Raw genomic sequence first — 144179 nt, 5'->3', positions numbered from 1 at the left:
CAGTTGTTCTTTCTGACTGTGTCTGAGCATTTAAGTGTGGATTGTTCCTTTAAACAATATGCACTAAACCCAGCACCTTCACCCGGGCAGCACCCAGTGCTCCCATCGCCTCCCTCAGCCTCTGCCCTTCCCTCTCTCTGCACTTCCTATTCCAACAGGAATTTAATCTTTCAAGCCATCATTGTTTTTCTTCTCCCCTATTTTTACTGCTGCTGCTGCTGCTGCTGCTGCTTGGAAGACCACAGACTGCCTCTGTATGCTGATGCCCCCCCACCCCCACCTCCTCCTCCTCCTCCTCTGAGCCTGTCTCTCTCTCTCTGTATCTCTATTTGTCTAACTCTCTCATGCTCACCATCTCTCTGCCTGTCTCTCTTCCTCTGCTCTCTGTCCTCAGCTCTTCCCCCTCCTCCTCCTCCTCCTCCTCACTTGTTCTCCTCTCTACTTCTTCACTCCTTCTCACCCCTCCTGTTCCCTTTTCTTCCTCCCTCCTGTCTGTCTATCTGCTGTTTCGTTGCTCTGCTGTACGTGCCACAGATTCAGATGGCAGTCAAATGGTAGACGGAGACAAACACGGAGACACATGCATGCAATTACATGCTCACACACACACACGCAAATGCACATGCAGACCGGCAACTGCACGCATGGACAGAGACTCACACACACACAGATTTGTGCACCCACACCTGCACATACAGGACGTGCACGCTGGTTTTCACAACACACACTGTGGTGTCATATACGTTCAAGTATTTCAGTCACCTCCCTGAGTCAGATTAGCAGGGAGGATATTACTCTTGGAGCACAAAGCTATCAGAAAACAGAATGCAGGAAATATTAATGAGAACGGAGACTTTTCTGAGAGATTAAAAATGAAGAACGAGGGAGTTGAGGAAGAAGTTGGGATGTGGCACGGTGAAGAGAAAACAGTGCGAGAAAGTCGACTTTTCAGGTGAAAGTATTTGTGTATCGTCTGTTTTGATGTTTGGGTGAGAGGGAGACAGCGACACCAAGAGAAAAAGAGGGGGAGAAGGGGTGGAGGTGGGGAGGTGGGGGTGGCGGAGGGGGGAGAAGCAGAGAGGAAAGAGGTCAGTCTAAGCTTATGAAACAATTTCTAACCTAACCCGGCCTATTTCTGACAGGGCAGGACTGCGGACTTACAGTCAGACACACAAGTTCTCAGGGTTGACAGCGACATGCCTTTAGGGACTGACACATAAAAACACACACACACACACACACACACACACACACACACACTGTAAGCGTCTGACAGCGTAACATGTAAGTTAATGACCTTACACCTTAGTCAGCTGCAGGGGCCTTTTTGGAAAATGACAGCTCATCTGAGTTTGGAAAAACACGGCCGTTTAACTCTGCTAGAGATAATTTTCCCTGGAATTGTACAAATGTACGGCATGTCATTAAAGGAGCAGTTCAACAATTTGGGGAATAGGCTTACTCGTGTTTCTGAAGAGAGTTACATTAGAAGATTGACAGGTTGTTATCCCTCTCTTGTCCATGTGTCAAATATGGAGCTAGAGCCTGGAGGCAATTAGCTTAGCTTAGTAAAAAGAGTGGAAGTAGAGGGGAACAGCTAGCCTTGATTGCACCTCATACGCTTACAACATAAAACGCATCTTGTTCAATCAAAATGTAAAAGTTTCATCAGAAGTTAGGTTGTATCAATGTAAAATCACTGCTTCTTACTTTCCTTTTTTGGTGCCAAAGAAACGTCACAGCACAGGGTTTTCACAACTCTTTAGCCCTTCTTACACAGAGGTCGCACTACACAGCCGCTACAAAGTCCCTTCTTTATGCTAGCTTTGCATTTTTACAATGGTGGCATCATTCTAGTGTGTGATTATAACCTGCATTGCAGCTTTTCGGATTCAAAAGAGGCATGATGGACGAGGCATATAACAAATCAGCGTCAGCCTCTAGTGTGACATGCGTATAACATACGCATCAGATTCAAAAGAGGCATGACATTGCTTTCTAATCAACGATGGTCATTTACCATCCCTGTTATGTGGTGGCTCATTTCGTCCTCTGCTCGGAGGGTAAGGAGCTCCCGATTCCCACTGTTTTCCTAATTTGCAGACATTTACAGCCACTGTTGTTCTACTTTGAGTTAGCTGCTAATTGCTAACAGCTACTTTTTAAATCTCCCACAGTGGGTCGCACACATAACATGTTGTCAAAACGTCACACCAGTGCACAAGTTTACACACTCTCACACAACTCATGCAGTGTAATCCAAGTCTCTTTTATTCAGTCGTGTCACTCTGCAGTTACCTCTCCAAAACATTGGTCTGCGTTGGGGTTTCTATAAAGTGCTGTTAAGTTAAGTTGATTCAAAACACACCCAAAACACACATTAAACATGTCTTGATAGAGACAATTTCAAACACAAGTACACAAACCAGCTTCACTTTAACTCGCAACATTCACAGACAAAGAATTTGTCTTTATCTGGACACATTTTCCCCACAAATACAACATGCTAATGTTTTTAGCACAAGCCAATGGCATTTTACATTGTATACATTAGCCTAGCAGCTAGCTTACTTTTCCTCTTCTCAAATGAAGCCAGGGACAACAGCAACATTTAACAAAGGTAACGTTACAAAATTTGGCTCCATTACATCTCACAAGGTTCACCGACAAAACAACTGTCTTACACTAAAAACGTTTTCCAAATAAATACAACATGCTAACGTTATTAGCACAAGCCTATGGCATTTTACATTTTGTAAATTAGCCTAGCGACTAGCAGAGATTTCTTCTACTCATATGAAGCCAGGATAAATCACACACAAGACTTAAAATGCTATTTTTGTGGAGGCTTTATTGTCTTCACAATGTATTGTTTCTTATCTGCGAAATTAAAGTAAATAAAAGCTTCATTTCCACTGAGGGAAATGGTTTCAGCTTACAGAAATAGACCGGAGGTCTGCATCACCGAGACACGTAGTTACATTTCTGGGGAGGTGCACATCTGGTTACGGGGTAGGTATGGCGTTGAAGTATAAATCCTGCTTGAGTTGTTAACATGCACCTTATATACTAGGCTTGATCCGAATACTTTGATAAAACAAGTATCCGGTGAATATAATGCACATATAACCTACTTTTTACGAGTACGAGTATCATAAGCGTAACATCTGTTCACAACGTCAAATCCTCATTTTGGTAGAATCCATCCAAAAATCCATATAAATTTCAGGCCTAGAAAAATAACGTACTTACTCGAATAAACAATTTGAAAGCTTAATAAAAGTAAGACTACTTTTCACATGTTTAGTTTCTCTTAATTTGCCTTTTATGTCCCTGATTCTTTTCTGCTGTGGGCTCTCCCCTGTTCACTCCAGATTTTAGCACAATCTCTCCTAAAATCATCTTGTGCTGTGAAAATAACTGTCCTATCAGTGTCCAACTGATGCAACAGCCAGAACCAAAAATGAAAGGACTGGGATGTTTACACGCCAAAATAAAGTGTTTATTGTAATTGGATAATGTGGTGATTTTAACAGATAATGCTTAGCTACTATATCCCAACAAAGGACTGGAATTTCTGACAGTGTTGAAATGGGAATTATTTTTCTAAGACTTCACCTACACATGAAGGCAACACCACAGAAGCATAAGTCGTACATTTGGTATGGATCCATAAATGTGGCACTTTTCTTTCTTCCTTTCCTTTTGTGTGAAGAATTCACAACATAAGAGCTCACAGTCTTTTATTTACATTTGACCTGAAAGCTCGCGACAGAAACATATGTTGACTTGGATGTCAAATTGGATCCAGATTGCGTGTCCTCTTGAAAACGTTTGAACAGTTACAAGACCTTTTTTTCTATTTTTTATCAGAGACACAAACATGAGTGTGCGGTGGTATAATTGGCTGCGCAGACAGTCTACAGATGTTATTTTCTTTCAACTAGTAGAGTAATTTCAGATGCTGTTTTTCTGTCACCTTCTGAGATTGAGAGCGGTGTGTTCTCAAGTGACCGTGGCAATGTTGCCATTCACAGTCCGCTAACAACTCTTGGTGTATTAAAAGAATGCTTCATCTCCCAAATGATAATTTGTATGTCAGTTACTCACCCTGTGATACGCTGAATTTGTGAGGAAAACTTTTCTCACATTTCCACGAAGAGCAAATAATCAAAAACAAAGATAATTCTTGATGGACTGAAGTAAAGGGGGGTCCCTGTTTAACACTAATAATAAAAACCCCCCACAATAATTCCAATCTCATTCATCCAGTCATATGCTCAGAACTTGGCAAACACGTTAATTCTTGCTAAAACTTTAATATTTATAGCAGCTCTGAAGGAAGAGTCTTGCGCACAGATGGGAAGTGTGCCTGCACTTTATCTAAAAATGTTCTGAAGTGGGATTTATACCTCCGTGTCGACGTAGAGCCAACGCCATACCCTACGCCTGACGTGCACCTCCCCAGAAATGTAACTACACATTGCAGACCTCCTGTCTATTGCACCGGATACTCGTTTTACCCAAGTATTCAGCTCAAGCCTAGTATATAAGGTGCATGTTAACAGCTTAAGTGGGATTTATACTTTGACGCTATACCCTATGCTGTAGCCTGACGTGCACCTCCCCAGAAATGTAACTACATGACGCAACAACGCAGACCTCCTGTCTATTTCTGTAAGCTGAAACCATTTCCCTCAGTGAAAACAAAGCTTTAATTTACTTTGATTTCACAAATAAGAAACAATAAATTGTGAAGACAATAAAGCCTCCACAAAAATAGCATTGTAAGTCTTGTGTGTGATTTATCCTTGCTTCATATGAGCAGAAGAGACCTCCGCTAGTCGCTTGTCCCCAAAAAGGCAAACCTACCTTGATCATGGTTTTCTGTTTTTGTAAACTAGTTTAAATCTATAATAAAATTATATGTTTATTCTACAAATCTATAACCTTAAAGTAGCTGTAAACGACATTCAGAGTATATCTATAATTGTAACTAAGCACTCATCCTTCTACCAACTGACAAACCAAATTTCATTCTCATTCTTTGACAGCACGCAAGCATGTTGGTCACAACCGACTGTGTTTGTAACCTGTAGCCTACTGACAATGTTATCTAGATGTCACCTGATTAACCGACTAAAGAAGTTTAGATAACAGACTTTCGACTGTCCTGCTGTTATTACAGACGTGTGAACTCACCACAGACACTTGCCTCGGCTCCCATTGGCCTGGTAGCCCATCAGGCCTGTATAATCAAGGTAGTGTGACTTCATTCTCCACCCAGGACGCCATTACTCCACTATTTATGCAGCACATAGTTGTTTGCTACTATAGTAATGTTCTACATGTATATATAGCTCCGTTTAATCTAAGGCCATGTTTACACGAAAACGATTGACTAAAAACAGAAAAGTTCCGCGTTTAGACGACAATGTTTTGATAACAATCTTCATGCACACGGATCCACAAAAATGACCAAAAACACTGCAGTATACATGCCAGGCCAGTAGTTGGCGGTGTGACGCTTACGCTTCCTTCTACAGAGCGGCGATGTTATAACAAAATGACAACTGCACGAATGTTTGTCTGGACGGATGACGAGGTGGAGTTGCTACAGTAAATCTACACTATGACGGGGAAGCGTTGATAAATTCAATAGGGTGAGCAGCACAAGCAGAGCTCGGGAGTCTGCCGTTGTTGTTGTGATGGTAGACTTTCTCGCACATGCCTAGTGACTGGAAGCATAATGCGCATGTGCGAAAAGCCTCCGTTTTCAGAGGAACTGCATATTGCAAGTTTACATGACAACGGTCACAGTGCCGTTTCCAAAGAAACCTGTTTTCAAAACATTGCATTTTCAGGCACCAAAACACCAACTAAAGTTAACTGTTTTCAGTTGAAATCTTTGTCGTATAAACGGGACCTGAATCTTAAATCTAAATGGTAATATAACAAGATTATCAAATTACCGCCTGATGCTTGTAAACCTTTGCCCACGTCAAGACTCAAATGTAGCCATGACAATTGATGATGCTTCATACATGAATGTTTCTGCAAAGAAGCCAGGCAACACAGAAGATCTGTACAATCAGCACAATTTCAACATTAGTGTCACCAGATCAGTATCTGACCAAATGTTTCCCCTTCTGTTCCTGAGATATGATGTTGAATAACAGCCAGAAAAAGTGTTTTGCAGAATATTATGATGAAACAGTGAAACTGACCTTTGACCTTTTAGATACAAAAAGGTTTCACTGCATCATTATATCCTATTAGACATTTGTGTGAAGTTTTGTCATAATTAATGTATGAATTCTCAGGTTATGGACAAAAGTGTTTTTGAGGTCACACTGACCTTCACCTTTGACCATCAAATTCTAACCAGTTCATCCTTGAGTCTACGTGGATGTTTGTGCCAAATTTGAGGACTAACCTTACGGCCGTCTTGAGATATGGTGTTTACGAGAATGAGATGGATGTGAGGCAGGGGCGTAAATATAGATACTGCATGCAGTATGAGGTGGGGGACCCATAGAGAAAACAGGCCCAATATCTCGGTAGAAAGGGAAAAAAATCAATTCTTTGAGATGGCTGTCAGAGATGGCAGAAGTATGATCACGTAATACCGTTTGAGCTAAAACAGGTGGTGTGTTCCACGTTTTATTTCCCAATTGCTCTTGGAAAGAAGAATAGAGACCTGTAAACAAACTGTTACCATTGGAAATCGCCGGTTTCGGTTCAAAGCTGGAAGTTGCACACATAATTCACGCAAGGTATCATGGGGACTTGGAATAAGGTGGATAGTCCAAGTGGACGTTTGTGCCAAATTCTATGAAATTTCCTCAAGGCCGTCTTGAGATATCAGGTTCAGGAGAATGAGACAGACAGGCAGACAACCCAAAAACAATATGCCTCCGAGTTATAAAAAGTTTTTCGATGGTTTTTGGATCAACTAAGTTTTTTTCTGAAGCAGGGAGCTCTCCAAACTGACAATACACAGAAACGTTAAAGTCGACCATTGAAAAAGTGCTTGAAACTTTTTGATTTCCCAAAGCTGTGTTTGCAGTTCAGTGTTCATCTCTGCTTGATCGTTACTTAGCAATCATTTTTCTGTCTATTTACACTGTTTCGAACATCGATTTTATCTGAAGCACTGTTGTTTTCCTTCTTCAGACAGCGCTCATTGAACAAACCCCCGATTCAGATGCCCGTCAGTTATCACAAGGGCAACACGAGACTCCTCCAGGGGTCAACACGGAGAAATATGCACTACTTTAAAAAGAGCAGAGACGACAAAGTTTGAAGCTGCGGCTGTTGCAGACATGCGGAGCAGGTTTGTGATTCTCGGTGCTGCAGCTCTGTGCTAGTGTCCCGGATGAAGTGGTTTGTCTGAAGGTTTGGATACATGTGTTGTTGACTGTCTCGCCCCTCGGCTAAAACTACAGGGCCTCCTCTCCCCCCTGTGCAGGGCCCCTCAACCTCTTTCTCTCTTTCTCTTATTCTCAGCCATTCACTCTATCCTCTCTGCTTTCTCTTGCTCTCTACTCGCCTTCCTTCTCTTTCCCTGCTTGTCCACACACACACACACACACACACACACACACACACACACACACACACACACACACACACAGACACAGACACACACCCCTTCCATCCTTTTGCCTGTGCTCACTGCCCATATCTTTCTCCTTTCTCTCCTCACCCCCCTCCTTCCTCTTGTTCCCTCCCCTCCCCCTGCGCCTTCCTTACACCCCTCCACCCCCCCACAAACCCCCATCCTTCTGAAACAGAGTGTGTGTTCTGCCACGCACACATACACACACACACACACACACACACACACACACACACAAACTGGTGCTTTACCTCCCCTAGGAGTTGTTCTTAACTCGCTGACTGAGGCACGCTCTGTGTGTGTATCCCTGTGCATGTCTGCGTGTGTTTGCGTGTGTGTTCGTGCACATGCGTGTTAATGCGGACCGTGCGTGGGGGGTGGGGGTTAGCATGTTTTTGTGTGTCTGTGCTGCTGACTCCACACATGATCCCCATTAGAGGCTGGCGGGAGTAGACACACACATACACACTGCGCACACGCACTTTCATCCACACCCACAGACACTCTCACGGACATGCACACATGTACATGCAGGTATACGTGCATCCCATCCACCACACTCACACATGCACAGTGGGGTTCTGTGGGGCCTGATCCCATTTCACCCCTGAGGCTTTTCCACCGACTTGGGACCGGCGTAAGAACTGGTTTCTGAACAAAATTCTGAACATTTTCATTGTAAAAAACTGGTTCTCCGACGTTAAAATTGACCCTGTTCCGGCCACTTAAACCTGCTTTTCTAGAGCCGCTGCAACCCTGAGGATCGGGGGTAGGGTGATGTCATCACCATGTAAAAACCTAACATCATTCCTAGGCAACCACAAGTGTCCTAGGAAACCAGATGTGTCGTGAGCAAGGAGGAGAGTTTTAAAGCTCGGTTTGGTTCAAAATGATCGTCTGAAGAGGCCGAGGCTTTGTTGGCAACATCATTCTTGGGAAGACAGAAAAGTTTGCAGAGACAAGCGTATTGTGCCAAGCCAGAATGTGGAGGGAGATGTACAAATCCGGCTTCTCCAGAACAATGGAATAAATCATTCACAAAGGACTACAAAAAAAGTCAACAAGTGGCCACATAAATAACAATGGAGGGAATTTGTATTTGCTCAACTCTGTGGTCAGACAAACACCAGCAGATAAAGAGCCTGAGTGTAGCAGCGGCCATGTTTGAGACTATGTCACCAACTACCTAAATCTTACATGCTGTTGTATTTCAAGTTACAATATAACAACTGTGTGTGACGTGTTTCTTTCCAACCACAGAAATCATACAGACCCAACGAGTCTTGGCAAATGGTCATGTTTGGGGTGAGGGTCAGATTTAGGGTTTGTCCTGTCACATTCTTTGTGTGCGCCACAAAGCAACTACTCTGCTATGGAGTAATAGTGATGCCCTATTAGATTATAAATGTGGGGGAAATGGCTTTTATATCTGCTGCAATCACTACTGTATTCTGTGATTGTAATTCTATGCTCACCCCAGAGATTTTTTATCTACCCTAGTTAGTTAGGGCTGCAACTAACAATTATTTTCATCGTTGACTAATCTATCGATTAGTTTTAGTGGTTTGAAAGGCTCGGTACATAACATAATGAATTATTTTCCAGGCATACAAGAATACAAGACACTTATTTTTTTACAATATGGAGGTCTTCTCCAGTACATAAAGACAACAAATAAGTCTAGAAGGAAACAAAAAAAACATGTCATACATATGTCCTTGTATATCAATCTGCAGGGTCACATGATCGCAGAGCAAGCTCATAATTATGTAGGCTTATCTTCCATTTTGATACAAGTTCATAACCGGTCCCAAGGACAAACTCCTTTCTCCTGATCGCCATTTATTCTACTGAGCGTATATTCATAAGATGCTATTTCCACCTTTGCATTAACTCATTCTTTCAATTCCGGGCCTTTGCTGTCTTCCAGTGTCTTAGAATAACTCGATAGACATTTATTAGACCCACAATAATAACAGAAAATGCACACTTGGATACGTTTGGTATTTGCAACCAATCTCCCAGTATATCAATAATTTGCTTGATTAATCAATGAGTTTGGTTTATAGAATGTCAGAAAATGGTGAAAAATGTTGATCTACGATTCCAAAAGTTGTAGTTGATGTCCTCAAATGTGTGTCCACAACCCAGAGATATTCAGTTTACTGTCATAAAGGAAGAAAACCAGAAAATATTTCCATTTAAGAAACTGGAAATAGAGAATTTTTATTTTTCTCTCAAAGAATTACTCAAAGTGATGAATCCCAATGTAACGAGAACATGTTTAGCTCAACCAAACCCCAACGTAACTAGTCCAGCATTTGTCATAATCATAGACTGTATATAAGAAGTGGACAAAGCCACCGTGGCATCAGCCATTGGTTTGCAGGCTACTGTTCTGATGCTTCCAGTTTGGCATTTGAGCATTCGCCATTTTGGTTCCTTTTTTTTTTTCCATTAACGGGTTTTTTCCCTTGTCCATTGTGAGGGTCCAAGGACAGAGGGATGTCATATACTAAAGTCCTCTGAGGCAAATTTTGATTTGTGAAACTGGTCTTTATAATTAAAATTGATTTAAATTGAATTGAATTGAATTGAATTGAATTGAATTGAATTGAATTGAATTGAATTGAGGGCTAAAGTCAACATATTTGGACAAGAGGGTTGAGTTGGGTGAAGAGCGATTGGTGGATTGGACTGAGAACCAGAGAACACCACTGTGGTAGCGACGTGTCAATCACAGGGTAGCCACGCCCCAAAGCATACCCTGCTTTATCGTCTATTTTACTCTTATAAAATGAACATCACACTGTGTTGAAGACTTGAAACTAGCAACAAAGACCATAAACTCATTAGAAAATGTTTACTGAGGTATTAAATCAAGTGAGAAGTAGTATCATTTTCTCATAGACGTCCATACAATGACACTGCTTTTTGCAGCTAGTGGAGTCGCCCCCTGCTGGCCATTAGAAACAATGCAGATTTAAGGCACTTCCATATTGGCTTCGCTTTTTACACCTGGAGATAACCCCTCATTCGCAAATGATGCTGAAGGTGCTTTCTTTCTGTACAGGCTGACAGCAGCTACTAGCTAGCCTTTTCTAACTAACTGGCAATTTGGCTATGAAGAAGACAAAAGCACAGCCGTCAAGATCTAAGCAGAGATAGGATTCAATCTTTTAAAGGCGCTTTACTTGTATTATTCTCAAATCTAAAATATTTCAATCCACAGCCTCGGGGTTAAAGCAACACAATGTAAAATCACACTTATTTGCCAGTAACACAACAGTGTTTCACACGATTGGTTAATGTCGAGTCACTGCATTAGTGTAGCCCACCTTTTAAAAAAGTAAAATCCCACCACTCAATGTATTAAATCCTGTGTCAATATTCTATTAAGGAACATAATTTTCTCTTGGCTCATTGCCTCTTTCTTACCATCAGATCCTCAGATCAAATCCTGTCATTAGTTTGAATTTGTCATGTAAAGTTAACTACACCATTATACAATTTCAGTTGTATCCAGGTCATAATTAACTGTACTTAGCAGCAAACTCAACATGTAATCTGTTGAATCATCTTGTCAAAAAACATGTCAAAAGAGCCTGAATGATGATGACAACAGCTCAACGCCTACAAGCAAACATCCAGTTTTGATCAGATGCGCAGCAACTAACACACTTAGATATTATTAGACTTGTGGCAGAAATGCTGCCCATGTCACTGTCCTAATAATAGTCTCCTGTGCCATCTTGATGAGAGAGAATAATTCTATGGACATCACATAGGTGCAAGGATATCAAAAAAACAATGTATATTAAGGGAAAAAAGTAATGCCCACACACTTGCTCCATACTTGGATCTTCGTCAGGTCAAAATCCATTCTTACATTTTTATCTCTATATATGGCAGTTTTCATTGTCAGTGACGAAGTTCATCGTTCCCGCACAGGACTTTTCATACGCACAAGGGATTCACAGGAAACAACACCATGTAATCCACTGGTAAAGTGTTGTAGATGGTGGGGGTCTGTGCGGCCACATTATGTTACATCCCCACATGTGAATGGAGTACTCCTTTCACTAGATTAGCGATTTGTTTCGTTCTGCCATTATTTCAATTTCTTTGTCGTCTTCTGCATTCATATCAAGCTTGAACTACGCTACACTGCCTCCACAATCCCTGGTGGTACTGCTCCATTTCATCCGTATTCACAAGCTGTCGAGAAACATGGGCAAACATGGACAACATGGGCGCTAATGCCTCATTTCCTCTTACGTATGTGTACAGAGACACGGCAACCATTTGTCCATTTATTCCTGTGAGAATTTCCGTGATATCCATTGTGCCTGCGAAACTCCTCCCCTCCACAATATCTCGGTCTGGAATTTGCTTTGAGTATGTTTAAAAAACAACTGAACTTTTGCAGTGGATTTCGGAGACTATATGACAGTGTGCTAGCTTAGCTAACAGGCTATTTTCTTATGTTCAGTTGGCTGAACTTGTTTCTGTAGTTTTAACACATTGTGAATCTGAGTAATGTCATTCTGCTAAAATATGGTTATACATTATATACAGTCAGATCGTCATTATGACTCGTTCAAATACGTCTTGTAAATGACATATTTCACAAAACGTGCTGCATACCTGGCAGGCCAACATCTTTGTTTATTTGTTGCCATGAAATATTGGTCCTGGTGATGTTCCAAGCGTATATTCCAAACTACTGGATGGCGAAAAACTGACAAAATTAGCCTTCCTCCCCATGGCTACAGGTAGTTTCTATCAGGTTTCTAGCCATCCGTAAAGAAATGCACTTCCTTGCGTTGAACACTAGAGGCATCATCCGTATATTTATGGATCTACAGACACTAGTCACACATGTAGGTGGACACAAGGTGAAAGTTTCGACAGAGGGCTTCGTCTGTCCCTTTCTCCATATCTAACATTACATATAAATGAGCCCTCAGGTTAGATATATGGTCTACGCATATACACAATAGATGCTTTAAGTTCACACACAAGTATAAAGTAACAGAAAATGGAAATAAGTAAAGTACTTGAGTAGATGTACTTTCCACTACTAGTGTTCATGGACTGTGTTTCTTCCCCTGCTGTTTGCAGTGTTATATATTGTAGTTATATATTTACAGTCTCTATGCTTGATTGTCTTATTTAGTTTAATTATGTTTCATTCAAAGAAACAAACAAACATGGATAAGACATATTGATAAAAACAGAAAATTAGCTGGTGCTTGAAAAACAAGTAGAACCTTAAATCAAAGATATAAACATACATACTGGCATTTAGCTTCACATTTGTAATATATTTTGTCGCTTAATATGCACAACTACATTTGAACTAAATATGAACATAGAGCATGGTCAAATTAATTTGCTATAGTTTGCAGATTTGGGCTTTTTCAGGCCACAAAATGTCAAACACAAAAACAGCATCAGTGTCTAAAACAAATTCTGTGGTAAAACAACAATCAGACTCGTAGAGCACGTCGCCTCCTGTGTGCCAAAGACATTGTTATCTTGTTGGCTGGGAGCACCACTGTTTGACTGTCATTACTTCCTTAAACATTAATTTTATAGCATCTCTGCTTCATTGGCTTGTATACAGTGGACAGTAAGCGGGGAGGAGGGAGGGGCAGAGACAGAGCAGCAGATAATGTGATTTCAGAAGCCAGATCCACACCCAAAGCATTACGTCCATACAGTACATGACTTCATTAACCATATACAGTCACTGTCGTTACTTCTGAAAACCTACTGATGCTCACTTAATACAACAACAGCTATCCTTCTGTCCTGACATGTGTGGAAGGGAAAAAAAGCTGGATCATTTAATTTGTTTCATTGGTTCCAGGCCTCATAAATCCTAAGAAGATTATAGAGGTTATGAAGATCATGTGGGGTCACAAAAGAGAAAACAACCACTGAATTCACAACAATATTTACACAAACATTAAATGTTTGAAGTGACGCTTAATCCTTGTTATGGTGGGCTAACCCATATATCTGAGATATTAAATACTGTGCTCTGATTTCTGGTGTTAAAGGAACATTGAGTAAAATGTAGGGAGATTTAGTGGCATCTAGTGGTGAGGACTGCACAATGCCAACAGCTGAAACTTCTCCTGGTTAGAATTTCTTGAAGGTTCATTGTTCAGGAGGTTTTTACAGGGAGCAGAGTTAGCAACAGAGGTTTCTTCTTCTCTTAAACAAGCAGATTTAAAGTGGTAAAAACACTGAATAAAGCAGTTTCACATTAAAAATTCATTGTTTTATTGATGTTCACGTCATGGAGAGGCTGCAAATCAAGAAAATGCAAACTGCCCTATCTAGAGCCAGTGTTTGATTTGTCCACCCCGGGCAATTGTAGAAACATGGTGGTGCAACACTGTGATCTCCACAGATGAAGAGCTCCTAGGAATAGCACTGGGATGTGACGCCAATTTTACATAGTGGCTAAATGTGGAATTACAGCTATCACATGGTGCTCTGGGGCCCCAAAAGACTTTTTCTCATAGACTTACATTGTGAAAGAGACATCTGTAAATTAGTGGGTACATTTTTTGGAGTGTCACAGCTCATGAAAAAAAAATCGTTTCACCATCAGCATTTGATCCCTTCAGGCCGATAACATTTCAGAAGTCTAGAAGAGTCTCACGATTAAATCGTCTTTATCCCCATTCAGGTAGCAGAAGGCTAAACCGCAAGTTAGCTGCTTGAGGCGGAAATTGATGCCTAAAGCCAGATTTATACTTCTGCGTCAAAATGATTCTGCAGAAATGTAACTACACGTCGCAGCAATGCAGACCTCCTGTCTATTGTTGTAAGCTGGAACCATTTCCCTCAGTGGAAACGAAGCTTTTATTTACTTTAATTTCACAAATAAGAAACAATAAATTGCGAAGACAATAAAGCCGCCACAAAATAGCATTTTAAGTCTTGTGTGTGTTATCCTGAGTAGAAATCTCTGCTTGTCGCTAGGCTAATTTATACGATGTAAAATGCCATAGGCTTGTGCTAATAATGCTAGCATGATACATTTGTTTGGAAAATGTGTTTAGTATAAAACAGTTGTTTTGTCAGTGAACCTTGTGAGATGTAATGGAGCCAAATTATGTAAAGTTACCTTTGTTAAATGTTGCTGTTGTCCCTGGCTTCATATGAGTAGAGGAAAAGTCCGCTAGCTGCTAGGCTAATTTATACAATGTAAAATGCCATTGGCGTGTGCTAATGACATTAAAAAAGTCAATTTGTGTACTTGTGTTTGAAATTGTTGCTATTAAGCCATATTCAGTGTGTGTTTTGAATCAACTAAACTTTACAGCACTTCACAGAAACCCTGCCGCCAACTAGTGTTTTGGAGGTGTAACTGCAGAGTGACACAGACACACCACCGCACAAGATAAATGCTTACAACAGTGTAGGCTACATGCATAGGCTACGGTGTAGGCTCTGCATAGAGCTGATTCACAAGTATAAATCCTGCTTATCTGACACTCGGCCCGCATAAATCTGTAGTGCGCCTGCTCTATTGGCTCCACAATGCAGAAGATCCAGGTAATTTCATTATGGAGAAATTGAGATTTTTTGGTTTCATGCACTAGCAAGCAATGTTCATCAATGCTGTATCCTGTTCTCTTTATAGATCCATGAGACCCGCTCCCTCTGTAGCTACAGACGGCTCATTAGTGTAACAAAAATACGACTATTCCTTTTTTCAGATGATTAAACACTAAAGAAAACATACTTATATTATTATATTCCATTTCTGCAAATAAATCCCCCTAAATCCTGCACACTGGACCTTTAATCTGAGAAATAATGAGTAAAACATGTTATTTATTCAAGACATTAGGCAGACTGGAGCTAATACAATGTTGCGTACTGAAAGATTTTTGTAGTATGAGACACTGAAATCAGAAGTGGAATCAGTGTCAGAGTCAGACTTGCAACAACTGGAGCACAGAAATATTGACCTGGTTAATTGGTGCTGACACATTGCAAGAAGTATGGGAGTGACACACTGGGTGCCGGGGAAACCATAACAGGAGCTCACATATTATAGTGTAGATAAGACAGGCTGCGTGACGGCAGACTAAACATAAACACTCTGCAGGTATACATTCAGAGCTGAGGAATCTTTCCACTGCGGCAGCACGACAAAGTTGGTAACAGCTGATGTTCAAAGTGGAGCTGGGCTGATACTCAGGAAAAGATTCAACACAGATGGTTAAAACTACTCTCATTTGCAGACCGGCTAATACCTGTCTCGCTGCTAATATATAACGGCATAGAAATTTCCATGTACTGTACAGTATTGCCCGTATAAGCAACAGTAGCAGCAAAAACAAAGGCAGCATGAGAGATAATCAGTCTTAAGTCCTCATCTAAACTACACCCAGTCTGTCCAATGCCTGCTGGCCCTGGGGATTGTGCTGGAGTTTTAATCCACTTAAAAGCAGAGGACCTCTGCTGCTGTTTCCAAGGGGCTTGACCCGCGTTGCATGCGCGCACACATGCTCAAAAACAATCAGCAGTATACATGCATGCACAAACACATCATTTTAACACATAGCCTACAGTATTAAGGTTAATGCACAAATGGATACTTTCCACACGGTAATCTATGCACGCATCTCAAAGGCAGCTCAGAAATGTATTGATTATGAAATTTATAATAACCAGGTTGCCAAGTGTGGTCACATCTTTGAATTGTCTGCTTTTATCACAAGGGGCCGGAGCGAAAACTCTAATTTAAACCCATAGAGGAGGCTGATGGATTGCCAAGGCACAAGCTAACGTTGACTGGATTTATTGAAGAGGGGTCAACTGTAATTCCACCATTGTTCAACTCCACTTTCTACTGTAGGTCTGCTACACTGTGAGTGTGTGTGTGCGTGTGTGTGTGTGTGTGTGTGTGTGTGTGTGAGAGAGAGAGGAAGATCTAGGCTCTCGATCTTAATATCAGAAGAATTTTAAAAAGGTATTTGCTCTACATGTTTACTCACTGCAAAAATATAAATAACACACACTGGCCATATGAATGTGTTGAAATGTAACTGTGATAATTTAAGGTTTTTTGTTTAGCAGTAGGAAAATATTTTCCGGTGGTGATTAAATGCTTTATTTTGCACTACGGACACAATGTCATACTTTTTTTTTCTCTTCTTGCACCAACGTTTGTCGTTATCTAATTTGAAATGTACTAATTCCTTATTCTTGCGGAGGGAGGGCGATCCACTGACTTGAACAGCTGCTTCATGACCCAAAAAACTGTCAGTCTTTCCCTGGAATAAATTGTGGAATATACCATCTTTGGGTACAGGGGGGAGCTGGAAACGTGCATTTCCGGGAACGCGGGTGTTGCCGACAACTCCGCCCTTGTCAGCTACATTTAAATTAGCAAGCTAACATTTTAAACTTTAAATCTGTAAACGTGTGTTGTTAAAAGTGCCAGAAGAGGTGTATTTGGGGGATAAACTGGAGCCGGGCTCACCCGTGTTTCGGCGCCGTGTTTCTGGAGGACCCATAGTAGAATCAATTCAGCGAGAGGGGAGCTTGAAACCGTCGACTCATGCTTTCCTCCGAGTCTGAGAGAAACACAGTTGAAGTGAACACACAGACCAGTCGGCCGCACTACATGCTCACAACAGGCAAGCTCCCGATCACTAACGCAAAACAACAGCAGCCTCTCTGCGTTTAATTATCACGATACTTTACCAAACATCACGCAAACACCTCCAGGAAGCTGCATGTCCCTGCACTGTGACGGAGGACCCTCATGCTACAGCATGTTTAAAAGTATAAGGTCACTGTGAGCTCACTGTGGAGTGACACAGACACACTGCAAACGTTAGAGTATATTTTTATATGTTCAGTCAGTGTCTAACATGTGACATGTTTTATGACACATGCATATGTTTTGCATCATTGCAGATGTCATGGATGCAGATGATACTTTAACCTTCATCAGGCAGAAGCGCCTCTCAATGTGATGCTCAAGATCAGGAGTGAGCTTCAGCAGTCCCGCGCACGTGTTTGAGCGTGCGTGTGAGTGCGTGCGCGTGCACCCGTGCGTGCCACAGAGGTCCCACATTCAAGTACAACTTTATTGTTTTGAATTTATCGTGTAAAATATGGAGCAACACAGATAAAGAAAACAGGATCAATGGTCTAACGTCAAGATGATGTCATATAACAGTTTGTCCTGTAGTGTTAAATAGTGTGTGGTTGTTTTCTGTATTTATTGATTAGTTATTTGGGCTATAAAATATCAGAAAATGGAGAAAAATGTCAATCGGTATAGGTGGAGAAGCGGCGTCCACTCCAATAGAAACATGAAAGTCGCAGAGGACTTTTATTTTGACACAATATATAAACCATTGCATAAATTGGTGCAGGAAAGGCAAAAATTGATGCACAAAAATTCACTAGAATGCAACAAATTAGTGAGTTTGAAGTGTTTGAAGCGCAAACATTACCTGGGGACAGACCCCAAATTCCCAGTTTCATATGTGTCCCCTCCAAATGTTGAAACCTAACCTCTGCCCTTGTCAAAGAGTGTGTCCTAAAGCCCAAGACAGCACCTTCAAATGTCTAATTAGGTCGACAACCCCAAATATACTCATTTTCTGGTCACAAAGGAGTAAAGGAAACAGGTGATATTCACCGGCACACCTGTGCAACTGCTCGTTAACACAAATAGCTAATCGGCCAATCATGAGGCAGCAACTCAATGCACTGAGGCATGTCGACATGGTCAAGACGACCTGCTGAAGATCAAACTGAGCATCAGAATGGGGAAGAAAGGTGATTTAAGTGAGTTTGAATGTGGCATGGTTGTTGGTGCCAGACAGGCTGATCTACTGGGATTTCCACACACAGTCATCTCCAGGGTTTACAGAGGATGGTCCGAAAGTGAGCAGCAGTTCTCTGGGTGAAAATACCATGTTGATGCCAGAGGTCAGAGGAGAATGGCCAGACTGGTTCAAGATGATAGAAAGGCAACAGTAACTCAAATAACCACAGGTTACAACCAAGGTGTGGAGAAGACCATCTCTGAACCAACAACACGTCCAACCTTGAAGCAGATGGGCTACAGCAGCAGAAGACCACACCAGGTGCCACTCCCGTCAGCTAACAAAGGGAAACTGAGGCTACAGTTCACACAGGCTCACCAAAACTGAACAATAGAAGATTGGAAAAATGTTGCCTGGTCTGATGAGTCTGGATTTCTGCTGCCACATTCAGATGGTAGGGTCAGAATTTGGCTTCATGGATCCATCCTGCCTTGTATCAGCGGTTCAGGCTGCTGGTGGTGGTGTAATGGTGTGGGGATATTTTCTTGGCACACTTTGGGCCCCTTAGTACCAACTGAGCATGGTTCAAACACCACAGCCTACCTGAATATTATTGCTGACCGTGTCCATCCCTTTATGACCACAGTGTACCCATCTTCTGATGGCTACTTCCAGCAGGATAACGCACCATGTCACAAAGCTCAAATCATCTCAAACTGGTTTCTTGAACATGACAATGAGTTCACTGTACTCCAGTGGCCTCCACAGTCACCAGATCTCAGTCCAATAGAGCACCTTTGGGATGTGGCGGAACAGGAGATTCACATCATGGATGTGCAGCTGACAAATCTGCAGCAACTGTGTGATGCTATCATGTCAATATGGACCAAAATCTCTGAAGAATGTTTCCAGCACCTTGCTGAATCTATGACACCAAGAATTAAGGTGAAGGTAAAAGGGGTCCAACCTGGTACTGGCAAGGTGTACCTAATAAAGTGGCCAGTATTTAAGAAGCTGTAATCAGATAATTTTGACTTTTTTGTCTTAAAAAAAGACTCAATCTGATTGATCAACTATGAAATTAGCTGTTGGTTAATTTCCATCTAACAGATGAATCGTTGCAGCTTTAGAGTGTGGCGTTCAAGTGCTTCTAAAACTTATGCAATGGCACATTGGCGGAGCACATATGCTCTGCTTCCCACTCATTTCGCTTGCAAATATTCAGCCGTCTGTCTCCTGTTGCTCCTCGCTGATCGGCTCCTGTGCATCAGCTGGACGTGCCTTGCTCAGGGGCGTCTGTTGACAGAGATTGCACGCACACAGTATAAGCTGAAACCGTCATACATGTTAGCATCATTGGTAACAGTTAATCCAGGGCAGCAGCAGCAGCAGCAGCAGCAGCTCTGGGGGTGAAGAACCCCACACACCCACTGCTCAGCATACATGAGTCAAACTGGTGCATATGAATGAGAAAGTTAACATTCCCTGGAAAATATAAATGTAGAGAATGTGTTCATGGCAGCAGAGCAGAAATCTGGTATTATTTAGGGTCAGATTAGAGAAAGCATCCTGACCTTTAACCACCGTCGGGCTGCAACACCTGCTGCAGGCATCTGGGTGATCAGCTGATGTAAACCAAAGGGTTTTACATAAACTTCCCTGTAGTGACAGCACGTCATCGTGACAGCGTGCATGCATCGCAGTGTCTATGTCAACCCACCCACCGGTGCGGGTACAGTATTTGCATGCACGTACAGTACTCACACGCATCCTCATTTGAATGTGCTTCGTCGAGGATGGTTGGGGGGGGGGGGGGTGCGCTTCCACGCCACCAAGCCCCACTCGCCAATGTCACCTTCATGGGTGGCTCCATCGTAGGAGCATCCTTCAGAATGTAACAGATTAGCTTTGCAGGCAGGGATGTTGATGAGGTCATCACTTCCCAAGGTCACACCTACACAAACCCAGCTATAGGCCCACTGGCATTAACCCCCCCCCCCTTCAGATCCTATAGAGGCTCCACTGTACCTCCCGCCTGCATGCACATCTGAATAAGACAGAATAAGCCATATCCAACAGGATAAGCCTTATTGTGATAGGCTGCTTCGGCCGCTTCAGGCTTCCTTCACCCTGAGAAGACTTGAGAAAGGCCGGACAGCTCTGCGTTACAACACTGAACATCCCATGTAGTGTTTCTCGGCTCCTGTGGACCGGCTCCTCTCACGGTGTCAGTTCCTTTGAGTTGCAACATGTAAATGAATCAAACGTTTTGAGTTCTGATGCAAAACATGCTGTCACTTTCTCCGATATACCTCTTTATAGTACATGCCAGTCGACAGCGAGTGCTTCCTGACCCTCGAAACTTCTCTTCAATGCATCACCAGTCATCAACTTTACATTAATTAAGATAAAATATTCACTTTAATGCACTTATTCAGCGCCCAACTTGTGTAGGTGGGCCGTGAAAGCTCAGAATGACGTTACAGAAATGTCACTGACCAACAATCTGTCGTTCTTTGAGGAGCAAGTAGCAGATGTCCCTTTGCAGCCTTGTGCTGCGTTCACATACTGTCGGAATTATCTGTTACCTTCATGCGCCGTCTGCTTCGTCTTGCCAACAGGAGATCGGCCTCCTCATCTGAACTCTGTTCCCAAACTCTTCTGTATTATTCAGCAGTATTTCTCCACCAGCCAAGACCAGTGGTGCGTTCAGGTGCTATTTGGATGCCTGTCCATCTACTTTCAGCAGGTTTTTACAAGCTAATGAGGAAACAACATGGACGCTAAAAGAAGATGTGTTATATTCAACAACATGTTGATAACAAAGAGCACAGGAAGTGGGCTGGGTGAGCCATGAAATTAGATCAGGAACCAAAGCCCCGTTTTCACCAAACGCTTTCGGTATGGTACCTTTGGAACCAATAGTACCCCTTCAGATGTGGTACCTAGACCCTAGCGTGTCCACCACAAACAGTACCCTCATATGCAGACATGCCTGCAGCCTTTCGTCAAACAGAGCTTGCCTCTGTCTTGTGGTGAACAGCCACATGATGAGAAAGACATCAAAAGGCTCGATGTTTTCCATAGTTACATGTTTGACGCACCTACGACCAGCCAGTAACAACCACACAGCTTGTTTAAGCGTCCATGTTGTTTCCTCATTACAACTTAAAGCTTGTGCGTAGGTGGTCAAGCATCCAAAGAGTCCCTGAATGCACCAGCAGTCTTGACTCAAGTCTGATTTAATCGATCCTGGTTTGTTTATTCAGTCATGTTGCTGCACTGTGTTAACGATTCATGAGATGTTCGACAGGCTGACCCGGTACATAACGGACACTTTCTGTGTTTGTGTCATTCAAAAAGATTTGTTGGTTCATTTTCACCCATCACCGCTTTTTCTTTTTAATCCTGACATGCACATTTCAGCATGCTGCGTAGTTTCAAGCTCTATGTTGCAACAAGTGAAGATCAGATCAGCTCTTTTAGATTCTGTTACTTCCTGTGGTCATATATTTCAATGTGACATCCAAGAATTAAAGTATGAAAGAAAAAGCTAAGTTCCTGTTACGCTGAAGGTCTCAGGCTTAAATCTTTCCCTCTGCCCGTCTGCTAGTGTAACTTTGCAACACTGTGCACCAAAGTTAAGACGTTGTTCACATAGAAAACATAAAGAATTGAACACAAACAGGGATTACAGTTCTTATAGATGGCATCAGCCCATGGGTGAATTATGAGACAGTGGGCCCCTGGGCACAGACATGTGAAGGGCCCCACCACCTCCTCTACATGTAGTCATTCTGTGTCCCTTTTTGTACCCATTTTGTATTGTTTTAAGTCATGTTGTGGGGTTTTTTTTGAGTAATTTTGTTGGGGGTTTTTTTGTGTTCATTTTGTGTCTCTTTGTGTTTCGCTGTCGTTTTGTGCCTTTTTAGGGAATTTTTTTGGTCATTTTGTGTCTCTGTGTTTGTTTTGCCCCTTTTGTAGTTATTTTGTGTCTCTTTGTACCTTTTTTGTGTTTCTTTGAGGTCATTTTGTGTCTTTTTTAGCCATTTTGTATCTCTTTATGGTAATTTCGTGTCTCTTTGTGTTTCGTTGTCATTTTGTGCATTTTTTTGGGTAATTTTGTGTCTTTTTTGGTCATTTAGTATCTCTTTACAGTCATTTTGTGTCTCTTTGTACCCGTTTTGTGTTATTTTGTCATTTTGTCCTGTTTTTTTGTTTTTTTTAAGGAAAATTTTTATCTCTTTACAGTCATTTTGTGTCTGTTTGTGTTTGTTTTAACCCTTTTGTAGTTATTTTGTGCCTCTATGTACTGGTTTTATGTTTCTTTGAGGTCATTTTGTGCCTTTTTTTGGCTGTTTTGTATCTCTTCACGGTAATTTTGTGTCTCTTTGTGTTTCCTTGTCGTTTTGAGCCTTTTTTTTTAAAGGTAATTTTGTGTCTTTTTTGGTCATTTAGTATCTCTTTACAGTTATTTTGTGTTTGTACCTGTTTCATGTTACTTTGTCATTTTGTCCTTTGTGCTGGTCGTTTTTCTCTCTTTACAGTCATTTTGCCTGTGTTTGTTTTGCCTCTTTTGTAGTTATTTTGTGTCTCTTTGTACCGGTTTTGTGTTTCTCTGAGGTCATTTTGTGCCTTTTTTAGATCATTTTGTGTCTTTTTTGGCCGTTATGTATCTCTGTACTGTAATATAGTGTCACTTTGTGTTTCTTTGTTTCCTTGTACCTGTTTTGTGTCTCTTTGAGATCATTTTGTGATTTTTTGGTAATTTTGTGTCTCTTTTTGGATGTTTTGCCCCTTTTTGTACCCGTTTCATGTTTCTTTGAGGTCATTTTGTGTCTCTTTTTTGTTTGTTTGTCCCCTTTGTAGTTATTTTGTGTTTCTTTAAGGTCATTTTGTGCCGTTTTCAGGTAATTTTGAGTCTTTTTTAATTTGTTTTGCATCTCTTTGTTGTCTTTTTCTGTCTCATTCTGGTCAGCACATGTCAATTTGAGTTACATTTTGCAGGTGAAGGCCACTTTGGGCCCCTGGGCCTGTGCCCGGCAGGCCCATTCAGTAAACCAACCATGCTTCAGCCTCTCTCAGTTCCTCCATCTCTGCTGCTCTATCAGAGGAAGATTTTCTCCTCCATCAGGTCCTCTTGGGGTTGTGCAACTGTTCAGCATTAGCACAGCGAGCATGCAGAAGATGGACTTGTACAACAGCTACATCTGTATGTGTACTAATTTTCCTCCGCTGATTCTCCATAGAAGGCGAACCTCCCCGCTGTACAGTGCTTCATCTCTTTCTGTATTCCTCTCCCCTCATGAGACAATGAAAGCATTCAGGCAAATCTGTTTCCACAGCCTGCGAATGAGAGACAGCCAGCTTTGTTTTGCACACACACATATGCGTGTGTGGCAGATAAAGAGCAAATGTGTTTGCGTACGGACGTGTTTGTGTATCCATGTACGACTGTGTGTGTGTGTTGTGTGTGAGATGCCTGCGTCATGCGTTCGCCATGTGAGTCATTTGCTCTTGTGTGGGGCTTTAAGTAGTGAGTAAGAGCCCTCTACTCCCTCGTCCGTCTCCGCTCTCTGGGGCCCCGAAACACACAACCAGAGCCCCGCCGCTTCCTCCTCTGCCTCTGCTTCATCTCTGCTCGTCACCCAACAGGTTGCTCTGTCAATAATGGACGCTCACAAAGCACCGTGTGTCCACTAGTTCTGAAATCTGAGATGCATTCAAATGGAGACAAACATGAGAGCACAATCACCTGCCTTTCTGTTATTCCACATACAACATACATTTTTTTCCCCTCCTCTCTGTCAGAAATCTCAACACGCATTTGAATAATTGTTCTGTCCAGAACTGTCTTCTTTGGTGGCCTGCTGGGATAATTGCAGGTAAGCCATGGAGGAGATGGAGAGCAGCAGTGCACAGAGAGATAAGTAAACACACACAAGTGACGTCTGCGGTTGATGACTAACACAGGAGTGACTCCACTACTCTCTTTCTCTCCTCACAACTGCTGGAATAAAGGCTGCTCTGCTCACTATGGCTCTAATTATTCTCTCTGAGCTGTAAAACAGTTTTTATCTAAACAGGACATCACTGTTCGTAGTGTGTGTGCAGCCCCTGCTCATATTATTGTAGTAATAGCTATCATGATGTGAGCAGATTTAGAGCCTTTATTCTGTTGCTTTGTCATTTTTAAGTTCTTTTATGGTGCTTTAACACTGCAAAACGAAAAACAGAAACATTCTGATGTTGCTGCGTGCAGCTGTTTTTGGACTTATCCCACCATCTAGTGGTAAAGCACGTGCTGGTACATACTGGGGTTGCACACTGGTGTGGATGCAGCCTAATATGTGATGGAGCTGGAACAGTGGGAGGAAGTTTTGGCAGGGAAAAGGAAAATATGGCATTGAAAAAGGAAATGTTAGTTCTGACAAAGTTCAACAGAGAAAAAAAAGGAAACGTTAGTTCTGACAAAGTTCAACAGAGAAAAAAAAACATTAAAAATGATTTCATTTTGATTTTTTTTTTGTATTCTGATGTGTTCTAATTTTTGTCCTTCACGTCACTCTTGAAAGAATGTGAGTCCAGAAAAGAAATGCTCTCCTTGGATATGTAAATCACACTGTCCTTGCAACTCCCCTCAAACCCTTTCTCTCTATACCAAAACTGTGACAAGAAGTTGAAACCAAGGGGCACGTGCAATATTATTCTTCCATATCATGATCACTTACCAGTGTAGTGCAGTATCATTTTCTCAGTCATGTGCAATGCTTACAATACTTACTTACATTCTTGTTGTTATATTTTAGTTCATTTTTAGTAACTCTTGTACATATCATGCTCGTATTGTTACTCTATGAGGCACTGGTTTTTGCTTCTGCTCCTTGAGAACATGTCCTAACTTGTATATTTGTATAGTTTGCCAGATATTTAATACTCTGTTGTTCTAAAACTGAGCTCACTCAGTGACCCAGACCCCGGGAACCCACTGTTGTCTGGTTGTTACTGGTTGTGAACACTAAATTGTGGTTACTGTACTTAGTCGTACTGGAATTTGAAGCGTTCAATGGCACAAGAATTTCCTTAGAGATAAATAAAGTTCTACTGAATTTAATTCAATTGAAAAAAGAGTGAAAAAAAGAGTGTAAAACAAACAAACAAAAAAAGATCGTCACTAAAAAACACATCAAAATGCAAAAAATATCAAAATAAAATCAAATGATTAAGGGATTACAGTTCTTACAGGTGGCATCAGCCCATGGGCGGATAATGAGACAGTGGGCCCCTGGGCACAGACATTTAAAGGGCCCCACCACCTCTCTTACATGTAGTCACTGTGTCTCTTCATAGTTGTTTTGTGTCATTTTGTTGTTGTTTTGCCCCTTTTGTAGTTATTTTGTGTCTCTTTGTACCTATTTTGACTTTGTTATTTTGTGCTTTTTTTGTGTTTTTTTGGTAGTTTTGTGTCTTTTTAGTCATTTTGTGTCTCTCTGTGTTTGTTTGTCCCCTTATTTTGAGCCTATTTTAGGTAATTTTCTGTCTTTTTTTGGTCATTTTGTATCTCAGTTATTTTGTGTCTCTTTTTGGTTGTTCTGTGTTTTTTTAAACGTCATTTTGTCATTTTTCTGGGAACTTTTGTCTCTTTTTTGGCCTTGATGTGTCTTTTTGTGTCTCTTTGTACCCACTTTGTGGTTTTGTTTTTTTTTAGGTCATTTTCTTTATTTTTTGGCTGTTATGTATCTTTTTATTGTATTTTCGTGTCTCTTCATGTTTGATTTGCCCCGTTTTGTAGTTGTTTTGTGTCTCTTTGCAGTTCCTTTGCATCTCTTTGTTGTCCTCTTCTGTCTCGTCCTGATCAGTGCGTGTCAGTTTGAGTTATGTTTTGCAGGTGAAGGCCAGTGAGGGCCCCTAACACATTGGGCCCTTGGGCCTGTGCCTGGCAATTTTGGGGTTTTTCTGATCATTTTGTGTCTCTTTGTGTTTGTTTTGCCCCTTTTGTAATTATTTTGTGTTTCTTTGAGGTCTCTTTGTGCCTTTTCGGTGTTTTATTTTTCTGTGTAAATGTTTTTTCACTGCCGATGTTTCTTTTTTAAATGCCAATTTTTTATTTTTGATGCCAACACTTATACCCTTTTTCCATTGTAACACTTGGCCGCACGGATTTACATTTCCATTATCAGTTTAGGGGCGCCATGCCACACCAAGCTTCACCGGAGATGGACCTTCTCAGGAGTAGGTCCAAAAGCCAGTTGCCTGCCCTCAAACGGGTAGTGGTGACATCTTGCCGACTGCAGCCAACCCCCAACGACCCCCCAAACAAGCATTAAGTGTCACTGTTCCAGCCCTTTGATAAATGAAATCACAAGAGGTCAGTAAAGATAAAATGATGAACATACGGGGCAGATATACACTTGATTAACTTTATTTCCTGAAACACAAGTTATGGTGAGCACACACACACACACACACACACACACACACACACACACACACAAAAATCATTAAAATAAAATAAAAAATTGGCAGTTCTGGGTGAAACTATATTGGCACAAACAGAAAAGTGCTCATTTGGACAGAGACACAGATAGAGGTAGCGATACAACACAGAGAAATTAGAAATCAGGACGCTGAAGGCCGTTCATTCATTAAATTTACAAAAATAACACTTAGAGATTAAAAACTTCTGAGGAACAACAATAATTAAATAGTACCATTATTTGGGATTACTTCTATAGCACCTTGTTGTTTTCTGTATCATGTGTCCCTGGAGCTGATGTAGAAATCTTCTCCTTCAGTGTTTCCACACAAACTTTACCTGCAGTTCTCCGCGGGGCGACACCAACCAGATCCACGAGAGCGGGGACGTAAATTGGAATGTTAATTTTATTGAACGCACTTCACCCCTCTCTTGAAAAGCAGCACCACGTAGAACCATAACCACACTGATTTTATCCTCCTCCTCCTCATGTGGCTCCTTCCTCATCCTCCTCTTGTTCAGGCAGGCTGCCGGGACAGGGCTCCATGGTAACAGCGACGCCCATGCCGCTGCGTCCAACAGACATGTCGGTGACGCACGTCCATTCATTTCTGTCTGGACAGTAACACTCGACATTGGACAGGAAGCCGTGCTGGTTAAAGCCTCCTGGATGGACACACACACACACACACACACACACACACACACACACTCATTTAATAAGGTTATGTTAATACACCAGTTAGTGAACTGTTAAATGATTCTGTCTTTAAGTTATGTATCTGTCAATTAATAAATGAATTAGTGGAATTGTTTTTTAAAAAGGGAGATTATTACATTATGATTTTCAATTGATTTTATTCACTAATGCGATTTATTTCTTCCTGATGTGACATCTCATTTGCTGCTGCTCGTCTGTTTACTCTTCACATTTGAACCATGCTTTACTCTAATTAACAACACTGAGTCACTGAGCCACACTGAGCCTCCTGACCTCCTGTCAACCAAGTAATCAGAATTATCTAATCACTTCGCAGGTCTATACTATTATTGCCTCTACCTGCATGAACGTCGTCTAAAAAAACATTTCTTCCTGGGCTCGGCGGCGTCACAACTGCAAGTCTCGTAACCAGACATAATAATACCACAGATATGACAGGTTTTTCTACTCTACAATGACGACTAACTGAAACTTCTTTTAACTCATAAGACTCAAACATAAGTGTTTGTGGAAGTGGCTGCACACTCAGCCCACAAAAATAAGACGGTACAACAGGCTTAGATACATGAAACTGAAAATGTACTTATTAGTGATGGCACACAAGACAGGCTTGACTTCAAGCAAGCAACAGTCATCAATACAAGCATCAATAAAAACTGTAAACTAAAATACACGGGTGGAACATACAATAAAATATAACTATGAAAAAAAGTTTAAAGAATTAAAAAAAATTAAAAAAAAAAAAATCTAAGAAAAAGGGAAAAAAAACCCAGAAAAAAGTCAATAATCAAAAATATAAAATAAATAAAAACACTTAAATATACATAAAAAAAGACCATCTTGCGATAGAATCACTCCAGCCAAGACACAGCAATCGGCAATCTAAAGCAAATGTCCAACAAAGGCGTAAAGTGGTTGGTCCAGTGGTCCCTCCCCTGCGCCCTTGCTTGCACCACACCCATCTTCGAACTCAGCCACCAGTGTTTTCAGCAACACACCTGTCGTTAGCCGGGGGTATAAGGCGTGCAGCCAGTGGCCCCTTCCCTACTTCCTACGTCCCTACATCCAGCTCCCTTGCTTGGACCACGGCCATCTTTAAACTGGCCTTCATTTTGGTCTCAACTACACACCTGTAAAATTTTGTGACTGCATGTTGCACAGTTGCGATGTTACTGCAGTGAAAAAATCTGCCCACAGACAGACAGACATATAAGCACCTGGCAAAGTACTCAAAATGGCTTCTGTGGTAGTCACCACTACAATTGTGTAACCTGGACCACATTTCGCCATGACGACACACACACACACACACACACACACACACACACACACACAGACTCATGAGGTTAAAACAATACCAGCCAACACAGGTAATCATTGATCAAATATTTTTGTGAGTGTGTAAGAGTGTATAATCACTAACACTGTTTGAATTTTCAATTTGTTATTTTTTGAGCAGTGATACTACTGACCGAGGACAAAGATGCGCCCCTGGTGGACCGTGACTCCGTGTGCGCTGCGGCAGTACTGCATGGAGGCCCTGGGCTCCCATTGGTTCCTGGCTATATTGTAACGCTCCACCGAACACAGCTGGTTCCGCCCATCGTAGCCTCCTATGGCGTACAAGTGAGAGTTCACACACACCAATCCTGCAAAGACACACAGAGAGGGAACTTAAAGGAACATTTTGACATAATGGTGACAAAATGGCTTCTTGGCTTTCTTGCTGAGAGTTAGATTGGTACAGCTTTGTTTGGTAAATACGCACCTAAAACCAGCAGTCCGTTAGCTTAGCTTAGCATACAAACTTAATACTTTAATAATTAAGATTAGTCTTGCTGAAAGTCAGATGAGAAGACTGACACCACACCACAAATATGAAGCTACAGTCAGGAGATGTTAGCTTAGCTTAGCATGAAGCCTGAAGTTAGGGGGAAACAGCTGGCATTGCTCCATCTGAAAGTGACATAATCGGGTCCATGTCATTGGTTCGACATCCCATTAGTCCGACTGTCCACGGTGCTGAACGGCTCGCGGCGGACGTATGGTGCGCCGCGACCGGCTTGAGGCGGAGCAGGCTCACGGCTTATGTGTTTGTCACTTTCTTTTTCATTTTAACCCACACCATGATCTTTTCCTAACCCTAACCAAGTGGTTTTTGTGCCTAAACCTAACCAGACCTTAACCACAGGGCATCATGATGATTTCGGAACAATGAGTTTAATATGGTTGGAACAATGGGATGTCGAACCAATGGGCAGTTCCCACATAATCTGCCTACGAGCACATCTAAAGCTCATTAATCAATACATAACATCTTATTTACTTAATCAGATTGGCTCTCATGAAGACAGGAGTACAGACACACTCACCCAGTCCGCTGCGTATAGTGTTCATAGGTGCCAGCTGGTTCCAGGTGTTCGTGTCCGGCTGGTATTTCTCAGCAGTGTTCCAGCGGTTCTGCCCATCGTATCCCCCGACCACATACAGAGCCCCCCCACACGCCGCCACTCCGGCACCCAGACGAGCCACCGACATCGGGCAAACAAAGGACCAGCGATTAGACTCCGGATCCCACCTGTAAACCACACAGAGGATGTGCCGTGCGTGTAGTCAGTGTGATAATCTGTTGACAGTTCCTAATGTCGGTACATATCAGTCAATTAAAATAATCACATCAGTGTATCTATCGGTGCTGCAGAACGTGAGATGATCCACGGGGCAGCGGCTGTGTGAAGCGGCCTTCTCAATCTACATGAGCCAGTCACCTTTAAGTGGATTAGGTTAAGCTGGCAACCATGTTTGGCAACTATTGACAAGCTTTATTTGAAGCCAAAGAGTTTGTAACACCGCTGAGAGCAGACAGAGACAAGAAAGTCTACATGATTGGGGAGTCCAACAGACGTCTCTGAACATGGTGTCCTGATCTCATCTCATACAGTAAGATAAATTACTTATTTAACATATTCTTTTAAAGGAATAGCTTGCCCTTTTTTTAAAGTAGGCTTTTCCACTTGCTGAGAGTTAGATGAGAAGACTGATACCACACTCACTTCTGTTAACTGAATACAGTCAGGAGACAGTTAGCTTAGCTTAGCATAAAGACAGAATGGAGGGGAAAACAGCTAGCTTGGCTCTGTCTAAAGGTATATACAGTTTATATGCACGTTTCTGTCTGTGGAATGTTTCTGTGTGGCTGCAGCATGGGGGTGAAAAGTTCAAGACAAAAGGTCCCACTCTGGAGAACAATAAAGTTCTTATGGGGCCTGTTTGGGTTCTAGTGCACGGTGGCTAAGTAGTGCCAATAATTCCCGGTAATTTTATACACAGCAGTTGAACCATTTTGGCTTTGACGTGGTACCTAGACCCTAGCATTTCCAGTCTTAAATGTGGGCGGGGTTGTTAGCACTCACTGTATTTCCTCAAATAATGGTGACGCAGAGGGAAGTCTGCATCTCGTTTATCGTTCACAGAACAAGGCTGCACGTTGACATTTTCAGGACAAAATAGAACAGGCTGCAGTGAGAGTCTCTCTCCATGGGATATTTAAAAATAGCAGGTTTGTGCATTCAGTCCTTCTCAGGCAAGCTCAGGGGTTTAGTGTTGCCACAGCCCACAGGAACAACGCTCCACGACACTTTTCTCTGAGTGAGGATTGGAATATATACAGTTCCGGTCAAAATTAATAAACGCTTGAAGATCCACTCATTACTTAAAGTGTTTGTCATATAAAAACTAAAGTGATGGTCACAGTTGTCATAAGGAGTGCTGATTGATTCACGCCATCAACTCATGCATTGAGCAACATTACAAGTTAACATTCCACCTTAAAAGTCGCCAGCAATCGGCCCAGTGAATTAAGTAGTTTTTTTCTCCGACTCCAGCTGTTTATTTTACAGTTATAGTTTACTAATAAAACTCTCCACGGTATGAACAGTGGTTACATGAGCCTCTAAACCAGCAACAGCTCAGCCCTGAGCAGAGTGACTGTCCTCTATTGCCCAATCAGACTGCAGTGTTCACAGCTCCACCTTTTAGTACCAGATCTGTGTGCTAGGTACCCCAACAGAGGGGGGACCGAAAATGGGGACGGGAAGGAACGGTTCCATTGGTACCATCCACAGTGGAAACAGAAAAAAAGTGTTTTTGTCTTTATGCTTAAGACAAGCTGTGGCTCCATATTTAATGGGCAGATGTGACAGTGGTATTCGTCCTCTCATCTTGGCAAGAAAGCAAGCATTTCCCAAAATGCTGAACTGCTCCTTTAATACTGGAATAACAACAGATAATGATAGAATGATAAAAACTTTCTTGTTGTTATTCTTCGTATTATTTGCATTTTACAAAGTACTGAGTCATGATGAGGCAGGTCGGACTACATGTTTTCACTGGTTAATGATTAAATCAGTTCTCAGCACTGGGTGTATTCTACCTGTGAACTGCTGATAGGGTGACTGACATTACATGACCTGCCCTCTAACACTGGCAAAGTGCCCTTGAGAAAATCACTAAATGCAAGTCCCTTCTTGAGACACTGACCCCGCGCTCTGACCCCTAAAATCACAACACACAGCGAGGCACATTCAAGGAAGTATAGCTCCCTGTAGAATGTCTTACATGTTGCTTGGATTCATTTGGGAGACATCCTCAAGTGCGAAGCCTTTTTTTTTTTTGTGCCAACCATTGTTACTATAAATGCTCTAATCTCCTTTGATGCGTTTCACATTGAATTTTCATTTCAATAGTTTTATCAGCTTTCATTATATTTAGCAGCTTCTCGTGAAGACACTTCCAAGTAGCGTCTGATGAGTTCTTATAATTCTCTTGTGACCGCCATCTTTTAGAAATCTATACCCTTCAATATAAAAAGGAGGTTACGTCTGAAGCACTTTTTCAAAAACAGCTAATAGTATCAAAAGAAACGTTCATGTGGCTCTGTTATTAATTGATTGAAAGTGATTTATAACAGCGTGAACAACTCCTCCCTGCTCGGCGGTGGCAGCAACAAAGATGTGAAGCATTCCCGACCAGATCGACATTCCTGGGAGTTGTGTCTCGACATGTTTTTGAAAGAGCCCGTGTTGTTGTCTAATTAGGCTAAGAGGAATACCTGCAAACTTCTTGACTGCTCTTTAGGTTGAATGGCAGCTATTCATTTCATCCCTCTCTGGTGCCATTATCCATACTTACACTGAGGTAAATGCACTTAATCTAGGAATGTGTGCATAGTGGGGGGAGGAAATCCACGCTCATTACATTCATCCCCATAAATAAGATGTCATTAAAATCAAATTACCTCTCAAGTGCCTAGTTAAATAAATAAATCCTTGCACACTTCTCACCTCTCCACCGTGTTGTGATGCGTGGAGCCCTGGGAGCCCCCGACGGCGTAGATGCAGCCGTCCACTACGCCCACGCCGACCCTGTTCCTGGGGATGTTGAGGGAGGCTCGCTGGCTCCACTGGTTGGTCATCGGGTTGTAGCAGCACAGGGCGCTGGACTCGGTGTTGTTTTGGAGCGACAGGTTCCTGCCGCCGACCTGAACAGAGATTACATTGATCTCTTAAACTTGTCAGAACAAACATGAGTCCACTCAGGACTGACAGGTGGAAGAAGAAAAGCGAGAAGAGGAAAGTGGGTAAAATAATTACAGGATTAGACATTATATTTACGCAGAAATGTGCCAATACAGTGACACCACACCCGTGTTAGCTTCCAGTTTTTAGCTTCCCAGCTTTGTATTCCTCATATCATAACATATAATTATGTCTTTACTCAGAAATTAAAACTCTCAATTCATTGGTGGTATGACACAACTGGTGCAACCTACAGTGTAGAGCAGTCCAAACAGCGTACAGGCTCCCAGGCCGCTGCACGCAGACCCCATGTCAGTCAGTTTTAGCCACACATTCCTTCTGGGATCATAAGCCTCCATGGTTGCCAGTGAATGCTGCCGGTATCTGGACAGAGATGAGAAAATGGTACGGTCACTCTATATGCATACTCGATTATTGATGCATTCTTTAAGAAGTACACGACCAAGGCCGATGACTTAAAGGTCCAGTGTGTAGGATTTAGGGGGATATATTGACGGAAATGATATATACTATAATAAGTTGTTTTCTTTAGTGTATAACCACCTGAAAATAAGAATCCTTATGTTTTCCTACCATAGAATGAGCCGTTTATATCTACAAAGGGAGCAGGTTCTCATCTACAGGTTCTGCTATGTTGAACCCTGATGTTTCTACAGTAGCCAAGACTGGACAAACCAAACACTGGCTCTGGATAAGGCCATTTGTGTTTACACGTAGTTATAAGCCCCTCAGTGATGAGCAGCATCGGAAAAACACTGATTTTTTATTCAGTGTCTTTACCAGTTTAAATCACTTGGTCCGTTTGTTTTGGAGAGGAAGAGACCTTTGTGGATAATTCAACTCACGGTAAAAACCTCCCGAACAATAAACACTGAAGGACTCCGAAACAGGAATTTATGCTTGGCACATGGGGGAAGTTTCAGCGAGCCTGGTCTCATTCCAAAGTCGTTGAAATCTATCGCTTGGGCAGTGACTTGCAGCGTCAGACACTGATGAAAAAAGCCATCCTTTAACGTTGGCATGATACGCGGCCGTTTGCTATTATAGTTTAATTGTGCTCTGCAGCGTCAGGGGGAAACGCAGTGGGACAAGAATTAAAGTCAAGGTGGTAGATTGGTCCAACAAACACCAGCTTTCACCCGGGAGAGTGGTTCTTTGCGACCCAGCCTCCATGTTTAAAACAGTGGAGCAAAAACTAAGCATCTCCCACCAGTTGGAGCAAACTTTCTCACTCTACAGCTAAACAGTACACTAAAATATGTTTCTGAAAAAAAACTGAGGTGAGAAATTGTCAATGCAGTTACAGAATCTTGATTCATATGATATATTTTGACAGTTTGTCCGCTGTTCACGAGCAGTGATCAACATGACTGACTGCGTTAGAGACTCCTCTGCTCTGATTGGTTGTTCTCCAACAGCGGCGTAGATTCTGCTGATACATGTGTGCATGTAGGCTGAAGCCAGAACGTTGATACGATCATCCCCAACTCGGGGCCAAAAACCCAATTTTTCAGACATGTTTCTGGCAGCATTATGTAAATATGAATATCGAGGTGCTACAATTGAATAAAAAGTCATACAGGTATGAAATCTGGCATGGAGTATCCTGAAACATTGGGGAAAGTAGCAAAATAAAGCCCTTTTAAAACAGGAATTGTGCATGAAAGCCCAATCAGTCTTCTTCAGCATTGCCAGTATAAAAACAAAATCGGGGAGTGCAGCAAAATGCCGCTTACCTACTTTTGTTTTTTCAGAACGTGCCTTTTTCGGGGCAATGAGGGGCATGAGCAAGTAACAAAATGTGTAACTCAACGTGTGACGTAAACAGTAACGTGGGAGGGATTCTCTCGAAAGTCGTTCTTCATCGTTCCTGTCATCCGACAGTTAATTCTTTGTCTCCTCAGTTGCTCATCTTTACAGTGTCTGCTACTCGCTGCTCGCTAATTCCTGCCATCAGCTGTTTCCTGTTTATCCACCGCCAGTGGGTCGCACATGCATCATCGTCAACACAAGTCTTCAACAGCCCCTCCCGTTGCGGAAGGCCGCCTCTGTCTTTTTAAACTAAAAAGGTTCCGCCAATATGACTACCCTTTGAGGTGGAAAATTGGGCACCTCGAATCAACTCGCCAATCTGGCTCTGTGTGTATAAATGCTTGCAGCTTGCCGGCAAAACGGCCCAACATTCGTGGAAAATCTGGCAGTGTGAAAGGGGCTTAAGATTCTGGGGCTTGCTGCCATTCTAAAATACTGTCTGCTTGACACATTCTCATAAAAAAAATGTTTTTCAGCACTTTATGCTAAATGTCACTTCCTCACTTGTACATGGAAAACTTCCCAAGCTCATAAGCTTCAATTTGAGGCCAAGATGACCTTTCTATCTTAATAATTACACTTGCTGTGGCCTGAATGCATGGTGGAACTTTAATTTTAGGCTGGCCGCCTTGGTTAAAAACTCACCTGTGCTTTAAGACATAAGAAAATAAGTCAACATACAGTATGCCACTATAAACAAAGGGCTTATGAAATAGGAGGGTGGCGTGCATGCATGAACTCAGAGAGCAGGGCACCTCTGTAAGCAGCACAGAGTGGATGACCTCCTAACAGCCACTGGGTGGCAGACTGAGACACTTTCTGAATCTATGAGGCACTTTCATGGACATCTATGCTGTGAACACAGCTCACTCACTTTAATATATCTCATAAAGTGTGAGAAATGACGTCACTAACACAAACTGTTGTATCATAATCAGTTTCTGATGGCCAATGTCAGAAATAGGTCCCAGAGTGTGTGTTGCTACCTTCAGAGTATCTGTGCAACCAAAGCAATGCTGTCAAGGAAACTGTAGGAGATAAATACCCGCCAGCCACATAGATGAGTTGAGTTCCACGGTTAGGTGCAGGAGGCAGCTTCCTTATTGTCATATCCTGGAAGATTTTAGACAGGAAGTCCTTACAGGAGTTGGCCTGAAATCAAAAGAACGGTCAAAAGATAAAACATTTAAAGAGACAGTAAGTGAATGAAGAAAAAAAAGACTTCTGAAATAAATACTAATACAGAGCAATATTTAAAGATATGCTATGCAGGATTTTTCTGATGTATAGCCTCAAATATACAAAAGTAATTCCTCTTCATCATCAATTGTGACCTATTGGAAGTGTGTGACGGTATATTTATCTGCCCTCTGCCTGTATTTTCTTCTTATTCTGCTGTGTTCCTGGGCACAGTGTGCAGGTGACGTTGGGATTTTATAAAAAGGTAGCGACCACGTGACAGACCGTGAGCAGCATACAAGAAGAAGCTAGAAATATTACAGTAAACTGAAACAGGGAGTGGACAAAGCTCGTCTCATAACAAGAGTGAATCTGCGGTTGGCTTTCACTTTCACTAGTGATACCGTTTATGATCAGTAACTGACCACTCAATTCCATAACAAGAGAACATAAATTGAGGCTGTAGTTTACCTTGCTGAGGATGGGGCAGGACAGGAGCTGGTTCTTTAGGAACTTAGGAGGCAGGGCGTAGATATGAACCGCATTCAGGAGGGCGTGCAGGTACTGGGCTCTGCCCTCCATATCCCAGCGCACCCAGTCAGTGCAGGCCTTATACACCTGACAAGGATTTATTTAGACATATCAGTTGTGGTTTGCTATGTTCATTAAGAAACACTCCTCAGAACTTCAACCAACAGCATCTGTGCAGATTTCTCAAGGTATGTCGAACCTTTTTAGCATGAGCTGACTGTTGTGTGACACATAAAACACAAACAAACAACAAACAAGTTCATAACTCTGACTTTACAGACCAAAGTTACTGCAAAGGTCCAGTGTGTAGGATTAGGGGGATGCACTGTCAGAAATGGAATATAAGAAGTATGTTTTCTTTAGTGTATAATCACTCTCAAATTTTTGTTACCTTAGAACGAGCTGTTTATATCTACATAGGGAGTGGGCCCTCATCTACAGAGTGCACCATGTTTTCAGTACCCAGAACAGACAGACCAAACACTGGCTCTAGATAGGGCCATTCGCATTTTCATGTCAGCCACAACCAACACACCTACATTTTTAGCATGGATCCTACGAACTGTTTTGTAAGAGACCCTGGTCTGTTTCTTTTGTGGACAACTTGGCTCTTGGATAAAACCTCCTGAACATATCAATCTTAAGTTATCAGAGAAAAAAGGTGAGCACACATTAGCAGGTGCTGGGCTCTGTGACATGCCGAACAACATCCTAGAAACACTGATTTGTAACATGAAACTGCTTTATTGAGTGTTTTTACAGGTTGAAATCGCCAGGTCTGTTTGTTTGGGAGGGAAAAAGCCTCTGTGGATAATTCGGCTCCTGGTATAAAAAACTGAACACTGAAGAAATTCTAACCGGGAGAAGTTTCAGCTGGTTGCAATGTGAAATCCTCACCACTAGATGCCACTAAACCCCCCTAAACTTACACACTGTTCTTTTACGTTTCTTCAACTTCTACATTTTATAGTAAAACTTCAGGTGTGCACAGTCAGAACATCTTACAATATACAGTACTGTTCTTACGCTTTGACCCAAATAATGCATGCATTTCACGGATGCAGTTCAACAACTATTAGAAAAAAAATGAGCTTCATAAAAGACAGAACATTCACTGAATGTTCCTTACGTGGCTGTCTGTCATTTTTTAATTAGTCCTTTTAAAGCTACTCACCTCAGACTCACAGAGCACCTTGAGACTGTCCTGACTGATGAGCTCCAGCAGCTGGCAGTGAGACAGGCTGAAGAACTCATCTTCTTTAGTCACCTGGGACAGAGGGACACAAGAGCACAGCCACATAAAGACACACTGACAACTGAATATGCATATTCTAGTCCTTTTTCAGATTGGATTTACTTACTGTATGTGGATATCATTTGAAGTTAAAATATTCAGTGGTTCATGTGAGCTGGTAGGCAGGTGTTAAAAGACACAGAAGGAGCATTCACACACTCACCAAAGGTAGTTTCCATCATTTAAAAAAAGCTACAGGGAAAGAGTGCACATGTCTAAGCCTGAAATACTGATGCTGTCATCAAACCAAAGTGCCAAATTACCTGACCTTGGCTCAGGTAGCCATGAAACAGTGCAGCTGTACTGTTCCCATAGTTATCATATCACATGAGCACAGCATTTAATATGAATTAATCAGTGTCAAGGACATTAAGCAGAGTACTAACCAATGAGATGTGCTGATGCTAGGGTGTGACTTATTGGTATGCATACAAAATGCATATAAACTGTAATGTTCTGTAGCTTCTTTGGTGACTTACTGCCTGCTATGTGCAGTTCACGTAAAATCAATCAACAACTTTAAGATCTAAAGACAGAATGAAGCGTGCTCCAGTACTGCTGCTGACCCTGTGCCTGTCAGGGACTTTGGTTCGGGCAGAGACGGCCTCTGAGTCTGACATCAGAGCTGAGATGGGGACACTGAGAGCCACGGTGGAGGAGCTGAGGTTGATGGAGAGCAGACTGGCAGCGAGCGAAAACAAAGTACAAGCTCAGGAGAACTCAGTTGAAGATCTACGAGTGGAGCTGATTGCGACCAAGACGGAGTTACGTCACTTCAAAGAGCGGGCAGAGGAGATGGAAAAAAAGATGGCAGGTAACAACGGGAGGAATAGGAAATTATAATCTCATGGACATTCATCTGATTCTCCTTTATTTAATTCACACCAAGACATCAGTGGTGTCCCCAGGGGCGGTGGGCGGTTGGAGGTCAGGGCCTCCCTGATACAGTTGCTCCACTGGCCCCCTGGCAAAAATAATTAGAGGCCGATGTTACTGTCTTTAAGAAGTTGTGGTGCACTGACTTTTTAATCCAGCATGAAGATACTGGTAACTTGTGAAACTAGACAACCTAAGACATCCATTGGCACCAACCATGGTGGCATAGCTTGTTGGGAAGGGGGTTGAATGCTGCTCCAAACAACTGGCATGGCCATTTTCTAAGGGGTCCCTTGAACTCTCACGACAAGATATCTGCATGAAAATGTGTTTTATGGGTACCTACGAGTCTCGCCTTAACTTGAAAAGGCTTGTTCCCAGTAAATATTCTGTCCCTTCAGGCCTCTGCACACTGAGTCCATTTTTTTCGTCTGAAATTGTTGCACGTCTAAAAATACCTACGACCTCAAGTCGTGTCAATCGTGTTTACACACTGAGTCTGAAACTTTAACCTGTTATTAAAAAAATTATAGAACAGGTTCGATTTTTCTGCGTTTTTAGTAAGCTTCATTATAAAGTAAGCTTCATTAAAACCTGATGTGACTGTATTTCAAAGTAAAACTTGTGTTTGCCCTTCCTGTATTTGCACCTCACCTCACTGAAGTGTGTGTTGATGTACTCTCGACTCCGCTGGTGCAGCTCCGTGCAGCCGATCTCCTCAGCAAAGCGGGCGATGCCGATGACATTGGCAGGCTCCAGGTGCTTAGTGAGGAAGTCGCAGCACGCTTTGGCCACATCCTCCATCTGATACCTTGTAGAAAGAAAAGAACAGAAATAGAAGGTAGAATTAATTACGTCTTGCATTTAACTGGTAAATCCGAGAGTAAAAAGGTCACGTCTGTGTGCGACTGTTTAAATACTGTGTGCTTACCTCATGGCAGCCAAAAGAACGTGCAGCACACACTTCTCTCCCACTGTGATGCGGGAGGTGTAGGCAAAGTCAATAAGTCTTCCCACCACCTCGGGGCAGACGTCGCGCAGGGTGACCTCCGAGGCGCGACACTCTTTGAAGCTGCTGGTGAACATGGCTCTGAAGTAGGGGCTACAGGAGGCCAGCACCACCTTGTGCACCTAAAAAAAAAACATGTATTGAATGAAACGGAAACAGAGTGTTGCAGCAACAAGTCCTAAAAAGCAGACATTAGTTAGCATGTTAGCACTCCCTGTTCCCTCGTGTTGAAGTCAGTGGGGTCTGGTTTACACAAGCTTAAGGGATTTTCACGTTTTGTTTTACTACATAAAACATGTCAATAAAATTCCCCACTCCCCACTTTTTTTTTATTTGCCATAGATCTTATTTTCACAATAATCCAAATACCACTGGCTTTTTGTCAGGGGAACCAAGGTCCATGCACCACCCTATACTTGGCCAGTGGCTGAATGATAACCAGTGCTGAGGATGGTTGATGAGTCTGAGGGGGCCAGTGCTGTCCTGTTTGCTGTTGTGTGTTGGGGCAGCAGGTTGAGGGTAACAGATGCCAACAGACTCAAGAAACTGATTGGCATGGCCAGTAACATCGTGGGGTTGGAGCTGGACTCTCTGGTGGCAGTGTCACAGAGGAGGATGCTGTCTAAGATACGTGTCATCTTGGACAATGTCTCCCACCCACTCCACAAAGTGCTGGGCAGACACAGGAGCACATTCAGTGACAGACTCATTCCCCCAAGATGCACCACAGAGCGCCACAGGAAGTCATCCCTGCCTGTATAACTCCTCCCTCAGGGTGTCAGCCGCTCTGGGTCAGTAGACTGGCATCTGGACTTCATTTCTGCATTCATAATTCATAATTATCTACTGGGTGCAATTATTCAAATGTGCAATATTTTTCAGTATACGACTTTATCATGCACATAACCGTACATATTTCTTATGTTAACATTTATTCTTTTGATGTATTTATCATAGTTAAATTTCACATTTACAACCTCAGCACAGTGATGAAATACATTTAATTTTTAATATTTTAATATCTTAAGTACCAGTGTTAAACACTGTAGCATAATGCACATTTTATTTTAATTTTAAAAAACACCTATTTAAAAACATCAGTACTGGCTATTGGTAAAATTGTTACTTTAAATGTTGGTATCAGTAAATTGGTGCATCCCTTGTTCAATTAGAAAGTTATGTTGTACATTTTATTATTGTTTATACTTCTGAACTAATTAATTTTAATTTTTTTTTTTTTAATTAATTTTTTGTTTATTTATATTTTGGTAATAAACACGCAGTACTTTGACTGCTGAGCTGCAGCAAACAACATGCTGGGAGAGGCCCGCTTACGGCACCAAATGTGCTAGAGCCGCCACTAATGCTATTAAACTTTGTCTTTAATTGTGTTTTTGGTTCAGATCTTCTGAGCCTGTACTTTAATTTTACTACATTTAGTCAGTTTCAGGGCTCTGATACTCTGCTTGTACTTTGTAAGCTTAAAAATTTGAATTTACACACAAACTTTGAAACAAACATCCCACAAAACTGCACAGAACAGTTTCATTTAATGGTTGCCTCACCTTGAAGTCCACTGTCCTCTCCTTGTATGTGACGTGCAGCACCAGATCGCACAACATCTCCTGCCGCCTGAACTCCTCCATGACCTCGAGGGATTTGGAAGCGTGCGTCTCAACTGTGTAGTCGAGATATCCAGACCCGTGCATAGAGGGGACTGCGATAGCCGAGAAATCAGAGTCGCGTGTGGGGCGTTTCTTCCTCATAGGGCAATGCATTCTGGGAGAAAGGTACTCCAATTTTTTTTCTCAGTAATTACCTGTTCAGTCTAACTGTCTTGTTCAGTTCAGAGTTGCTAGTTCTTATCCCATTGGGGTCAGACTTTCAGCAGAGGAAATTCCTTTGGTCTTTGTACAGGCTCCAGTGAGCAGATGTCCTGAGTTCCTCCATTTTGCCTCAAATTTAACACAAAAGTCCATTCAGTAAGTAGACATTTCCCAGGGTATTAGGAATGCGGACAGCGTAATGGTACTGTCCATTCCCCGCCACAGCCAGCAGGCAGAGCAAGAAGTCCAGAGAAGAAGCCAGTTGCCACATAAAATATGTTCAGCTCATATGTTTCTCTGCACAAACACGGCAGGTAAACAAACTCGCAGACTGATGGTGAACCACATAATACTCCCTCATCCACAGATCCGGGCTCCAACATGACTGACAGCCTTTGAATCAGGATCAGACAGTTCCAAAAGTACGAGTCAAACCATGATGATTAAATTGCTGCTGGTCCAGATTTTACAGGTTTCAGGGTTTTGAACGTGATCCATTCTGACATTTCAGAGAGTCCTCTGCAATTTCCACAGGAAAAAGGGGGAAGTGGTTGACAAATGTGTGTAGCTGCACAATCAGATGTATCCTGGCAGAGATTCCTTCCGTTGTGATGCTTATCCTGCAAAAAAAAACAAAACAGATTGAGTTAAGAGAGATGAGGGACTTTTAGGGGTTAGAAAAGAAACTAATGGAATCAAAATCTCATGTAAATGTGACGTTTTCCCCTCGAGTATGAATGCGTGTGGGTGTGTGAGTGTCACACACCCAGTGTTTCACTTCCTTGCCGCTGAAACAGAAAAGACGTACTCTGTTGAGCTGCTCTCAACCGCAGTTTTCGCCTTGAGGAAATGGCTTTCTGTATTTTTAGTCTGGTTTATTCAAGAAAAGATTCTCTTAAAGTGAAATATTCACATGTTCAGACTGTAAATGGATAATCTGGAATTAATGCTCCTCCATTTTTTATGTTATTTCATTTCTAAAGAGCTGCTTGAATAGATTTATTTTATTTTAAACTAAATAAGATATATAAAAGTTTAGGCTGAACTTTGGCAATATGGTACCTCTTTAAAATACTGACATATATCATTTCACATAGTTTATTTATATATACTGGAAACCTGTTGGTGGTGGTGGTAGAAAAATCAATCAATCAACTGAAAGAAAGTTAATCTACAACTATTTTGATAATCATTTAAGCAAAAAAAAAAAAAAAAACGCCAAACTTTTGATGGTTCCAAGTTCTCAAATGTGAGAATTAGCCACTTTTATAGGTCTTATGTTGTAGTAAATTAAATAAATTGTGGGTTTGGGATTATTAGTTGGACAAAACAAGACATTTGATGATGTCAGTTTGTTGGGGTTTTTGCATCAGGCACCCAGTATCTGAGGACACTTGATCCCCAAGTCCAGTTTATTTGATTAGTGTAAACACTGCGTTAGTGTGCCAGGGCACAGAACGCTGATCCACCAACTGTATCAAAACACCTAAGTGGACTGCTGTTTAACGTGACTACAAGGTGTTTTTAGGCGATTATGAAACAGTATCTATGCACAAGAGTTGCTGAACGGTCAAAACAGACATAATGAGAGTGGAAGCATCAGACGAATATCCAAGATCTTCTGGCCAAACAAAATCTCCAACCTTCAACTGTACAAGAAAACAGGTAGCCGGAGCATTACCAAGGAAATCACACACAGATGTCTGAGATGGCAAGGTCATGTGCTAAGAATGGAACAGGGCCAGATCAAGAGAGTCATCTTAAAGGCCAAAACACACCAGCAGCGTATGATGCGTGTCAAAACAGCTGCCCCCATTATTTTCTATTTACAAACCTGTTTTTCCAGTGTCCTTGAAAAAGCGCTATTTTGTACTTCCCAGCCTAGCGGACTGGAGTGTGCAATAGAAATCTGGTTGACGCCCTGCAGCGCGACACTTTTTGTGTGTGTTGGAGGCGGCACTTGGCGGTGTGTTTTGGCCTAAAGATGGACACCACCAAGCAAAAGAAAATCCAGAAGGACCAAAACCACCTGGTGCAGAATTGTGACAGTGGAGTTGTAAAAGATGAACGTGTCATGGGGAGAGGCGCAACATGCTGCCAATGATGGAATGCAATGGAAAGAGTTCACTGAAGCCTTATGTCACATAGGGGATGAAGAGGAGTAAGTAAGTGAGTATGACACAGTATCAGTTTAACACTGATTCCGCTATATCAGATGGCAGTACAGCCCAGAGCCGGCTTCATTGCCACCACCAGGTCATGTCCACAAGTGTGTCATTTCCAAGATTCCCAGTCAGAGTCTATGTAAGCAGCAGCGCAATGCATTCTAGTGGTGCCCTGTTGCATTTCCAGAAACAGGGCATCCACTCTGCATTTCCATGAAGTCGAATAAGGCTACTTCATGCAAATCAGGGGCATCCGGTGCAACTCGCCACCTCTGGAAACTCCTAAAAAACTAACCGTACTGATCTAAAAATGAAGACAGATTCGGCAACTGCATGGCTCTGCCCTCAAATGTTTAGAAACACACTTTGTTGAACTATTTTCGTAATGTAAAAGACGGCTGCCAAACAAGCCACCATGTTTGTTTGGTTGAAATCCAGTGGCAGACAGCCCTCATGCCTTGTGGCACATCCATCAAGCGTCCTATGCTGGGAAGTGTTGCAACCCCTCACGTCTAAAAAAACACCCTTGTGGACTTGTAGTATTTGACCGGCAGTTAGAGGCTCCGGCATGAGGTGAAGAGCTCTGCACTTGACAGCAGTGGCTCCTTCAGCCAGGAGCAGAACTTTTCCTCACTGCTATAGTGGTCCCCGCTGGGGCAGCAGCGTCCATCTGCAGCGTCCTGTTCTACACTGTCCAACAACAAAAATGTCATGAAGATGATGACACAATTCAGGTATAGAACAACATTACTAATGTGAAAACTGAGTGACGGTTAAGTGGAGAGGGGGCAATCATACTCAGGTATGGTACTAATCAATCCTACCTGATATGAAATCACCCTTAGAGACCAATGATTGGTTGATTAATCAAGAAAACAGCTGTCAGATAACTCAACAATGAAAATAATCAGTAGTTGCAGCCTTAGATCACAAGACCTCAAAGAGCTGGTTCAGCCCTTCAAAAATAAGCTTGACAATTCGTCAGTCAGAACCAGCTGAAACTCTCTTTCCTTCCTCACTTCTTTAAAAAGCTCAGCTGAACGGCAGGCTGTAAATAGTCACAGTCAAAGTGTGTGAGTCACAGCAGAGGGACTGAGAGTCTGCAGCCGGCAGCCGGCTAACAAACATATCCAGAACATACATTCACACTATTTAAAGCAACACAAGGTATGAATGAATTCCTACCAGACACCAGACGTTGTCGCTGACCAACCGCTCTGCTGTTTCCTTAAATCACATTCACTTCATCTTAAAGGAGTAAAGAAATGAAACCACTCCCTTGTGTCATCTGTGATCCGACTGGAACCTGTCTATCTTAACTTAATGAATGTCAAGAAAGGAACGCACGAATACAATTACCTGCCTCTTACATAATGCAAGATCCACGAATTAAAAGTACACAAACCCTCAGACACTGACTGATCTTGGCATTTCTGATTAAATCTTCAAGGCTGTGTTTGCATATTCATTGATGATAACCCTATAATGTAAATATAGAACAGGTATCAGTGAGTTATGTTTTCATTTAAAGATCTTTTTACCTGCAGAAGACGTGATGTAATCACTGTATGTGGGTATTATGGTGCGTTTGTCTCTAATAAAGCACTGATTATGGGTCTCATTAGATTTTTGTCAGTCAAAGGTCCAGTGTGTAGGGTTTAGTTTGGATCTGTCAGCAGAGATGGAATTTAATCTTAATAATTATGTTTCATTAGCGTATAATCACCTGACACAAAAAAAGCCCTTCCTATCTACATAGGGAGCAGGTCCTTGTCCAAGGAGTCCACCATGTTGTTTATACAGTAGCTCGGAACGGACAAACCAAACAGGGATGCACAATATTGGATTTTTTTTGCCGATATGCTGAGAAGTAACAACCTAATGAAAATGAGGTAGGGAAGTAAGTGTATATATCAATATCGGTATTAGTTATCTGTCAAAAGGTCAGATTTATGTTATCTGACTCTAAATTGCAGGCTAGCTGTTTCTCCCTGCTTACAGTCTTTATACTGTGCTAAGCTAACTATCTCCTGGATGTAGCATTATACATATTTAATGGACAGGTGTGAGAGTGGTATCAATCTCCTCATCTAACTCAAAGCCTTTTTCCCTAAATGCTGAACTACTCCTGAAAGATAAACATGTTTGATAAGGATCCCTTGGTTAGGTTATCAAAAAAATGTCATCACATGCGAGCAGAACGTTTTACAATCTCAGAACCCAGCGGCTATCGTCTAACAATGATAAAGCCACTGGGGCGAGGGCAAATATTTTAGGCTGATCGGGTGTGGCAAGCAAATATCCGAGCCCAGACTTTCCACATTTTATCTAATATGCGGGATTTTCCAAAGGTCAATTTCTCTAGGGCTAAGCTGTGAGAAAGTTTCGATAGCCACTGTGTAATAGAAGGCTTTTCTGTGTTTTTTCAAAAAATAGCTATAGTATATTTGGCATTAAGGAGAGATAGGATAATCATATTTTTTTTTAGTGTTATTAAGTTTCAGGGTCATTGAGAACAAACCGAGAATGCGAAGTTTCGGACAGAGTACTATTGGGGTCAAAGCTATTTTGGACAGTATAACAAGTACATCCTTCCAAAATTCTTTAATCTTTGGGCAATCCCATATGCAATGAAATAGTGTGCCTTTTTCGGTGTTACATTTCACGCATTGGTCTGGGTTGTTATTATCAAAATGGTGCAGGAGGGCCGGAGTTACATAAGTACACATTATCCATTTGTATTGCAGGAGTCTAAATGTGGTGTTTGACTCTGTGGTTCCTGACAGATGTGTTGCCAGTCATCGTTTGTAATTTCCAACTCTAGATCATTACCAAGCTAGTCTCTTCTTTTCTGAGGACTCTTGTGAGTCAGTTCTGAGAGGATTATATAATAAGGAAATTTGACCACGGCTACTTGAGTGATGAACTACTAGTTTTTCCAGCTCATTGAGGGCGGGGCATATTTGAACTTACTGACATCATACTGTTACCCACGGCAACAACAAGCATGGCTGAAAGTGAAATTACTACTGACTCCAAAAAGAGGAACAGCTTCAGTAGCGTGGAATAAACTGTGGTGTCCTGAATGTTTTATGAACAGCCCTGGACTTCTCAGACACTTTTAGTGAGTTACCGCTCAGAGGGAACTCATTCAGCGGCTCCTCTGGCAGCAGCACAGCGTCTCTCCCTCTCCTCTCTCGCTGTACGCACACAGGAGTCAGTGTCGTCAAGTGATTCCATCATAAACCTTTGGTAATGTCAACCTACGTGACACTTGTGGCTCGATAAAAAACTCCATATATGTGACTGCGATAGATGTGGTATCATAGCAGCCTGTCACAGGTTACGGCGAGGAGAAATGGCAGAGCATAAAGGTCTAGGTGGAAAAAAACAACTCAATCATTTAGGATTTTACTTAAAGAAGGAAATCACCTTTTGATTTACATATATAGATCCCAGGGGACATGTTTTGTATTTGGGAGCTGTTTAAATGTGTAAGTTGTGGTAGATTTTATTTTGTTGAACTATTAATATTGGATACAGAATCTGAATCTCACTCTGAGTTACTGTTGTTGTTCACAAACTAAAGAAATGAGAGATCAGTTTTGTTTAGTTTTTACTGAATATTTGAAGACAAACTGTAAAACTATATCACATACATACAGTAGTGGAAAAAAGTTTTCGGACACCCTTAAAATTTTACACAATCTCAAATATTATTATGAAATATTCGTGGAAAAATCTTTTTTTGTGTTTCAAAAGGTGTGGCTGCATTAGACAGATACAAACAAATACAAATTATATATTTTTTTTGTTTATTGTTTACAAGAAAAACGAACAAAACTAAATTCTTGACAGTTTCAATATGTCAGTTCTCAACATTGTCGGTATCAAAGTCAACAAATAACAGAGAATGTGTTCAAAACTGAACAAAAAATAAATAAACCATCACATCATCAAATTAATATTTAGTAGTCCTGCCACTGGCCCGTAGTAGAGCTCTAATCCTGGCTGGCATGTTCCCCACGAACCTTTCACACTGTTGAGGGGTAATCTTGTCCCATTCTTCTTGAATTACTGCTTTTAATTCTTCTAAATTCTTTGGTTTATGCTCGATGGAACAGTGCACGCGCAGAAGGGAGCATGTGGGTTTCGAGAATGGTACAATACTTGGTGGAGTTCAATGTGCCATCACAGACAGTGAGATGACCAACACCAGCAGCACTCATGCATCCCCAAACCATGATACTGCCTCCACCATGCTTGACAGTAGGTACTGTACATGCTGGAGATAATGCTTCGCCTGGCCTTGTGCATACCCTCACATTAGTAGGAGGAAGATAAAGCTGGAAACTGGACTCATCTGACCACAAAATCTTCTTCCAATTCCTGGCTGTCCAGTTCTTGTGTGCCTGGGCCCAACGACGCCGGGTTAACCTCTGTCTCTCATTGATCAGGGGCTTCTTGATAGCCTTGTAGGACCTTAAGCCATGATCTAAAAGTCGGCCACGTACAGTGCGGGTGGAACACTGGACACCAGTTTGGTTTGACCACTGCTGCTGAAGCTCCTGTGATGTCATTCGGCGGTTTTGCCTGCACATGCGGATCAGGATGCGGTCATCTCTTGCTGAAGAAACCCTTGGACACCCAGATCTTGGTTTGTCTTCCAAGCTGTTGGTTCGTCTGTATTTCTGCAGAGTGTATCCAACTGCTGAAGGACTGCATCTGCACTTCCTGGCTATCTGGCGGCAGCTGTACCCTTCCTGGCTGAGAATCTTTATCTTCAGGCGTGTTTCCTGCGCTAGGTTCCTTGTTTTAGCCATTTTTGTGTCTGAAGAACTTTCAAATGTGCTGGCTTTATGTAGACATGAAGCTTGGCAACAAAAATTGTGTCTTTTAATAAAAAGAAAGACCTTCATCACTGGTACCAAAATGACCCAGTACTCAAAATTTCTTATGTATTTTTATGAAACCAATCAATTTTAAGTTTTTAATGGCTTTTTTAGGATTTATTTAGTATTTTGGCTGTGACTGTACTAAAAGAAATTGCACCTGAAGACCTAAGAGTAATTCTTAATGCAATATTTCACAAATGCATGGGGTGTCCGAAAACTTTTTTCCACCACTGTATATTTGCTGAGGCTGCTGCCCCTGCGACCCGGACCCGGATAAGTGGAGGACGACAAGTACGAGTACAAGTGCGAGTACGAGTACGAATTCTGTGATACCCTGAAACTGCGATATGTTCTGAGGCGGTTATCATACTGTGAAAATCTCATACCATTGCAACCCTAGTCAGTGCTCTGTAATGGAGACACACAAAACCATGCTCTGTCTTTGGCATTTCTGTACTGCAGTTTAATTTAGCAATAATACAGTCCCGTCTGAAGTATCAATCGGACTCTACTAATAGAAGAAAAGGAAGCTGTTCAGCTGTTACTTTGAGGAGGACTGTATCTTTAAGTACTCTGTCTCACATGATCAAAAGGCATCTCGAAATGTGGATGACAGACACGCTTTAATTTGTTGAATGCATGCAGTCACCAGCATCAAAAACACAGTATATTTCTGTTACAGGGTGCTGACTAGAGATCAAGATCAACAAATAACTCAATTCTCTTACCCTTATTTTTCATTTATGCTTTCTAAGTTTTCATCATGCATCAAGTGCAGTGCTTCAGATTTACCTACAGATTCCACGATACAAAGTTTAGCTTGTGTCTTTACACAACACTGCAAACCCTTAGCGTATCGGGCAAATATCTGCATTCCACAGGCTCTCTCTCACCGCTGCAGCTCCAGGCAGAACAAATCAGCTCTTGAGTTAGAGAGCGAGAAAATACTTCTGCTATGCTGCCTGTTAGCTGCAGCATATGCATGTGTGTAGAAAGCCTGAGAATCAACAACAGCTGATCCCTTTTGCGCATGAAAGAGACAGACTCTGATCCTATAGCGACAAAACCACTCTGACCCTGTGAGAGCCAAAGCAACAGACTACTGATGTTTTCATTTTACGAGCATTATTTGTTTTTGTGTACCAGCAGCATCAATCAGAAACTGGAAGGTTACTGCTGGTTTGCAGCTTTGCAGAGGTTGCACAATCCAATCTGCTCCCTCACCTCTCACCCTACAGTCTGTCAGTCCGCTGGTCATATGACCAAAAGTGTGAGACGGGAAGGGAGGGAGAGTGATGCAGAGCGAGGGAGAATTTGAGGACAACATAGTGTTAGCAAGGGGAGAGGTAAACAAAGCAGGAGATGGCAGGGACTACAATGACCTTAGGTTTAACTGAGGGAAGATTTAAGAGGGAGAAAGGGGAGTGACAGTCATTAATACAGCTCAATTTTCCATAAAGGGCCATTGTTCTTTCTCGGATATATCAGCCTGTCCTGCTCTCCTGATCAGGCTTTAACGGGGGGTTAACAGTGAATGACTGTACAGTAAACACTACACAGAGCCTGGCTACTATATAAAGCATTGCTCAAGCCTGCGGGAACAGTGTATGAACACAGTGACACAAGTTCTGGCAGGTTTACTGATTTCACCTATCAGTGCTTGTTTGACCAAGGTCCTGAGTGCTGTTTGGTTTTGTCAGGTTTGTTCCTCAAATGCCTGCAAGAGAGAAGACGATTCAATGATAAAAATGATTTAGTTACTGATTGATTTCAGGATGGAGATGTGTCATCCTCATTAGATTCAATTTGTACTTTTGAGCCACTGAAAAAAATAAGAGAATTATAGAAGGAAAAACCAACACAATCATCATGACTCATCGATTTTGGCATCAAGACTGTTTGTTTTTCATAAATCACAGGCCTGGCTTAGCGCAGAATTTATAAGAAGTAACCGGAGAGGCCGCGTTAACCATTTACAGACTGTTTCTGTTGGCAGATGGTCGACAGCAGTTCGGGAACACGTCAACCTGTGCAGTCAGCTTTGACCTGAACATTCAGCATGCAGACAGGACTTTGTATAAGGAGTGTAGACACGCTCGTTTAACCTTTGACAGAGTGTTGTCGAAAACTGCTGAGCTGTAATGACCACACGTCTTTTTCAATGTCTGGTATCAGCAGTGGCACAAGCTCTTCTGCCTTGTCATCTTTCAGCTGCCCTGAGGATGATTAGGGTCAAAGGTTTCTGATGACAAGAGTGTTTTTTTAACATTTCATGATGATGCTGTTGATATTTTGGAAATAGATAAATTTAAAAGCCTCCCCTGAAGACATTTAATGGTTAGAGACTTCAGTCAGGTGCTGCACACTAATACTGTAACCTCAAATACACTTCAGAATGAAGATTTAAAGGAATACTTGACTCACAAAATGATCATTTGTATATCAGTTACTCACCCCATGTTACCTTGAATTCACAAAGAAAACTTCGTTTTACTGGCATGCGACCACGGTGAACGAAGAATCCAAAAACAGAGAAAACTCTTGATAGATTGGAGTAAAAGGGGTCCATGTTTAACAACTCTCACACAACTCGTGTAGTGTAATCCAAGTCTAATTTATCCAGTCATATGCTCAGTGTGAGACGCAGCCCCCTTTTTAATCCATTCATTCAACAATTTCTCTGTTTTTGGATTCTTCGTTTACTGTAGAGGAGAAAAAGTTACCACAAGGTGAGTAATTCATAAAGAAACGATCATTCTGTGGGTGAAGTATTCCTTCAACAGTATCCACTGCTGCCTCCTGACCACAAACTCACCACATCAGAAACACTGAATGAACAGGGTGCTGATTTACAACTAAACAAAGGAAAATTCCTTTGTTATCTGTGGTTAAAACAAAAGTGTGTGCACAGCAACATTTAGGAACATGCTGACCAGACATGATGACGTACTGACACATGTGATGTAACAAAACATGTTCTAATATTCCAGTGTGTGTTGTAGTCAGTGGAGCCAGAAGTGATTATTGTCCTCTTAATTCATTTGAGTAACCAATCGAACATTTGGTCTATAAAATGTAAAAAACAAACTATAAACCAAGTTCATATACTTGCAGAACTTGGTTGACGAGGCTGTCAAAACTATTAATCGGCTAACTGATTTATCAGCTAATTGCTTAAGCCCCAGTTTATTTGTACAATATTTCATCCTCTCCCTTGATGATGTTATGTTGTTATACATGTTATGTCTTGTTATATCTGTTATGTTATATCTTCCAGCAAGGAGTCACCGAGTATTTTTATTGTATCTAGACTGGAAACAATCATTCGATTATCCAAATAAATGGTTGATCAACTCTGTTACATTTTATTTTATTTTATTTCATTTGATATCATAAAGATTAAACAATCTGTTAATCAAGGAAATAATCAAAAGAGGACTTACTATGGAATATAATTACTGCATCCTTCTAGAGCTGCAACTAAGTTTTATCTTTATAATAGATGAACATGCTTCTTTTATTGATTAGGCGATTAATAATTTGGTCTATAGCATGTCAGAAAAGAGTAAAAACTGTGTGCACTGGTGGTATCTAATTAAATTTACTAAGTCCTGTACCTAAGTACAATTTAAAAGTACTGTTACTTAACTTGAGAATTTCCATTTTATGCTGCTTTATATTTCAACTCCACTACACCTCAGAGGCAAATATTGTACTCTTTACTTTACTGCATTCATTTTTAAGCTTTAGTTACAACTTTCTTTGTAAACTTAGACAATCAATACATAATATCAAAACTAAAACAAATACATTGTGATTTACTATCAATGATTAAACTACCAAGCAGTTTATAAAGCAATAGACATAAGCTCCACCTTTATTGGCTACAACATTAAAGCTATAAAACAATAACATGATAAACATTAAACTGAAATGGGGCACTCCATATAATGAGTACTTTTACTTTTTGTATATGAGTAAAAGTGTAAAACTATAACATACTTTTGAACGCATGACTACTTAAGTTAGTACTTAATTACTTCTAGACAAATTCTCTTTTAAATCTTCTCTTAAAAATCACTTACTGTGAGACGTTTTCTTAACTGATGGCACTTTTTATACTATTTTATCCTGTTTTCTTTATCTCGTACGTGTTTTTTTTTTTTTAAGTTATTATTGTTTTTATTGTAACTTTGTTTTGAAATGTGTTATATACACTCAGCAGCCACTTTATTAGGTACACCTTGCTAGTACCAGGTTGGACCCTCTTTTGCCTTCAGAGCTGCCTTAATTCTTGTTGTCATAGATTCAAAAAGGTGCTGGAAACATTCCTCAGAGATTTTGGTCCATATTGACATGATAGCATCACACAGTTGCTGCAGATTTGTTGGCTGCATATCCATGATTAGAATCTCCCCTTCCTTAAATCATTTTAGGGAAAAAAATGATTTAAGGAAGACAAGCGGCAATTTCTCATATTGGGGAAGCTGGAACCTGAGAATGATTTTCACTTTTAATCACTTATTTCAACTGTCAACAAGTAATTTTGGTTGTTTTAGCTCTTTAAAGCATTATTTTTGACGAGGACTGACACATAAAGTTGACTGACAGAGAACATTAGACTCTTTAAAGTGTTATATTCTTTAACGAGGATTGACACATTACCTTAAATGACCCCCCCCCCCCTTTTGCTTTCTTTTTGTTTTTTGTTTAGTTGTCCATTTTATTTTATTTTAAAAAATATTTTCTATACCTATTTATATATTATTTTATTGTTTTAAACAGGATGATAAATAGAATGATGCATTTTATTCGTATATATTATATTTTGCAATTTTTGTGTCTTTTTCTATACATGTATGACAAATCACCTTTAAGGGTATTTTTGATTTTTGACTCGTAGAATATTTGAAGAATATTGTTTATTTTTTTTTTAATATTTATTTTATATATTGTGCCAGAATTTCTGCTCTCACTTTTTTAAAAATGTATTATTATTTTGTTTTCTTTTTGTTTTTTGTTGTTAGTTTTATTTTGAAAAAAAGGGTTTTCTATAACTATTCATCTATTTTTTTCATTGTTGTAATAGAGTAATAAATAGAACACATTTTATTAAATATTATATCTTGCAAATTTTGTATCTTTTTCTATACATGTATGACAAATCATCTTTAAGTATATATATATATATATATATATATATATATATATATTTTAATATGTTTTCAATATTTATTTTATATATTGTGCCAGAATTTTTGTTCTCACTTTTTTAATTTTTCTTTTTTTGCCGTTAATTTTTTTTTTTTTTTTTAAAAATGTTTTCTAAAACTATTTATCTATTTTTTTTTTATTGTTTTAAATAAACAGAAAATACATGAAGATAAATAGGACTGATAGAATATTTGTAGAATATTATTTTTATATTTTTTCCCAGCCGTTAACAGACAATGATTTCAACTTTTAATCACTTATTTCAGCTGTCAGCGATTAATTTTCTTTGATCGACTATTTAGCAGTTGTTTCCGCTCTTTAAACCGTTATATTTTACGAGGACTGACACATAATGTTGACTAACAGAGCATATTAGACTATCAGTGTATGAATGACTCACAGTGAAGCAAACACACCGAGCAAAAGTTTCAATTCCCCTTCAGGAGTCTGGGCACAACCGAAGAAACAAACTGAGAGGTCGACAACTAAAGTATAAAGCACCGGATATCTTATCGTGCCCTGAACATAAACACTGTTGTAACTGCGACATGGCAACACAACAACTGTCACGAGCGCTGCTGTGAGATCCCACGCACAATAACGTTTGAATATATCAGTGATTTGTCCACAGGGCGCGTCCACTCAGCACATGAACCCGACACTTTCCACTTAAAAACACATCCACTCACCCAGTGCAGGGCTTCAATGGTAGCTGGTAGACTCCATGTCACATGAGAGAAGCACCGACATCACTTCAGGGAGTTTCCGCTCGACTTGTCCGACCGCAGGAGGTCTTTCCCCAGCCGCTGGCTGAAGCTCTCCGTCCTGTCAGGAAACCAGCGGATCTGTGTTCACGGTAATGTGCGGAGCTGCTGCTCTGCGTCGCCACGGGCACACATCCAAAGGCTGCTGTGCTGGTGGAGGAGGAATTTATGCATCAACATGACTCTGCAACTCTTGAGTACACTGCAAACAATGTACGCATGTACAGCGACCTACATGGCAACAAGTCAGGAGCAGCATTCCTCAAACTGAAACTGAACCTCGGCCAAAGTAGGACGCATGCAGGAATTATTATATAACTGTTACCCTGCTGAATACACGCTGCTGCAGGAACATATCAAGAACCCCCCCCCTTATGCATCCGCCCCAAACACACACACACACACACACACACACACACACACACACAGAGGGCTACAGAGGAAATCCACAGCAGTTCCCAGGAAGTTTGATCAATGATTCATGCAGAAAAAATAAAACAGACTCTGGATCTGCCCTGATGAATCATCCTGGCTGATGGTGACATGTAATCTATCAGCAGTAGGAGGCAAAGTAAATCCCATAATACCATGTACAATGTGAGGGATTTAAGTAAAGGGCACTTTATCTGCTACAACAATATCCCACAAGGAAGTTATAACATTAGACCCATACAGAAATTATACAGCAAACACCACTAGGTATGATACAGTCTCTGTTAAATAAATAAATAAATAAATAAATAAATAAATAAATAAAATGGGTTGGTTTTTTTTTAGCAGACCCCATAGTCTTTTACTATAGGCCTTTACCAAATGTTGGTTTGGTAAAGGTAATTGCAGAACATGAAAAAAATCAAAATGACAAATCATGCACTATTATAATACTTGTAATACACTGGGATGCCAACATATATCAATTTATGATCATGGAGTTAGTACCAGTATTATTTCCTTTGAAAACATCTTAAAATGGTGAAAAAATCATATTGATATTTGTATTTTTTTTCAACAGATACATAATGACATAACATTAAATTTATGGTATTGACAACAGTGAATATTCACTCTTTTTTATTTCATACAAGATATATATTTATTATCTTACAATCACTACCTTTACTATAAAAGGTCACTTCAATGATTTTTAGTTTTTGCCTAAAGTTACATAAATGTGTTCAGTGAGACCTCTGAAACTGTAACATCTTGCACAAACATGCCTACCATTGAAAGTCCTACTACACACAGCCTCCTCATGATCTGGAGTGACTTCTTTGTGACTAACTTCCTGTAGGAATCAAACTGAAAAGAAACAGCGACATCTAATGGACATATTTTAGCATAATATACCTAAACCGAATGGTAGAGATAACTCAGTCAGGTTGAGTTAAATTCAACATATTTTTCATGAAGACACAGTGACTCAAATAGTGCTCTACCAAATGGTTGAACAGGACCTTAAAGGTTTAAAAAGGGGGGTTGGGGGTCCTCCTGGAAAAAAACCCCACAATTTGAATCCCATTTCCTGTTTTTTTAAATACATTTAGGAACTATAGTAAACAAAATCCAGCAAATAATTACGTTGGTCATCGTTAAAAATTCTGCTAGAATAGTCCTAGATATGCCAAATAGTAGGTGGGGAATAGGCACAACAGGACCCCCCCCCCAACCCCAATGGAAATTACACTTCAGTTTCCATCATGAAGACAGCATCGTAACACCAGACAATGCAGTACCAAAAAATAAATAAATCACATAGCTAAATTTATACAAATAAAGTGAGACAAAAAACAAAAAATACAAATAACATTCAACACAAATACAGCAAAAATGGTGCGGCTATTTACTTTCTGTTATGTTTCTTTAAAAGAACATGAGACCAAACTTTTTTTTGGTAATTATTGGCCCTTCAGGTTAGCGATTCATCCACTCAGCAAAATAAATGCAAGTCCAATCAAGTGTATCACATACCTGATGGTAGGAGGTGGGTGGTAAGATGGTAGCAGAGACCTTTTTCCTAATAAACACAGTTGGGGACATTCAGGTGGTGGTTTATACAACGCCTACCCAAAACTTCTGAGCACTGGTTTCCTAAAGTAGAAGCAAAAGAATAACAGTGGAAAAAAAGGAAAGCACTTTAATTTTTCATTTCATTTTGACACCTCCATCTAAGGTGGTATCAGTCATTTCAATACTGGGGGGACACGTTAGACATGGGGGGTAGGAGGTCCTCCTCCAGGAGTATTTAAGTGTCAATAGGCCCGTTTCCACTGCAGGAACTTCGGGGTAATTTTACGGGGCCTGGGTCGTTGGTGCGTGTCTCCACCGCAGGAACCACCCCCGAAGGACAGAGTTTCGGAACTTTTACAGGGGCTAAACAAGTCCCTGCCTCGGAGTAGGTACTCAGAACGACCCCGAGAAACTCCTGGCTGGGGCTTGGGGATTACTTGGTGCTGATTGGATATACTCAAGGCGGGATGTGACATTTTGTAAATAACAAGATGTTATTTTTTCCAGTGGATATCTTAGTTACAACATGATTGAGCTAGCAAAGCAGTTTTGTGTTGCTATGTGTGGTATTTATTCAGTTTTGGGAAATCACGATATCTAGAAAGCATCAGCTGACAGGGACAGCTAACAGCAGCAGCAAAGCTAACATCAGGACGTCATCTGTTAAAAGCCTCCCGTTGTTGGATACAACATGAAACTACTCCAGTTAGCTCAATCATGTTGTGACTATGACATGTGCTGGAAAAAATATTTTTTTCACGGACCGTGACTGGAGTTATTACAGACACCACTAACGGCTAACGCCATCCCTACGCTCCTTTGACCACCCCGGTCAAAATGGTCGCGTAACGATTACGTCACATACAGAGCCCGGTAACTTTACAGGAACCTTCCTCCTACTCCGCTCTCTCAGTGGAGACATGGCGGTTGAGAGGGCCAAGCGAGAGGACGTTCCTGTAGTAGTTCCTGCCCCCCAAATAGCACCAGGAACTTCTTCAGTGGAAACGGGCCTAATCACTTCATTTCCTGCATTCTGGCATTCTTGTTATGCACCAGTTTGTGCCTTTTTGCATAATTTTAAGGTGGAAATGTCATTAATTTCGTCAAAATAAGTCATTTGCTACTTTCATGTTTTTATTTAGGTGGACAAATGCAAATATTGAGGGGGGCGTGTCCCCTGCGTCCCCCTGAAATCTACGCCTATGCTTCCAACACTAGTTATAATCCATATTTTCAACTTTAATTGATATGTGATAATATGTATAATTTTCTTGTGTGAAAATAGCCTGCTGCACCTGCAAGCTATCACAATCCATTCATCAAACGCGCTTGTTGTGGTCATTGATAAAAATTAGGCCTTTTCTTTCCTCCAGTTCCTCCTGCATGGGAGATCTCCAGGTTTTAGCAGACCAGCTAGGAGACATAATCCTTCTCTCCAGGGTCTCCTCCTGCTCAGTACTGCTTGGAACTCACTCAAAGGAGGGGGCAGACTAGATGCCAAAGCCACCCTCAGTGGCATCTGAAATGCTTTCTCTATCCAAAGCTTGCGACCTTTGGTGATGTTTGGAACAGACACTGGTTAATTGTTTGAAAAAGTAAATCTCAACTCAAGGTCTTCCTACTAGCTTGTTCTGGTCTTCAGCAGTGGATAGACTTTAGTTAGTCATGAAGTTGGTTCCTTGGATCTCTTTTCCACAGTGGCTTAAAACTTGAGTGAGAAAGGGGTTAAGAGACGCAGTTAAAACCTGGAAAGATCTAGTAAGTGGACCTTTGGTTAGTAAGATAATTTTATCAGACATACTCATAATCACTGACTAGGGACAACCATGTATCTCCAAATTTGGAGATACAGTTATGTGTCCTTTTATGGGCCCAGAAAATTCTCCCACTTCTCAAAATAAATGAACTATTTAAAGACCAAATTGTTGATGTGAAAGCTGAAACAAAGCTGTTTTTCTAACTGCATGAAAGGTTGTTGTTTTGGGAGTAAGCTGTTCAGTGTTTGGTGAATTGTTCGTCTCACTGGTCTACTGCAAAATCTAATCCCCTAACTGTTGACTGGTCTGATTAAGTGAATGCGTTTGTTTGACAGCCTGACAGTCGCTGTACAGACAGAACTCCCTGAAGAAAAACATGAATTTAAAAAGATTATTCTCAAGAAAGCCAGACCTCAGATGACTCCCTGTCCGCGGATATCTCACACAACAAGAGAGGTGACAAGTCACACCCTTGGCAAATGGCCACAGTGAACATGCTTGACTTAATTCTCAGAAAACCAACCGTTCCGGCTGCAAACTTACTGGGAATGGATGACTAACTTCAATCAATAAACTCCTCCTCAACAAAACTTCACCAAACAACAAGCTTTTCAAAGTTCTTTGTAGCCCATGCTGACTCGTTCGGCAGTTTCCCATGATCACTTGATTACCTGTGATAAAGGAAGATGAGTTAATTATATTTGCGCTACACCATCTTTGTACCCACAGACACTTAAAGTCAATTCAATAAGTGATAATGATGGAAATTAAAGTGCACAGATAGTGATTAGAGTCTGGGGTAGTGTTTTAACGTGAGGCGGGAATTTCCCTTCTCTAAACATTTATTTTGTAGGGCTGTGAATCCTCATCATATGTGTAAACATCCCTTTATTATTCCCTTACTTATTTCAGGACCTGACTGCATTCAGACTTTATGCAAATCCTCATGTGATCATGTATAATAAGAGTGTTTGTCTTCTGCCCTCTGGCAGTTTCAGTTCAGATGGGTGTGTTAATTTTTGCATGGCAGCATATTTCCAAAGGTGTCAGCTGTGACATACAGGAAGTCTACAGTGAGGCTGTGTAATTATCCGGACACCTCACACCACACCCACCAGAACATGAAAACAAAAATGACTTGCAGATTTGATGACAGGATGGATTGTATCATATTATGATAGTATGATAGCTGCAGGAGGATGACCAGTGTGAAACCAGCTGCTATTTCACGTGTAATTTATGAACACTGGACACTTTTTAAAATTGGCGGATGCTATTTGCACTAAGATGTTCGTAGCCAACAATGCTGTTTACACCTTTGTGTCCTAGCAACGTCAAAAAACATTACATTACCATGAACAGGTCTATTCAGTGTGCACTCAGCAGCTTAATACATCCTCAAAACTAAAAACAGAAATTCTAAAAATAACAAGTCACTCTCACATGACTTGAACTCCAGTCTCCTGTGTAAAAGTCCCGGGCTTAACTCACCTATCCATCACATATTATTACATCTATGGACTGTGTTACCGATTATACTACGTCACCTGACTTTGTGGCAGTTAAATTTCAGAGAATATCTGAGCTTGTTTAGCCTACCCTTAACCTCTTTGTCCTAATAACAGCCACTTCTGACCTTGATGCGACAGTGTGATGAGTATTAGCCAATCACAACATGCAGTGGGATCGATAGTTATCATAAGGATGGGTGTAAACAGCCGAATGGCTGCTGTGACATTTTTATCACCTAGGTGCACCTAGACACTTGGTTGGAATGCAATTTAATATTTGTTGCTCAATTCACTCCGATATATTTGTCTACTGTTTTGACCTTCTCATCTTTTGTCTTTGGAGTCAGGTGTTGCTTTAAGGTGGGTAAAACAAATTGCGCGTGTTACTTACATGTAAAGCCAATGTAAAGACATGATAAGACATGAATTCCTGCTGGGCAGCACGATGGATGCGACATGAATGACTCGAAATATGCTAATTAAGCAGCGCAAATGAAGCGAGGAGCATGATTTCACGTAATACGTTTTTTGCAAGAGTTGAAAAATCTGAACTTAAGTGACCGATTCGTGCTGCGATAGACAATCAGCATTGGGATTCTCCAGGGATGTATGATGCCGAGGACGTACCAGCAGAAGTTCATTCATCAATTCAGTGATTTCACACGCGTATAATACAAGTTATTCGTGTTTATGAAGTGGGTCACAAAATATTCTAGCGTTCAAACTTGTGCAAGTAACTCAAATTTTCACATCGCATTGCATTTGGTTTGAACACAACATTAGTCATTAGTTGAAGGTCCACACAGTTTAATACATTCAACGTCATACTTGCCCATGGCCACATTGCCAAGCTAGTTCGCTGTCTCTGTCAAGTACATAGCTGTCCATTTGTTACCAACTCTACAGCTGGAAATGGCAGTTTAAAAATAGAAGCTCAGTGCCAGAAATTTACCGCACTTCAAAAAAGTTTTTTTACAAACTTGAAACGTTTGCGAGTCACTTGCTGTCCATCGAGAATGGACCCGCCAACCCAGTCTCACTCAGAAGATATGAAATCTGGCGCTTTGGCATTGACTTGCGGCATCAGACACCTACGAAAAAAGCTGACCTTTAAAATCGGCATGATATGCAGCTGGTTGCCATTATAGTTTAATGGCAACTAGCAGCATCACGTGGAAACGCGGCGGGACAAGACTAAAGTTAAGGCAGCAAAAGTCCGCATGTGGCAGATGGGAGGCCTGGTGGATGGGTCCAACACATGCTGACTTTCATTCGGGACACCGGTGTTTGCGTCCCATAAGATTATAAAGCCAAACCCTGTTCTCTTTTTCCTAAACTCAAACACACGCTTTTGTTGCTTCAACCTAACCACGTGCATTAGCTGTTGAAGGGGAAAAAAACCCTGAATTTGTGGTGTTGTACCGACATAGGGCATTTATTTTGAAAGAGTCCATGACCAAATGTTGATATTTAACGAGGTCAAAGTGAGAATATATTGGACAAGCGACCTGCTTTTGGACCACGACCCAACAGTTGGGAACCACTGCTTTAAGGCATTTGTTTCCCTCTCGTCTATTTGTCTGTCTCACTGTAGGTTATTCTGTCTGCAGACACTCTGAACTAAAACAAACCTCAGCCTTTTCCTGGCACAGTAAACACGTCTCAGATTATGGACAATGGATGCCACTGTCATTAACAGTAATAGGCTTTTGTTGCCAAAAAACGTATCAGGTGACTCATACCTGACGATTCATTCTGTGACACAGAATATGCAGATAAAGGTGTGTTGAGTACATTTACAGGGCTGCGCCTGCACGTGTGCTCCCACACTGTTAATGTTTCACATTCGTTTTTGCGACTGTTTGCTGAACTAGATGAAACCACTCAGTCCTGATAGAGGATGTTTTCTCTGAACATTAACTGTGATTGTTGTTTATCAGGAATATTTAATGTCAGAGAGAGAAGTATTTGAAGAATACTTCACAGGGGTTTTAATATGTTGATAGTCTACTATTATACAGCTGTCTTCTATTACACCGATGTTCTATACTGTAAGTTAGTTAAATCACTAAGAACCTACCATACTTTATTAGCTGATCATATTTTATGTACACAAAATCTTAATTTGTTCTTGAGTGAAAAGGACTGCCTCCAGCAAGGGAGCTCAAGTATCTCGAGGTCTTGTTCAATTTACTGGTCCATCTACATCCCAACCCTCAACTATGGTCATGAGCTCTTGGTAGTGACTGAAAGAATGAGATTGCAGATACGAGCAGCTGAAATAAGTTTCCTCCATGGGGTGGCTGGGCTCAGCCTTATGCTGTGTTCCCACCAAACGCGAATTTGCAAATTCGCGCGTCAAGATTACATACAAAGTCAATGCAAAGACGCGATTAGACGCGAAATCGTGCCGGGCGGCGCGATGGACGCGTCTAGCGCGACATGATGGACGCAATAGAGGCGTCTAGCACGGCGCGATAGACGCGAAATTCGCGTCCAACGCCTCATCGCTTGAGTTGAAAATATTGAACTTTTGAAGCGAATTCGCGTTTGCCTGAAATACCCCTGAAAGCGGCTATCATCCAGACGGAGTTCCTGGAAGAGGTGGTGAAACTCGCCGAGCTGGATGCGCTTCTGCAGGATAGGGTGAACCCAAAAACGACGGCGTTTGGCCCTCCGACGCATTTGGGACTTCAAGAGCAGGTACAAAGCAGCGATGGTGGTTATCTCAGCCATGGTCGTCAGTGGCTACCCGGAGCTATATGATACTACGTGTCTACTCTACAGAAACCGCAACAAAAAGGAGCAGGCTTGGGTGAAAGTCGCCAAGGAGACTGGTCTACTTGGTAAGTTCTGTAAATACAGTGGTGGAAAAAAGTTTTCGGACACCCCATGCATTTGTGAAATATTGCATTAAGAATCACTCTTAGGTCTTCAGGTGCAATTTCTTTTAGTACAGTCACAGCCAAAATACTAAATAAATCCTAAAAAAGCCATTACAAACTTAAAATTGATTGGTTCCATAAAAATATATAAGAAATTTTGAGTATTGGGTCATTTTGGTACCAGTGATGAAGGTTGTTCTTTTTATTAAAAGACACAATTTTTGTTGCCAAGCTTCGTGTCTACATAAAGCCAGCACATTTGAAAGTTCTTCAGACACAAAAATGGCTAAAACAAGGAACCTAACGCAGGAAACACGCCTGAAGATAAAGATTCTCAGCCAGGAAGGGTACAGTTGCCGCCAGATAGCCAGGAGGTGCAGATGCAGTCCTTCAGCAGTTGGATACACTCTGCAGAAATACAGATGAACCAACAGCTTGGAAGACAAACCAAGATCTGGGCGTCCAAGGGTTTCTTCAGCAAGAGATGACCGCATCCTGATCCGCATGTGCAGGCAAAACCGCCAAATGACATCACAGGAGCTTCAGCAGCAGTGGTCAAACCAAACTGGTGTCCAGTGTTTCACCCGCACTGTACGTGGCCAACTTTTAGATCATGGCTTAAGGTCCTACAAGGCTATCAAGAAGCCCCTGATCAATGAGAGACAGAGGTTAACCCGGCGTCGTTGGGCCCAGGCACACAAGAACTGGACAGCCAGGAATTGGAAGAAGATTTTGTGGTCAGATGAGTCCAGTTTCCAGCTTTATCTTCCTCCTACTAATGTGAGGGTACGTAGAAGGCCAGGCGAAGCATTATCTCCAGCATGTACAGTACCTACTGTCAAGCATAGTGGAGGCAGTATCATGGTTTGGGGATGCATGAGTGCTGCTGGTGTTGGTCATCTCACTGTCTGTGATGGCACATTGAGCTCCACCTAGTATTGTACCATTCTCGAAACCCACATGCTCCATTTGGTGGGAACACAGCATTAGAGATAGGGTAAGGAGCCCGGACATCCAGATGGAGCTCGGAGTAGAGCCGCTGCTCTTTTGTGTCGTAAGGGGTCAGTTGAGGTGGTTCAGGCACCTGATCAGGATGCCTCCTGGGCGCCTCCTACTGGAGGTGTTTTGGGCTTGTCCCACTGGTAGGAGGCCCCGGGGCAGACCCAGAACATGCTGGAGGGATTACATATCTCATCTGGCCTGGGAACACTTTGGGATCCCCCAGAAGGAGCTGGAAAGTGTTGCTGGGGAGAGGGGTGTCTGGAGTGCTTTGCTTGGCCTGCTGCCCAACTGGGAACATTTATCTCTCTACAGAAACAGAAAGACGTATTTTTTGTGACAAAAAGCTTCTACAGTGAAGAATAGCTTCTCTGTTTTAAATGCTGCAATGCTGGAATTAAAAGTGGTGATTTCTTTATGTGTATGAGATGGTTTTATTCAGCTAGATTTTCTTTGTTTCTTACAGATGAATACCTGCGTATTCACCTCCTGCACAGACATTGTGCTCAAGTCCATTCACTGCTACGAGGAAGTAACAAAACAAAGTACAACAGCACGGTGACACAGCAGAATGCAGGCCACATTTCAGTTCTCTCAGAGTGATCACTCTTCTCTTTCCTTCCTCCCTTCATCGAGCGCCGTGCTCTCTCCTTTCCTTCCCTTCCCTCAGCTCCACCAGTCCTCTCCTTCATTTCTCAATTCCCTTGTTTCTCTTTTTACGCAGCACAGAGGAGTAATGAGGGAGCAGCTCAGATGATTCTTGGCGTCAGATTTTACTTCACTGCATAAAACAAGTGAAGCATGTCAACATCCAACAGACAGATCTTGTTTGTTAGAGAACACACTTTTTAAATTAAGATGTGAAAACGCTGCTGGGTTACCATCAAGGCTGCTGGTGCTTGGAAGAACCGCAGGATTTTTTATTGACCTTTGTGTTAGTGTGATAATGAGAGGGGGCGACTTTAACATGATGCACTGTGAATGTGCTGCCCTCTGCTGTGTGAAGACAGAAACACAAGCGCATGTGGAAAACACTGTGGTTAAAGGGCTACTCCACCAATTTTACATGAGGTTCTGTTACAGCGTGTGGAAAGAGTTGTATGATTTCTTATGTGGATCTAAGGGGAGACGTTTGAGCTTTGTCTTCAAATTTGACGTTTTTTGTTAATCAGGAAGCCTGTGCAGACATGTATTACTCAGACATAAAGAAATAAATGTTAATTTTAGTGCCTAAACACAGTACAGATTAAAATAAGCAAAATTAAGACTTAAATTAATAAATATCTGATCAAAGAATAAATGGATGAGACCACAAATTTGGTCAAATATGTCAGTGTTTGGAAACTGAAAGCCGTCAATGAACAAAGAAACTTTACTCTATCATTTATGGTATTAAAGGGGAAGTTTAAGGGGGAATATTTGAAACATTTGAGTTCAATAGGTTTTAACCAAATACACACTTTTATTTTTCAGGCTTAGAGTTAATGTTAAAATTACATATAAGAAATGTGAAATTGTTTTACCATGTAAATAATGTAGTTGTATAGATAGATAGATCCTTTTTTGTCAACAAAACTTTGTTTGAGCAATCCAGTTAGCAGCATATGAATGTGTACACATGCACCAACACACACTCGCATAAGCCTATCACACTGTTCTCACGACAACAAACACATACATACCTATATTTTTAAGATACATAATAAATACTAAGTAAAAAAGTCAGTAAGGTAGCCTATAATTCTTTTTTCAGTGGGGGATATGAGACTTAAGATTTTTGGAAAGGAACAGACATGCGGAAATATTTTGGTCACAAAACTACAGCATACAAATAAATAAATAAATAAACAAACCCCTATGCATCTAACGGCTAGGATGGGAGTACATTTTTGTTATTCTTAAATAAATAAGAAATAAATGAACCGCTTAGTAACCAGACCAGGTGTCTAACTGAGACAGGCATTTATTGGTCAAAATGTGCAGCCACACTGGGCTAGTAAAAGGGACTGGGCATTTAATTGGGACTAGACTTTTAAATGAAGTTTTACGGTAATTATATCATAGCTTAAAACAAAAGAATAAATGACTAAATAGAAAGAAAAGAAAGAAAAGAGCAAACTCTGGCCTGATGTCATTAAAAGTTGAACCTCTCTACCTTCTAAAAAAAACATGGCCAAACAGACGAATATTTATAACTGCAGCATTTAAAATGTTGCAATATTATAAGATGCAGAAAAACAATATACACTAAAAAATATGCCTAAAGGAAGAGGTCACTTTAGAAAATACAGACAATACTTACTCACCTTCATGGCGACAAGAAGTCCAGTGTAGTTTTTTAATCTTCCACTTCCCGTGCAAAAGTTGTGATCTATAAAAACAGACTTGATGGAAGAAACTCTGATCCACGCTTACAAACACTTTGGAGACAGGAAATTGGCGACACAGATTGTGAGGTGGAAGCCTGTTTGTAGAAACTGTCAAATATTTTTGGGTGCACGTTTTTGGCTTTTATTCATACGCAAATTTTTAGAAAGGATCCTACGCACTGTTTTATAAATAAGACCCCCAGGACAGTGGATGGACGCTGTAGAGGAACTATATTCCATGGAAGAACTGACCTTTCCCCTGAGGAGTATAGCAAGGACGCATGTGGAACACTGGAATAAATGGACAGGCTATAAGAGAAATGAGGTGTTACTTGGCCAGCTGGTCTGAAGACGTATCAAAAACTTGTAAATTGAAGGCAGTGGTTCCCCCCTGATGTTTCGTTAATTGAATGACTGCAAAATTAATCAACATAAAGTTTAAATAAATGAATAAATAAAATGAAAGCACGTTGACACCATGCCACCTTTAATAAACATCCACTGTCTATAGAGTTACTATTAAACCACCATAACGGGAGGATTCCTCAGATGAGACCGTAATCCTCTCCTCAGTTTTATAGTGGTTTATGCCTTTATGTTTGATGCCCATCACCAACAACACATTGGGTCCAGATGGGAGGAGGCAGAAAGAGAAGGACTGAGAGGGAGGGAGAGACGGAGAGATAGAGAGAGAGCACGGTTGATGTACATCTGTCATGCATTATTGCTGCGAATGCCAGCGCTGCTATCCTGGCTTTAGAAACTATGTGAGGAGGGGGTTGATAGGGTCCTCCTTAAATCACAATTTGAGTTCTCCTCCTCTTCGCTGCTCCGTTTTAGTGACTATATCAACACACTTTCCTCTCTTTCACACAAAAAACAGTCTCTTTCTCAAACGTCGGGTGCTTTCTTTCTGTCTCCCTCACACACACACTTTTAAACACACCAACACACACCACACACTATCCCCCTGTGAATTCCTCAGGAAGGAGTCAGCCTCCTTCATTCCTCTGGACACAACTTTTCCTTAACAAGGTACTGATGGTCTTGACCTCCTCTTCAAACAAACCCTTCCCTCCAATCAGGGAGGATTGTGGAGCTGGGGCTCAGTCGAGGCCTGTGGGTATTACAGAGGAAACGTCCTGATTCTCCTTGATTACTCCCTCTCTCTCTGTCTCTCTTTCTCTGTGTGTTTCCCCTCTTTCTGCCCCCGCTCCCTCTCTCCCTCTCCAAATATCTCTGTCTCAGTGGCTTCTGGCTCTCCCGTCGTCTCTAACCCAATCTCGAACTTTTCTTTCCTGTCTCTGTCTGTCTACTCACTGTATTTTCTGTCTCGTCTCGTCTGCATCCATCCCTCTGATTGCTCCCCGCTTTGCTGTTCAGAGTTTCCAGTCTCTGGATGATGAGCTGGTTATCCACTTTGTTAGCAGGAATTCAACAAATCCCTTTAATCAGGAATTTAAGGAGACTTTTGGGGTGTAGTGAAAACTGCATGTATCACAAATTGCCCTGCTGACATGTGGGCACACATATTGACGACAGTTTCTTCTCATGCCACAATATACTTCTACTCCACTACACAGAGGGAAATATTGTTCTTTTTAATTCACTACATTTCTCTGAAAGCTTTAGTTACCACTGTAAAACTTCAATTAATAGCCAGGGCATTTATTTGCTTAAATCACTAAAATTAACCAACCTGGTCTCACTACGAAGTCGTCGATATCCAGCGCTTTGGCAGTGATTTCGGCTTCAGACACTGACGAAAAAGCTGTCCTTTAACGTCGGCATGATACGCAGCCAGGTGCAGGACAAGAACGAAAGTTAAGGCTGTGAAAGTCCAAGTAGGGAGGGCAGTAGGTGTGGTGGATGGATCCAAAAAACACCTGGACTTTCACCCGGGAGAGTGGTGTTTGCGTCCAATAACATTATAAAGCAACACCCTGTTCTTTTTTTCCTAAACCTAACCACAAGTGTGCATTGTTGTACTGATGTAGGGTGTTTATTTTGAAAGAGTCTGTATGCAAACGTTAAATTTCCTGTAAGAACGTGAATATATTTTGAAAGAGGACAATGCATGTAACAGGCAGAACTTGACATGGCGTCCCAGAACATCAACAACCAACGCACCCGGGGTACCTTACATGTTGTATCTGGACATGGATAGTGGCACAATATGTGACGAGGTTGGAGTGAGAATGTGTTGAATTAACAGGACTTCAATTCCTTTCAGGCAAAACCGTTGCTCAGCAAAGATCAGGAAACACAATGAAATTGTTTATTTAAACCAGTATGAATATTACTTGTATAAAAATTAGGCTTCCAACAATATATCAATTATCAGTCATTCATTTGATCTAGCTCCGACAGACAGCGCCTCAGAGAAAGAGAGAATTACGACACTTAAGGATTACGGCACCTGGCATACCGACACACCACCACTTTATCCTGTTAAAAAAATACTCATATCTTGGATTAATCTTTATAAAAAAAAAAAACCCTTTGATTCTGATCTGAGGACCCTTATGGTCTAAAGGAATATGAATACTCAAAGAATGGACACATCATTTGAGGTAGCCAATGACCAAGTTTTATACAGCTGAAGAACTTTTATAAAAACAAAAATGAACTGCTTGGTAACCAGACCAGGCGACTAATCGAGACAGGCTTTTATTTGTCAAAATGTGTAGCCACACCGAGTAAAAGGGACTGGGTACATAATTGAAACTAGGCTTTTAATTGAAGTTACTTTACAATTTAAGATTTTTGCATAAAAAGCATAGGAAGAGTTTTTAAAATATGTTTTGTTATGAATTTATCTACACAACTGTTACAGTACAGCTGAAATGATCAGTCACTTAATTAATAAGCCAATTGGCAGAAATTAATTGGCAACTAGGCCTATTTTTTAATGTTTAAGTCGTTTTTTGTTTTTGTTTTTAATTAATTTTTTTTGCATTTTTTTTCTTTTTGGATGTTTGTTTTTTTTTTTTTTTTTTACTTGTCTGCATTAGGTACCTTTACCTTTAATACTACAAGTACACGGTCCTGACTGTACTCACTCAGTGTTATTTCAGTAACATTTTCAGTGCAGGGCTATTTCTACAGTGTGGTATTAGCACTTGTACTTAAGTAAAGGATCTGAATACTTTCTCCATTACTGCATGTAGAGTAGAATAAAAATGACTTTATTGTCTAATTTTTGCATGCAAAAGGCAGATTTTTTCTTTGGTTTGCGTGTGCAAAATCTGCTTTTAAAACAGGCACATTGAAACATATGACATAACATCCAGAAAGGTCACATTAAAACACATTTGTGTTAGAACACAACACAGAATATAACCTATATGAAAAGGAGTACCGCATACTCGATGGTGAGGACGGAATCATGGTTATTTATAAAAACTGTGTTATTAAAATTACTCCTTTAAATCCCATTTGACTGTTCAGATAAAGTGAAATTAAGAACTGACTTAAGTTTCTGTAAACTTTATCAGGATTAACATTTTCAAAGGGTATTTGATTTTAAATCTTTTGCTGTTTTATTTTCACTTCCTTAATATTGTTATCTTAAAAGAAACACAGGAGAAAATATGTATGTTGAAAACAAATTATTTAAAAAAAAAAAAATCACATTTTTTTTTGTACCAATTCTCATTTTTTTACCCCTGTTCTTAGTAAATACATCCTATTCCAAAAATAACATGGTCTCCACATATATCTTTATTTTTTTGCAGATCATTTTGATTAGATGTATTTATTGTGTTTATGAGATCATTTGTTTAAATCTTGATTATGAACGCATTCATCATTCTTAGTTGTAATACTGACAGAGAGGCACAATTCAAAATATTTTTTATGAGGAGAAAAACTTCCTTTAACACAGAAGTTGCTCAGAAGAAGTATATTTGTAAGACCAAGACAGGTCTATGTTTCTCTGCAAGAAAGAAAGAAAGAAAGAAAGAGATTTTCAAAAATATGTATATTTTTATAAGCATGTTTATTAAATGTGGAGTCAAATTCATAAGATCTGCGGGCCAATAATACCTGCCTGCTTTCCTGCCTTAACTTTAAATCTAACATATAGCTTTTTCATGACTATTAAAAAGACATGACAGTGTATCAGATGGTTTCTACCAGGACAAAATACTCAGCAAAAAAAATGTATCAATGTAAAGACCATCACACATCCAGAGTAATTCAAAACAGCAACTCACAGAAGTTGTTGCAGTCAATTCTGTAGTATGTTTTTTCTCTCGGAGAAAATAAATATTTTGACTCAAGACTCAGAGATACAGAGTCAGAACAATATATGTGAGCAATAATGTTAAAAACATCCCACTGGAGAACATTTATTCCATAAATAAGATTTATGTTGTTACACATTTACAGCCATGATGGCAGCTCTGTGTGGCTTTGGCAAACTTTGAGCTTAACACCAACACACGCACAGTGACAAAGATGATATTCAGCTGGCAAAGTTTAGCATGTTAGCATAGCCACATTTTCCAAAAGGCATTAAACCTAAAGCACAGCTGAAGTTGATGAGAGGTTTATGTCGTAAACCAAATACTGGAAAAATTCAAAGTTTGACCTAATGGTAGGCTATTACAATTCATCCTGAGGGGAGCATGAACATGTGTACAAAATTTCAGTTCACCTCAAAATCAAAAGTAAGTATTTTTCCTCTAGCACTATTTATTAATCTAGATTGTTTTGGTGTGAGTTGTCAAGTGTTGGAGATATCGGTATCAGTAATGCACGCTTCCTTCTGCACAGTGAAACGGCTGGCAGGTGTAGTTCAGTAGAAAGACAATAGTTCCCTCATGAAACAAGGTCTGTGGATTATCTTGAGTAACCAGGTTATGATTTCTGGAAAGAGACATTGCTGTTGAGTTTTTCAGATTAATTTTTTTTTGCGCTTTGAGCACCACAAGCTGAGTGCCATCGAGTTCCTTAATATTTGAGAGAAGACAGACATCTCCAACACTCAGCAACTCACACCAAAACAATCTAGCTCTACAGGTAAGAGGAAAAATACTGATAGTATTTTTTTGATTTTGGAGTGAACTGTCCTTTTTGGCACTAAAGAAAAAGTCAAAGACATTAGGAATTAGCATCTGGAGACCATGAGTGTCTGTACACAATTTGATGGCAATCCATCCGCTTTAAATTGAGATTATTCAGCCTGGACCAAAGTGGTCGACTGACACAATGAGCCTGTTAGCTGCTAGCATGGCCAAAAAGCTGCACTTAAGATGGAGCCTCATCATCTCTCCATCCTGTTGAACATGTGCCATTGGTTTACACTGAGCCTGTTTTCTAATGCTGTGGTTCCAGCTAAGGAGATGTTAAGCCTTTTGTCCTCGAATGACTGGCATTATTACAGAGCAGCCCTCCTCGTCTAACTTCAGCACCGCTTTAACTGCGCTCTTGATCTTTCTGACTTTCCTCGTCTCACTCTTTGTCACCATCTTGTTGTGTTTCTCTGCCTCTCAACACTTGGTCCTCTGCTCTCTGTCTGCGGTGTTCTGAATTAAGGACAGTCTGGTTGGAAGATGTGGTCCTTACAGTAAATGGCGGTGTGTGTGTTCGACTGTGTGGCACGCATTTGTGCGAGTTCGTCTTTGTTTGCATGTGAGAGAAATTACACGTAGTGTATGTTAATGTGAAAGATGTGCTGTGGGCATAAAATGGACAACAGCGGCATAAAACACACAAGCCGAGATGGTGACACAACACTGTCACAGACGGGGCGAAGACGGTGACGACTGTCCATCATAAATCAACTATTCTAACGACGACACTGAATACCGGATGACCGGGAAGTGACACAACAGCCGCGACAGTGTCACAAAATTCTATTCACATTTCCTGGACAGTAACTGCCAGGGCACGAGCGGGAACTGCCCCTTCGAACAAGAGTCCCCTCTGAGCAAGGAGAAAGGGGGACATTGTAGGCCAGGACCCAAAGGTCACCATGGCTGTTAGGCTCACACTCTGCCTGGACTCCTGCTGACTCACCGCTGGTCCAACCGGAGGAGGAGGACCAGGACTAATGTGTGTATGTGCTGGGCCACCATTAGTCAAATGTTAGTCACAGTGCCCATTCAGGTGATGGACATGAAGAGAGTTTCTGTTCTCCAGACACACTCTGGGGCCCAAATGTGGATTTCTCAATCTCAGTGTGACCTGATGTAACTGATTTTCCTCTCCCTGCTGTGTCTCCTGACTCTCTGTACGTCTCCAGAGTCTGTTGGAGACACTATGGTGACAGAATTACTGCGTCAGAGGACTCCCACTGAGGTGCCGACTGACTTTCACTCAGCTGATGCCAAAACTGTGCACAAGGGCAACTCTTCTCCTGTGGAAAAGAGCTGCTTCCTAAGCACTACTGGATGCTCAGCGCTGATTGGCTGACGGATTATCTGCTCTGTCATATTTCTGAGGAAAAGGTTGTTTCACGTAATCCTATCACTCCTCAGACAACAAGTCTTGTCTGTTTTTTGATCAACGAAGAGGCATGAGACAAAAACAGACTTCCTCTCTTCCTGGTTTCTGTTGGAGAGTGGTGGTTTTAAACATGTAAGGTTTCTCCCACAATCAATCTTATTTATCTGGACACACAGACGGCACTTAACATTTTGAAAACCGCATTTCACTTTTGTCTCTTTCAAAGGTTTTCATAGTGTAAGAGATGTAACGAATTAAAGAAATAACCTGAATAAATGAGCAGATGCTTCTATGCCATGGACTAGGGATGCACCGATTTGATATCTGGATCGAATATCGGCCCTGATATCATCAAAATAGATGGATCGGGTATCGAAAATGCAACCTATACCTGAGGCCATGCTTTCCCTTTAAATCTATTGCGACCCAAGCTATGTCATACGTCATGGAGGGAAGGAGAGAATCTGCTCTGTGGAGGTAGTTCACACTATTTCAACTGCTGTTGCACAATTGTTTTTTGTTTTTTTTTTTTGTTAAAAATAAATAATTCATCATTGCGTTAATCTGTTTCATCTTGTTTCATTTTATCTTAGGAAAGAACTCTGTAGTCATCAATGCCTGATGCCTCTAGTCTTTTCTGTTCTACATGTAAAGGTATATAGCTTTTTAGGTCAACCATGGTATCGGATCGGTATCGGATATCGGCTGATACTCAAACCCACGGCATCAGGATCGGTATTGTAACTGAAAAAGCTGGATCGGTGCATCTCTACCATGGAGTGTATAAAAATAATGGCTGCAGCTACTGTGACGTCACCCATTGGTTTGCGCACTCCCATTTTGAAACCTTAACCCGTTTAAAACCAAAATATGTTCCAAACACACACAAAACGTGGTAATGGTGGATTTCTACTCTAAATGCACTCATGAATTACTAGCAAAAAAAAAGGACATACTTTATTTTTTCTGTCCATTGCAACTGACAAAGAATCTTAACGCAGAAATCACCTCACCGTTAAAGTGACAATAAATTGTCTCCATGAATGTTTAACTCATATCAATAAATAAAGTGATGCTTTAAACACATGGCCTATAAATTTTGTATTGTATTTGTCATCACCACTCAGAATATCCTAAATTTCTGAAGTATTTCCAGGAAACAGTATGCTTAAAACCTCCTGAGACAGATATTCTGTGTACACAATAATTAAGATGCATTATGAGCTGACTGTATCAATAGGAAAAACAAATCAGAAGAGTATTTCCCTTTTTAAACAGTGTTTTGCCTATTTATTTTCTCCTAACACTAAGACAGACATTTTGTCTGTGAAGATTCTCAGTCATCCAAGTCATGGTAATCGTAAGTGCTGTATCGTATGCACCTGGATTTGCTTGCGTTTCTTGAATTTAGAACTTAAGAAGCTTCTTGGATGAGAGGCAAAATGTCTGCAAGAAACGCAAGGTAGTCCAGCTGCCTACGATATAGCACTTATGACTAAGATGGACAGATTTTTATATTAAAAAAAAGCTAGCTATAAATCTTTCATCTAATTTTCAACAATGGATAAGTAATATAACATCTTGTTAACTTTGAAAAATGTTTAAACACAATTATGTACTTTAACTATATGATTTATAGATTAAAACATGCCTTGCTCTTCCTCCTTGCCTCGCGGTTGGCCACGCTTGTTAAGAAAGGGGCGTTGCTCTACTGCAGTCCACTCTAGGTGATGTGGAACACTGTGATTGGTTTACAGACATCCCATCAAAAAGGTCTGTGCATTTTGTTGGAGTCAGATGACAGTAATCATAGATCTAGACATCCTAGAAAAGTTATGTCCATTGGAATAGATGGGGGATCTGAACGGGTTGAGCTTAGCATTTTGGATTTTTGGAACCAGAAGTGCGGCGGTGGAGGAGCGATGGATGGATCTGACTCAGACTGTGGGGACATCTTGCAGACAGCCTGTCACTCAAAGTGGCCTGCTCTTAACTTCAAGCCTCAATAAAATGCAAACAAGTGAACTATACAGTTGTCATGAAGGGGGAAATTAGCAATTTGTACCAGGCTGTAAACATGTTTATCTCTACTGTAAGGTTGGGAATTTTAATATGGGGGTCTATGGGGATTGACTCACTTCTGGAGTCAGCCTCAAGTGGCATACAGATGCACTGCATGGTAAATAATTAACTAACCTTGATGTTCTGAGTGAAAACTTTTATCCTGTGATGAAACGTTTCTATTCTGATGGGCGAGGTCTCTTCCAGGATGACAATGCAACCATCCACAGGGCACAAGGGGGTCACTGAAAAGTTTGATGAGTATGAAAATGATGTGAAACATATACTATGGCTTTCGCTGTCACCAGATTTCCATCGAATTAAACACATATGGGAGATTTTGGACCGACATGTTAGACAGCGCTCTCAACCACCATCATCAAAACAGCAAATGAGGGAGTGTCTTTTTTGAAGATGTTGTTCATCCCTCCAGAAGATTTCCAGAGACTTGTAGAATCAATGCAAAGGAGCAAGTTTATCCTCCAAAAGGTCTTTAATGTATGGAAGAAATTTTGACTTGTCAAAGTAGGAAAAGCACATGTATAGATTAAATTAATAATGACTGATTTCCATTTAGTTGCTTAGTTTCAGTGTCCAGTATTGTGCATGCTGGCTCACTGCCATGTTTACTGGAACACTTGAACAGAGCAGAGCCATTGTTAATGTTATTAGCAACACCTGTGCGTCTCCTGTTGTGACAAGTCAAAATGTATGCTGTAATAAAAAACTGCCCATTGATCTGATTTGTGGTTTGGATAGTCTACCCAGCATCTCTGTGTATTACAGGGACTGTTGGGATGCTTGTTCACATATTTGATGAAGGTCATCTAGACTGAAGGTATGTGGGTGTTTTGGGGTTTCATGCTCTGACTCATGCTTAGTCAGTGTCTATTTAGAAATAGTGACATTTTGACTACAACAGGACCGCAGTCGTGACATTGTTGTTTACGTTAAGGCAACCATGCAAAGGAAGAGTAACCTTTTGTTTTTTAAAACTTCCTTTACATAGATCTCCTTGGAATAAACCACAGGGTCATATTACACATATTACGGACAAAGAGGTGAACTTTCTCTAGAGCCAATTTCCACTATAGGACACCAAAGGTCAGTTTCAAATTATGTTCAGACAGCTTTGTGGTGTTGTAGGCTAGTGCTCATTTTGCTCTTAGATTAGTCTATTGCAAGTTAGACAGCTTCATCAAAATAAAGACTGACTTATTTTAAGCCTAAAAAGTTTGCTACCCGACCCCCAGGCTGAACTAAGAGCCATGTTTAAATGATAACAGTCAGCGACACCTGCTGACCAATGGCAAATAAATGACAAAGACAACCCAACGACAACAACAACGAGAGGAAAACAGGTCTCACAATTTGTTATATGCTTAGAAAACATGTTGCGTGTATTTTGAAAGGAAAGAGTTTCTAGAGACTGCATTCATATGTTGGAAATATTCAGCAGTAAGTGCATGTCCTTGTGACTATTAAATTCCTCCAGATTCCAGAAGGCAAACATTGCCTGCGGGACTAAAGGAAGAGGAGCAGCCGATGCAGTCGCTCGATTGGCCATGTTTCTTAAGTTTTAAAAGGCTTAATTTCCCCAGAATTCATGGCAGTCCTGCTTAAGATGGTCCAGAACTAAACAGCTCTTTGTGACAGATAAATGCCAACGTCTATCTGAAGTCTAACTAGATTAGACATATAGTTACAGTAAAGTCTTTTGCCCCTAAAGTCCATTTTTACCAGCTAAAAAGTTAGCTACTGGTTTTACCAGAGCAAGTAAGACTGTAACAGCAAAACTCAAGAGTGCAGTGAATAAAGCAAGGATGCATTTTTTTGCTTATGTATTCACAGATTAATATGTAGGATGAGAAATGTGTTAGTTAATCTTTAAAAAGTTACACTGTCTTGCATGAGAGTTCTGTGTGTGGGATTTAGGGTGATATGTTGGCAGAAACGGAATATGATAAGTATGTTTTCTTTCATGTATAATCACCTGAAAATAACAGTTGTCCTGTTTTCATTAGCTTAGAATGAGGCATTTATATCTACATAGGGAGCGACTCCTTGTCCACTGAATCTGCCATGTTGCACTGCCATGTTTCTACAGTAGCCCCGAATGGACAAACCATACACTGGCTTTAGACAGGGCTATTCACGTTTGCGTCTGCCACCAGAGTTAGCAGCCCCTCCGTGATAACAGCCTCGCAGAAAAACTGATTTTCAATGTGAAACTGCTTTAGTCAGTGTTTTTTTTTTTTATTTTTTTAATCATTTTAAATCACCAGGTCTGTTTATTAACTCAACTCCCTGGTAAAAACCTCCTGAATGTCTGGATACTAAGTTATCAGAGCAAAAAGCTGAGCACCTATTAGCAGGTGCCAGGCTAGCGGCCTGTCTCCGACATGCCCAACAGTGTCAGAGAAACACTGATTTGTAACGTGAAACTGCTTCATTCAGAGTTTTTACCAATTTAAATCACCTGATTCATTTGTTCTTGAATATAAGAGACCCCTGCGGATAATTCGGCTCCTCATAACAAAAACCTTAACGATGAACACTGAGGGAATTCTAACCAGGAGAGGTTTCAGCTGGTTGCAATCTGCAATGCAATCCTCACCACTAGATGCCACTAAATGCCCCTAAATCTTGACTGGATCTTTAAATGTTTGGTAATAGTCGTACAGTTATAAAACTGTTTGCACTTTTGGTGAATAGTAAAAATCAAAAAGTCAGGACAGATATCAGAAGAAACTGTTGTGGGCAGTTTTTTGGATTCACAGATAAAAAATGGTGAAGGTTAAATAAGCAATTTATATCCTCACAGGAAGAAAGTGACAACTGCAAAGGTCAACAGAGGGTCATGTGATTCTTAAATCCAATGCACAATATTTGGAAATAAATAGAGGTTGAGCCTACTGTTTCTCATGTTATTTGACTATTATAATACAGTTCTGCCAAAGTGTATAATGTCTGAGTCAAAACTGACAATGCAGAGAATTCACAGTTAACACAACGTCATAATTTAAGTGGGTGGAAACAGGGTGAGAAAAGGGTTTTGTGTCACACTCTGCATAGTCAAAGAGATTTAAAATAAGAGGGCACTGAATAAGACAATTTAGGATTTCCTTTCCTGTAACTCAGTGACTCAACAGCCTCCTATGGTGGAAGACTGTAAAGCAGAGACCTGAGGCATGGAAAGTAACAGAGACAGAGTGATTCAGTGAAAGTGAATGGCTCTGACTCCCCTACCCATCACTGAAGAGGGAGAGGTTGAAAAAAAAAAGGAGCAGGGAAAGGACGGAAAGAGGGGGAAATGACTGGCGACTGTGTGGGAAGAGAGAGAGAGGAGGGGCTTAGAAAGTATGAACTTGTGTATGATTTAGCTGCAGGAAGCATTAAGAAGGGAAAAGACTGCAAACAGGACGCGGTATACTCACTCTTTGAGCCTTTTCCTGAGGACGTGTTGCCTTATGGCTGCTCACAGGGGCACTTTTTCCACCGGGTCACACTTTTTCTAGTGCGCTCCTTCAACTCCTGAGACTTGTCTTCTTCATAAAATCCGGAGCTTTTTGAACCCCGTGCTGTTTTTCCCCTCTCTCCAACTCTGTGCGTAATTTTCTATCCAGATCCGGGGAGGAGAAAAAAAAAAGGCGACATCACAACAACACGAGGACGAGGAATCAAGACAGAGAAAGTGTGAGGGGGGAAAATGAAAGCCGTGTTGGATTTCTGCTTGGTTTTCCTCACGCTGCACACTCCCGGCGTGCTGTCCTTGTCCACACGTAAGTTGCACACAGATGTCCATCGATGCGCAAAGTCGTGGTGTTGCGGTCGGGGGGGTTTGGGTACAGGCTAACCTTTTTGGTCCACTGAGATCAGTTGGATCCATGTGTCACCCGTGTAAACAGCTGTGGGTGACACTGTCCTGCTCTGGTGTGCATGGCTTTAAAGGTAAAGCAGATGCAAAAATGGGGATTCACAATGGTGCAACATATTATAGAAGTCAATGCAGACAGAAAACTACAACCCTTGGTGTGGGTATTACAGGAATAAAATAATCATATTAAAGATAACATGCTGTTTTAAAAAGGTGTAAGTCACTGCAAACACTGTAAGCGCAAACAGGAATATTACAGTGATCATTACTGTTTTAAAAAGATATATTCAGTGCAAACATTGCATAAGAACAGCAACCCTAGATGGTAACATGACTATTACAGTGATTTTGAAGAGGATAAAACCACTTAAAGGTCACCAAGAGTACCAAAGATATAGGGTTTCCATAGGAGGATAAAATATGTAAATCCCATATAGGAACACACAAGCATCACAGTGATCTTTCAATGAGTAATACTGGATTTGAATTATGCTCCCAGTGCTAAATAACTCACACATTCTTACATAATAAAAGCTCACTTACTTGGCTCCACTCTGCTTGATTTCTGGATACATTTTAAAAAAAGCACAAACGCCACTTTTGTCCACTTGACACCTCCTGTTATTGATGTGCTCCTGCTGAAGTATATGGCTTGTATCCCCGCAGAGAGAGGACTCATCTCCCAGGAGGCTGAATTTCAACAAGTCAGGCCATAATTCGTTTAACACATGGAGAGCATGGGGGCTTTACGAACCGCAACAAAACAGTGACATCATTTGCTCGGGTTTTGGAGAATGTTAACCGGCAGCTTAATGCACAGTAACGTAAATAAATCAAAGTTATGTCCGCTCCCCCCCGTTAAGTGGCTGGATTAGTTTTTTATGGTGAGCTCATTGGCAAAGAGCAGCTCCTCAGAGAGGATCTCCTGTTATTCATCCTGTTTGAAAGGCGCTAATAAAAGAAAGTATAGTTTGTGGGGCTTACAGAGGACAATGGGCCTTGATCATAAGCTGCCCTGCTGTTTATTATAGGGCCTAATTGGTCATTACTGTTTTATTCACTGTGATAATGGAGGGTGCTTCCCTTTCACTCAGTGTGCTGTGGTTTACAGATGCCACAGAATTAAAACAGTTTAAATGTGGAATTTTCTTACCAACATATAATTAGTTTTTAGTGCAGCTCATAAGCCCATAAAGTTTGACTTTATGTGTCCTGTTAGCATATTAAAGAGGTGGGACCAAGTCATTGTTTTGCAAGTCATAAGTAAGTCTCAAGTCTTTGTACTCAGGTTCTGAGTCAAGTCCCAAGTCGAGACAAGCAGGTCCCAAGTCCTAAACTTTGAGTGTTGAGTCCTAAACGAGTTTTAATAAGCTCTTCACCATCTCATTTTAACAACAGAGTAATTAAGTAAATTTATAGAAATCCTGAAAAATTTGTATTAACACAAGTTTGTCTTCATCTATAAGTTTTGACCCGCATGTTGTGCATACTGCTATTTGATTTTGTTGACTAGTGCAGTTCTTGCATGCAAACATAATTATCTTTGGTGTCACTTTCTCTAACTGGCACTCAGTAATGCAACGTTAGTTCTTCATGATTCACTCCTGCAATTTCACTGGATGCTGTTGAATTAATTCAAACAAAGTGAATCTGAAGAGTTAAGTGTTGACCTTCTGGGAAAAAATAGTGTTCATTTTAGTTGATTCAGGAAATGATTTGATTTGTGGCACAATTTTTAGATAACATACTTTAAATTTTAGGGCTTGGGGAAAGGTATCAAGTATTTTCAAGTCAAAAGACTCAAGTTCAGGTCAAAGTCACGAGTCATTGGTGTTAATCGTGAGGTCTTTGTGCAGCACGATCATACCATCACACAGTGTCAAGTATTGATTTTTTATCATATAAATTCTTAATATGACAAATACAAATTAATCTTTGGGTAGCGTACTTGAATAATGAAATCAGTTGCTTTTTCAGTCCACTACATACATTTTGCTGCAAATAAAATGACTGAAGTGAGATGAACAGTCTGAAAACTTTGTCTTATAAGATAAAACACATGTTGACAAAGTTTTCCTTCAGGGACATAATTCACAGTTGAAAAAAGGGAATAAATCGCAATGTATCGCTAAATATTTTATTGCAATAATACTGTATCATGACCTAAGTATCATGATAATGTCATATCATGGAGCCTCTGATGATTCCCAACCCTAGTGTTAAGTGAGGTTGCAAGTCTTTTTTTATTCAAGTCTAAGTTATCAAACTTGTGACTTGAGTCCACATTTCCGGCATATAAAGAGCTATTTATGTCGGATATGATCACTTAATACCAAAATATTTGACTCTGAGGCCTGTCTACACGTATGGAGATACTGAAAACAGATATTTTTCCTCTCCATTTCCAAAACTAATTCTGTCCACATGACCTGCGTTTTACAAAATATCTCCATCCACACTAAAACGCAAAAACGACTCGCCGGCATCAACAGTCTTCAGCTGCTTCCTGTCATCAGGCAGTAAAGCATACAGGCTACTGTAACCTGTTTCAAAACACCTATTAGAGAGGTCATCACCGTAAACTCCTGTTTGATGTTAGGATGAAGGAGCTCACTCAGAGATACGAGTAATGCCTTTGCACTTGGCCAAGTTTTCCTTCCACTCCTCATTGACAACAACCCCACACTGGGTGGTGTCCTACCCTCTGCTTCTTTGACCGGGTCTGATCCAAAATCACTGCTTCTGATTGACTTAAAACCACGGACGCTGAGGTGGAACCAAAATCAGGTGCAGCAGACGGCTCCATTTGTCCATTAGTGGTGCAGCAATACTAAGTTTAAGTGTGAAGTAGTTATCAGACCAAGCAGTGCTAACAAAGTGTGAACAAACCAATAGTCCGCCATCGTTGATGTTGTTGTTTCCAGTGTATGCTTATTACACAAAGCAAAAACGGGCATTTGTGAATTTAAGAGATGATGTCATAATTTCTCAAACACTTCGTTTTACATGTTCACACAGATAAACAGTACCTTAGTGCACCTTAGACGGTGTTTTAAAAAATCTCAGTTATAGCAACCTTAAAATCTGTTTGCATGTGGATGAGAGGCTAAAACAAAACAAGGAAAATATCTGTTTTAAAAAATACTTTTATTCGTGTAGATGAACCCTGAGACACTCACAAACCTGAAGGATCATCTTTTCAAACTGAACTTCATATCCAACATGCCCCACATCTCCTGCCTGCCTAATTTAATTTGACGTTACACAAGATAATCTCTCCTCTCTCCAGATAAGAGCACTAGTTGAATACCTAAAATGTAAGCTATATGAAAAACAAAAAAATAAAACATCCGCCTCTCCTCGGTCGTCTTTTACATGGTGCTGCACGGCTCATTGTCACTAAATGTTGCGTGACTTCTTCCACTTGGCTCGTCCCTCAAAATGTTCCACATGTATGCCCATTGTACAGCAGACAGAAGGAAGAGAAGGCTTATTTGAACTGTTGCATTGATGAACGTAGGAGAAATCGTTCTTTAGAAAGATGAGGGGATGTCACCTACCTTTGAAGACTGACAGAAAGTCTTTTCAGTCCAACAAAGACTAAAAACCAGGTGCTAATATCAGTGGAGACGTCCTAACTCCATTCTTAACTGTCGCAGGGTTAAATTCATCCCCTGCCCGAATCAGCGCTGTGCTTCAAACATCTTCAGCCTCTCCAAACAAATAATATTTTACAAGCCATTTCCTCCAGTGAGCGTGTCAAGCAGAGACAATAAACAGCAGTAATTGTCTATCACTAGTGTTTGAGCTGTAGAGGAAGGGTTGTAAGGGGGTTTCACACCCCACTCCAGGGCAATGTCCCCGTTCTCAGCGCCTGAGATACATAAACACTGATTGTTATTCAGCTGGATCAGCATATTATCGGCTAATCACGGCCCCCTTTATGTGTGCCGTATCCGGTGACAGAGACAACCGCCCTGTGTGCATGTGTTTGTTTGTATTCATGTGTGTGCATAAATGTGTGGAGGTGTTGTGTCAAAGCTGTGATACTGATATTGGTGTGCGCAGTCACAGCTGAATTAACGTCTTCAAAGGCGGCTTCTCCATAAAGGACCACACAATGTCTGTCAGCGTAAGGTGGCTGGCAGCTGAATGGATGTGGCCCCCGGGCGCAGATTTGTAGTGGTCTGACAAAGTGTTTCACTCACTCACCGCTCAGTCATTTCTGCACAGAAATCATCTGACGTGCGTGTTTTCTCAGCGCCGTCGACTTAGGTGGGCAACATTTTTTAAAAATCCTCCAATCTGAAGAAACAAACTCTAAATCTCTCTTTTTCTCTGCTGTGTTTACTCTTGTCCTCACATCTGGTGTTGCTCACCTGTAGCAAGACAAAAAGCCAAATGTGTAAAATACAATACAAATTATTTATAGCAAAAGCATTTATTTATTTATTTAACAGCTTCCCCATGAGGGTTTACCAACTGTTTGACAGGATTAAAACCCAAGACCATTTAAAACCAAACAACAGCTGTACCCAACTACTCTAAGGAGGGAAAAAAATTTTTTCACATGTTTTATTCACATTATATTTTACATTTCAGACAACCATATTCTTTGGCATGTCTGAAGTTTAGATGGATTTTCCTTCTCACACATTTTACTATAGACAATCAACCTGCACAAATAACATAGGTAATCCATCACAATGATTTAGTCACCTTTATTTCTGCCATAGTTTTGTCACAGTATTATTAAAGGAATAGTTCAGATTCAAGTGGGCTGTATGAGGCACTTATCGATAGACTGTATTGCCTAGAGTAGATATCTGTTTGGAGAAGCAGCAGGAGTGCCGACACAAAGGCTAAGCAATGTACTGTTGTGGATGGAGCCGGCAGCAAAACTTGTTTTAGCCACTTAAAAAGTCAGTATCAGTTTAAGTGTACACTATATTGAGAGTCTTATTACTGCTTTCTTTTTTCATCAGACAACACATTCTGACAGGAAGGTTGTTAGCTTCAGCTCCCCGTCTATGCTCTCGTCAAAGCCACCAGACTCTGAAGACAGAAACAGCAGTTTTGGCTTTGGTGAATCAGAAATAACAACTTCGAACACCAAAGTCAAACAATAACAGAAACAAAAGTGACAGGGGCAGCAGTCGACCAGCAGCTCCTGTGTTCCGGTATGTTAAATCACTGAAGAGAGTGATATAACGGCTTCAGTCACCCATTGAAAAATGTCTGACGGTAAGGTAAAGCTGTGAAAATATTGTAAATATAGCATACACTATAGCAATCGCACTTAGGTGCGCACCAAACACCCGGACTGAGACCTTCTTGAAGAGGTGGTCTCGGTCCGGTTACAAATGAACTCTGGTGCGGTTCGTTTGTGGTGAGAACGTGTTCCAACCTGGATCTGAACCAACTGCAGTCACATGACACATTGTTTGGGTTAAACATGAGCATGTTACAGTCCTGGAGGATTATTAATGTGCACCTCCTCCTGTACTGCCTTAATATGCATATTCAGCACATCCAATGCATCAAAACATTGTTTTCTAGTTGGAGCCGCGCCTCGTTTTCAAACTGTATGGTTTGACTAAAATGAACAATGACAGCAATATAGTCCACGATGAGCAGCGCTAAAATCAACCTGCGTAGTTGTCCCTCCATTGTGACATTAGAAAGTGTCACATTTATCTTGCAAGTGTACTCTTCTTCAACGTTTTGTTTACTTCCTGGATTTTTCCTGCATGGAAATTCTGACCAATCAAGAGCAGCTTCTCGGGAAAGACATTTGATCTGGTCTGCTTGTAAATGTTGCCGTGAGAACACGAACCAACTCTAGGTAATTATGTAACTTTGTAACTAAGTTAGTCCCTGATTCAGACCAAAGCAAGACAACTCTAGGTCTGAGAGCACCCTTAAACTGATATTGATTTTTTTTAGATCAGACATTTTTTTGTGGCTAAAATACATTTTGCTGCCGCCCCTGTCCACAGCAGCACATTGCTTAGCTTCCGTGGTGGTGCTCCTACTTGTTCCTCCAAACTGGGGTGTGCTGACTGACACCTACTGTAAATAATACACTGACTATGGATAAGTGCCTCATAAAACCCCCCTTCAAAAGATCCAAATTATCCCTTTAAGCCGGTAGGTTTTTTTTTTGTTCCACCACCTGTCCATTGCCACCAGTCACCTTTTCACTGCAACGCAACAAACCACAAAATTCCCGTTCTCCCTTTCATGACACCCATGCGCACTTTGCTCTCATTGTTTGTCTCTTGAATGAGACAATCCAACGACATATTGTAGCTCACAAATGCAATAATTTAGATAGTACGTATTAAAAAGAGGTGACTGACAGCTAATCCACCCTCCTCAGGCTGGTTTTTCCAACATCTAGATTCTTTGAAAGGTATACTCTTGTAATTTAGTACAACGCTTCCATTAAGCAGAGGGAATAAAAAACAAAACAAAAAGAAAGGTTCAAATCGAAGCAGCGGATACCACTGACTTTTAGTTTGTAGGATGGGTGAAGCTCCAGAAATAATTGAGCCCACAATGCAACTGTTAAACATTTAATAGATCCTCTATGTCTGGTAAACACCCACATCTTTGAAACTCCACACCCTCAGTTTGTAATTCAGGCTTTCTGCCCAATATTTGAAGCCAGCTCATAACCCTGATGACATGACTGTGATGTCAATAGAGGTTAATTTCACAGACTTTAGAATGGTCCAATCAGAGCCACAGAAGACATCATATGGTTGCTAAGTAGACGTGATGAGTAAACTGACCTTAACAGTTAAAGTTACTGGAGTTCTCATCTTCCGCTAACGTCCATCTCCTCCTGTCCTCCTCCAGATGTAGCAGTAATCTACCCCCAGGACCCCGTCCTCCACATGGGGTCCAACCTGACGGCCAGCTGCTGGGTCCACCCCGACCTCGGCGTCCACGCCAGCTCTCTGTTCTGGACGCTCAACGGTCAGCAGCTGCCCAGCTCCCTGTACAGAGTGCTGAGCCCAACCAACCTCAGCGTGACGCTGGCCGGTCTCAACGCCTCCAGGCAGACGTCCGGTGACAACCTGGTCTGTCACAATCACAAGGGACACATCTTGGCTGGCTCATGTCTCTACGTCGGGAGTAAGTTTGCCTGTGGTTATATGATTTATGTAGAGGACAATGTTAGATTTATTTGGCCACCTATTTTCTGTGGAATCTGTGTCTGCATTTGTTAGTGAATGTTCAGGGAAGGGGTGAATAAAGGCCAGAACAGGAGTGAGAGGGAAGTATAAAGGAAATGGGAATAAAGGCAGACAACAAGGAAGCAGTGGGCAGGTTTTAAAGTGTCTCTATGGCTGTATTTTATGTTTAGTATTCCTGCCTTCAGGCCAGTGAGAGGCCTCCATGAGCGTGTCCCTGTGTGACCACCTGTGTGGTCCATTACTCGCAACATCACTCACAGGGCATGGGTCATTTTACACACACACGTGTGCGCCTCTATACTTGTGAGGTCCAGCATCTCACTAAAATAGAAGGAGTCTGTCAGTCCTTCTGTTTCTCGACAACTGTTAATCCGATCGACTTAACACTTAGCGGCTGTAGTGCTTAAGAGCCAAGGAATTGCAGTGTCAAGTGTAAGCTCTTGAGATCTATGGGACATATTTATTTGTAGTGTGTTATGTACACACTGTAGTGTATTGAGAGGGGACCCCTCTTAACTGTTCAGCTGGCTTTCCATCACTCGTTACAGTGCATTGAAAAACAGATGACGAAAGAGAGACCGGAGATGTTGCATTGTAGCAAACTTTTCAAACATCAGTGTAACTTTCAGAATGACGAGTGCTTCCATTCCTTGAAATGACCTGATCCCAAAGAGCTAACTGTTAGCAAATGACACTTATATCCTCCTGAGACCCCGTGTCGGCATATGAGAACATCACATTTTAAATTTACTTGACCTTATACGTCATTCTACTTAACTTAGACGTGTTGTCCTTGTTCGTGGACACAATTTGTGCCATCTAGTGGTAGTAAGAGCACAATACACTAATCCAGTCTGCAGCCGATCCCGACACAAAAGTGGACAAGTTACAAAACCTGATCGCATTTTATGGTTGAAACTTGTTTATTTATGATTAATAATGTTTGTAGTTTGATATGGCAGCATTTGACCAATTTTAGCAACAGTAACAAGCTAAGACGCTGTTAATTAGGAAGTACTCGTCTGAGGACATTGGGACTTTATTATCGTCTCGTTTGTGGGCATTGAAACTTAATTATTGTTAACAATGTTTAGTTTTTTATACTTATCAGGTCCTACTGATCTAAAATAGCTAGGAGAAATTTAAAATGCGAACCAAAGAAAAGTTCAAGTCTCAGGAGGATAGAGCTGTGCAGGAATGAATCCTAAAAATGGAAAAGAGTTAGCATTTTAGCACTCTCAGTTCCTTCCTCTCAAAGTCAGTGGGTTTTTGGTAAGATGCCTGAAAAGAGGTCTGTGGTTAACACAAGCTAAAGAGACTTTAAGGTATGGTTCTACGACATAAAATGTATTAGTAAATACCCCACTTGTGAATTTTGAAGCGTTTATGTGTCTTTAAAAAAGGTGGTTGCGGAACACAGCTTTACAGCCTTGTTGTGGTGGCGACATAAAAGTCATGTGACCCTGGTGTGGTTTGTTCATAGCCTAATCTTAGCTTTCACTTCTGGCGATTGCATTTATGCTTCAAAAATCATTAAAGTGGTGTTCATTTGTGAAGACTATCTTGTTGAACAACACATGTAAGTCTCATAAACCTTTGTTTGCCACAGTTTATTTTCTGCAATAATACAAAGACCAATGGAAAACCCTTTAGGCTATTTGTGGAGGGAACCAGGGTGATGCTAACTTCCTGGTTGGCCTACAAATAAACATCATCACAGGACCACTCTATACTCTAGCACTGCTAGGGGACGCAACTATGTAATGGCAGGTGTATTGCTCAGGATCCGGGGAAGTGCAATGTCGAGTTTGAAGTTTTCTGGATGATTTCTCAAAATCAAGCATTCGGCCAGTTCTGAACAGGCTTGTTTTGAACAGACAATCCACTAGCTTACATAATCCAGTGCCCAGCCCCTAAATATTTGTCTTTTATAGTGAATTTTATTGGGTGGTTTGGATGTCAATGTGGCGCCTAATAATAAGCTTAAAATAACCTTATTGTCTCTAGGGAGAGAGTTACTTTCTGATTAGTTTCTCATTAAACAGGACACATCCTTTATCTCAAAAACAGCCTGCTGAAGAAATAAGGAATAGCCTCACTCTTAAAATTGTCCTCTCCAAAGTACATGAGCACGCACGCACACACACACAAACACACACATCTCTTTTTTAACTATCTTTTGTTACTCTTTTACTTGTAGTTCCCATATACAGAAAAACACATAGCATTTCGAAGACTGAAAGGTGATGAAATGAAAAATGGCAAAACTTAGCCATGGAGAAACACGTGCTTACATTTTCTCACACACACACACACACACACATACACACACACACACACACACACACACACAAGGAGATGCAGTCGGGATCCTAATCTCTGTGCGACAGTGGTGTAGAGCACCCTGTGTTCTGAGAGACGAGGAATGTTGGCAGGGATCCCGAGTCTGACCAAATCAGACAGCACACACACACACACACACACACACACACACACTCGCGCACATACACACACACCAATTAAGAAAAAAACACCAATTTCCGAGGAACATCACCAGTGGGTGAATTACACTCAGGAGGAAAGGGCTGAAGTAATGGCTGGAGGTAACTCTGTACCCTCAGTAACCCGACATCTTCCCTCCACCTTGTTTCTCTCTGCTCTACTCTCCCTCCTCCTCCTCACCCATGTTTTCATGTTTCACCCATGTTTTCTCCCCCCTTCCTCCCCCCATCTTTCCATCCGTCCTTCTTTCTGTCTCAGTGCCTCCGGAGAAGCCGGTCAATCTGACCTGCTGGTCCAGGAACACCAAAGACCTGACATGCAGCTGGGCTCCAGGAGGAAAAGGAGAGACCAACATTAGCACACAGTACACGCTCAAGTACAAACTCAGGTATACACACACTCACACACACAAAGAGAAGATGCACTGGAGAAAATATTAATCGTGACAACTTATTCAGTCCACTATCTGCTTTTTCTTGAAATTAACTGTTTGAACACGATTGATGCCATTTGAATCAAAATCACGTCCCCTCTACTCAGAGTCATAACTCAATCATTCCCAAAAAACTTGGTATTTCATCCAGGTGCGCTGCCTTACGTGCTGCATCACACAAAGTGTTGTGTGCCATCGGCTCGCATTGGGTCGTCTTGTCACTTTTTCAATAAGCTAGCAAACTGACGATTTTTGCTCTTTGTACTGCTGGCACGGCTGCAACCACCACAAGACTTCCTGCAGATTTTCAATGGGTTTTTCCTGATTCCTGATTAACTCTCAAATTGACTATCCTATCATTATAATGGAAAATATGTACATCTCAATAACACTAAAATATATTGACCTTTAGATGGAAAATAAATCATGTTCAACAACAAAATCTCGTCAGATGTAGGTCTGTATCAATAGATGCCCAGCCCAAATGGGCGTACAAGGCAGATGACCTCTTTCCATGTATACAGGTGTGAGACCAAATTTACAAATTACAGGAAAACATGAACAGTGTGTTTTGTATGACCTTGTGTATTATTCAGTCTGGTTTGCCTAATTTTCAAAGCCTTAAAAATAAAAGTAGCCCATACTTTGCCACTCAGTCCAACTTCTCATTTTTGTTCTGCATTCTTACATAATTGAAGGCAGGCTATCAAATAAAGTATGAGCGTGCATTTAGAGCACGCAAGCAAGCGTGTAGTGCTTTGTCCTGCAAAACCATGCTCGTGCAGGTGAAATACTGGGTGTTTGGTAGGGGTTGAAAAATAAAAACTGATTCAGTATCAGTATCGTGGTATTTTTATGTTGCAAATACAAATTTAACTTTGGGTAGCCTGATGAAATAAATTGTTTTTTCAGTCCACTAGATACATTTTGCTCCAATAAAAATAACTCAAGTGAGAAACTTTATCACTAAAACTTTATCTTATTAGATAAAACAGATGTTGACAAATTTCTCCTTTGGTGGCATAATTTACAGTTAAAAGAGGTAATACTTTGTAAGTGCAGTAACACTTTAATATTGTATCGTTACTGGAGTATCGTGATAATATCGTATACTGGGGGCTTCTGGTGATTCCTACCTCTAAAGCCCTGATTCCACCAAACACTTTCAGTTTTGGAGCCAAAAGTAACCCTTCAGACGTGGTACCTAGACCCTAGAGTTTGCACCGCAAACAGTACTCTAAAATGCAGACAGGGTTGTTGTCACTCACTGGTCTGTCCAGCACTCACTGTATTTCCTTATCACCACTGACACAGATGGAAGTCTGCACCATGTTTATCGTACACAACTCAGCTCTGAGCAGAGTCACCGTCCTCTATTGACCAGTCAACAGACTGCAGTGTTCACAGCTCCACCTTTTAGTACCAGATCTGTGTGCTAGGTACCCCAACAGAGGGGGGACCTAAAATGGGGACGTTATGGAATGGTTCCATTGGTACCATCCACAATTTTACACAGTGGAAACAGGAGAAAAAGCATACCGAACTGAACTGAACTGTACTGTACTGCTTGGTGGAAACAGGACTTAACAGACAAGCATACACACACCACTTAAATCTGCAAAAAAAAAATACTTTCTACTAGTCTAGTGACTATGAAATATGCCTGTCAATAAAGGGAGTGAAAACCAAGCAAAACCAGTTTTGCGTTCAAACAGGTTAAATATCAAGCCGGTTGTGAACGTTCCAAGTCAAACTCTACGTATTCCAGGGTTTTTTTCTGATGCTGACATGTCTCAGAAACATGCTAAGGTGGAGCTGGAAACAGGACAAAGTGCCTTATCTGTTTGGCAGACCTTATTTTAAGAAAAATAACATCAGTGGTTGCCAGAGGGTGAAAGCCCTCCTTCAGTAGAAAAGTCAAATTTCATGAGAATTAGGAAAACGGGTTTCCATCTGGGAATGTTACATATTCGAAAATGAGTTTCAGATGGGTTGTAAGCCCTGCTCACATTTTTTAATAGTTCAATCAGCAATTTAAAAGCACCAAAAGGGAAATGACTTGACATGCAGTGCCCGCAGGCGTGCCAACTCACGCAGATCTCTAACTGCAATCAGATTAGTGTAAATAAGGACTCAATAAAACCACTTGAGCCAGATAAACTCTAAACTGTCAACACATTATGCAATAAATTCTGTATCAAATGCATTATTCATGGATATCGGTGCTGTCGAGAGTTATCTGAGTATTTTATATTTTCCTCCCAGGTGGTATGGTAAGGAGAAGGAGTGCGAGGACTACACTCACACGCAGCCTTACTCCTGCAGCATCACCCGGGACCTGCACCTCTTCACACCCTACGAGATCTGGGTGGAGGCCTCCAACCAGTTGGGCCGGGCTACCTCTGATGTCATCACCCTCGACATCCTAGACGTGGGTAGGTGTGAAAAGAAGAGAACTTTGACCCTCTTTCTTTAACTGATTTTTGTAGCTTAGATCCTGGTGTCAGTGAGGCCTCAGGCTCTAATACAGGACAGTGGGTCGCAGCCTTTTAGACTTGTGACCTTTGAATAACCAAAGCAGTGTCTACCTGCAACCCTTCATCACAGGTTAGACATATTTATGACTTGTGAGCAGTTCAGTCAGTGACGGATTTTGTGATTTAACCCTCTGTCAGTACAACAGGAAAAGGAAAAACGAAGCAAACATGAATATTAGGAAATACTGAAGTGATTTTGCAGATGAAAGAAAAACAATACAAGTTATAGTATAGTGATAAAAAATAAAAAATAAACTCTCCAACACTAAAAAAAAAAAAAAAAAAAAAAACTGTCTAAAAGTCTGTCTTGTGTTGGTGGGTTGTATAATCCTAAAAGACAAGGTGATCTCATCCCTGCTTGTCATATTTTGACGCCTGGGCAGAAGCCCCAGTGTCACTGTAAAGACGCAGGGGCCTTTTGCGTTGTATCTCGACGCAGAAGGGTTTGGTGGGAAGTGATCTGAGTCGACTCATGTGACTTAAAAAGGGGTTCGCAGTTAGGTCGAGGCAACAAAACCACTCCATTAGCTGGCTCCTGTGACCAATGCCGAAAACAGCAGTGGCAAAGTGCGGCTAGTATCTATAGCTGTGGTTCCCAACTGGTGGGTCACAATCTAAAAGTGGGTAGTGGGTCCATTCTGAATGGACCGCAAGTGACTTGTGAATGTGTCAAGTTTGTAAAAAAAAAAACAGCTACTTGACAGATACAGCAAACTAGCTTGACGACACGGCCAAACTCAAGTACCGGTATGATGCTGAATATATTAAACTGTGTGGACCTTGAACTATGTACTAAGGAGAAATCTGGACCCCGTGGCTGGACCAGTTGGGAACCACTGGTCTATAGTAAAGTGCGGCAGCCGCTCCAAGCTGCAGCCATTTGATTCTGCAGGGAAGTTCAGCCAAACTACTTTCGATGGTGAATTGCAGCCAGAGAATATCTACAGCCATAAATGCACTTCTGTGACATGTTGCCCTGTGTTACATAGAATTTCTTTCCACCTGAAACACATATACACACCTCCCAACCACAGAAAAATGAATCATTCTTTAGGCATCTATTGGTGCACTACTCTGGTTGGTGTGTTTTCGGCGTAACAACTGACTAGGGCTGTCAAAATTGCTCAAAAATGACGTTCGAATATTCCTTCTAAAAATAACTCATAGGTTCGAACCATTCGAATTTTTTTTTTTTTTTCCCGCATTATGTCCACAAGAGGGCAAACTAATACAAAGAAACATACTTGTATATGTATTAATACAAGGAAACATAACTACTTGTAGGTATTTTTATTTCAACATAAACGTATTTGAAAACATTTACATACCTACATATTAAAACACATAAAAACAATTATCTATAACATTACATTATAAACGACCGCAGACCTCTCTCTCGCTTGCCCCCCCTCTCTGACCTGTGGCCACACCGCCCGCGGAAGTGCTGCGGCGAATAGCCTCGAAGCGCCTCGAAGCAAAGCCAGTTTCCTTTCGGCGCCCATGTTAACCGATTGTGTCATCCACAGCGCCACGCAGCTCCGTGGCCAGCTCGCACCCTGCAGCGATCGTTTTGGCATCTGGTATATTTTCTGCACGAGCCGCGAGCGAATGTGTCAAGCCGGGTGACAGAGACAACAGCTGGGAGCAGAACCGCTTGTCGACCAGCGTGGAGAAATGCGCGTCTGATGTGAACGGAAGTGCTCCGGCTCGTGTGAGAATTTTGGTGCGCTGCGCTTCGCAGCACTTCCGCCGGCGGTGTGGCCCTTAGTGTGTTCAGTGCAGCGGCCCAGGCCAACGCCCACTCGCAAAGAGGACAGCTGTGGTGGTGTTTTTTTCCCCTCCCCCCATCGAATATCAATTTTCACGTTCGAAGGTCCATTTTTTTTTTCAAATTCGAATTTAAATTCTAATTTAGAATATTCGTTGACAGCCCTACGACTGACATGACTAGCGACTGATGTGACAGAATAACTAAACACTGACCATAAACACCAGTCTCCTAGAGTCCGGTGCTTGTTGGACCCATCAAACTCCTCTCCCACCTGCACAAAGTCGATTTTCATGCTCCTTAAACGACATTCGTTGCTCTGACCATCTGATGACACAATTGGGTTTACATTGGAGTTGGTTGAAAGTCCTGTGGGTTTCATATGTACACTAAAGGATGTCCCTGGCGTCATAGTGACGGCGTATTTTGATGTCCAAACCACAGTGCGACAGAGAAGGGGTACTTGTTTTTCAGTTGTGGCATAACTAATCTAGCTAAAATTATCATATTAAATCGCACCAAGCTAATTTTTAACCCTCTGAATGCAGCTGAAGGTTTGATTTGTATATCTTTGTATTAGCGGATATAAAGCAATACCTAAACATTAAACATTGCTTTTATCTTCCGTCTTGCCAAGAGTAAGATGCAAAGAGTGATACCACTCTCATGTCTCTGTGTTCACTCTGGAGCTTGAGCAGGGGGGCAATTAGCTTAGCTTAGACCTGAGAATGTAAGCAGGGGGTAAAGTTTCAGACAAAACATAAAACTATGCCTTCCAGCACCTCTAAAGCTTATTAATTAACACGCTGTATCTTGCTTGTTTAATCAGTTGAAAAATTTTTGGTGTAATAGCAACAATTTGTGGTTTTACAGGGGGGTTATGTGCCAGACATTTTCTTGGCCTCTAGCAAGTTTGCACAGGGCCAGGCTAGCTGTAGCTAAACTTTAGAGATAAGCTTTGTGCAGAAGATTCACTCAGATCTTTGTTTTAAATTCTAGTGGAGAGCCTAAAGTTTCCAAAGACACCAAATGTATCTAAGCTGCAGTCTGGGGTAAAAGTAGTGTGAACATGACACAGATTCAAGAGTTGAGATTTATCTCGTGACCCCTCAGATTGGGAACCATGAATGACTTCAGCTTTAGCCTCAAATTGGCGTCTTGAGTATCACTTTGCTTTATAAATTCATCTCTTTTATTCCTACAGACAGGACATTGGCTTGAGTTCTGTGGCTTCTGGCGTTTTGGAGAAAGTTGTTCACAAGTACTCATCCAGCTTACACTGATAGGAACTGAGCAGTGTTCCCTTTTAAAGCTTTGTTATGTGGTCCGTTGCCTAGCTTAGTGCGGTTTAAGCAAACGGACCACAAGATCAAAATTCTTCCCTTCTCTCATTATCCTCTGAAACACACACACACACACACACACACACACACACACACACACACACACATATGCATGCACACACCTGGACAGGCGTAGGTGTGTGACAAATGGAAACGCCCTCTCTTTTGATGAGCTCATTTTCTCTTTACTCATGCTCACTGGACACACATACAGAAACACACACGCTAAACCCCTTTTATGTCGTGTTGGAATGTTCCACACTGATCCTCGAACCTAATCCCATCTCCGAGCCGGCTGCAGACCCCTGAGGCCTGAGAAGTTTGGGCTTTGAGGCTGTAAGACTTGGACCTGAAATAATACAATCTGATTAGCTTGGAGCTCTTCACCTGGTTCAACACGCTCGTAACGATGTCGGGGAAAATATACCGAGAGGAAAACATTATAGAGTTTCAGAGGCGAACACGTCACCAGGAGAGGAGACAAGCGTCCGTCAAACTGTAATCCCTTTTCCGTTCCCTAATGTATGCACACACACACCTGTTTACACACCCCGAGGGCAGGGCAGGGCCTGGTAACAGTATAGAAACAGAGAGGCAGGCAGAGTGTAGGCGGTTTCTGGACGTGTGAGTGTGTGTGGGTTTTGTTTCGCTCGGGTTGCCCTGGCCAGTCTTTTCACGCAAGCAGTTTCCACAACAGTAGCAGGTCATAAAACACAGCAACCACACCTGTGTGGAGCTGCTGTGAGTCACTCACGGCTACGGTCATGTCCAATCAGTTATGAAGGCGAGGTGGAAACACCTACGGTCTTCTCTGCATTCCTCAGTCGCGGGGAGCCCTCTGAACTGAGAGACTAGAGGCAACTTGTATTGCTGTCTGAGGTGAGGATATGTTGAGGGATGACACAACATATGTTAACAGTGATTCATCAGTAATTTGCCATGTCTCATTGACTTTTATTGCCTAATGCATATGATGTATAAGAACCCATTTAATCAGATAACTAAGTTAATAATCTTGTCAGGGTTGATTATGAAATTCCTGGAAAAGTTATGAAATTAGAAAAGGTTTGGAATTAACAGAATGTTTTGGAAAATATGCACTGTTGTGGCTATTGTTTAAAAGATGTTCACAAAAATCCCAAAACATGTTCAAGGTTAGACGAAAACTGTTCCTTGTGTTACTCATTTTAACATCTAGTGCTGCGCAGGGTGACCATTGAAACGTCACTAGTATCATGTGATACACATAGACCAGATGTCTGGATAAGCAATAATCACCCACTGTGTTCAATCAGTGATACACTTACACAAAGGAAGACAGACTTAATTCACTTAGGTATCGCAGACACTAAGGTTCTGGCTAGGTAGGAAGACAATTATTAGACATGTCCACAAACAAATATTTGTATAACAAGAAATAAATGCATACAAACTTGTCAGAATTTTACTGGCAGTTAGCAAGATAGCAAGTTAGCAAAGTTAGCAAGCGCTCACAGTTAACTTATCCACAAATGCCTGGAAAGTGGATTAATGTATAGCTGCATTGCTATACAGGCCTACCTGTTTTAAATTAAGTCACAGAAACAGGGTAAAACAGTATGGAAAAGTTATTGAAAAGTTTTGAAAATTCATTGGTAAAAATGTGTGGGAATGTTGTCAAATAGAAAAATTAGAAATGCTATATATGCTCATACTTTATGTCAAGTATTGTATATTGATCTTTACGACAACAAGAACAGTGCAAATTTCAAATAAATTTTCAGAAAATCAGCAAAACAGAATGCAAATGCATGTGCTTTTCCATCCACTTCAGTTAAGCGATTATCGGGTGTTTGAAATAAGCACTATGTGGCGCTAATTCTCCAGTCAGGTGCCACTGCAAAAGAGGCTGCAACAAGATGATGTTATAAAAAGCGCACCAGTCAAACCTCAAATGAAGGAAAGCAATGGATGTGTTAACAACGGAGAGCAAAGGACTATGGAAATCGAGAGTTTTGAACAACCAGTATTTGAGCTATGCCATCCAGACACGATGAAAGACAGTGGCCTATACAATAACAATACATTATGACTGTACGTCATCATTTACTCACTTAATCTGTTTTGTGTTACGTTTAGTCACAGTTAGCTTTTCTTGATACACCAACTTTTCCACCTCCCCCAAGTCTAAAAACTTTTTTATGATGTTTCTTTATTTTTTATTTTTTATTTACATTTTGGGCATTTCTACTATTTTTTTATTGTGCAAATTAAAAATGTGCATAAAAAGAGGAAGATGTAAACACATCTCTGGATAACTCACAACTTTATAGCAGAAATAAACCCCTTTACAGCCCAGTACAAAAAATGTTTTTGGTCTTTATAGATAATTTCAACATTCATGACAACTGAAGGGGGGGGTGAACTCAACCATTTACATTCTATTAAGGCTTGACTGACAGGCTGTCTGCGAGGTGTTGCCACAGTCTATGAGTCAGATCCACCCCCGACTCCCCCACAGCCCCACCCTCTCATCCAAATATGGTCACTTCTGGCTTCAAAAAACAAGATGATGACAGCTGAAATGCCAAACTCGAGGCTTCAAAACATGAGTCCACAAACCTCTTGGTGACGTCAGGGTCCCTACGTCTGTTATTTTATAGAGTCTATGATCATTCAGTGATTTCTCTTTTACCCAAAAGACAAAGTGCAGAGGATTTTAAAGTATTTTTTCAGCCTTGAGTCTTGCTGGCAGTGCTGCTCTAAGAAAACATCCAAACATCCACAAATCAGAGAGTAGGGCTATGGACTCATATCAGGATTTTTATCAACTCTCTGTTCTGCCAAATGAAATATAGAAATTAAAAAGACTGTTCAGAGATTTCTTAGAGAGTAAATCAAACTTGAAACAGGAAAGTAGGGGGACAAAAACATGATTCTTAAAAGTGGAAGTTTTGCCCATAGTTATTACGAGAAAAAATAAACTGTCATCCCGAGATAACAAAATCTTGGTTTTAAGATATATGGATAAACCTTTAAAATATATATTTTCACTAGTTTAAGTAGTTAAAAACCATGTTAAGCCTGCACAGGAAAGAAAATAGAAGAAAAATACATTTAAGTGCTTCAGTTATTCCGATGAACACACTCTGTTTTTCCATTTAATTGCACATACTAGTCATTTATTTGGACAAACACTGAACCAAGATGTTTTACCAAAGCTTTGAAAATTCAGTTTTCTTAGTTTTCCTCTCCACTTTTGTGTTGAAAATAAATATTTTTCTAAGATGGATGATTGTGCATGCCACCATTGGTTTTCCACTTTTTAAATCCCCCATGAGTACAAAGTGACACATCTGAAGTTACACATTTTAGTTCAGAGAGAGTCTCCGGTTCCTCCAAAGCACTGGGGACCAGAAACAAATCCTCTAAAACTCTCATGTCAACTCCCACTTTTTCCCCTCCACTGAATCTTTCCCATCTTCCTCTTTCCCCTGGGTTTGCTGTGTTTGTTTATTGGTAAGGGATGACATTATAAAAAGGGGAACTGTAGTTGATATTGAAACGATCTCAAAAGCCCAAAACAAAACGCGAGGAAATTTAAAATAATGGTCTGTCAGCGCATGTTTGTTTGTCGAAAAGATAATCGTTGTCAGATGAAAAAGCCCCTTCCAGCTCACACAAGTCAACTCTTCAGAAACTTTAAGGCACCCGGAGACCACAAACCTCCGCCAACGCTGAACAATCCTTCAACGAGCTGTTACATATAAAGACATCACTCCAACTGCTTTGAATTGAGTGGATTTCTTGACCCTGCAAATGTAACCTTAAATTGTATAAAGAAGCCCCCCAAGCTATGAAGTTTTGGCTAAAAATGATAATCTGGTCCATCTGTCCACCAGCAGTTTATTATTACGTTCTTAGGATGGAAATATACTTGATAATCGCTGCAATAAATTAAGAAGTACTCTGGTTTACGTCTCTCGTGAAATCATTGTTTGAACATTTTAGATTTGAGACAGTCACACACTGTTTTTCCAAAAATTAACAGAAGTCCAGCAGGTTGTCTGGCACACTTTTTTATAAGGACATTACTAAAATCTTTAAAGCTGCTGTAATCCATAATGTTATATTAGCAATGGGTCCAATGACTGTGTGTAAAGTTAATAGAGTCGCCTATAATGACAAAATAACAGAAAATCATCATCCAATTCCACAGTTCTCCTCAACTCTACTGAGTGTTTTAGCATCTTTAAGCTCATTGTTTTGGTTTTCCTGCCCACACTTCTACTGTTTTGGTTATTCTCACTGCTCTTATTAACCTCATCTTCAGCAGCAGGCAGCTGTTTTTACTAAAAATCTGTATACTACTGCTCAGCAACACACAACTGACAAAGCTAGCAACTAGCTGGTGAACACTGAGGAGCATTTAGCAGCTAAAGAGCCAGATGTTTCCCTCAGGAGTGGGTGGAGACCAAAACTGAGCTAAAAAGAGAATCGACAGAGGGTTGCAGGGATGATGTTTTTTTGTAGGCTGACCTTGAAGTTAGCATTGTGTTGTTTTGGATTATTGCAGAAAATAAGCTATCCTGAATAATCAGGATAATTAATTTTGTTCAGCAAGATAATCTTTGCAAATTATCTTCAAACACCACTTTTATAATATTAGAAGCATAAATGCAGTCGCCAGAAGTTTAAAGCTAACGTTAGGCTACAAAAGTACTACACCAGGGTCACATGACTTCAATGCTACCAACCAACAAGGCTGTATAGCTGTGTTTGGCGTTATGGCATTCTGTAGTTTCATTTGCCAACTTGCTAGCTACTGCCTTTATTTCAGGCATCTATCCAGAAAAAACATTAAAAAACAACATCGACTTCGAGACGAGGGAAGTGCAGTGCAAAAATGCTAACTCATTTCTGCTTTGTAGTACTCATTCCTGCAGCACTCTGTATTAGACTCACATTTGTCAGGTGGCCGGAGACACAACTCCGAATTCATGATATTGTTGCTCTGTGTGTAAATATGCAACTGTTTGCTAACGTGTTCACCAGAACAACTTTAAATGGTCACTATATGTCAATGTTGTGTTTTTAACTTGTCCTGCTGGTGCTGCTTTAAAGATCCCTCTCTCCTATCTATGTGTGTGTAATTATTACACCATGTTAGTGTAAAGTAGATTGTTAACCACTTTCACAAGGTTCAACTGTATTCTTTAAAAGGAACACAAAGATGGCAACAGGAAGTGACGCTCAATATGTCCTGTATGCTTGTGTTTTAGCTACGATACATCACCAAAACCAAAATAATTTATAGCAGACTCATTTTTCTACACTTTTATATTTAATATTTGGTAATATTCCATATTTCCCTTGCCACTTAAAGCTGCAACAATTCGTTTAATCAAAGAAAATAAATCTGCAACTATGTTGATAATCAAAAAATAATTTTAGTCATGTTTTCATTCAAAAACGCCAGATGTTTGCACCTGTTTCACTATTTTGAGACACTTTATTAACTAAAAGAATCATTGATTAATCAAGAAAATAATTTGTAGGTTAATCCGCAATGAAAAAAAAACCAGTTGCAGTCCTAGTGTCAATGATTAGCGCTCAATGTCCTCATACAGCAGAGGTAATTTTTGGGATGTTGGACGTTATTGCGGATGTGTTTTGGTTCTGAGCCTGACTTGTTAGAAGTGGATGTGATGAAATTAGCACTGCATTTAATAATTTTCTTGATTAATCAATAAATGCTTTGGTCTACAACGTTATATATTTGAGAAGTTGGAACTGGTATGTTTTTTGGCACATTTTCATTGTTTCACCTGTTGATGAGATCTTCTTATTTAATGAGCTCCTCCATCTCCTCCTCCTCCAGTGACCACGGACCCTCCATCAGGTGTGACGGTGAGTCGTGTCGGACAGTTAGAGGACCAGCTGAGTGTTCGCTGGGAGGCCCCGCCCGCTCTGAAAGACTTCCTGTTCCAGGCCAAATACCAGATCCGCTACAGACTGGAGGACAGTCAAGACTGGAAGGTAAAGGACAAGGACGCGCAGTTATAAGAGACATAAATGTGTTCTCTTTGTCTCGTACGCACAAACAGATATATCAGTGCAGCTCTGCCCCAGCTGTTTCTCATCCTAATGCTGTAATCACCCCTAATCTAGTTTGATTGAGGCCTCCTCTGCCAGATGGGTTAACAGTTCAAAAACTTTCATCAGCCATAAATCTAGAAGTCAGGTTTTGATCAGGAGAAAAACACAGGCCAGAGCCACTGTGTATACCTCCGTTCAAACTTTTAATGAATGAAAAATACAGTGTAAAACCTTCAGCCGTGCAGATGGTGCTTCCCAGGATTCACATGAGTCCTCTGGGTACGAGTGAAGATTCTCCAGTAATTAAGGGGGAATTACACAGATGTAATATAAGCAAGTCTTTGCTCGCAAAGTGGAAAAAGAAAAGAAGGGGAGTGGAGAGAGGCGGCAGAGGGATGAGACCGTTTCGAGGGAGAGACGAGACTTAAATCCAAGTGGCTTTAAGGGTTTGGTGGTGAAAACAAAACGGCGTTTTCCCTCTGAACCGGCCCTAATCATGAGGTCATGCTAAGGAATGGAGGGATACATCTCAGCTGTTAATGCCTTCAATATGGCTGTAAAGTAGCTCGGCGGTAACTTCTGCCGATTTGGCTTCCCCACGTCACATCATTAGCCCTCTGATGCCTGTAATTTCCATGCTCTGTTTTCTGTTGTAGTCATTCTTAACAAGTGTTTACAGACCAAATGCCAGAGAGAAAGTGGGGACTATTAGACAAGATTATTAACTGCAGTGTGTGGGCGTTTCTATGTCTCTATCTATCCGCCTGTCTTTATTTTTGCTGTCCTGTATGCTCCGAGTACCTGTGCACGCTCCTGTGAATGTTTCTCAGCGTATCCAGTTCTGTAATAAGTAATAGAGAGCAGATTTTTATCCGGCGAGCACGATTACATTAAAACATTTTCATAAACATGCTGATCAGGAGTCACTAAACAATGTGGTGTGCATGCATGCTTAGGTCTGCACATGGTTTGTGGTTGTGTTTTCTACATCTTGACTCTGCCCTGTGTTTTAGTTCATGCACATTGGTATTTAATACTGCGGTCAGACCTCCAACTCTCCTATGTTTGTGTTCTTTTTTTTTTTCCTGTAGGTGATGGATGACGTCGGGAATCAGACATCTTGTAGACTGGCCGGACTGAGGCCTGGAACAGTGTATTTTGTCCAGGTACGATCTGGTTGTGTGTGCCAGGGTGTGTAAGTGTGCTTCAGATTAGGTCAGTATTCCATAATGTTGTATCCTCTCCAGGTTCGCTGTAACCCCGTGGGCATCTACGGCTCTCGCAAAGCTGGGATCTGGAGCGAGTGGAGCCATCCTACTGCTGCATCCACACCCCACAGTGGTGAGCACACACACACACACACACACACACACACACACACACACACACACTCACAGGACTACTCAGACAACATTTTCTTGCTCTTGATCTCGGTTTCTGAGAGCCTTTTGGTCCATTTAAAGAGGCAATTTGTGCCACTAAAGCTTGTTTTATAACACGGTGCACCACACGTCCCACAGCGCTCTCCCACTGCTGGAAACTGGCCGCCTTGCCGAAGTAGAAGATGGTGCTGTTTTACACTTCTTTACCCTTCACCCTGCCTGTTTTGTTTTGGGTTGGCAGTTTTATTTAGGGCAGATGCATTGGTCAAATCAAATCAAATCAAAAATCATAGCCAAACCAAATCAAATCACTGCCAACCCAAACACTACAAAGTCAATCCAGACTTTGATTATGTAATGTTTCAGTTGCAACACAAAGGGCTTCACAAAGACCTGATAAAAAGATCGAGTCAGGAACGCTGAACATGGTTTAACTCATGCTGTTTGCCTCACTGGATGCTCTTCGGCTGTGGTTATCTGCTCTTGTTGCCTCCACAGATTTAACAATGAAATTACTGAGTCAAAATATTATCATAAATTATAGGAATGATGGCCATGACTGTGAAAACAAAACATGGGTTGTAGAAAAGTTTAAGAGTTTCCAAGAACTTCCCATGAATTTTGGCAAAAGCACCAGAGTGAAAAAAGAGTCCTCTCAGTTACTGTGTGAATTCACTGCCTGAACTTTTCATGGCTCTTATTGTATATAACACTGGCACACACATACTGTACACTACACATCTTGAGCAGTCTTACTTCATCCTTGCATGCTTTTCTTTAATACTGCTCAGACGCTCTTTCTGTTATAAGTCTGCTCTGCAGTGGTGGAATGTAACTAATGTTGGTCTTACAAAAAACAACTTCAAGCGATTTCAGTGATGCAGTCAAATTTGTAATGTTGCATTAAAATCATGAGAATTTGGTGCATGCTGCTGTGATCTTGATTTTAAGTGTAAGGTGGTCAATAAAACTCAGTCTGAGCTTTCTCGTCTTAATGTTCTGGCAAATTTAAACATGTTTAATATTATCTTAAGTTCTTTGTCTTGGCTCGTGCAAATAGTTAAGCTCAACGTTGCGACGACAATCGATAGCAGTGCTTTCTCCTGCACTGAACAGGTAGCAGCAAACTGAATAGCCAGTAGACATGGAGGGAACTCTGGGAACACACAAGAACTTAAACTAGTCTCAGTTCTCATGTACTGTAGAAAAGGAGGAGAAACTGGTGGAGATGTGGATTGAATAAGGTGTTTAATTCGATGTGTATCTGATCCACCAACAAGTTCTTACTTTAGTGAAAAATCCTCATTTTTGAAAAGGTTCACTTCTCATTCCCACGGTCTCCTCACACTAAAATAGGGCAGCTAATCAATCGAGGCTGGAATTGAGTAGAGGCTACAAAATCCAAAATACAAAGATAAAAAACAACGACTGGCCACCTCACTCAGTGTAAAAGTGCACAGTACAGACAGGCAGTCCAAAAATGCATCCGAGGCACTCTGACTGTAGTTAACTCCTTTATTAACACATGGATAACTGATGCGTTTGGACTAGAGAGTCTTCATCAGGGTGTAAAATGCATTGGGAACAGGTGCGCTGTTAAAGAGCTCATGTGATGGGTCATGTGACACAGGTCACATGATATACTGGTAAAAAACAAAGACATTTTTATACACTCTCTTTTAAGTGTTCAATGTGATTGATGATATGTTTTTATTCATATAGTGCTGGTTGGTGATCCTTTGTAGACCCTGTAAAGTTGTACTAATATACATGAGCTCTTCAATAGCACACCTGTTTCCAATGTATTTTACACCCTGATGAAGACTCTCTATCATGTATTGTTAAAGGAGTTTTAACTACTGTCAGTTTGCCATTTTTGACTGCCTGCCTGTAACATGGACTTTTACACTGAGTGAGCTGGCAAGTTGCTGAAGATTGCTGATTTTTTTTTTTTTTTTTTTTTACAACTAACTACACAGAGCCGTAACCCAGTGCAGCACTCTCTATTATTTCTTTATCCAAAATCTAAAGTTTGTACACAAATAATAATAAATTTATCTTTATGGATTATTTTGATGCTGAATTGACAAGTATACTGTCCACATATGGCGCCTTTTATCTTGTGTTTCTAGACTTATATGTTTTTGCGGACACGTAAGGAAATGTAAATATGTCATTTCTTTAAGGGAGTTTGGCGTAATAGTTTCCACCAGGAGCAGGATGGGGAATAATCTCAAAAGGAAACTAGCTGTAGTCTTGCAGTGACCCTGCAAGATCCCAAGTCTTCGCAAAATCTTGAAGTCTGTGACTAAAAACTCACTTGTCTTTAGATATGAGGGTGTCAGACTTTCTTTTAATAGTCTTTTGAAAGTATTTTCAAAACCATCTAGTGTATGGTAGACCTGCAATATCTAACTGTAATGACGCCACTGCTGTTCTGTGAGGTGCTTCATTACTCGACACAAAAGCCAGTCTAACTCCAACAGTCTCCCTTTCTCCCCCTCATTTTCTTCCCTTCACGCAGAGCGGTTGATGTCGGGCTCCTGCGACTCAAAGTCCAGTGGGGACTCCAACTCCACCCTGCGCAGGGAGCTGAAGCAGTTCTTCGGCTGGGTGCGGAAACATGCCTACGGCTGCAGCAGCATGTCCATGAAGCTGTACGACCAGTGGCGAGTGTTGATGCAGAAATCCCACAAAGCTCGCAACCAGGTAGGTAAGCATCACTAATGCAGGGGACACGCAAATCTAAATCACACACACGCATGCACGCAGACATGTGCTGCACAAACGGACACAAAGCAAAAACAGTTCTGTTTTATAAAAGCTGATGTGTAACAGATTTTTGTCTTTTAATTCAGGTTCTCCAAGGGGATAAATCCTAGCACACGCTACGTTTACGAGCAGAAAACAAGTCAAGAAAAGAACTGAGTGTGTTTCTGTCTGTGTGTATTTGTGTGTGTGTGTGAGAGAGAGATTGTATTCGTATATGGGAATTATAAGACATTTTGCTCTGGACATTTCGCTCAAACACCAGCCGTGGCCGTGAGAAGACATCCAAGAACAAACTGTGGGATTTTCTTCTTTTATGCATCTTTTCCAGTCGACATGAGCACTTTTTTTGTCTGAAAAGGTGCAACTGAGAAGGTGGATTTGCCACGGACATACTGGCATCATCATTAGCGAGATGCCATGTGGACTACTCTGCTTTCTCAAAGGACGTTGTAGCATGAATAAGTTGGGCATCTGTAAAGACGTTTGGTGTGCACCTGCTCTAAATGTGCTGATCAAAACAGATTCAAACAAACTAGACATGTTGCTCAAGCATCTAAAAGTATTTCCTGACCTGTTTTTGAGTTTCTCCTATGGATCCAAAGCACCATCTAGTGGCTGTTCAGCGTCCATGGATACTGCAAATCAAAGAAAAAAGTAACAAGTTATCCAACAGTATTTCTAAACCATGCTTTGTTATATAAGTGCCAAACTGGTTCACCCAGCATTCATGTGTTTGATGTGAGCGACAGTATGTGACTGATGGTGTTTGTGTGTGGAGACGTTTCACTGCCTTTATTTTTGTACTGAATCGTACCAGCATATTTAAAACTGTATAAAGTTAATGTTTTATGTCTTAAGTTATGTTTAGTTAGTAAAGAAAATATCAATGACTGAAATTGTTATCGATCTCTGATGTTGTTCTATAAAAATGTTGTCAGAAACACAGGGTTTGGAAATGAGTTGTGTGCACACCAAAGCAAACACAGTGATAAACAGATCTCCACTCCTCCAGTTATGGGCATCTTTAATATCAGTAAGCTCCCATTGCTCAGAATACAACACATTTCCTGCCACGGGATTTGCTTGGCATGTCTGAACTCAAATATTTCCAAACAGCGATTTATATGAACAAAAAAGACATTTAATAACATGAATATAGAATGTAATTTTCTCTTAAATCCACTGTTAAACTAAACAGAATGCATGCAACAAATTATGTGACTTCAAAGATAAAATGTCTGGTCAGTGGTCTCTTAAGTGTTCTTTATATCAGGGTGTCGACAGGTATCAGACAGTTAAATGAAATGCTTTTTAGACCTGTTTAAGACACCTTTTAACCAAATGTAGGACAGATTTTTGGAAAAGTCATGTTTTACTTATTTAAGTGTCGCAAGTAAGCATTGCAGGTGAGTAGTATATATGTGTGCAGAGATAAGTGTTCTAGGGCTGCCACTAACGATTATTTTCATTGTCGACTAATCTGTCGATTATTTTTTCGATTAGTCGACTAATCATTTCATCGAAAAATGTGTTAAAATGTTGAAAAATGTCGGTCTGTCTCTCCCAAACCCCAAAATTACGTTATCTAATGTCTTGTTTCATACTCACGCCAAAGGGTTTTAGTTCACTGTCACATGAGAGTGTGTAAAGCTGCCAATATCTGAACGTAAGAAGCTGCAGCAAGAGTATTTTGGGGTACTTTTGTAGCACTTTTCTATGAAAGATGACGAATTAGTCGACTTCTAAAATAGTCACAGATTATTTTAATAGTCGATTAGTCATCGATTAGTCGACTAATCGTGGCAGCCCTAAAGTGTTCTGTAGGAATATGATTATTAGAGTGAATAAGTCAATCTACATTTTGCCAACAGGTAAGTATGAAGTATTATGAAGATTTGTAACATTCTTTTACATAGAAAGCAGTGTCAGAAATTAGCAAGGGCCACGGGCCGTTTGGCCCACAATTTAGCCAAGAATGCCCCCAAAAGCCATGTTCTGGGGGACAAAATTGCCCCCAAGTTTTCGAAACAACTATATGTATTTATATTTTTAACAGTATTACAATCTGATATTAAAGTATAATTTTATTTTCATTAAATTAATTTACCATCGCGTCTACAACTCATTTTCCAGACATAATCAACGAGATTGCACTGATTACGTGAGAGTAATCTGACAGAGAAGGGGAGGGGGCTTTGCTGTACCATAAGTATAAATTAACCATTTCTTGGGTGATCTGTGTCTACACAATGACAAATTAATGAAAAATCAAGGTAGAATGAATGTTAAATTTGTTAAATTTTAAATTTATATATATATATATAAATATATATAGGCCTTTTTAACAGTAAAAGTAACTGTAATGTGGTGAAACATTAGTACTGGCATCAGTAGATTAATGGTTAAATGATCACATTTAAACTGGTTGAATTATAGGAAATCTGAGTGATATTTTGCAACCATAACTTTATGTAACCCATTATTTATTTTATTTATAGTGGTTTCTACTCAAGAGTGAAGACACTATCTTAGTTGGTTTTGCTTTTTGTTGGAACATAATTACAATTTTTTGATGGCCCCCAAACATTTTGAAAATGCCCCCATTTTTTAGACCTTGGGGGCCAAAACTGCCCCCAAAATATTTTGTTAATTTCATACCCTGATAGAAAGGCTTCACTCATTTTCACAACAAGAAATTTAAACATGGTTAAATGAAATTAGATAAAATGTTTGTGGTAGTTAAGACCTCACAAATTCAAATTGAAGAGTATTTAATGACCTTTGAGGCTTTACTGTTGTTACTTTTTAAGGACCTGTAGACACTCTGTATAAACTCTACATCTTGTGTTAATATCAGATTCTACACCTGAGCAAACTGTGGCTCATATTCGGCATCACAACCCCAAAGCCACATTGGCATCCCTAAATTTGTGAGTTTATATTCTGAAAGTTTTTAAGATGTGGCTTAATCCAGAACTGCCTCAAACACTTAAAAAGTTAAAGACAACTTTATCATAAGACCAATACATTTCAGCTTGTGAGCTTCAGGCTCATCATACTACCTCTTCAGCAGTGGCACTTTAGAAACTAAACTATTAATTAAGAAACCAAAGTGTTTCAGTATGTGATTCCTTAAAGGTCCAGTGTGTAGGATTTGGTGGCATGGAGTGGTGAGGTTGAAGAACTAAAAACTCCTCTTATGCCAAGCGTGTCGGATTATTACAGTGGTTGATGTGTAAACATGAGTTTTGGGCTACTGTCAGACAACATGGTGGACTCTGTGGAAGAGGAACCGCTCCCTTTGTAGATATAAACTCATTCTAAAGGCAACAAAAACACAACAATTCTTATTTTCAGGTGATAAGAAACTCATGGAAACACAGCTATGAATATTATATTCAGTTTCTGCCAATAGAAGCCCCCTAAATCCTACACCAGTGATGGTCAACTGAAGGCCCACAGGCCAAATCTGGGCCCCGATAGGGTGCCAGGTGGCCCCCCACAACATTTTCTAATTCAGAGGGAAAATGTTTTTGGTACTTTTAATGTACATTAAGCACCATCTGGCCACCCCTATGAAAACTTTCTGTGGCTACCACTGCTCTTTAGACTACTCCCCATTCTCCATGTGCGTTGGAAAGTAGGTTGAGTCGTGGCAGAAGTCCTTACTCACTTTTCTAAAAATAAATACAAACTCCAGATATATTGTCCAACTTTTCAAGTGATTCTAATTAATCTAATTTTGACCAGACTGCACTAAAGATCCTGTGAATGCCATTTTAATGTGGTTACTGAGACCAAATGTGTTGAAGAATCCTGGCTAAGCTTATAATAATTTAGCAACCACAGAAAAATGAAATTTCCTGGAGTGGCAAGAGTGTCAGTGGCAGAACATGTGCATTTGGCCAAGAAAAGCTTTTACACCTCATGGTTAGGGAGCACAAACATAACACCAATGGCCACATGGTGGAGCTATCTGCACCTCAATCTAATTAGTTCTTCCCATATTTTCATTGGAATCTGTGAATGCTCTCCTGATAACTAAAAAAAAAACAATTAGGAATGCAGACTTTGTAGAAGACAATAAAAAGCTGACATCTTCCCTAATGAATCCAGGCTGCATCTCAAACCCAGTCCCACACCAGTGATGGGACACGCTGGCTGCATTGTCTCACTGTTTATCAGGGAAACCTAAGACAGTGGTTGTGTTTCCTGTCAGCGTAGCGTGTTCCTCTCCTGCTGGTGACATGGCAGAGTCTTATTACTGAGCCTGAGACCATTCCAAGTCACTGGTGCTTAATATTTAACCAGTGTGGGGTTTAACTTGGTCATGGCTCTGCTCGTGAGGCCTTAGTTACCTCTGCCTTCAGGCATAGTATTAGAAGAAAGAATAGGAGAGCAGGGGGGTGAATTTCTACCTGGGTTTCTCATGCTGAAAAGCAAACATTTCTGTCTTTGCTAAAGGTTAATTCTCCTCTGGGTTTTTCTGACACTGATGACATTTTTCAGATGCAGGAGTGGTGGCCTAGTATGGAATATGGCCAATTTAGAGTCACCAATTAACCTGCATGTCTTTGGACTGCGGGAGGAAGCCAGAGACCCCGGAGAAAACCCACGCTGACATGAGGAGAACATGCAAATTCCACACAGAAGGGCTCCCCCACCCCAGGGTTTGAACCCCTCCAACCTGGGTTCGAAACAGGAACCCTCTTGCTGTGAGGCGACTGTGCTAACCACTGTACCACCGTGACATCTGTAAGATTTAGTAAAGTACAAGTGCCTTAAATTGTGCTTGAGTAAATGCACCTACAGTAATTACTTCCCACTACTGAGTGCTTATAAATTTAGGCTTTTAAGTCTGACTGATTTACCAGCCAATAGAAAAGAAAACACACAAACATCCCTGGAGATTTTTTAATATTCAAAAGCTTGGGTTTTTTGTTTGTCTGTTTTGTTTTCCTTTGTGGAAGAAGCCATTTGGCACACTGTTACATCACCTTACTAAATTTACCAGCTACTTTGGCAGGCAGCGAATCATTCAGAGATTTTGCACTGGGCTAAAATTATATTTACAGAGAGTAAAAAAAAAAAAAAAAAAAAAACCTGAACCAATCTTAATACTTAACAATCCCTGGTTTTCATTACAACACCGCTGAGCTTGTCAAATATCCACCTGCAACAGAAGATGAGTGGAAGTGCTTTCATTTTTAATAGCATGTGCACTGAGATGCTATTAGTTACAGTACAGCTTACATACTGTAGCTGAGAGGTTCACCACACACACCACAGGTCAGCTGTAGTAATCTAATGCCTCGGAATAGGATAACAAATTAGCTACATTACATGTGGCTGACATGATTGATGTAGCAGTGGTTTACAGGGACAGTTCACCACACAATCAAACATATATTTCCTCTTACCTGTAGTGTTGTTTATCAGTGTAGATTGTTTAGTGTGAGTTGCAGAGTGTTGGAGATATCCGCTGTGGAGATGTCTGCCTTCTCTCCAATATAATGGAACTAGATGGCGCTCGGCTTGTGGTGCTCAAAGCGCCAAGAAAATACATCTGAAAAACTCAACAGTGATATCTCTTTCTAGAAATCACAACAGCTACTCAAAATAATCTACAGGCCTTGTTGTAGGAGCCATGAATTAATGTTAAATTAGTGTTTTAGGATATTTTTTTATTATTTTGTGATTGCAGTATTGGGAAAGTCAGGTCACATGGATGGGGCGATGACACTCAATCAATATGCGCAACTCATGTTCACCTGTGTGGTTTTTTTGGTCAGAGAAAAAGGGTGAGTGGGTCGTTGTATTTTTTCGTTGACCGCACTTTTCCTTCTTTGCTGTGATCATCTTAATTGTAAGTTTGTGCACGTTATAAGTTGATTTCTTTTCATTAATAAATTTATTTAACATATTTTTGGATCTTGGCGCATCTCTTGTTGGCGTGTCAGACAAGTTACCCAGGCCCAGCCTCAGCCTCTCAGCGACTTTTAGTTTGTTTCCTGCAGTCGCTACACTTGTTGTGAGCAGTTTCATGTAGGAACTATTTTCTTTTTATTGAACGCTGTACGATTGTATCAACACACAGAAGGAAGAGTGCATCTACTCATGGACAAGAGGCTGTTCGTGATAGCATGAGATGTAAACATTAATAGTGTCCTCCCTGGCTGAGCTAACTTGAGCTAGTTCAGTGGTGCTAGGTGAGCTAGCAGTAGATGCACACTTCCTTCTGCTCAGTGATACAGTCGTCGGGTGTAGTTCAGAAGAAAGAAAATAGTCATCTTGAGTAACCAGGTCATGATTTCTGGACAGAGACATAGCTTTTTAATCTTTAAAAAAAGGTATTTTTCTGGCGCTTTGAGCACCACGAGCCGAGTGCCATTTAGTTCCATTATATTCAAGAAAAGGCAGACATTTCTATGGCCAATACCTCCAACACTCTGCAACTCACCCCAAACAATTTATACTGATAAATAGCTCTACAGGTAAGAGGAAAAATGTGATTTTTTTATTTTGGGGTGAACTACCCCTTTAAGATTTTACTTAAACAAAGCACTGTAACTGAATTAATATGTTCACGGCACAATAAGCTGAACAGAAGCATCTTTATTTAAAGATGTGTCTAAAGCAATCACTGTCTCTCCTCTTTTTAACCCCTCAGAGTCATTTTATGACCCATGTTGTGAAATCCCTCTGTCCTGAGGGTACCTTGGGGAAAAGGATGTGGAGAGCAGGTTGGGGCGTAACCAGGGCCCCGGTCAAGATAATGTTTCTTTCACCTCACGGTCATGTATAATTCAGCCCAGGAGGCTGCGGATCACCTGGAGGGAGCCACACACACACACACAAAAAGGATGTGTCTGAAGTGACAGCGGAGGAGGAAGAGGACAAAGAAGAAGGTGGAAGAAAGAGGCCAGCAGAGCATGCAGGAGGTGGTGAAGAAACGGCCGATAATCTCTGCTAGAGAAAGAGGTCAGTTTAAGAAGGCTGTATGTGTATGTGTGTGTGTGTGTGTGTGTGTGCATCCACATGGACTTTATTATAGCTGGTTTTCACTATGAAATTCTCTCACAGCATTATTCAGCCATTGCTCCATACTTGTTTGAGATGTCTACTTTGTTTAGAGTCCATTCCCAAACATGTAGAGGAGGACCGTTAAAATGCCTAACCATAGAAAATAAGAGAAAGAGCTCCATATGGAAATCATCAGAGATGACACAGCCCGAGCCAAAGAGCAGTGGGTGTGCCATACTGCTGCACGGAGCTGTATCTGTTGCATCATTCTCATCACTGTCCTCCTCCTCCTCCTCCTCTCAATGATAGGCCCGGGCCCTGGACGCTACCGGCTGCCCCCTACAGTCGGATACATCAACCATGACTTCACCAAGCCCAGCAGCCCTGCATACTCCTTTCACAGCCGCATGAGCAGTGCCAGTGAGTTATCTAACTTGTTACATGTTTTAATCTGTTATACTGAACTGCAGTGCCACAGTTTTTAATCAGAGGGACCCTCTGGCGATTTTCAACTAGCTTTGTATCATAATGATGTGGGCAGTTAGTAAATGACCTGTGGCCTCTCAAATTCAGATAAGACGGTAAAACTAGGCAGTGCTGATCCAATATTAACAAGTTTATGTTACTGTATAGCATATTTCTAACCTAAAATATTGTCAAAAATGTATTTAAGCGTACCGTTTAGCTGTAAATCTTGGTAGTTTGTCGCTAGTTGGCCGCCATTTTGTTTCCTTGGATTAACGGCCGAGCTCTTACGTCTTACGTCACCCACCAATGGACAGAACAGCGATGTATTGACCCGCCCTACGCTCGCTATGATTGGCTAGTACGCGTTGTTGTCACTGGTTGGATTGGTTAGATTTAGGTAAGAGGAGTTTGATTGGTTAGAGCAGGCTGGAGCGTTGCGGTGCACTGCATTCTGGTAGTTGGAGGTTTTCTGCCTTTAGAACAAAATCAAAATGCCGCAGCCTTTGTATTCTGTTCTCTCTGGTTATATAGCACCAAATTCAAAAGTATTTGCGTCTGTCTTCTGCACTGACATCCCAGTTGTGTGAAAAGTCCATCTTTTAAGCTGTGAAATACCTTTTTTTAAATGTGAAATACGTGTCTTGAAGTGGTTTACTTCATTTCATGAGGTCTAAAGGTGTCTTTGAATGACTGTTTGTGCTTCCTGTTTTCTGTAGTGGTCTCTGTGGACTGCAGCCCAGGACCAAGGTACCAAATTGACGCCAAGGTCACTCGGTTTGGCCGAATGGAAACCCCCTCCTATTCCATTCTGGGCAGAGGGAGGCGCATGGGGAATGATAAAGGTGATATAAATGACCCTGTTGTTTTATTGTTTTGACCATTTTATGTTGTTTTTATTATTTTAACTTGCTCTCCACACATCTTTGATATGCAGGCTCAGGGACTGTGTTGTGCTGTATGAATGTTTGTGTTCTTGTATGTAGTGTTGTTTATTTTTGTTGCACCTTGATCATAAAGAAGCACTCTTATTCTGCCTTGCATAGAGATGTAATGAAACTGAACTGGCTGATAGATGCTGGGTAAATGAGACATATTTACATCCTGATAATTAGGTAAAGAATGTGTTTTTCTTTAAACCATCACACCATCAAAATATTAGAAGAGGATTCATTTAATAAAAGTGATAAAGAAAAGAAAACTTTCCAAATTAATTTCTATTCGCATTGATAGGTGAGCCATTTCAGACTCCAGGGCCGGGGGCCTACAGCCCAGAGAGGGCTCCGCCCCTCAACGCTCACCACAGACCACCATCATACACCATCGGCAGTCGCACCAGATATCGCTCTGTGGACGCTGTGCCAGCGCCAAACAGGTGAAGACAGCAGGACACGGACATTAAAGGCTTGTTTATACTCCAGTTAAGTACAAAAATAATATTTCCATTTCGCACATTGTAACTGTCACTGCACACAAACTCATAAACATCCTGTACATTGACATAGGTACATCCACTAGAGGGCAGCACAAACCTCTGCCTTTCCTTTGCTACTGTCCCATTCATATTTACTTCCCATCCAATCTCCTAGCTGTTCTGTAGTAACTGTTGGTCCCTTTGCCCGGGTGAAGTAACCTCGTATAGGTGTTCGAAATTTCTGACCCACTCACTTAACCTCTCCCTTAAAAAGTACCGCCATTTTTAAAATGTCTTTGTTGTGTACTGTGGTCATGTCACACTTGAAGTATTGGCTATACTGCCCCCATGATTCCTGATGATACTGCTCAGGAAACATGCACAAATATGGACAACATGAATGCAGAGTACAGGCAGAAGGCCCCGTCCATGTCACTATCTAACACTGAGTATAAATGAGCCTTAAAGCTGGAGATTAGACTTATTTATTCTGTGGTATAGAGCTCTATGGGATAATATATTCCCTCAATATGATGAACATGAGCATTTTAATTTATTTTAAGTCAGTCCCACATATAATGTCTTTTCAAACCAAACCTGTATTTGTGTTTTAGTTCCCAACAAATTAACTCTTAACTCCTGTTTGAGTAGCTTTTTTTGGGGATACCATTGATCTCTTTAAAAAATAAAAGTAATTATTTGTGATATTTGTTGTTTTAAAATATTTACATCTTCTGTGGGAATAAATGAGTTTACCTGGGGATTGGGGAAAGTGTTGAGAAACCGAATATTGCCAGATTTAAATCAGAGAAACTGTTGCTGAAACGAAACATCTCTGTTGCTCACATGTTTTCGTCCCTCCAGCTACAGTCTCCCTAATCTGCTGGGCTGCCATGTTCCCAACAAACCCTCCAGTGCCAGCTACAGCTTCTCAGGACGGAGGAAGGTCGGAGCTCCCTCCGAAGATCTCTCCATGAGCCCTGGACCGGCAAAATACGACACCACCAGCCCGGACATTTACCGCCAGCGCCAGCCCTCCTTCTCCATACAGAAACGGACTAAGAAGCCCAATTATTCCTCTGCTATCCCCGGCCCCGGCACGTACAGCCCGGAGAAGTTTTACACACACCTCCCCAAACCGCCCTCCTTCTCTTTGGGTGTCAGACACTCTGAGTTTGTCACCCCGCTTGTGGTGGATGTTGCTGACTGACAGGGCTGCGGATACAATATGAATGCATTGTTTTTATTCAGTTTTCACATAAATGTGGAGCTGTCACACAATAATCTAAGAATGTGAAATGTGTCTTAAAGAGGGTCAAAACAGGTCATAAACTGATCATGTAAAAACTGATCAGACCACCAGACACTGATAAATAATTATTATACATGTCTAACAGTATGAATCTTATATTATCAGTTGCCCCAAAGACAAACAACTCCACCATCAGTTTTACAAAATAATAAATTACAACGTCAATGGAAATGTTCACTGTACAGATAACGTCCATTTACTTCTTTATAAATAAAATAAATATCAATAACTGTTGCTTGCATTTCTTGTGCAGTTTAAAGATGCGACCTGTTTGCAGTTACATCACTGCTAGCTTGACAGGACATGAATAAATAAAACAGGTAGTGAGAGGGAGAGTCTCTACAGTTTTCTTCGTGGTATGGTGATTTTTACAGGTGAGCTCCAGTCGCTGCACATGCCCAGACCCAGCAGCTCCTTCGCACACACCTGGAATACATAGGTCCTTCCTGGGGTCAGGCCCTTCAGCTCAACCTTGGTGCTCTCAAACGGACCCAGCTGGAGGAGAAAATATAGGATATGTTTTAGTAAGACCATCCTCTACTTGACTAAATTGATTTAAAGGAATATTTTGACATTTTGAGAAACAGTTATCAGCTTTCTTGTCAAGAGTTAGAAGAGGAGATTGAACTGGTCTGTCCTTTAAAAATGAAGCTGGGGCCAGGAGTTGCTTAGCTTAGCTTAGCACAAACACTGGAAAGAGGGGGAAACAGCTGGCCTATCAAAGCTCAGTAATAAACACCAACATGAATAAGTGTATTTCCCAAAATGTCAAGCTAATCCTTCAACGCTGATTTAAATGAGAAGGCAAACTATCCCCCACCAGACAACCATGCAGGCTTCATACAGTTACCCAGCGTTTCCCATACACTAATTTATTCAGTCTTATTTGATTGAAGAGCTGCATGCATCACATTCACTCAAGCCCTCCTTGCTCCCTCTCCCTCTCTGTGTTCCTCAGTCCGCAAGTGAGACAAGAATTAACAAGCTAGCCACCCCACAGTCCCTCCGCCTCGCTCCCTGCCACTGTAGACTGTTTCCTGGGGAGGAGAGCAGGCAGCAGCTCAGGAGATGGAGATTCAGACTTCAAACAATCCCAGTGCCGGGTGTCACGGCAGGCTGGTGGCCTGGCCGCTGCTGCTGGATCTAACCTGTGTAACGGCAGCAACAGAAAGTTTGCTGATCTGGCTGGGAGTCGTGGCTGTCAGGTCCCTCGGTTCTGGGGTTTGTGTTGGCTGGATTTGGGTTGCTGCAACTGCTGACTGGGGGTCCGTCTCTGGAGCTGCTGCCTGCTCTTCTTCCTGTAACGTGGTGTGTAGTGGCGGGCAGTGAGGTGGAGGACACACTGTGATTCAAGGCTCTAAGGTTAGCTAATGTAAGCTATTTAAACGTCAACTTGAAGCTGCAGCCATGAGCCTTAGGTTCTGGTTAACAGAAGACTAAATGATTAGCAACACTGTCTATTTGTTTCACCTGTCATGCCATTATATAGGTGATGTGTGATGCAATGGCCTCCAATTGGTTCCTCCCGCTATATCGGTGGAGCCATACCTGTGTTGTATATTGACAGCCCTGACGACGACCTGCAACGGTCCAAACATGTTGGCTCTTTTAACGATTTAGCAACTAGAATCAGGGGTTAAAGCAAGAAAAATGTTGTGCCTGAAATGTGGAGCACGGAAGATTGTGTGCCTGAAATCTGAAATCTTTTCCGGAGCGGGAGGCTTGGTGTTGCGGTAACAAAATGAAGAAATAGAAATGTATGTGTTGCAAAGGAACGTGTTTATCAAAACGAAAAAAAGATTATAGCTTTAGTAGTTATTTTCAGATTAAACTTTTATAGCATAATGAGTTTATAAAAAAAGATTAAACTTTCAGTGGTTACCAGACTTTTTGACTTATAGCTCCTACATCTCTTTTTACGGTGGCCCTGAAGGTCAAAACACAACAACATTTCACAAAACACAACATTACAGAAAACACAACAACATTACAGAAAACACGACATTTCACAAAACACGACATTTCAGATTACGGAAAAGGTAGGGACAACACTTTTTGTTTCTGATTGTAAACCCGAGTCAGTTCATAGTTTATTCAATGGATACAGCCAGAGAAACGTGCTAAAATATAAGCTGATGTGATTGGTTGTTTCGATACCAGTCAAGAAATGACACTTTGTGAATGGTCAGCTACGCGGAAGTGTAGACACTGTGATGCACTTTGAAAGCAGACAACATGTACTGTCCACATTGTGAAAAGAAGTATGAGTCGATGCCAAATTTCTGCATGTCTTGCGGAAGGACATTGGCATTATTTAAAGAGGCCGAGGGGACGCACAATGAGGACGTTGCAGGCTCAACTTCAGGTAAAATATCACGTTTAACTGAGGTTAACATGTTATGTATAATTTTTAACTGCAGCCTGTCTCGCGATTGATGTTTGGGCTCACTCATATAAAATGTGAATTACAAAAACACAACCTGGGCCACATTCAGCTAGGTTGCCAAAACTAGTTTTTCTCTGTTTGTGTAGCTGCGGTGGATGCGGCCCCAAAAATGCCATCACTGAAGATCTTCCTCGAATACAGGAGGAAGAAATCAGAGGAAAGGCTGAATTTCGCTTATCAGAGGAGGAGTCTGAAGAAGAAAGAACAGCAAAAAATACAGGTAACCTTAGCCAATGTGGGGTGAGGGGGAGGTGCTGAAAATGATGGTTAACTGGAAAATATAGATGGTAACGTCACCCGTTGAAGATTTTTAGTGAAGACCATTACTTTGCTTTAATGTCAGCCAAACATTTGTCCAGGTCCCTGCAGCTCTGATATTATGGCCCTTCTAACTTCATTTGTTGAGGAGTAGTTGCCCCGTCTCCTTAGTCCTAACTCCTTCAACCATGCTTTCAGGGTTCCGAGGGACATGTTAATGTCATGGTGGGTTGAAAGCATATCAAGAATGACATTATATGTATGTCCTCTTTCAAAATATTCATCTATTAACGCCATCTCGTCCTCCATTCTTTCCAACGCAGTTTAAAACTCGTGCACAGACACAGCTGAGTAGAAACAGGAATTGACGTTACACTGTCGGGTTCTGCCCAATTAGAAACAAGAGGTGTTGTCCCTACCAGCCCTACCTTTTCCATAATCTGAAATGTTGTTGTGTTTTGTGAAATGTCGTGTTTTCTGAAATGTCATTGTGTTTTCTGCAATGTTGTTGTGTTTTCTGCAATGTTATTGTGTTTTGACCTTCAGGGCCACCATACCTTTTTGCCTTGGTGCTATTTATTTTTAGAAGCTAAATCATTAAGGCTGTTTGCAAAATTGTATCGCGCTTGATGTGAATTAAACAGGCAGTTATGTCGAAATTTCGCCTCTGGGCAAGCATGTCATCATTGAAATGGATCATATAACGTTGTGGTGGTGACTTTAAAACTTCAGCATAGAGGACTTTTATTGCAACTTTCGTTTCTCTCTGGTTTCTGTTACCTTACCTTCAAAATTACCGCTGGCTTACCGGAGCCTCTCCTGCTCCGCCTGTGCTCTGTGTCTCAATGTGACATGACGTGAAAGCATGCACAGGCATCAGTGTTGATTGGCTATCACTTGTGCCGTGTAACCAATCAGCTTGGTCAACTGCCGGTGGGACATTGTTACAAAGCCCAATGTAGTGGGGACTGCAGGCATGGAGCAAGACGGCTGTATCAGAGCCAAAGGAGCGAGTTTTAAAATACATTTATTTGATCGGTTAGCGATGAAAAAACGTCTGATGACGATTATGGTAAACAGTAGGTTGTGTTTACTCGCACACTGTGCGCCTAAATCATTTTCCCGGCTTGCACATATATATATTTTTAGGGGCAGATATTTTTTAGTAGTACCTGGAGTACCTGGATTGCCCTCCTGCCGATCCTGTTGTTTCCTGTTCTCCACAAGTACCTGACCCAAGATTTTGATCTACGTTTGTTTATACAGAGCAACCAGTCGTCACTCTCTTTTTCAAGTTTTATTTTGTCTATTGTCAGACTCTCTTTTTGATACATCTGTCTTCCTTTTTTGGGCTGCTTTGCAGTGTAGGCAGTTGTTGCAAATGCTAAAATAGCAGCTTTCTCTGCAGGATTCTAACTGTTGAATCAGGCTTTTACAAAAGGACATCTGCATTATAGAATAGCCAATAAGAACACCCTCTTTCTTAAATGACCTGTGATCAGCTAAAGTCTCAGGCTAGATTTTCTAAAGCCTGAAAACAAAGCCGAGAGGAAGTGCAGTGTTCTCTAAGATCACTAAAATTAGAATATGCTCAAAGGTTATTTTGGGGTTCCCCCCTGTTAATCCAAAATTACCTACTACAGCTTTAACAATATAAGAAGTACTATTGTATAGTTACATTTAAAACCCATGAGAAAGGCTATAATACATGGGGATAATACATTTTCAGCATTGTTTTAGCTGAAATGAAAGGGATTACCACAGATGAAGGAACTTCTTTAAACATTCTTGCAGTTACCTAAACAGTGAACTTCCTCTTGTGGTGTCTGTGTGTGTGTTCAGTACCGGGTTTTCAAACCACACTGCTGTCATTACTGCTGATGTAAATAATTCTTACATTGACAGACTTCGGATTGCCCCTGTTTTCCCATCGATATAGTATCTGGTATTTTAGGGGGAAGATGTTTAGGTTAGCCCAAGAAGGGGGAGGAGACCACTGCACCAGCAGGTTTCTGACGTCCTGAGGGGAAACCCGGACATTTACGGGAGGATCTGGTTTCACTACAGAGAGGAGAGAGAGACGGTAGCTTTAAATGAAAGTGTATGTACAGTATACATTATCACTTCCTTTATTCTCTTGGAGATTGGAATATTTATCATGTCAGTTCTCACCTATATCCTCCAGCATGAAGCTTGATAGATGGGAGCTGCTTCCACCAGAATAAACTGCTGTGATGTTGAAGATGTAGTCAGTGAGGAGCCGCAGGTTGGGCAGTTGGCAGTGCCACAACTAAAAAACAAAAAAAACAAAACATACATGACTATATGTGATGCTAAATTGTGTGTATTATTTATAGCTTCATAAATATATCATTTATATATTTCATGTCTCAATCTCAAAACTACTTTAATTTTTGCACACTGACAGCTCATTTATTTATTTATGTATTCAAAAAATTAAAACTTAATCTTAAAAACATACAATAAAATATAGATTTGTGCAAGAGAGGACGGACACTTGGGAGAATTTCCACCACCGTAAATACATAATGCATACACGGCATGTTGATTACAGCTTCTGTTTAACAAGAAATGTTAACAGGGGTTTTCCAAAGCTCAGCCAATCCTGCGTGACCAGTTGGGAAATACAGTTAAGAGTGTCTGGACCAACATTACTGTAATATTTTCATAATATTCACACTGATTATTGACGTGTGTTTGGTTTCATTTTGACTAAAATCAGACTGAGTTTTGGAAACCCCCTCTCCAGCTGGAGATACACTCTATTTAATATGAGGGTAAATAAAGCTGGTACCCGTTCAGATGAGGATGACGATGTTGAAGTCAGATCAGAGGATGAAGAGCCGGGTTGGATAAGTTGGCACTGCTTAGTGTCCAGTGGTCTGTGTCGCTCACTGACAAACACATTAACACAAATACAAATGAGCTTCTTAACGAAACCTGACGACTGGAGTGTGTTTTGCTAAGAGGTGTCAGTGGCTTGGGTCAGTACACAGATGGAGGAGGAGGGCGGCTGTCAGATTTACCTGTAGGTGGCAATGTAGTGTGTCGGAGGGGAGATAGAGGGTTCAGGCCAGGAGCAAAGAGTCATGTTTGGGTAGCTTGAACACCAGCAATGCACTCTGGGAGTGGAGGGAGGAGCTGAGGGAAGAAATTACACTTAGTCACATGTAACGTGACCGAGAGCGTAAAATACACAAAAAGTTTTTCAAGATGTAACATATTTGCTTCTGTGTAAAGCTCATGTTAAATTCCTGCTTTCTTGTTTGTTTTGTCAGAGCAAACCTCTCCTCAGGGTCTGCTTGCTCACGTTCTGTGTGCTTGAAACAAACAAACAAACAAAACGGTGTTCCAGGTCGATCTCATCCTCAGGTCATCAGATATCGACGCTTTGTCACAGCCCTTGGCACATGATATCGACGCCAAAAGCAGCCTTTAGCGTATTTATGAGTCACACCAGGCTTTCAGTTTTATTCAGTGTAAATCCATCCACAGCAATACTTGACGCTGAGGGCAAAGGACGTAGTATAATGAGCAAGAAAGTCCATGTGGCGTGGGAGGGAGGCTGATGGGTCAAACAAAACAGGACTTTCACCCAGGAGACTGCTGTTTAACGCAACATTACATAATTTACATACAGTCATGATGCACGGATGTTACTTATGCCAAAAACATGATTTTTTTTTTTCCAAATATAACCAAGTTATTTTGTTGCCTAAACCTACCAGTGAATGTTTCACAACACTGAGCATGTGTTAGGATGTATTTCAGCTGTGCTTCACCTAAAGACGCTAAAGCAGTGACACTCTTGCTTTGCCTGGGGGCCACTTTTACAATATGACAGGAGGCTAGGGGCCAGTTTCTGGGATTCAAGGACATTCAGGTTAAACTTAGGCTTAGGTGGGACCTCTGTCGAGGGTTTGGGGGGGGATCCTCTCTTAGCACTTTTTGATAAACACGCTCTATTTTGATGCTTTTTAATGTTGGTGAAGATTCTCAGTCATCCAGGTCACGGTAATCTTAAGCGCTATATCCTTGGCAACTGGACTTGCTTGCTATATATACGAAGCCTCTTTGATGAGAGGTGAAATGTCTTCAACTACTCAAGCAAGTCCAGTTGCCTGTGAAGGAGTGGATCTGGATGTTTGTCAAAGGAAGTAATAAAGTTTTCCATCTTGGTTCGGACTGCAGAGTCTTTGTGTTTATCGACAATGCTGTTCCACAAGTTGTCCTGAAGTTCATTGTCTTTATAATTTTGTTTTGTTTGTTTCCTTTCTCTGAAAAATCAACCTCATTCTTACAAAAACATTACTGTGTAATATTTGCATTCTGTGTGAAAGAACTCACAACAAAAACAACAGTTTGAAGGCCCAGACACACCAAACAGACATCAAAGAACTAGTGGCAATGATGGGGACTGGTGCGTCGCCTCAAGTAGCCTGTGTCTTGACCAAATAGTTATACTTGAACACATTGCAAAGACTACAGCCAACTAGCACATATGTTCTGCACTTGCATGAGAGGAAATAACTCCAAATGTTTAAAGGAAACTCGAGCAGGTCCAGTTGCCCACGATATAGCACTTAAGATGCTTCTTAACGCACTCTGACACCTTTTTTCAAGTACAGGAATACCCCAGTCTGAACACTTTAATTTTTGTATTTTTATTGTGAAGAAAATGGTCGGTGGGTCACAAGATCCCAAGTGCATAATGTGTCAAGGGAGGAACTCTCAGTTGTTATGGCGGGAGTCGTTTCAGCTGCTAGAACAGTACTCGGATATTGGAAGTCAACAAAGCCCCCAAAAATAAAACAAATGGGTCAACTATATGCTGCCTATTATGAATCTGTGCTGACTAGGATGACTAACCATGCTCAAGGATCAATCTGGAGGGATTTTTGGAATTATTTTGTATGGTCTGGGGGCCCAGAAGTGTGATTTTTGCTTTGTTTTGTCCTGCCAATTTTTTGTATTTCTATTTATTCCTTTTGTTATGTATATTATTGTCACTGTCAATTGTAATGTGTTTATTTATTCAAATTTAACTTTATTATTTTGATTGTTTTTTGGCAGAATTGGACTGGTACTGTACCCCCTCTTGTACGGATCTCTTTTACCCTGTTTGTATTATTTTTGATAGTCAAGACTGATGTCTCATTTGACATGTAGAACCGTCATGTACCACCCTAACCAAAATCAACAAAAATTTGAATTAAAAAAAAAGAAAAGCAAATGTTCAGTGGGCCAGTCGGCACCCTATCAAGGACCAGATTTGGCCAATGGGTGAAAAGTTGAATATCTCTGTGCTAAAAAAGCGCCCTGTGCACACGAGACAAAGCCCCAGTATTTGACGACCTGGGAATGAGAATGGGTTTACTGTTCATACACAACCCTGGCTCTGTAATTGAGCAACAAAGTAGCACGGACCAAATCATACAACACTATTTTAGCTAAGAGAGAAAGGGGGCATTTGTGCTCATGCACAGTACAGGGGAAAGGCCATGGAAGTGTGAAGCAAAAGGCAGTGGGAATGAGAGGGACTGTAAATCCTGAATATTCTAATGTGCTGAACTCAAGACCGAATACCAACAATTTTTCTTCAGACTCATTTACTCCATCTTTAAAAGGTAAAATCAATTAAGTATTAAATAAAACACTTTTTACAGGGTAGAAATAAAATAAAATAATAGCATTAGCTTCATAAAATGACTCGATAACCACTCAGGGCAGGTAGAAATACGTCTTAGCAGAGTGAGATCTTCAGTGTGTAACAGCAGCATCACAGACAAATTAACATTAATTCTAAAAGTGAATAACTTCCTTATTATTTACTCACAGAGCACAGGGATAAAAACACAACTTAAAACCAACAACATGACATAAATAAAGCCTTAAAGCAAACGTCTAAGCTGTATAAACTGTGACTATATTTTCACTCAGTCTGGTACTCACTCCCTGATGTTGCAGTCACCCTCAGCAGGTCCAGCGCTTGGCCTCCAAGAACACACATGAGGAGAGTCACCATGACGCCCACACTTCCAACCATCGCAGCCATCAGTGCTTCAGGCAGGAGAAATTATTATCTGTGTAGTTTGTCTGTATAGCTTTGTAAATACTGTAACGAACCTTAACTTATGCAAGACAGCTCTACTGTATTCTTTGTTCAAAGTTCAGAGATAAGGAACAGTGTTACAGCCTGCCGACGACTCTGTGTGTGCGCTTGAGCAGCAGCTGTTTTAAACAGACGTTGTGGTCAGAATGAAAGAGGAACACTGGATGCGGTTAAACACAGAAAGAACCGTCTTGTCTCTGTGATGAGTCAACTTTCGTTATGTCATAGAAAAAAGTTTGAGTCATTCTTTCTTTTAATGTTGTATTCAAACTATTTGTAAATAGAGACACATAATGTTGTATTCAAACTATTTGTAAATAGGGACACATAAAATACAGCACAGGTACAAAGAGCGATGTACAAAATAAATCACCTGGCACATGGGTTTGGTTTACAGATATAAAAATAGCTTCATCAGTGAATTAAGTTGTTGGAAAGTGGTGCAGAGACAAGATAGTGCCTGTCTGACAGCAGCACCTGTCTGTGCTCTCAGGTACTCTCCTCTGCTTGTCTTGTGCTCCAGGCTGCCCTCTATTGCACAAAATGAGAAACAGCAGCTACAGTGTTGGCTTCATACCACACATAACATCGTGAACTAATACTCTGAGGTCTGATCCATCCATCGCGTCCACTTTAAGTGACCTGCACATTCACAGTCCAAGCTGTCAGACGTTTTCTCGATTGTCTCTGTGAGGCCACGACAGCACCTTGGCGCTCCATCCAGAGAGGGGGCTGCTGTGGAGGCCCCAGTTCAACCCACTGGGAGCTCCGTCTTTGGGTATGCTAATACTGTGAAGTCCTCCTCCGCTGGAGGTCCGCAGGGAGGTGAAGGCCTTGCTGATCCAGCTGTTCTTTGCTTCCTGCAGATCGTTGGCGAGGATTCCTTTCTGGTGCTCCAGCTCCTGTACGAGGATGAAACGGGGGTGTGTGAGGAATACAGCAGGAGAATGTGACCTTTACTTTAACGCAAGTGAATTTCAGTTGATGCATGTGCAATCATACTGTTTATGTTCCTGCATTTCTCTAAAAAACTTATATTACACAGATTTTTCAAAAGTTTGACAGAAATTAATTCTTTAAGTGAAAACTAATGAGTATACCTACGAGCAGTATTAAGGAAACCCTCTTTATTGTATTTATTTTGTTGCACTAAAGATCATTATTATATTATTACAGACTATAAGTATACTTTATAAAGTGTATGTAATACTACTACTGTGAAACTATGGAAAAAGATATCTTTTAGAGTGTAACAAAAGCAAAATTTTTGAGTCAACCATTAAACGTATATGAAAATCCACTGTAATTGTGCTTCTAGTTAGAATTGACAAAAGCGTACTTCCTACTAATACTAATTGAACAATATCATGTATTGTTTTTAAGTGTGGTGTGGGAAGAAATAAAACAACATACACCTGAGTACTACTGCTTATTAATTTACCTATTTCAAATGCATTTAAATTTCAATTTTAATGTTTATCCAGCACCTAAAGGGGACAGATGACGCTCATTTTAAGGTTCATACGTAATTTAGGTTTCTACTAGAAAATGTTTACATGCTTTCATGTTCAAGAAACACTCTATTTTCTTCATACTGTTTGATCTGGAACACCTGTGTTCACCCTCTGTCTGAGAAACGACGTTTTAGCACCTGTCTCTTTAAGCCCCCCCTCCCGAAAAAGCTCAGTCTGCTCTGATTGGTCAGCATTTCCAGGTCTTCAGGTGATAGTCACACATGAGCAAATGCAGGCGAGCGACTGTCACGCGCTGGGGTGATATTCATGCTTATCGTCAGCAGTGCTGGGTGGGATGCACATGGAAAGCTAGCTTGCAAGCTAATGTTAGCTAGCTTGCAAGCTAATGTTAGCTAGCTTGCTTATAAATACAGCAAAATATGACGTTATTGGTAGAGTTTCCATTTTCTTACATTCAATGTCTGTCTCTCGAATCTCTGACAGCCAGGCAGCATCTAACATGTGGGGCAGTTTGTATTTTCATGGCCAGTATCACACAATATTGGCTGTTATGTCTCCTCAGACATCAGCTAATTCCTTGTTGTTAGTTGAGACAGCGGCTTCACCAGTCAAAGTTGAACTCCACGTGATGTAAAGATTTAAATTTGCTTTGCCTCTGAAAGTCCCTTTGTCTCTGCAACATCACCGCAGCCAATGAATGACTGTAACGGCAAACAGCGGCACTTTCTACTGTGAAAAAACACCCATAAAACCTTCTAAACACAATCTGACGTGTTCCAGCAGGAATATGATCAACATCCAAACCGATAATCTACATTAAATGTTTTCCTGATGTTAGCATGTAGCTACATGTAGCAGTGTACGTAATGTAAACACTTGCAGTGGCGTGCCTGGAGCAGATGACCATACAAAGAACTCTGTCATGAGCTGACGTCAGCTTGTGGAAAAAACATTGAAACAAATTATTCAGAATGACGTCTGAGGTTTTTGTTCACTCTGGGGAAATCCTGTCCTACTTCCTGTCTTCAAATGGGCCTACATGTAGTGAGGATATTGTACATCACTGGGGTCCAAAAGCCAAAGTCTGTCACCATTTCTAACCTCGATGAGCATTCTGATACAACTGAAATTGATCTCTTCTTATTGAATTAAAGTTGGTACATTAGTTGCAATAATTAAGTTTCCCTGTTAGGGTTCAGGGAACGGATATATTCCCAGGAAAATACCTAAAGTTAAAAACCTTTTGTTCTCTATTTTTGAGGTTTCATTTACATTCTTACTGATATTAAAGGGACAACACATGGTTAGCTGTCATGATGTGACCTGGATATTGCATGTTCAGATTCCCAAACTTGTGTGATGGTTTGATGGTCGGCTCTGACCTGGATCTTGCACTTGGCCTCCACCATCTGGAGTTTGGTCTTGGCCAACTCCTGTTCCAGCTCCCTGATCTGGGCCTTGAGGGACTCCTTCTCCTGGTCGTCTCTCCTCTGCTCTGCCTTTCTGTGACCTTCATCGTCTTCTTCCCGGCCTGGTTCAGTCGTCCCGGGGCCTTCTAACGCTGCTACTGCTGTTGCTGTTGTTGGAAAGTGGTGCAGAGACAAGATAGTGCCTGTCTGACAGCAGCACCTGTCTGTGCTCTCAGGTACTCTCCTCTGCTTGTCTTGTGCTCCAGGCTGCCCTCTATTGCACAAAATGAGAAACAGCAGCTACAGTGTTGGCTTCATACCACACATAACATCGTGAACTAATACTCTGAGGTCTGATCCATCCATCGCGTCCACTTTAAGTGACCTGCACATTCACAGTCCAAGCTGTCAGACGTTTTCTCGATTGTCTCTGTGAGGCCACGACAGCACCTTGGCGCTCCATCCAGAGAGGGGGCTGCTGTGGAGGCCCCAGTTCAACCCACTGGGAGCTCCGTCTTTGGGTATGCTAATACTGTGAAGTCCTCCTCCGCTGGAGGTCCGCAGGGAGGTGAAGGCCTTGCTGATCCAGCTGTTCTTTGCTTCCTGCAGATCGTTGGCGAGGATTCCTTTCTGGTGCTCCAGCTCCTGTACGAGGATGAAACGGGGGTGTGTGAGGAATACAGCAGGAGAATGTGACCTTTACTTTAACGCAAGTGAATTTCAGTTGATGCATGTGCAATCATACTGTTTATGTTCCTGCATTTCTCTAAAAAACTTATATTACACAGATTTTTCAAAAGTTTGACAGAAATTAATTCTTTAAGTGAAAACTAATGAGTATACCTACGAGCAGTATTAAGGAAACCCTCTTTATTGTATTTATTTTGTTGCACTAAAGATCATTATTATATTATTACAGACTATAAGTATACTTTTTAAAGTGTATGTAATACTACTACTGTGAAACTATGGAAAAAGATATCTTTTAGAGTGTAACAAAAGCAAAATTTTTGAGTCAACCATTAAACGTATATGAAAATCCACTGTAATTGTGCTTCTAGTTAGAATTGACAAAAGCGTACTTCCTACTAATACTAACTGAACAATATCATGTATTGTTTTTAAGTGTGGTGTGGAAGAAATAAAACAACATACACCTGAGTACTACTGCTTATTAATTTACCTATTTCAAATGCATTTAAATTTCAATTTTAATGTTTATCCAGCACCTAAAGGGGACAGATGACGCTCATTTTAAGGTTCATACGTAATTTAGGTTTCTACTAGAAAATGTTTACATGCTTTCATGTTCAAGAAACACTCTATTTTCTTCATACTGTTTGATCTGGAACACCTGTGTTCACCCTCTGTCTGAGAAACGACGTTTTAGCACCTGTCTCTTTAAGCCCCCCCTCCCGAAAAAGCTCAGTCTGCTCTGATTGGTCAGCATTTCCAGGTCTTCAGGTGATAGTCACACATGAGCAAATGCAGGCGAGCGACTGTCACGCGCTGGGGTGATATTCATGCTTATCGTCAGCAGTGCTGGGTGGGATGCACATGGAAAGCTAGCTTGCAAGCTAATGTTAGCTAGCTTGCTTATAAATACAGCAAAATATGACGTTATTGGTAGAGTTTCCATTTTCTTACATTCAATGTCTGTCTCTCGAATCTCTGACAGCCAGGCAGCATCTAACATGTGGGGCAGTTTGTATTTTCATGGCCAGTATCACACAATATTGGCTGTTATGTCTCCTCCAGACATCAGCTAATTCCTTGTTGTTAGTTGAGACGACGGCTTCACCAGTCAAAGTTGAACTCCACGTGATGTAAAGATTTAAATTTGCTTTGCCTCTGAAAGTCCCTTTGTCTCTGCAACATCACCGCAGCCAATGAATGACTGTAACGGCAAACAGCGGCACTTTCTACTGTGAAAAAACACCCATAAAACCTTCTAAACACAATCTGACGTGTTCCAGCAGGAATATGATCAACATCCAAACCGATAATCTACATTAAATGTTTTCCTGATGTTAGCATGTAGCTACATGTAGCAGTGTACGTAATGTAAACACTTGCAGTGGCGTGCCTGGAGCAGATGACCATACAAAGAACTCTGTCATGAGCTGACGTCAGCTTGTGGAAAAAAACATTGGAAACAAATTATTCAGAATGACGTCTGAGGTTTTTGTTCACTCTGGGGAAATCCTGTCCTACTTCCTGTCTTCAAATGGGCCTACATGTAGTGAGGATATTGTACATCACTGGGGTCCAAAAGCCAAAGTCTGTCACCATTTCTAACCTCGATGAGCATTCTGATACAACTGAAATTGATCTCTTCTTATTGAATTAAAGTTGGTACATTAGTTGCAATAATTAAGTTTCCCTGTTAGGGTTCAGGGAACGGATATATTCCCAGGAAAATACCTAAAGTTAAAAACCTTTTGTTCTCTATTTTTGAGGTTTCATTTACATTCTTACTGATATTAAAGGGACAACACATGGTTAGCTGTCATGATGTGACCTGGATATTGCATGTTCAGATTCCCAAACTTGTGTGATGGTTTGATGGTCGGCTCTGACCTGGATCTTGCACTTGGCCTCCACCATCTGGAGTTTGGTCTTGGCCAACTCCTGTTCCAGCTCCCTGATCTGGGCCTTGAGGGACTCCTTCTCCTGGTCGTCTCTCCTCTGCTCTGCCTTTCTGTGACCTTCATCGTCTTCTTCCCGGCCTGGTTCAGTCGTCCCGGGGCCTTCTAACGCTGCTACTGCTGTTGGAGACGTCTCAGCTGTGGAGGACGGTTCATCTGATTCCACGATGTGTCGACAGCGCGAGCAAGCCTTCACCGCACTCTGGGAAGATGCAGGATGAGAATAACAGGCAGAATATGAGAGAGTGAAGACTTACTTCCACCACATGACACCTGCTGTAATAAAATGAACCCTAATGAGAGAGCAAAGCAGAGTTTTAGAAAGGGTTGTAAATGATTTCCCGCAACATGCCACGGCATTACAGAGCAAAAAAGAGAGATAAAAGTAGGAAGGTTGACAGTGGAGCTTCACAGGAAGAGCACTTTTCTCACCTTATGCGATTCTAACTCCTCTCTGTGGGCGGCCTGCTGCTTCTCCAGACGGTTTGTCAGCTGAGAGCAGATCTGAGCAGAAGGAAGAGCATCAACATCATTAGGCAGCACTGCAAACACTGACTCCAAACAGTCTTGTTTTTCTGATTCCAGTTATCGATTCTCTCTACCTGTTTGTAGTCTGCGATGATACCCGACGACCTTCTGACCTTCTGCTCAGCCTTCTCCAGCTCTCTCCGGAAAACTTCCTTCGACTATAGGAAGAGAAGATCCTTTACACACACATCTCAACCGTTACATTAAACCTCTAACGAGGTGTTATAAAGTCGTCAGACATCAAAAAATCTCACCACTGCAGCTTCCTCCTCTTTCCCTCTCTTCTCCTCCTCTGTGACCTGTAGTTGCTGTCTGGTCCGAAAAAGGTCTTTGGAGAGTTCATCCACTCTGTCCTCCGCCTGCAAACACACGTCACTCTCCAGCATTAACTTTAAAAATTGTTGCCAGGCTCGTAACCAGGCTTCAGCTTTTGATGGCCAAAATTTAAAATATGTTTGCCATTTTTAGTCATCTTATATTGTGAGTGATTAAGATACAGTGCAGTTATACGTGAGCTTAATGATGAAAATGTAACATGAAAGAATGTTGAATTGCTTTACCACAGTAGCTGAAAGTAAAACAGACAAGACATGAAATCAGCAACTTTTAAAAGAATAACACTTTGGTGTATAAAAGCTGAGGAAATAAAAGATAGTCTAAATGAACTTAAAACTCAAGTAAAATCAGGAAAGGCTGTCCGATAAAAGTATGTTTTAAGAGGGGACTGAAAAGAGATCACTGACTCAGACAACCTGATTTCCAGAGCCTCGGGGCCCTGACAGCAAAGGCTCTGTCCCCTTTAGTTTTCAGCTGAGCCTCTGGAGCTGACAAAAGACCTCTACCCGAGGACCTCAAAGTACGTCCTGGTGTGTACGGCACTAAGAGGTCAGAGATATAGCTGGGAGTAATCTTAAAATCTATTCTAAAACATACTGGAAGCCAGTGTAAAGAGGCTGAAACTGGAGCGATGTGATCACGTCTCTTGGTTCTGGTTAAAAGCCTTGCAGCTGAATTCTGCACAGTCTGGAGTCGATTAATAGATTTTTGATTCAGGCGGTAAACTAAGCGTGAAGAGATGAAGGCGTGTAAAATTGAATAAGTATCAAGAATCATAAGTGCAACCTAATTTGCTTCACTATTGTCTGTAAAACAGAAGCCTGTGTGTAAGCGAGTAAATGCGCCAATATACGTGCAGCATTGTCTGGTTTGAGGTCTGACTGTGGCAGCAACATTTAGACATTACTGATGCCACAAATACTAAAAATGTAATTATTTTAGGGTGCACGGTTTGTTGTTCCTATTAGTTATAAGTTACCATGTGGTTGCACCTGATGGCGACCAAAGATCATGAATTAGTTGCCAGTGGCAACCTGGCAACTGTTACTGTTGAGCACCGCTCTCTATTGAAATTAACATGGTGTTATATGAATTATTACTGGGTTTTTTTTATGTCAGAAATCATGCAAGCCACATCCAGAGTGCTGTGTCTGCATTTTTTAAAAATTAATACAAAGAGTCTGAAAATAAAGAAAAAATAAAATCATAAAAACATTTCAGCCTTAATGTGCAAAAATAAATAAAATAAGATAAGAAAATAAATAAAATAAAATAAAAATCATAATAATTTTAAAAATATTGTAATATAAAAAAACTATTGTATCCTTGAGAACTCTTTTTTTGTTTGTTTCCAACAAAAGCTGAAAATTTAAACACACAAAAATTAAACAACCATTCACATTTTTGATCATCTTTATACCAGAATATTTTTTGTCTTATATCATATCCTGTGCTTTATATTTCTGAAGATAAAATAGCATATAAATAGCATCATGCTCAGTAGTGCCGGCCTGTTTATTGGAGACTAATTAACAGGTCGTGTTCAGCTGCAGACCGAGCTGCTATTTTAATGCTGGAAAAGTTTGATCAAGGTTACAGTTTGGCCGTCTCCCGAGAGGCTCCTCCAGATTTTCCTGAGTAATGGTGGTGATTTTGCATTTTTAAAAGAAACCGTTTTACCCTTAATGTGAAGGGCAGTGGCGGATCGTACCTTGTCCAGAGCGTTCCTCAGGGCAACCTTGCTCGTGATCAGTCTGTAGGCAAGGTTGTCGTTCTCCTGCTCCAGACGGAGGCTGGCCTGCTGAAGCCGACGATTCTCCTTCTGAAAAATACATAACGGAGTCTATTAGGGATAAAGTTGAAGTTGAGGTTCAAAGACTGGAAAAGACTGGAAAATGGAGTTGTGTATCAGTGGAGTGACTTAAAGGGACAGTTCACCCCAAATCATCGATTCTTTCTACCTGCTTGTAGTCTGACACCTGACAAGGGGTGAACTGTCCCTTTAAGTGTATCTGTCTGTGGAGGTAGTGAAAGGTAGTGAAAGGTCTGACCAGGTATTCCTCTTCATCGTCTATTATTTGAAGCCGGCTTTCCCTCAGTTTCGCCTTCTTCGTCGGGACCTGAGGGGACAGTCAGTCAAGCTGATGAAATACAGCAATGTCACATGTGACTGAACTGAATAAAGCAATCTCTCCCAAACAGATCTGCTGCCGGATGCTGTGTGAGCACGACAAATTGAGAACAGGCCCCAAAAACAGAGATCAAGATAGGGATAAGTACAAGATAAGACAGAGCACATGGGGGACGGATAGTTTAAGAAACATAAAGGAATAATAATGCAGGAGGGGATTTATTGTCAGCCTGAATTGACAGTGTGACAATCTCAAATATCTAAAATGAATAATCAGAATTCATTTCCGTTTATCTGGAATCACATATCTGTCAGGCGGAGGAATGTGTGACAGCGTGCCGTCTGCAGACGTGCTGTAAATACAGGGCAAGGAGGTGTATTTTATATCCGTTTTTTGGATATGTTTAAGTCATAGTGACTTTAGCAGTGCTTCAAATGCAAGTAACAGAAAAAGTTTTGTGTCTGCAAGTGTTTCGGTGCAGTGCGTTAATGCCAAGGCATTGTATTTCAGCTGCTGATAATGATTTAAAAGCGGCTGTAGGTGAGTCTTACTGTGAATTTAGGTTCCGTTTCATCCACCAGACAGGCCAGGATCTCGTCTTCGCTCATCTGGTCCATATCGTGGGCATCGCACGCCATCGTCATGGACACCTCTTCCATCATCTTGCCCCTAATACGCAGCCCCGGGAGCTGCCAACACTCACATAAACATTCACAGCCTGTGCAGGTGAAGCTTCAAATTCCAAATTAGAGAAATTAAGAAAATCCACCCGCAGCATGGGACACACTGAAATTATCTCTCTGTCTCCTGATGTAAAGTTTGAAGAGATGTTGTTTAGCTGCGATGATGCAGGTGAGGAGTCACTCCAGCATGTGTGCGCGAGCAGGAAATAATCAGGATAAAGTCCAAGTCATCCAGAAACAAATAAACTCACGGTCCAAAGGTGAACGACAGAGAGAGAGATACTCCCACAGGTGTAGTTAAGACACACTAATATGTAGCAGTAAACGCTTCTTACACACACTCTCGGGTGAAGGAGGTGTGTGTTACAGGTGTATGGGCAGTAACAGGTTCAGCAGGGTTTATAAGAGACCTGAGAGTTTGAGTGAAAGAACAACAGTCTTGGACACACCCACTGTAGTGCTCACCTTTCTGTCTTATCACCTGCCTTCTCTCCCACACACACACACACACACACACACACACACACACACACACACACATAAACAACACTTGTGTATGATCCACGCCTCTTAATTAAATTAATCACCTGCTTAAGTCTGATTTGGTGATAATGAGTTCCCACAATATATTCTCCTGTTTCATGTGTTCACACTTTCATACTCGCCGGCACAGATGCTGTGTGAACCTGCCAGACTGCCAGTTAAGCTGCTGATGTACAGGACCGAGTAAATGACGTGCTATTTGTGATATTTCACCCTGGGGTGTTGGCATGACACAAGCCCGACGGTCTATTATTGTGACGGGCTGAGCAGCCTGACAGGGGAGCAAACGGGTCCAGCAGGTAAAGTGATCGTGAAGTGAATACCAAAGCATGAAAGCAGAACAACAAAGAGGATTCAGCACCGCCGCCCGTAAATGACACCCACTCCCCCCCCCGGTAGTCTCAGTCTTACTCTCACATCATGGTTGCAGTTTCTCTTAATTTCTCCCTTAAGTTTCTCATTTAACGTTGTTATGTTCTTCTCCCTGATGAGAGATCATTTTCATTTCGTCCTGAAAGTTTCACTTCCCTTTCTTTGAGCTTCACAGTGTAGCAACTTCTCCCTTCTGTCTTTGAATTCTACTTGCTTCAATTCATGTCTGTCTGTGGTTATTTACTTACCACCACATTATGGTGCTTTTCTTCTTCGTCTTCTCCTTTTTTTTTCTTATAAACCAGAAACTGATTTCAACATTCTGTGCATCTACTGTCTGAGTCATTGTGATAGAAAGCAGACCAAAAAAATTCCAGGCATATATAAACATTTATTCCTCCGCAAAAAAAGAAAGGAACATTTTGTGAAACGTGGTGGATTTCTCGCACTGTATTAGGGCATACCAAAACTCACTGTAGTTTCATACAGGAAAATCTGAAAAATACAATTTTCAACAGCCAGAAAAAGAAACCTAAAAATAACTTCTCAGTTCTGATAGTGCTCTTTGTGGTGCAACAAACTGCTCATCACAGAAAACGAAACCCTTCTCATCAAACTACGGGAACCACATTTGTTTAGTGAGTACACGGGCTCTGTGGCAGTGAACACCGATGCTGAGTGGACGTCTAAATGAACAAAAAAAGTTGGTTTACATATATAATTCAGCACATACTTCTGAATAATGAGGGGATGTGAGGTGAGGAGAGTTAGGAGATGTGATAATAAAGCTCACAGCTCAGTGGAAACAATGTGGTGTGAGAAAATACAGAATAAATATCTTTTATATGTCTTTTAAAGGTCCAGTGTGTAAGATTTAGGGGGATTTAGTGACATCTAGTGGTGAGGACTGCAGATTGCAACCAGCTGAAGGTTCTCCCGGGTAGAATTCCTTCAGTGTTTATTGTTCAGGAGGTTTTTACCAGGAGCTGGATTATCTGCAGAGACCTGAGGCATGTGCTATGAAGCCAGTTCAACAAGGATATCTTTTCGTTATCTGGTTTGACTAACCCTAACATTGGCCGTCTGGATAACCGGTACTACAAATCTGATTATCAACTAGTTCAGTCGACTCTGGGTTTTCCAATCCAGCCACGAGTGTGTTCATCTGAAAGCTGCGGGGGCGTTAATCACAAGCGACATCATAACCGTGAATGAAGTAGGCTGCTTCATACCAAGTGTCTGCGAGTGCGAGTGCGAGACAGTAAAATGTCAGTAGCGTGGGATGTGAACAATGTTCTGTAGTCTTATAACCGAAACGCAGAAATATTGAAAATACCATCCAAAAAAATCACCATCAGCCAAGTCTTAAATTACGTGTAGGTATCACTAGGCTACATGTGACATTAGTATAGAGTATTTTTTGCCTTTTGGTTGGATGATGATGAAACTACTCTGTATATGTCACATGAAAAACTTTAAACACCAGATTGTTTCTGCTGCTTAAGTAAAGGTTGAAAAGAGTGTTCTAGTTAATGACTGATGAGGTTGATCTGACCCAAATGTTGCATTTTTAATAACAAGAGTCAATTAACAGTGTGTGGATTATTTTTCTAATAAAAAATTATCTTTCTCACCGGTTCTCACGACACAGGTGCCTCGTTATTTTGAGCTGCAGTGATGGAATCAGAGCGTAAAAGTAGCAGCACTGCCACTGCAGACTAAAATAAACTTTGCATACCTTAAAATGCTGCTAAAATCACATGTTTTTAATGCTGTAGATGATCTCTCCATTTGTTAGAAGCTCTGTTTTTTTCAACCGTGGAAAAAGACCCCTGAAACACTGAAACAACCTACTATTACTACTGACCTAGAACAATATACTGTAGGTTACTCTTTTTTTTACCTGATACTCAAAGGGCAGGGTGCTGACAGGCTGTGATCCAATACACTGGTCGGAGCAGGTTAACTGTTCAGCATAAGTTACCACGGTGATTTATCTCAGTAAAAAGAAAACCAGCTTCCTAGTACTGAAAACCCAGAGTTAACCATGAAGTTACCTCGCTAACTTCACATCCTGCTTCGTAGTACAGGCCTCAGATGATTCAAATGTTTCAAATCAATCAGTGTTTCTCTGACACTGTTTGGCACGTCGGAGACAGGGGACTAGCGTAGCACCTGCTTATGTGTGTTCACCTTTTTTCTCTGATAACTTAAGATCCAGTCATTCAGGAGGTTTTTTAACTAGGAGCTGAATTCTCCGCAGAGGTCTCTACCTCTCCAAAACAAATGAACCAGGTGATTAAAACAAGTACAAACACAGAATTGAGCAGTTTCACATTAAAAAATCTGTGTTTTTCCAATGCTCTCATTACGGAGTGACTGCTAACTATTGGGGCTGACGCAAAAACCTGAGCTATCTAGAGCCTGTGTTTGGTTTGTCCGTTCTGGGCTACTGTAGAAACATGGCGGCAATCCCCGTAGAGGAGAACCCGCTCCCTATGTAGATATAAACGGCTCATTCTATGGTAATGAAAACACAACAATTATGATTTTCAGGTGATTATATACTAAAGAAAATATATTATATTCCATTTCTGCCAATATATCCCCTAAATCCTCCACACTGGACCTGTAACTAATAATCTTTAATCTGCTATGCTAAATATCGTTATATTTAAACTATTTTTGTCACATTTTTGCTAAATTTAATTCTAAAAGTGAATTTCCAAATGTACATTTCCATCCTCTTCTTGTTTTATTCCTCTGTTGTATCATAACTAGCAGAAATACAGAGAAAAAAATCAAGATGGACGAACAACTGAAGAGCATGGAAAACTCACATTTGGTACCAAACTCACTTAAACACACTTAAATCCTGACATCCCTCACTAAAACTACAACACGCCTTAAAAATATATAGATCCAGGCATATAATGTGGAATAACACTGCATCTTGTTACCGTAGCAGATATAGCAGATATAATGGCTTATAAGATACAAAACATAAGCTTCAAGATCAATAAAGTATGGTACATGATCCTAGTGTCTCCTTCCTGCCTACAACACCTCTTAAATCTGACGACGGCTTCGTTCTGTTCATCCGTCTCAATCTGTAAACATGAGAAAGTTAAATACATCAACGTATATGGAAGACACTGCAGAACCAACCTCCTTTTAGTTGTCTAGTTTCATTACAACTGACCAGAAGTGACAGGCAAATACTTTTCTATCATACTTTTGTTTCTGGCAGACTAAAACTAGACTCCTTCAGTTATTGCAAGATGCACAGAAAATGCTTAAAAACTTGTAGTTTCCCTTCGGCTCCGTTTCTCTGGAGAAAAACGATGAAGCTCCATTAGTGTTTTCTGTAGTTGGCAAACAACAACACCTAATAGAAAAACTGTTAGCCCTCATGTACAGTAAGCTGGAGGGGGTGGCGGGTGGGGGATTCTCAGGCTAGCACTGACACTTTCAGTTAACACCCAGGACAGGGAGAGGAGGAACAAAGAAGGAAACAACAACAGAAACTAAAGAAGTGGTGGTCCTTTCCAGACTGTGTTATTATGTAACCAGATATACTGCAACCCAACCGCCAGATATAAATGTTTGTATTGTCTGTCTTTGTAAACCATGGACAAGTTACATCCGTACATTATTTTGTAGTGGATATGTTGAAACTTTTCTCAACAACACTGTGGTGAAGGCGTGATCAGGTTTTGACACAAGGTTACGAAAGGATCATGTTTTAGCTAAAAACACCCACATTTGGTTGCAAAAAAAGCTGCTTGAACAGCAGTGATGTGTTGGCTAAAAACACCCCAGGTTCCATGTCTCACACGCCGCTGGGAAACACCAAGATGTGTGGGTGACAAACATCAGGGTTTAGTGGCTCAAGCGTTGGGGGAATGCCATGAAGGATTGCCAAAAAACAACCACTGCTGTTGGTTTCGAACAGTGGTCTGCAGCTATTAGGCATCTTGCTTAGATCAGTGGTTCCCAACTGGTCCAGCCCAGGGTCCAGATTCTTCCTTAGTCATTAGTTCAAGGTCCACACAGTTTAATATATTCAGCGTCATACTTGTGTTTGGCCATGACGTCAAGTAAGTTTGCTGTCTCTGTCAAGTAGCTGTCTGTTCTCTCACTCATTTTACGGCAGGAAACAGTGCTGGAAATTCACTGTACTCCAAATAAAGTGTTTTTTTTTTGTTTTTTTTAAACAAATTTGACATGTTCATTCAGAATGGACCTGCAACCCACTTTTGGACTGCGACCCACCAGTTGGGAACCACTGGCATTGATGACAAGCCATCCGCCATCCCCTCCACCTCCTGATGGCAAAAATCAGCAAATATAAATTATATCCAGGGTTTCCCACTCATTTATTTGTTTCAGGCTGCCACGATCAAAATATCTGCCGCCAGGTTTTGATTTTCTATTTCTGTATCTGGACCATTTATTGGGAACACTTTTGGAATATATATACCGTTCAGATATTCAGAGCTCCACATCTGTGCAGCACAGAGCAACCGTTCTGTTCATTGCCCTATTCCTCTGCAGCAGCTGGGCCTCTTATCCATCAATCTGACCTGCTCAGCTCTGATTGGATCAACTGATCAATTATCCACCATGCTACTCAGAGCTCCACAAGCTGCTGAGGAAAAACACTGAACTTTTGAAGAGTTCTGCTTGTCTGCGATCATGGACCTGCACAAACCTCAGAGTTTAGAGCCCAGCAAGCAATACTCGTGATTTAAACGTATTGGCTATATTTAGCTCCGATTTAGTCTAGCTACATGTAACCCAAATCTAGCCGATTTAACTTTGAAACTGATTAAATGTAATGTTCGCCATTGCAGATGGCGTGCGGTATGATATTCAATTACGTATGGAGAGCAACAGTAATTAAAATATGTTTATCTCCATTTTTTGGACATGGTCTCTACATAGCTGTATAATTGATGACGTATACACTTTGGCTATGGTTAGACGTCTACCAAATTTTCACTGACAGCCCAAATTCAGCCGTGATTTAGCCTAGACATCAGGTTTTCATGTAGACGGCTATTAGACGTTTTTTAAACCAAAAAATGCTTGCTGGGAGAGGGGACACGGGAGGATATACCCCCAAACACCCACCCACCTGTCGTCGTCGTCGTCAGCTACTGCCACACAGACTGTAATTCAGTGGGAAACACTGACGTTACTTTAGAAATGCTTATATGACACACATGAAACATGTGAATGTAATGGATTTGTGGTTTGCAGAAACATATAATACAAACATTTTCTTCTGGTCACTGGGCTGATACCGGAGGCAAACTGTAAAGACCAAGCTACAACAGACCAGGGATGGGCAATTTAAATCATTTCCATAATCGAGTACTCACATTAAATTATTATCAGATACTAGCAGGTAAAAATCTAACCAAAGTGAAAATGCAATTAGATTTTAGGGTTAGCCTTCCTTTCTGCGCTGCACAGACTGTAGAGATTTGTCATCATACACAAGTTTAATGTTTCATAGCACTACACATTCATATCATTAACTTTGTCGATGTACTTCCAAACATCACTCTTATGCCCGGTCGGCGGTCGCTCAAGAGATGTCTTACTGAAAATGCTGAACGTTATCTGCAGCTGAGCAGATCTATCATATTTGCTCTATGGATCTTTGCAGACATTCAAAGACAACAGTTACGTCACTGCATCCTGTCCAAAATAAAACGTAAACTTTTAATATAGAACAAGGTCAATTTATGCTGTGATTACTCTTTATGTTGAGTACTGACATCCAAGTCGAGCACTCACGCCCATCCCTACAACCAACCGCATCTACTTCTCCACGTCACCTCCCAGCTCTCATTTATTTTAAAACTATGGCTGGTGCTTAACAAAATAACTTGTATGTCCCCAGCCAATCAGCCTGAGAAGAGGATTTTCGTGGCTATTCCATCCCGTCTTGGCTATTGACTTAAAGACCTTATCGAAGGTGTTTTACAAAGGCAAATTATCTTTCATGGGTTTGGAAGTTCGTCATACTAGAACCACTAGACGACAGGTTGGCCCACTCTGTTTTTACTTGTGAGGCATTTGTAGGTTTCAAAATAAGCTGAACTTTGATTTTCAAAGTGTTCAGTCTAGTTTCTTTAAGATCATGTAACTTTAAATTTTTGTTGGTGTCATTTGTGAATAAAAGCAGTTGACGCAAGATCAGAAAATGTTGTAATACTGTAATTTATGGGTCCATAAAAATAATAACTTCCTAATATTTCCCCACTAAGTTTCCTAAATGATTTATTTAAATAGGTGTAGGCAAAATGAAGACTGTGTTCAATTCCAATTTTTTAAATTTCTTTTTACTAATTCTAATTAATTGCTGGTGTAACCTAGAGAGGTTTTTTAGTAGATCTGAACATGCGAAAAATGTGAACAAGCAAGCGTACAATTAAACATATATATTTCATATTTACTTGGTTTCAGTTTTTTGTTCAAGGACATTTCTATAATTACTATGATTATAATTAAATTACACAGTTACATCCAAAAAACTTCCTTGGAAATGAATGGAAATTATTCTGTAAGTTATTTTTGTTTAACCACATGGTGCAAAAAGATTGCTCTACGGTAGCTTTTTTGAGGGGGGGGCTATGGATTTTATATTCTTTTCGTAATTAATTGATAATCATAAATCAATCATTGACATGGCTTATGGGAATTGCTCATCCCTAGCACCTACACAAGAAGTCACCACAAGACTTGGCTGCCTGGGTACCCTTCTGTAGTCACACTTCCCGAGATGCATGGTCACACGTGTCCCTGACCACCTTCAAAAGTTGCTAATGAGATGCATCAGTCCAGTCCATCAGTGTGCATTCACACCTAAATTTAGACACACTTTAGTACCGCATGTGATCTGGTCTTGTGTGAAACAAAATGAGGTTCTACAAGAGTTATGTTCCACTTCCCTGCTGATCTAACACTGTTTCATGCTGCTGTCAGCAGCTCTCCATGGGTTTGGTCCAAGGATTCGTCGCCCACACAAAGTCTCTGTCACTGGGCTCAGTTTATAGGTCACTCCCATGGACGGCTGAGTCTGGAATCTGGCGGCAGTGAGCATGTACAGTAATGTGTGTCATTGTGCTGTATCAAAATCCATCGCCTGAATTTAGTCCCCAACAACAGGGCATGTGCTCGTGTGTGAATGTCAGTAGGTTTTCTATATGTGTGAGTGTGTCTTTAGGGTGCAGCTGAGGTCAGACCTGGGTGCTGTAGGGGCGTGGCGGGGGAGGAAACACGTCCGGGGGACTGTAGTAGCTCAGAGCGGAGGAGCCCTGCGGGTTGCCAGACAGCGGGAGAGGGTTCTCGTAGTAGGTGTGGAAGCCCAGACGCTCCCCTCCGTTACGCATGTCGTCAGTGAGTCCAGAGCGGAGGGAGTACGGTGAGCAGGTGGGGCAGTGGTTGTGGTGAGAACCCGTGTCCAGCTGATCCAGAGAGACGGGGGTGATAGCCGCGCCGTCCATGGCGAGGGCGTTGCAAGCGTTGCAGGGAAAGTGAGAGAGAGGGTCCGCTCCCACCACAGAGCCCATGTCCACCTCAGAATCATTCTTCTTACAGCAGTAATACTGCGGAGGACACACAAGGAAGGAAGTGAGGCTGTGCCAGAAGTCCCAACTACTGCTAGTAAACCACACCCTTATAAATATAAGACCTAACTAGAATCATATAAGGTTCTTCGGCTTGCCCCCATAAGAGAAACCTTTTTGGTTCCCGGTAGAGCCTATTTAAAGGTTTAAAGGTCTACCAAGAACCCAACATTGGACATTGAACCATCTCTAAAAGGTTCCACCCAGAACCCCCTGTCAGAGGTTAAACACAGAGTCCGTCTGTGATATAATGGCTGCACCCAAAAGCCTCACAAGAACCCACCTAGGGGGGGTTCTACTGAGAAACCAATCATATTCCAAGGGTTTCTTCTCGAAGGTCTTGGTCTGGTTATTTTGGTGCACACCCAAGTGCGATTGCTGTGTTCACACCTGCCCAAATGAACTGCACCTGGGGGGCAAACAAACTTGAGTTTGAGTGAACCAAACCAAACAGGGCAGGTGTGAAAGCATCCTACAAGCAGTAACTGACTACATTACCCATAGAGCGCTCTCCTACTAATCATGGTTCTAGTTTGACAGGTTACCCTGGGGCCAGGAGAACTACGTCTAGAATCCTTAGGCTTCATGAGGCTCCAAAAGGGCCATGGCTGATGTGGTCCAGCCTAACCCACAACACTCATGGTTCAAAGTCACATTTTAGGGGGTGGAGATTTTGTGAAGTCACTACTACTACAGTCTTTACTATTTCAAGGCTGCAGCAGGGTTGGAAACCGAAACTCATGTACAAATTAAACTGAATACAAAATGCCAAGCAGGGAGACCATGTGGTAATGTATGGCATCGTCTAATGTTCAAGATATCAACTATGGCAGAACATAAATCAAGTGAATTCATGAAGAGATTTTAGATACATCTAGATTTTAAAATGCCATTTGAAACAGGCGTCAACATTTGAACACCTGTACTTGAAGAGACTCTCTCATCCAGAAAGGGTTTTTTGGATTAAATGGTTTCTTATGAAGAACCCTTGAATAACCCTTTCTTCAAAAAACAAAAGGGTTCTTCAGAAGTAAACGGTCCTGGGTAGAGTCCATCTCAAGGCAACTGAATCGAACGCAACTGGACTTGGTTTTGTCTTAAAAGACGTTTCAGCTCTTATCCAAGAGGCTTCATCAGTTCATGCTTGTCTGACTAGGCTGGAACTAGTCTGACAAACTGGTGTGGAAACAACTGTAATAGTACAGCTTTTTTTTTTATCATCCTTTTTCTTCCAATGACTGAAGCACACACACATACAAAGTGACACAGTGGTACCTGGAGTCTACAGTAACAGAGCACTGCTACAATGCACAGCAGTATCACTCCGGCGAGAATTCCTCCGGATATAACAATAGTTCCCGCTGACATTCGACCAGCTCTCCATCAAACCCTTCAGAGGGAGACACAGAGAAATAAAAGCAAGAGAAAGAGATGGAAGTTTGAAGACAGAGAACAAGAGTGACGACAACAGAGAAATTATCTCATTAGACATCTTGATTGCAGTAGTGCTGATAGAGATTAAACTAAAATTGACTTGAAAATATTCAGTGTACTTACGTCCAACAAAGGTTTCTATAATGCCTGCAAAGATAACCAATGTAGGCTGAATTAGTATCTTCATGTAACATCATGATGTAACCTCAACTGATGAAACATGTTGTAAGTAGTTGGTTATCATGCAGCTGTTATCAGACAGCTGGGGATGTTTCGGGCCTCACTGATACAGATAGATGATAGAGTAAGGAAAAACCGGCTTGACAGTTTGACAGCTTGACAGAGATGCTACAAGTCTCTATAACTCTGCAGGAGACATAAACACCACTTGTTCCTAATTTTGAGTTATGATTTATTTACTGATTACATAACATGTTAAAGTGAAAACACCTCTTTCCAACATGGTTCGAAGATGTTAAAGGACAAAACACAAGATATACAACATAAAAACTTCAAGATGGTGTTCAGATGGGTTCACATTATTTTCATTCCCATCCAGTCACTGAGCCCTCATCCTCTGTGAGGGAGCATTTGCACTTGTTCTGTTTATCCTCATATTCACTTACTTTTTGAGAGCGAGATGAGCTTGATACCACTCTTTGAGCGCTAAACCACATTCACAACATATTCAGACCATTTTTCTGGGTAACAAAGCCAGAAAACTTGTTCACATCAGATCCAAGTTGCAAATCAGAGTCTGAGATATCACTAAGTTCTGACAGCTACGACAGCTGGTTAAAAGAGTTGCAAGTGTCAACAAAGTGTTAACCCAGTATTAACACTAATACAATTAATTTAGTTAATATATGGCACCTATAAAGAGAGTTAAAGGCAAACTTAATTGATTTTCAACCAGCTCCATGTCATCCCAGTGTTGGCAGTGTAGGTGAATGTGGCTACCAAGTGCCACTGGCGCCTTGGCCTCCCCATACAATTGCCGGCAGAGGTCCACTGGGCATACTTCAATGACTTTGCATATTCCTGCAGACTTTTGCCAGCAGATGGGCGGAGGACTCCGGCCACTCACCATGTTTCATTTCTGTATATTAACAAATTAAATTAAGTTACAGAGGTGCTGTTAGGTGTATTTTAGCCGTTACCCCATGCTGCAGTCTTTATGCTAAGT

The 144179-nt window shown here is 41.1% G+C and overlaps 6 protein-coding genes and 1 long non-coding RNA gene across 13 annotated transcripts in view; 2 read left to right on the top strand and 5 right to left on the bottom strand.

Annotated features, from left to right (window-relative positions):
- Positions 1–26847: 26847 nt before the first annotated feature.
- keap1a (kelch-like ECH-associated protein 1a) lies at positions 26848–55141 on the bottom strand. 3 transcript variants are annotated; one of them, XM_049595856.1, is made up of 14 exons: positions 55036–55130; positions 54726–54945; positions 41502–42382; positions 39859–40058; positions 39582–39738; positions 37932–38024; positions 36698–36844; positions 36093–36199; positions 33469–33598; positions 32981–33177; positions 30011–30216; positions 29111–29287; positions 28856–28909; positions 26848–27583 (listed from the first exon to the last, which is right to left on the bottom strand). In XM_049595856.1, the coding sequence occupies exons 3-14, from the start codon at positions 41712–41714 to the stop codon at positions 27405–27407; spliced, it is 1860 nt and encodes a 619-aa protein (XP_049451813.1). In that variant the 5' UTR covers positions 41715–42382; positions 54726–54945; positions 55036–55130; the 3' UTR covers positions 26848–27404. The 3 variants fall into 3 exon arrangements, with proteins under 3 accessions (XP_049451813.1, XP_049451812.1, XP_049451814.1); XM_049595855.1 differs by having other exon boundaries at positions 54726–55141; XM_049595857.1 differs by lacking the exon at positions 28856–28909 and having other exon boundaries at positions 54726–55137.
- Positions 55142–78084: 22943 nt separating this feature from the next.
- On the top strand, positions 78085–105634 carry crlf1a (cytokine receptor-like factor 1a). Of its 2 annotated transcripts, none has more exons than XM_049595864.1 (9): positions 78085–78624; positions 85584–85862; positions 88685–88814; positions 91125–91294; positions 100368–100525; positions 101677–101751; positions 101833–101926; positions 104492–104676; positions 104826–105634. In XM_049595864.1, exons 1-9 carry the CDS (start codon positions 78552–78554, stop codon positions 104847–104849), a joined length of 1188 nt encoding a protein of 395 aa, XP_049451821.1. In that variant the 5' UTR covers positions 78085–78551; the 3' UTR covers positions 104850–105634. The 2 variants fall into 2 exon arrangements, with proteins under 2 accessions (XP_049451821.1, XP_049451822.1); XM_049595865.1 differs by having other exon boundaries at positions 104492–104680.
- On the bottom strand, positions 85754–112497 carry LOC125900704 (uncharacterized). Its single transcript, XR_007450871.1, has 4 exons — positions 112441–112497; positions 105311–105374; positions 100315–100518; positions 85754–85872 (listed from the first exon to the last, which is right to left on the bottom strand). It is a non-coding gene; the product is annotated as an uncharacterized LOC125900704 (long non-coding RNA).
- Positions 111607–115143, top strand: odf3l2a (outer dense fiber of sperm tails 3-like 2a). The gene is made up of 5 exons (XM_049595874.1): positions 111607–111720; positions 112072–112182; positions 112947–113072; positions 113461–113602; positions 114506–115143. Exons 1-5 carry the CDS (start codon positions 111672–111674, stop codon positions 114849–114851), a joined length of 774 nt encoding a protein of 257 aa, XP_049451831.1. The 5' UTR covers positions 111607–111671; the 3' UTR covers positions 114852–115143.
- A 121-nt stretch (positions 115144–115264) lies between these two features.
- Positions 115265–123770, bottom strand: ebi3 (Epstein-Barr virus induced 3). Of its 2 annotated transcripts, XM_049595872.1 has the most exons (7): positions 123631–123770; positions 120705–120819; positions 120473–120572; positions 119830–119947; positions 119555–119718; positions 116102–116251; positions 115265–115448 (listed from the first exon to the last, which is right to left on the bottom strand). In XM_049595872.1, exons 1-7 carry the CDS (start codon positions 123731–123733, stop codon positions 115293–115295), a joined length of 906 nt encoding a protein of 301 aa, XP_049451829.1. In that variant the 5' UTR covers positions 123734–123770; the 3' UTR covers positions 115265–115292. The 2 variants fall into 2 exon arrangements, with proteins under 2 accessions (XP_049451829.1, XP_049451830.1); XM_049595873.1 differs by lacking the exon at positions 116102–116251.
- A 103-nt stretch (positions 123771–123873) lies between these two features.
- On the bottom strand, positions 123874–133210 carry LOC125900697 (rab GTPase-activating protein 1-like). Of its 2 annotated transcripts, XM_049595868.1 has the most exons (9): positions 132870–133200; positions 132238–132306; positions 131898–132008; positions 130105–130209; positions 129925–130008; positions 129755–129826; positions 129255–129524; positions 126648–127319; positions 124556–124692 (listed from the first exon to the last, which is right to left on the bottom strand). In XM_049595868.1, the coding sequence occupies exons 1-8, from the start codon at positions 132978–132980 to the stop codon at positions 127083–127085; spliced, it is 1059 nt and encodes a 352-aa protein (XP_049451825.1). In that variant the 5' UTR covers positions 132981–133200; the 3' UTR covers positions 124556–124692; positions 126648–127082. The 2 variants fall into 2 exon arrangements, with proteins under 2 accessions (XP_049451826.1, XP_049451825.1); XM_049595869.1 differs by lacking the exon at positions 126648–127319 and having other exon boundaries at positions 123874–124692; positions 132870–133210.
- Positions 133211–141162: 7952 nt separating this feature from the next.
- LOC125900703 (protein FAM163A-like) overlaps positions 141163–144179 on the bottom strand; it is a 15459-nt gene continuing 12442 nt past the window's right edge. The window contains exons 4-6 of one of the 2 annotated variants that reach the window (XM_049595877.1): positions 143117–143140; positions 142835–142949; positions 141163–141538 (exon numbers count right to left, since the gene is read on the bottom strand). In XM_049595877.1, coding sequence (XP_049451834.1) covers positions 141170–141538; positions 142835–142927 — 462 coding nt within the window. In that variant the 5' untranslated portion in view covers positions 142928–142949; positions 143117–143140 and the 3' untranslated portion in view covers positions 141163–141169. The remainder of the gene's footprint in view (positions 141539–142834; positions 142950–143116; positions 143141–144179) is intronic. The other variant, XM_049595878.1, reaches the window with a different exon arrangement.

The sequence above is a fragment of the Epinephelus fuscoguttatus genome, linkage group LG14, assembly GCF_011397635.1.
Source record: "Epinephelus fuscoguttatus linkage group LG14, E.fuscoguttatus.final_Chr_v1".
Lineage (NCBI taxonomy): Eukaryota > Metazoa > Chordata > Actinopteri > Perciformes > Serranidae > Epinephelus > Epinephelus fuscoguttatus.
The sequence above is the reverse complement of the archived record's forward strand: the minus strand, read 5'-3'. Positions and strand labels throughout refer to the sequence as shown.

Excerpts from the sequence above, each read along its gene's own strand:
- keap1a (XM_049595855.1), bottom strand. The coding sequence starts at position 41,714 with ATGCATTGCCCTATGAGGAAGAAACGCCCCACACGCGACTCTGATTTC. Across the intron at positions 30,217-32,980 it reads CATCACAACACGGTGGAGAG|GTGGGATCCGGAGTCTAATC; the intron begins GTGAGAAGTGTG and ends TGTGGTTTACAG. Across the intron at positions 27,584-28,855 it reads CATTTTGAGTACTTTGCCAG|GAGGCTTTAACCAGCACGGC; the intron begins GTGCTTATATGT and ends GTGTCCATCCAG.
- ebi3 (XM_049595872.1), bottom strand. The coding sequence starts at position 123,733 with ATGGCTGCGATGGTTGGAAGTGTGGGCGTCATGGTGACTCTCCTCATG. Across the intron at positions 119,719-119,829 it reads CTTCATGCTGGAGGATATAG|TGAAACCAGATCCTCCCGTA; the intron begins GTGAGAACTGAC and ends TCCTCTCTGTAG. Across the intron at positions 115,449-116,101 it reads CTGTTGCTGCCGTTACACAG|CTGGGTCCGTTTGAGAGCAC; the intron begins GTTAGATCCAGC and ends TTTCTCCTCCAG.
- LOC125900697 (XM_049595869.1), bottom strand. The coding sequence starts at position 132,980 with ATGATGGAAGAGGTGTCCATGACGATGGCGTGCGATGCCCACGATATG. Across the intron at positions 130,210-131,897 it reads TGAGGAACGCTCTGGACAAG|GCGGAGGACAGAGTGGATGA; the intron begins GTACGATCCGCC and ends GTGTGTTTGCAG. Across the intron at positions 124,693-129,254 it reads AGGCCAAGTGCAAGATCCAG|GAGCTGGAGCACCAGAAAGG; the intron begins GTCAGAGCCGAC and ends ATCCTCGTACAG.
- odf3l2a (XM_049595874.1), top strand. The coding sequence starts at position 111,672 with ATGCAGGAGGTGGTGAAGAAACGGCCGATAATCTCTGCTAGAGAAAGA. Across the intron at positions 111,721-112,071 it reads AATCTCTGCTAGAGAAAGAG|GCCCGGGCCCTGGACGCTAC; the intron begins GTCAGTTTAAGA and ends TCTCAATGATAG. Across the intron at positions 112,183-112,946 it reads CAGCCGCATGAGCAGTGCCA|TGGTCTCTGTGGACTGCAGC; the intron begins GTGAGTTATCTA and ends TGTTTTCTGTAG.
- crlf1a (XM_049595864.1), top strand. The coding sequence starts at position 78,552 with ATGAAAGCCGTGTTGGATTTCTGCTTGGTTTTCCTCACGCTGCACACT. Across the intron at positions 100,526-101,676 it reads AGGACAGTCAAGACTGGAAG|GTGATGGATGACGTCGGGAA; the intron begins GTAAAGGACAAG and ends TTTTTCCTGTAG. Across the intron at positions 101,752-101,832 it reads GAACAGTGTATTTTGTCCAG|GTTCGCTGTAACCCCGTGGG; the intron begins GTACGATCTGGT and ends TATCCTCTCCAG.